General features: G+C 38.1%; 1 protein-coding gene across 1 annotated transcript; it reads right to left on the bottom strand.

The window, feature by feature from the left end:
- Positions 1–30,613: 30,613 nt before the first annotated feature.
- PAK2 (p21 (RAC1) activated kinase 2) lies at positions 30,614–110,123 on the bottom strand. The gene is made up of 15 exons (XM_052649862.1): positions 109,990–110,123; positions 70,732–70,939; positions 56,378–56,478; positions 55,904–56,051; positions 54,394–54,425; positions 53,337–53,444; positions 51,726–51,858; positions 50,209–50,272; positions 48,752–48,800; positions 48,158–48,270; positions 46,586–46,703; positions 44,201–44,300; positions 41,781–41,977; positions 33,531–33,668; positions 30,614–33,071 (listed from the first exon to the last, which is right to left on the bottom strand). The coding sequence occupies exons 2-15, from the start codon at positions 70,916–70,918 to the stop codon at positions 32,985–32,987; spliced, it is 1,575 nt and encodes a 524-aa protein (XP_052505822.1). The 5' UTR covers positions 70,919–70,939; positions 109,990–110,123; the 3' UTR covers positions 30,614–32,984.
- Positions 110,124–115,670: the final 5,547 nt, after the last annotated feature.

Genomic DNA, 115,670 nt, shown 5'->3' with positions numbered 1-115,670 from the left:
TGACTGCTCCAACATAACCCCATTTACTGTATCTGCCTCTGATAGAAACAAGTTTCAACAATCATTTCCCAACATGCAGCCAGTTTCCGATGAAGCAGAAAGGGCAGGGAGTCAGGAGAGAATTTCTAAGTTTTAGCTTTGTTTCTCATTAGCTTTAAGCTTTAAGTAGGTCACCTGAATTCTGTATTCTCATTTGTAAAATGAAGGATAGAGAAGGGAGATGCAACCAGACACCATTTAAAACTGAGTCTACATCAAAACAATTTGTTCCATACAACAAATTTTGTATGGAAGGAAATACAAAGGAAAGGAAAGGCAGGGACTTAACTCTGTAAACAGTCATCCACAGGCAGATAGTCAATAAATGCATGCAGTCAGTGCTTTGTCAGCCAAAGACACTCTGAATGCCTATGCAAAGACAGGGCCCTGTCATGTGCTCTCCTCCAGTTACGGTTCTTGCAGTCAAGTGAACATAAGAAAAAAGAACCAACACAAGTATGTGTATCTGTGTATGAACTTTAGAACACACTTATAGGAAAAGGTAGATGAAAATGATGGTTAAAATCAAACATAATTTCCCCTCAGATTTAATAAGATCTACCACCACTGAAGGTTCTTTAACCTAGAAAGAAAGGCACCAGCCACTGCAGGTCTAACAGAAGAAGTGAACAACCAACATCCTAATTTCAGCTACTGTTAATAGCAACTTACTAGGAAAAGCTGAATTACCTTTCTGTGCATTAGTTTTCTCTGGAGGAAAAGAAAAAAGGAGGACTGAACACATGTTTACCTCTGTTCTCTCTACAAATCTCATTAAGATGACAGAAATGGAGTTTTAAAAAGGCCGAAACTCTCAATGACAACAAAAAAGGAGGCAAGAGTAATAAAACTGTCGAAAGAAAAAAGCAGATGAATGACTGATAATAGAGCAGGCCAAAAGAGCTGAAATCTAAGCCAGAAGTAGAGGAAGCCAAGTAGCAAGTTACAGTACCTCAGAAAGGCTCAGGAAGCAGAACAACAATACCCATGAACGTCAGGGAATGAGGAGAGCAGAAAAAGGAAGGACTGGCTGAAAGTCTGAATAAGCGGCAGTTAGACTCCAATATCCCTTCCCCTATCATGGCAGATGATCAAAGTTTCACTTTCTCAGAGAATGAACCAGAACAGTCAGGCACATCATATACAACTGAGAGCAGGGGTGCAAACAAGAGGATAACTTAGTTGTTTGTTTTGGCTTTTTGCTCATGACTTTTTATTTAACACCAAAACACTCTGTATTGGGGAACACGACTGAGTGACTAATGCCCACACGCAGAGCCAATTAGCAAGCTGTGGTAGTCTCGGGTGAACAGCGAGGGGACTCAGCCGTACATATACATGTATCCATTCTCTCCCAAACGTCCCTCCCATCAAGCCTGCCACGTAACACTGAGCAGAGTTCCATGTGCTATACAATAGGTCTTCATTGGTTTTCCACTTTAAATATAGAAGTGTGTCCATGACCTTCCCAAGTTCCCAACTATCCCTCCACCCCCCACCGTACAACCACAAGTCCCTTTTCTGAGTCTGAGTAGCTTTCTGCTTTGTGGGTTCATTCATATCACTTCTTAGATTCCACATATAAGATATGTCATTCGATATTTCTTCTCTTCTGTCTGACTTCCTTCACTCAGTATGACACTCTCTAGGTCCATCCATGTTGCTGCAAATGGCCTTATGTCATTCTTTTTAATGGCTGAGTAATGTTCCATTTAATATATGTACCACATCTTTGTTATCCATGAGGACAGTTTTACATAGTGAATTCCTCCTGAGTCTCTTTCCCCGTTGAGTTCCCAGAAAGGTGTATACCTTCAAAGCGGAGATCAGTTCTGGGAGTGAGTGAGGGGTGGGGCAGCAACAGATCATTCAAAGAGAAAAAACCAACGGTATACTGGTATTAGGGGATGCCAAAGGACACAGCCCCAAATAATAACCCCCAAGTTTAAGAAACAATGAGACCCCAAATCCCTCCTCTACCCAAGACTGGAAGTTTCTCCTTCAGAAAGGAAGTCCTGCAGACAAGGGGATCCCAGGAACAGCAGGAAATGGAATTACAGGAATTATATTTTGATCATAAGCCCCTCAACACTTTCCCACTCATCTCCCCAAACCCTGGCCTGCTATCTTATCCATCCAGGCAGGAGATTGGAAGATCTTCTTTGGAGAATTTGATTAATACACAAGAGAATAGATAAATACAAATATCCCCCCACAAAATGGCCCAACATGGCTCACAGTGCACCCTATAGCTGACAAGTCTCACCACAAGCTCAGAATTTCCAGGCAACTTCTTAGTGGTTCAATAAGAGCATAACTAAGAATCACCATACTTGTAGGGATAAACAAACAGATAAAACTGAAAGCATATTTAGAAAAGCTAACTTAAAAAAACCAAGGAGGACCTACTTCCCTGGTGGTACAGTGGATAGGAATCTGCCTGCCAATGCAGCAGATAGGGGTTCATTCCCTGGTCCGGAAAGATTTCTTATGCCCTGGAGCAACCAAGCACCTGTGCCACAACAGCTGAGCCTGCACCCTAGTGCCCACGAGCCCTAACTACTGAGGCCCAAGTGCCTAGTGCCCATGCTCCCCAACAGAAGAAGCCAGCACCCCACAACGAAGAGTAGCTCCTGCTTACCGCAGCTAGAGAAAGCCTGCTCACAGCAATGAAGAACCAGTGCAACCAAATAAATAAATGTTATTTTTTTTTTAAATGAGGAGGGGAGAGAAGGGAAGTTATTGTTTCATGGAAAGAATTTTAGTTTAGGAAAATGAAGACGGGTCTGAGGATGGATGGTGGCGATGGTTGCACAGCAATGTGAACGTATGTAACGCCACTGAACTGGATGTCTAAAAATGATTAAAACGGTAAATTTTTGCTCTGTATACTTTACCACATTATTTTTTTAAAAAACAAGAGAAAAAAAAACAAAACTAGTACTATCCTCAAGGAAGAAAATATTGCAGCCACTGGGGAAAAAAGAATATGTTAGGTTTTTTAAAGGAACGATGAAAAACAACAAAAGGCTTAGGCTTAGCTTAAAATAGGGCTAATATTACTTATATTTAAAATTGAACAATAAAGGCTGACAAAAAAACGGAAAAAAGACATAAGGAAACAATTCAAAAATAAGGATTTTTTTTTTTTTTTACTTTATTTTACTTTACAATACTGTATTGGTTTTGGCATACATTGACATGAATCCGCCACGGGTGTACATGAGTTCCCAAACATGAACCCCCCTCCCACCCCACATCATCCCTCCGGATCATCCCCATGCACCAGCCCCAAGCATCCTGCATCCTGCATCGAACATAGACTGGCGATTCGTTTCTTACATGATAGTATACATGTTTCAATGCCATTCTCCCAAATCATCCCACCCTCTCCTTCTCCCTCAGACTCCAAAAGTCCGCACTACACATCTGTGTCACTTTTGCTGTCTTGCATAAAATGTCCTTTGAACATAACATGTTCAACTTCATGCATTAAAAATCTGTCAAAAAAACTGTCAAGGGGGCTTGGGAGATAGGCAAAATGGGTGAAGGGGGTTAAATGTACAGACTTCCATAAATAAAGATATAAACAAGTCATTCATGATGATGTAATGTACAGCATGGTGACTATAGTTAGTAATACTGTACTGTGTATTTGAAAGTTGCTAAGAGTAAATCTCCAAAACCTTCATCACAAGAAAAAAATTGGGGATGTGGGGAGCTATGTATGGTGATGGATTTAGCTAGATTTATTGTATTCATTTTGCAAAGCATACAAATATTAAATCACTATGTTGTACATCTGAAACTAGTATGTCATATTTTAAAAATTTTGGCAAAAGTTATTACAACATATACTGTTGGTGGGAGAAAAAAAAACTTTTATACTTCCCTTGTGGGAATACAAATTAATAAAGTAATTTTGGAGAGGAATTTGGTAATATCTAACAAAACCATATAAGTACTTACCTTTTAATCCAACAACTCTGCTTTTAGGAATTTACCTTGAAGATACTAATGAAAACACATAGTACAAGGTTATTCACTGCAATGTTTACAACTGAAACATATTGGAAACAACCTAAATGCCCATACATAGGACAGTGGTTGCATAAACTATGGTTCATCCACACAATGAATGAAGTTAGAATAAGGATAAGGTCTATGAACATGGAGTACTCTCCAGGTTAAATGATAAAAGCAAAGTTCAAATGAGTGTCAGTGATATGCCACTGCAATAGTTTAACCAAGTGTGCAGTTAGAGAAAACAATCCACCCAAGATCACTTCCACTTCTGGCAACAACTGAAAGTTCGGGGAGTTTCCAAAACCACCCCCAGATTTGATAATTTATCAAAAGGACTCACAGAACTCACCGAAAACTGTTAAATTAACAGCTATGGCTTATTACAGTTGAAGAATGTGGATTAAAATCACCCAAGCGAAGAAGTACATATTGAAGAATCCAGGAGAAGTAACAAATGCGTAGCTTCCAGTTGTCCTCTCCCCACGGAGCAGAGAAAGCATTACTCTCCCAGCATCAATGTATGACTAAGTGTGACAAGCACTGCAATCCAGTGAGGTTCATCAAAGTCTTGACGTCCAGAATTTTTACTGGGGTTCATAGGCATAACCGACTGCTCACATGACAGGGCTCAATCTTTAACTCCCCTGGCGATCTACTGATGTCAAAGTCATTACCCTAAATCACACTGCTGGTTTTTTCTGGTGGGGCCAATCCCATTCTAAATCATATTGTTAGTACCAGTGACCCAAGCCCCCAGGCGAATCAGACATTGCATTCTGAGGATTTAGGGATTACCTCTTAAAAGCCAAGGATAAAGGCTTTCATTCTGCACAAGTTTAAATTCTTTACTATACTATATACAGCCACCTTTCATAAAAGAAAAAATAGTGTACTTGTATCTGCCTTTTGTGCCCCCAAATCAATTAACAGGAAGACAAACCAAAAACTAATGAGAATAGTTTCCTACAGGGCATGGTAGATGGGAACAGGGTGAAAAGAATGAGGAACAGGAAAATGTAGAAGGGATGGGAGGGGAGTGGTGTTTCTCAGATACACCTTTTTTGTAAAGTTCTGACTTTCAGGATTATGCTAATGTTTCATATAATTTAAAAATATACATATAATTAAAATGAAACACAAATAATAACAAATGAGCCTAACTGTATCACAAATAAATAAGCACACTGAAAGAATATAGCAGAAAAGAATTAGCCAAAGTAACTTAGGAAAACATTCTGACTGTATACATCCAGATAGCTTAGTTGGTAAAGAGTCTGCCTGCAATGCAGGAGACCCCAGTTCAATTCCTGGGCCAGGAAGATCCGCTGGAGAAGGGATAGGCTACCCACTCCAGTATTCTTGGGCTTCCCTTGTGGCTCAGCTAGTAAAGACTCTCCCTGTAATGTGGGAGACCTGGGTTTGATCCCTGGGTTGGGAAGATACCTTGGAGAAGGGAAAGGCTACCCACTCCAGTATTCTGGCCTGGAGAATTCCATGGATTCTACAGTCCATGGGGTCGCAGAGAGTCGCACACGACTGAATGACTTTCACTTTTTCACTCTCACACCCCAGAAACAAAAGGATTGTATACAAATACTGTTCTTTAATTAACAAATTTGCTTTTCACAGAGGACTGAGTTAATTCTTAACCTACATTCTCAGTATTCAAAAATTGAGCAAGTAAGTAAATATGTTGTAGATAATCAGAGCTAGGTTTCAGAATGTTGGTGAAAGAAGCTACATTTTGTGGTATCAACTCATGGTGTTTTATACACACTTACACACAGGTACAGATCTAGAGGTGCACAGACTCCTATTTATTTCCTAGCTCTATCTGCTTAAAGAGACTAGAAGCAATCCCAGTAACAAAAGAAATGGGTGATTCCAGAGCTGGGGCAGAAGTAGAAGATGAGCCTGGAATATCACTGTAGTGCCAGAAAGTAAACAAGTGCTCAAAAAAAATAATGACATGTCAAAAGAACACAGGAGTCAATTTGAAGGAACCCATAAAGGCCAAAATACCTGAGCAACTGTGTATGTAATGATAGTAATGGCTGATAACTCAAGAATAAAACAAATATCCTGAGTCTATAAATAAACGAGGATAAGAGACAATCCTTACAGAGATTTTTAAAATTAATAAATATAGAAGAAATAATGGAATAGAAAAGTTACAATTTACAACTCCTCTCAGAAATAACTGACTCAGGCAAGAATCTAAAACTAGAGGGTGAAAATACAATGAGGTATAAGCTATCTAATAATCTCAAAGTACCTTCCACAAGATACTTCAAATTACAAAAGGAAAAACTGTGCCTTTCAATAGAAAAATTCGGCAAACATCTCCGTCATCCCCAGTAAAGAGACATGTGGACAGCATATGCCCCCTGATGTGGCACAAGATCCTGTGCGGTGTTCTTGTCAAAAAATCCACCTGAATTTAATCATAAGGGAAAAACAGACAAATGTGCGTTGAGGAACACGCTATAAGAAAGCTGGCCATGGACTTCCTCGGCAGTCTAGCAGGTAAGACTGTGCCCACTGTATGGGCTGTGGGTCCTACCCCTGGTCAGGAAACTAAGATCCCACATGTCCTGTGATGCAGCCAAAAAGTAAAAAACAAACAGAAAACTGGCCAATATTCTTCAAAAGTGTCCATCAAGAAAGAAAAAGATGGACTGAGACACTGTCCCAGATTAAAGAGCTAAGACTAAGGAGACAAAACAACTAATGTAATGTTTAATCCTGGATTGGGTCCTACTCTAGAAAAAGGAAATTGGTGGGAAAACCAAAATAAGATATATAGGTCAGTTAATTCCTGGTTTTGACCAACATAATATAAACTGAGGGAAAGCTGGGTGAAGTGTCAATATTTTTGGAAATCTGAAGTTACTTAAAAGTGTGAAAAGTTTAAATTTTTCTTAAACATTTAAACATTTGAGGACATTCCTGGGTGGCTCAGTGGTAAAAAATCCGCTTGCCAATGCAGGAGACGTGGGTTCAATCCCTGGGGGGTAAGATCCCCCAGTATGGCAACCCACTCGAGTGGCAACCCACTTGAGTGGCAACCGACTCTAGTATTCTTGCCTGGGAAATCCCATGGACAGAGGAGCCCGGTGGGCTACAGTCCATGGGGGTCGCAAAGAGTCGGACATAACTAAGCTCAGCACAGCAGCAGCAGTACCCAGAAAATAGCACCCAGAAAGTAGCACAAGATGACAGAGATTGAAAATAATGAAAATTAAAAAATTAAAAGAGCAAGTCAGGAGATCAAATATTCAAATATGTCAAATACACGATTCAAAAAATTTCTCAGAATTAAAGGACATGATTTTGTACATGGAAAGAACCTATTAATGAATGAAAACAGGGTCATCAATCTGACAATCAAACAAGACATATCAATTATCAAATTTTGGAATACTGGAGACAAAACACCCTTCTACGAGCTTTGGTGAGGGGGTAATGACAAAAAAGGATCCATATATAAAATATATAAAATATTAAATGTAAAATATATAGATTACAGAAATATATTTATATGATTACAACATTTACATTATATACATATACACAAGTAAAATCAGAAATAAGAATGGCAAGGGCAATGGATTTCTTTAACAGTAAGACTGAGAACTAGAAGAAAATACACTAATGCTTTCAAAGTTCCAAGGGAAAATTATTTTCAAAATAGAATTTTACCAGCCAAATTATCAATCAAAATTGAGGAGAGCAGGAAGTATGTCTCCTGAAACTGACAGAATGTGAAACTGACAGAATTTCTAAACTATCTGAATGCAGAGACAGGAGATACAGACAACTGAAAAAGAGTCTGAAGATAAACTACTAATAAGTACACAGATGGCTACCCACTCTAGTATTCTTGCCTGGAGAATTCCATGGACAGAGGAATTCTTCCTGGCCGGCTACAGTCTATGGGGTCACAATGAGTCGGACACGACTGAGTGACTAACACTTTTACTTTCACACAGAACACTAAACAGAAGAGACTATTAATTTCAGGGTCAAAAAAGTTGTACAAGAAAGGAAAGAGTCACTGCAAATCATAGTATATACTACATATTTTTAGTTGTGACTACCACTTACAGAATTGTAATAAGGTAAACACTGATCTTTCTAATTGATCTTTCAAAAATCAATTTAGAACAGGAAATATGGGTGGCAATGTCTAATGATTCCAAGATTTGAGAAGTTCATAGTGCCCAACAAATGCATAAAGTAAGTAACTGGATATTTAAGAATGAAATAAAAATACTATTTTGTCTTTCAACTATTAGCTTGATAGAAAATAAACACTTTAATAAGCTATTTAGACCTAATTACTTAATAAATTAAACTACTAGACCTAAAGGCATTATGAAAAAGACATTAAGGGGGTGTGAACAGAGAAAATTTGGGAACCTCTGTTTTAGAGTCCTGTATTTTACTTTATTTCTTACCAATGTAAAAATCACTTTTAAATAAACTTATTAATATAAAATTCAAATATGCTTTCATTGTGACTGCCAATATAAAAGGAGATTTGGGATTTATTCTTCATAATACTTAAAAGTAATATACTTGTTGAGTAGTCAATAAGATATTTATTAAAAATTTTTAATGTTATTTATCTATTTTGGCTGTGCTATGAGAGCTTCTTATTGAAGTAGCTTCTCTTGTTGCAGAGCACTAGCTCATGGGCTTCAGTAGTTGTGGCGCCCGGGCTCTAGGGCACAGGTTCAACAGTTGTGTCCCAAGGGTTTAGCTGCTCCAGGGCACGTGGGATCTTCCTGGATCAGGAATCAAACCTGTGTCTCCTGCATTGGCAGGCAAATTCTTTACCATGAGCCACCAGGAAAGCCCAGATATTTATTCTATTAAGAACATCACATAAAAGTACACACAAAGCTCCATAAGAAATTTCCATAAGAAATTTCAATTGAAGTAGGAAAAAGCATATAATTAAGTTCTTAAAAAATCTTCCCCCAATTAGAGAAAGCTACCTGGACTGTGCCTTTAAATTAGACAATTCCTGGGTGGTCCAGTGGACTCCATTCTATCACTGCTGAGCGCCTGGGTTCAAGCCCTGGTTGGGGAACTAAAATCCCACAAGCCATGCAGTGTGGCCAAAAAGAAAAGAAAAAAAGGTAAATTAACACTTCTGATGGTGATCAGAATGGCTGATTATAATGGCTGAAATTATACAAATATACAAGCAATACTAAATTTCAATTCAATATAATTTGAGCTTCTACAAATAGAACAGCACTGTGCTTTCAAAAAATATATAGTCTAGTGGGAGAGTCATCTGAACAAGTATAAACAAATGTGATGCGTATAAGGTAAAATTCAGAGCCATGGGACTATCTGGCAAGAGGGCCAAGGAAGACCTCTCTGAAAGAATTATTTTTAAGCTCAGACTAGTTAAAGTGAACAGATAAATAGAAGTCCAGGAGAGGGCATGTAGCACTTAAAGGGGCTGGAGAGGTAGGCAAGAAATAGAAAAACTAAATTAATGATGCTGCTATTTTACATAAAGGTAGTGTAAAGCCACTGAAAGACAAAGTCAGGTCTAAGACCCAATTTGCATGCTTCAAAACATCATTCTACCTGCAGTATGCAGAATGCCTGGGAGAAGACCACAGGAGAGGAAACCTGTTAGGAGCCTGTTACAGGTAAATGTAGGCACGGTGAACAGATGAAAGGAAAACTGGGAGAAGTGGCAAAGTGAATTGACCTTGAGATTTTTCAGGTCAGAAATGTCAAGACTGTGGGAAAGCCAGTATGCAGGGGTAAGAACTTTGGTATGAGTTACTGGGGAGATTGTGGTATAATTTATATGGAACAAATAAAGACTGGAGGAAGATTATACTGGCTATCTCTTCAGTTTTAGACATGTTAGATTTGAGGTGAATGTAAGAGATCTAAGTGGATACATAATGGTGGATACACAAGTCAGGAATTTTAAAAGAACAACACAGAAATTCCACTTTAAGTCATCAACTGATAGTAACCAAAGCTACAGAAAATGCTAAACTCACCAAGGAAAATTTGTAAAACACAGAAGAGAATGCACAGTAGGGTAGTGTCCTGAGGAACTGTAGGATGTAAGAGTTGAGGAAAAGGAAGACTACTTTGCAAAGGAAAGTAAGAAGGTATGATTAGGGAAATAAAGTGGAAAGTCAGGTAAGTATGGTGCCCAGAAAGCTAGGGAAAGTTTCTAGAAAGAGGGAAATGGTCTGTCAAAGGCTACTGAGAGGTCAAGCAAGATAAGGATTAAAAAGTGTCCAGCTGATTCTCATGACATTCACAAGAGGAATTTTAGTAGAATGGAGAGGACAAAAGTCAAGATGGAGTAAAGAAAACAATACATAAAACTGCTCAAGAATCATGAGCAAATACAAGGGCAGATTTTTTAAAAGTGGAGACAGTTGTATGTGTTTAAATGTTGATGGAGTACTTTACTTACGGATACAGATGGCAGACTAAAGATGTATTTTACTTTTATGCCTGCCAACGGACCAGACCCAGCGGCCGCAACTGGGACCCTTTTGTCCCTGGTCTCCTCCTGACGCGGACAACTGGCCAGAGTGCCCCGACCGGTAAGGAACCAGAGACTTTATTGACCTCTCTCCCTTTCCCTCTCTTTCCTCTCCTTAACCCTTCCTATCCTTCCCTGTTTTTCTAGTCCCCCGGTCCTGGACGCAGGAATCTGGTCGAAGGGCCCTCAGCCTGAGCTGAGGATTGGCGACTGATCACCTCCTCTTGGCAGAGAACTCAAATTCTGCTTCTGGTCTGGTCTAATTCTGGTAGGGCCGAGTTCCAGTCCTCCCTTCTCTGGAGGCCCAGGGAAAAGTCCCATAACGCCGGGGCGTCTGTAGGTGGCAGGAGACGTCTGTAAGGCCACCCCTTTCACTCTCCCTCTCCCACCTCCTCCCCCTTCTTTCAACCTGGCTTCCTTGCCTCCCTTGAAATCTTTGATGTCAGTACTTGGACGCTTGTATTTAAGGGCTTCCCTGGTGGTGCAGAGGTTAAAGCGTCTGCCTGCAATGTGGGAGATGTGGGTTCGATCCCAGATCTCCAGGAGAAGGAAATGGCAACCCACTCCAGTATTCTTGCCTGGAGGATCCCATGGACGGAGGAGCTTGGTGGGCTACAGTCCACGGGTCTCAAAGAGACAGATACAACTTCACTTTCACTTTCAAAACCCCACTAAGATGAGAATAAAGAATTTTTTAACTTATCTTTTAAAACTAAAATTGACATACAGTGAATTGCACAGATTTTAAGGTTTTTCTTTTTTTTTTTTTTAAGCACATGGAAGAGAGGAAGTTGGAATGCAGATTGACTTAAAGCCCTAAGAAAGATAAATGTCAAGCTTGCAATGAAAAAAGCAATTCAATTTACATAACAGTGCCTCAAAACAGGTCAGGAATCAGCAGCAGTAGGTGCTATAAAAGGGGTGTGAACACCAAGCTAAAAACAAGGGGATGGATCAATTGTTTAAACACCCTTCTACTCTCCACAAAACCCAGCCAACTGCCCCTCCCCCCAACCTTGCCCTCTAGACTATAACAGCGCTGACCAACAGAATTTCTGCAATGATAGAAATATGCTATATTGGCCCTGTCCCATATGGAAGTCTCTGGAAACATGTGGTTATTGACCACCTGAAACGTGTCTACTGTAACTGAGGAACTAAATATTTAATGTTACTTAATTTTAATTATTTAAATTTTAGTTGCTACATGTGGCTAGCGGCTACCACACTGGATAAGGCAACTCTGAAGGGAAAAGAAAGGGTTCCTGGACTGGACAGAATCTGGTCCAGTTGAGAATGTGGGTATCATACTGAAAATAGTTGAGTTCAATGAGCATAAGTGAATGTTTACACACTGAGTGTTAAAACTTCTACGATTTTCCCCAGGTGAGCTACAAGACTGCTGACAGCCCAGTTTATAAGCTCCAAGCCAGAGATTTGAAGATTCTTCTTTGGGAAATCTAAGGAGCCTAAGGAAAAAAAGAGAAGGATAACACTGTTGAAGACTATCCAGTAAGAGTCCAACCAGTGTACCCTAAAATCAATAAATCCCAAGCGTGAACTCAGAGTACACGTAATTAAAAGCAACCTCCACATAGGGTCCCTTAACATCTTTGCTCCTATACTCCACCATGCTGTTGTGTGTTCACCAAATACCAACATTCCTTCTAAGATAAACCAGGAGAATTCCCTGATGGTCAAGTGGTTAGTACTCTGAGTTTTCATTGGTGAGGGCTGGGGTTTAATCCCTGGTCGGGGAACTAAGATCCCACAAGCCATAAGACAAGGCCAAAAAAATAATAAAATAAACAGCACAGCAAATACGGACAGTATATATTAAAAAGAGATAAAACACAAACACACAAGGGAAACAAGTGAGCTTTCAACTCTTATTAGATACTCACTGACCCTAGGACAGCCTAAAGTCTGAACAATCCTTAACAGGTCCAATATTTATTTGTGTCTGCAATGGAACCACTGTATAGGTTAACTCAACCATCACTAAGAAAAAGTTCTTTCTCCCGTAGTTAGGTGCTTTCCAAGTGGCTCAGTGGTAAAGAGTCCGCCTGCCAATGCAGGAGGTGTGGGTTTGATCCCTCCCTGGGCTGGGAAGATTCCCTAGAGAAGGAAATGGCAACCCACCCCAGCATTCTTGCCTGGAATCCCATGGACAGAGGAGCCTGGTGGCTGGCTCCTGGCTACAATCCACGGGGTCACAAAGAGCTGGACATGACTGAGCGTCTAAACAAGACAGTAATGAGAACAGTTGTGTAGTAAATGAACACGGGGGAGGTTACCTGCTCTTCAAAAATGAGAATGAATGGTGGTGTGGTTTTTTTTTCTTAAGATTTTTTTGATGTGGACTGTTTTTTTTAAAGACTTTCTTGATTTGTTACAATATCGCTTCTATATTTACACTTTGGTTTTTCGGCCAGGAGACAGGTAGGAATCTTAGCTCCTCAACCAGGGATCCTGTTCCCTGTATTGGAAGGTGGAGCATGATCCACCGGACCACCAGGGAAGTCCCAGAATGAATGGCTTATAGTAGGAAATAAGATTAAAAACAAAACAAAAATTAAAAAAATACTGCCCACTGGCATCACAGGACATGAATGAATCATAAAAACATCAAGACTGGAAATTGAAGATTTGTACATTTATGGCACCTCCTGGTGATAGGCAATTCAGCCACCAGATATAAAGTGGATTAAGTCACATATCCAATTTTGGTCTCAAGTCCTTACAGAGAAGACTGCCTCAAGGACCAACAAGTGACTTCCAAACTCCACTTCTCAGAGGGTCTTCAAGTTGTCACTATCCCATCCCTGCCTTTGCTTCTATGTTAAATCTGTAACACTAGTTTATATTAAAACTGTGAACCCTGGGGTTTGCATTTATCCTTTCTAAATACCTCTACTTGGAAAGTGTACTCCATTAGAATCTGAAATTCAACAATTTTTAGGCTTCAGAATTAAGGAATTTCAGACACAAAATTTTAAAATTTAAAGACGTAGCGACTCAGTTTTTCATCTTAGACACATACCATACATCTCTCTAAATTCTGAAAGTATAAATTACTTGTTAACATGACTTTTTAAATCAGTGAATCCAGAATGCCCTGTGTCATCTGGTTGTAGGAAGTTAACATGCTATAATAGGGTCATTTTTAGAAAGAAAATAATTCAGCATCTTCCTTTAGATTTGTGACATACGATCCATTTCTGAATCTATTAATATAGCCTTTTCATTGCTTCAGTGATTCTTATTTTATCAAATAATAATTTGATAATGAATATATCTCCCCAAGAGAATGTTCAAATCTAATAATAATTATTATGCCTAATAATCTATTAAGAATCCTGAAAATATCACTCCCCCTCCCCTAGCAAAAGTCACATTTTCACTATAACAAGAAAAATACATATAAAGCACCGTTATTTCCCCATCGGTTGATCCTTTCTAGACATTTATCAAATTCTTTGAATCAGTGGTACAGTACAATTAATCAAAAAAGAAAAAGGGACTAAAATTCAAGGACCAGCTTAAGGCAATCCTGAGAACCTCTAGTTAAATCAGGTGCTTTTAAGGCAATCAGAGACGTTACAGGGCTTCTCTGCTGCTGCTAAGTCACTTCAGTCGTGTCCGACTCTATGCGACCCCATAGACGGCAGCCCACCAGGCTCCCCAGTCCCTGGGATTCTCCAGGCAAGAACACTGGAGTGGGTTGCCATTTCCTTCTCCAATGCATGAAAGTGAAAAGTGAAAGTGAAGTCGCTCAGTCGTGTCCGATTCTTCGCAACCCCATGGAATTTTCCAGGCAAGAGTACTGGAGTGGGGTGCCATTGCCTTCTCTGACAGGGCTTCTCTAACAGTTCTCAAATTGAATTCCATAGGAAGCTGGCTAGTGATGCACAGAGGTCACGTGTACCAGGATGAAGGAGAGGGTGGGAGGACACCTGTGGATAGTACCATGGGTTCATGACAAGCCAGAACAAAAGCAACATTTTTCTAAATTGGAATTTTTCCACTGTTTATGAAGGCCTGGCATAAAAGTCTAAAAAACTGATTTATAAAGTGACATGACCTTTATATAACTCTACCAAAAACAAAAACCCTAAGCAATACTTAGTAAAAACATTTTAGTGTAAAATCTGTTATTTTCATTAAAGAGCATTAAGGAGTCTAACTACACAGTGAAGTTGCTCAGTCATGTCCGACTTTGCGACCCGGTGCCCTGTAGCCTGCCAGGCTCCTCTGTTCATGGGATTCCCCAGGCAAGGATACTGGAGTGGGTTGCCATTTCCTTCTCCAGGGGATCTTCCTGACCCAGGGATCAAACCTGGGTCTCCCACATTGCAGGCAGACCCTCTACCCTCAGAGCCACCAGGGAAGTCCCAAACTACTAACAAATGAGATTTTTTTCCACTTCTGTGCTCTCAGCACTAGAAAACCTGAAACAGTACTATTGATTCAAGTAAGGTTATCTGTTAAGGAGTGGAAGAGAAACATTAAAAAATTAAAGAGGCATAGGCAACAAATTGAGCATGGCACTTTACCTCTCTGAGCCTGTTTATAAACTATGATCTACATCTGTATTTTCAAACTATGAATATCACCTGAAAGGCTTTTGAAAAATCACAAACATCGGGGTCCCATTTCAGATCTATTAAGGTAGTGACTGGGCATCAGGGGTTTTAATTCCCCAACTGATTCTAATGTCCTGCAGATTTTGAGCCACTGGATTAGATGACCCTCAAGGTTCCTTCCGTATCCATGACTTAAAATCCCAAACTGACAATCCTGTGTTCATAGGAAGGGAAGATTACACTTCATCATGCTCCACTGAGCATATCATGCACCACTAAGGAAAGGCAAGTATCCTTAATTTGTGAGACAAAGCAATTGTAAGAACAGGTGCTGCTCATTCAAGTCACTAATTCCATCTCCCTTCTCTCCACCCCAAACCTCTAACTTGCTGCTGCTGCTGCTAAGTCACTTCAGTCGTGTCCAACTCTGTGTGACCCCATAGACGGCAGCCTACCAGGCCCCCCCGTCCCTGGGATTCTCCAGGCAAGAACACTGGAGTGGGTTGCCATTTCCTTCTCCAATGCATGAAAGTGAAAAGTGAAAGTGAAGTCACTCAGCCGTGTCCGACTCTTAGCGACCCCATGGACTGCAACCTACCAGGCTCCTCCATCCATGGGATTTTCCAGGCAAGAGTACTGGAGTGGGGTGCCATTGCCCTCTCCGTTCTCTAACTTAGGCGCTACTAAACTTCAAAGTGGGGAAACTTCTCTTACCAACACAGAGAAAGGTCTCTCCTCATGTTAACTTGGAACTGTAATGTCCGGGCATTCAAAGGATTCAAGTTCCTGTATTTATTCTCTGAACATTTTTAATTAACATGAAATGTTTCAGAGGCAGAGGGAGAAGTCCCCGGAAACGTGCAAAGAATTCCTTCTAGAGTGGGCCAAGGTGTGAATGAAGCCCTTCCCAGCTTTTTTCCTAAAAAGGACCCACTAACTATACTGAGAAAGGAGCAAAACTGATTCAGGTCATCCCTCATATACTAATAATGTGTAATCAATAAGCATGAGAAGTCTGGGTGACTAGAAGAAATTGATTTCTTTTTAATGCTGCCCAACCCAAAGCAGAGACTACAGTCAGGTTTTAACACACAAGATCCTAGCATCTCCTCTGGCACCCTTCCCCACACCAAGCGTAGTTATTCTGGGTAAAAGATAACTAAGAACCTACCATTAAGTGTCCTGGCTATTCTTAAGCCAAGTTTATCCTGATTCCCCAAATATTTTATGCTTAACATTCTGCTTTCTTCATTTCATCTACTTCTCCAAACTAATTTATCTAGATAAAAGAAAGTTCCATTTTACATGGGTTAAAATGTTACATGTTAAATGGGTTATATGTTACATGGGTTAAAAATGTCTACACCAGATGAACGCCATTACCAAATGGCAGGCCAGAATTTCAACTCAGTTCTTCTGACTCCAAGTCCAAAACCCATACCTCTGACATCCTCGCTGCATCCCTCCTCCGCAAAAGCGTGGTCACTCTTGTATGGCCAAGAGCGGTCATACAGCGGGAAAACAGGCTTCCGACCATCCAAACACTCAGTTGTGCCATACCCGTTCACTAGAACCGGGTCCCAGGAGTGTGAAGGATGGAACCAAACGTATGACGGAAGCAGAGTTGTCCGAACAAAACCCAGGACAGCAGGAGCTGGAGGACCTCTGCTGCTGCTGCTGCTAACCAGCAGCAATTCCTCTCAAAGCTTCCCTCGGCTTCAGAAGGAGTGGCCGGGGGCGCTAGCCCTCTCCGCTTCTGCCTCTTACAGCTCGAACTGGTGAGGAGCGGAGGACACTGGTCCCTCGGGACGAGCTCCTTCCCCGCCCCCAGAAAGGCACAGAGGCGCGGGGGAGAAATCCACTGCCTCCGGTTCGGTGGTAGGGGAAGAGCAGCGCAGCAGGCCTCCAGGCCGGGGTGCTGAGCTGGCGCGCACTGACGCGGGAATGGCCAGCCAGCCAGCTCGGTCCGCCAGGCATTCGCCGGATTTGACACCCAGGTTCCCGCTTACCTACGTCCCTCGCTGCCGGCACCTGCCCCGTCGTGGGTCCAGATACTGCGGCAGCTCGGACTGCGGCCCCGCCTTCGCCAGCTTTAGAGGAAGCCTCGTCAGCCAGCAGGAATTCGGCCTGCTTACAGCAGCCACCGCCGCCGAGCTTCCTCTGGCTCGGCTGCCGCGACGCCGGCGCTCACTTACGCCGTCACCTCCTTCAGTGCTCTTCCGCCTCGGCCCCGCCCGAGCCGTGTGTAGAGGGCGGGGAGCGAGGGAGGGCGGCGCACGCTCCCCGGCCCGCCGGGGACGTCTGCGTTTGGTCCCGCCCCGGCACCTCCTTTCTAGCGCAGGAGGGTTGTAGAAACCGGGATCTGAACGTCAGACCGGGTGTGAGGCTTCTTTACATACTGCTCTCAAGTTTGTGAGGGCTTGGCAAACCACAGCTGCCAAGGGGCTAAGACAGACCACAGCTACTATGCGACCTCTCTCTTCACTAGCCTCCCTTTGGCCAAAAGCGAAAGACACGTTGCCGCTCTGGATGCACTGTGAAGCCTGGCCTAGGTTTTTCTTCCCTGGTTTTTCGATGGTGATCTTTCCTCTTGGCATCGCTATGTGTCTCTGTAATACCTGCTTTGCCTCTCTTCGGCTGAGAACACTCCGCCAGGAGGGAAGAGCCTGGGTTTATTCACCGCTATAGCCCCAGCCAGCACCAAACAGTGACTGACTACAGGTGTTTAGTAAGTCTGTGCAATAAACCTAACCGTGCATAACTCGATTGGAATGTACTACCTTTTACATACATTGCTAGATTTGGTTTTTCATGAATGAGACTGCCTTGTAAATGTCACATAGTTTTCGTATCACGTTTTATGCTATCCTCCAAACAGAATTTGAGGGGTGTTTTCTATATCCTGAAATAGTTTGTGCAGGACTGGAGTTATTTTTCCTTGACTATTCTAAGAACTTGCTGGTAAAACTGCCTGAGACTTTGTTCTAAATTTCATGCAGAGAAAAGGGAAGAACTAGCCCCATGAAATGGATTGGAGGAGAAGGAACAAAAATAAATGTTCTTTGCACCCTTCAAGAACTGCTTGGTCTACATAACTGTTCAGTTCAGTTCAGTCGCTCAGTCGTGTCCGACTCTTTGCGACCCCATGAATCGCAGCAGGCCAGGCCTCCCTGTCCATCACCATCTCCCGGAGTTCACTCATATTCACGTCCATCGAGTCAGTGATGGCATCCAGCCATCTCATCCTCGGTCCTACTCTTCTCCTCCTGCCCCCAATCCCTCCCAGCATCAGAGTCTTTTCCAATCAGTCAACTCTTCGCATGAGGTGGCCGAAGTACTGGAGTTTCAGCTTTAGCATCATTCCTTCCAAAGAAATCCCAGGGCTGATCTCCTTCAGAATGGACTGGTTGGATCTCCTTGCAGTCCAAGGGACTCTCAAGAGTCTTCTCCAACACCACAGTTCAAAAGCATCAATTCTTTGGTGCTTGGCTTTCTTCACAGTCCAACTCTCACATCCATACATGACCGCTGGAAAAACCATAGCCTTGACTAGATGGACCTTAGTTGGCAAAGTAATGTCTCTGCTTCTGAATATGCTATCTAGGTTGGTCATAACTTTTCTCCCAAGGAGTAAGCGTCTTTTAATTTCATGGCTGCAGTCACCATCTGCAGTGATTTTGGAGCCCAAAAAAATAAAGTCTGACACTGTTTCCACTGTTTCCCCATCTATTTCCCATGAAGTGATGGGACTGGATCTTCATTTTCTGAATGTTGAGCTTTAAGCCAACTTTTTCACTCTCCTCTTTCACTTTCATCAAGAGGCTTTTTAGTTCCTCTTCACTTTCTGCCATAAGGGTGGTGTCATCTGCATATCTAAGGTTATTGATATTTCTCCTGGCAATCTTGATTCCAGCTTGTGTTTCCTCCAGTCGAGCGTTTCTCATGATGTACTTGCATATAAGTTAAATAAGCAGGGTGACAATATACAGCCTGACGTACTCCTTTGTATCTAGATGTAATGCATAGACAGGTGGCAAGAATACACAGAACAACTGTACGAAGTCCTTAAGGCCCAGATAACCACAATGGTGTGGTCACTCACTAGAGCCAGACATCCTGGAGTGTGAAGTCAAGTGGATTAGGAAGCATTACCACCAATAAATCTAGTGGAGGTGATGGAATTCCAGCTGAGCTATTTAAAATCCTAAAAGATGATGGTGTTAAAGTGCTGCACTAGCTATGTCAGCAAATTTTGAAAACCCGGCAGTGGCCACAGGACTCCCCAACTCCAAAGAAGGGCAGTGCAAAGAAGTTCAAACTACCACAGAGTTGTGTTCACTTCCCATGCTAGTAAGGTTATGCTCAAAATCCTTCAAGCTACACTTCAGCAGTACTTGAATTGAGAATTTCCAGATGTATAAGCTGGATTTAAAAAAGAGGAACCAGAGATCAAATTGCCAACATTCACTGGATCACAGAGAAAGCGAGGGAATTCCAGAAAAATACCTATTTCTGTCTCATTGATTATGCAAAAGTCTTTGTGTGGTTCACAATAAACTGGAAAATTCTGAGAGATGGGCATACCAGACCATGTTACCTGTCTCCTGAGAAACCTGTATGCGGGTCAAGAAGCATCAATTAGAACCTTACATGGAACGAATGGTTCAAAATTGGGAAAGGAATACAAGGCTGTGCATCTTTCACACTGTTTATTTAACTTGTATGCAGAGTACATCATACAAAATGCCGGGCTAGATGAGCTACAAGCTGGAATCAATATTGCAGGGAGAAATATCAACAACTTCAGATATGCTGATGACACCACTCTAATGGAAGAAAGCAAAGAGGAACTAAGGGCCTCTTGATGAGGGTTAAGGAGAGTGGGAAAAGCTGCTTAAAACTTAACATTAAACAATGTAAAGTGATGCCATGACATCCTCTCCCCACAAGAATGTGACTTTGCAGATACTGAGTTTGACTCAAGAACCGAAAGAGTCCGTGCTTCTGAACAGTCAGATTGTTATATATAATTCTTACAGAACAGTGTAAACCTGAGTGGTCAGTCACCCCATCGTGTCTAACTCTTTCTGACCCTTGGTGGACTATAGCCCACCAGGCTCTTCTGTCTATGGGATACGCCAGGCAAGAATACTAGAATGGGTTGCCATTTCCTCCTCCAGCAGACCTTCCCAACTCTGAGTATCACACGGCAGTGGCAAGAATCCGGTTTTTTATGCTCAGCATCATCTATCTTTGAGACCAACAGTGGCAGCAATGCCCTTTAGAGCAAACTCAAGGGCAAGGCAAAACCATGGAAGCCATTTACTTTGGGCAAGTGGGTCATTTCTGCTCCTGCTCTGGATGGCTGTCTTGCCTCAGCTAAGCTAAACCAGTCACTCCATAAAGAAATCATAGCAGCTACTTGTGGTCTTTTCTGACTGATGTATAACTAAATATGTAACAATGCATCTATATTTAAATTGCATTTAAGTTCTCATAAGCTATGTAAACAATGGGGTTACAAGGTGCAGTGATAAAAGAATTTGCCTGCCAATGCAAGAGACACTGGTTCAATCCCTGGGTTGGGAAAATCCCCTGGAGTAGGCAATGACAACCAGGTAAAGAATCCACCTACAATGTAAACAATTAGGTTCCTTCAAAATCAGCTATCCAGGGGCTTCCCGGGTGGCGCTAGTGGTAAAGAACCAGCCTCCCAATGCAGGAAACATATTGAGATTCGGGTTTGATCCCTGGGTCTGGAAGATTGATCCCTGGAGGAGGGCCTGATAACCCACTCCAGCATTCTTGCATGGAGAATCCCATGGATGGAGGAGCCTGGTGGGCTATAGTCCATGGGGTAACAGAGTTAGACATGGCTAAAGCTACTTGGCATCTATGCAAGGACGTCTCCAGTGGTTCAGTGATTAAGAATCTGCCTTGCAATGCAGGGGAAACAGGTTTTACCCCTGATTGGAGATCTAAGATCCCTCATGCCACAACTACTGAGCTCACGCACCACAACTAGAGAAACTGGGCACTGCAATGAAAGATCCCACATGAGCCAACAAAGACCTGACACAGCCAAATAAATTTTTTAGAAAATCAGCTATCTATACAGCTGAAGTAAGGCTTACTGAGCTGAAAGTTGTTTCGAGTTAACTCCCTAGGAGTTGATGGGAAAGGCTGCAATTCCAGCTGGGTAATTACAGAGCAAAATAGCCTCTCTGACCCTTTCTCTTCTGAAAATGAGTTATATCGTATCAACGGAGACAAAGATGTGAAAGGGGATGCCATACATTGAATGTTTTTGTCTCCCCTAAAATTCATAGGTTGAGACAACCCCCAATATGACTGTATGAAGAGGTGGGGCCTTTGGGAGATGATTAGGTCATGAGGGTGCCCTTGTAAGAGAGACCCCGAGGAGTACCTTTGCCTCTTCCACCATAAGAGGACATAGTGAGAAGCAAAGCTATAAATTAGGAAGAGGGACCTCACCAGATACCAAATCTTTGGCACCTTGATCTCGGACTTCCAGCCTGCAGAACTGTGAGAAATAAGCTTGTTTATAAGCCACTCGGTATATGATACTCCATTACAGCATCATGAACAGACTAAGGAGAAGAGTTATAAAAAACTGCAATCATGCTTTTTCACATGCAAGCTATGGTGGCTACTGCTGTGTACACCCATTTTCCCTTTATTATCAAGTCTGATTTGTCTGGGAAGCAATAGCTTCTTAAAACACTCTTCCCCAGAATCTCTTGCAGCTAGGAGATGCCAAATAAGAGTTATGGCCAATGAGATAGAAGCTAAGGGTTTCTGGGACATGTACTTGACTGACATAGACACTACTCCTTCCTGCTTTCCCCTTGCCTTCTGCCCATGTTTCTTCTTCCTGCCTGACGTGAAACCGGAGGTGGAGCAGCCATTTTGCATCTGAGCGGCCAGGCATAAGGATACAGGCCTACATGCAAAGAAGGTAGAGTCAAAATAAGGACGAAATCCAAGTACCTGATGGCATTGCTGAACTCCATGAAACCCAAACCACAAGTGGACTTTTTTTGTGTGACTTACTGCTTGTTCATTCACTCTTGGGTACCTGTTACTTATAGGAAAACTTACTATAATAGCTATATATAAACCAATTTCCAAAGTATGTTTTTTCTTTAAAAAAACCCTTTCAGGAAAATGATTATACAACCTATAAAACACAGTGTGTCATATTGCAAGTTGGGCAATGCCAGACATCTTGGAATGTGAAGTCAAGTGGGCCTTAGAAAGCATCACTACGAACAAAGCTAGTCGAGGTGATGGAATTCCAATTGAGCTGTTTCAAATCCTGAAAGATGATGCTGTGAAAGTGCTGCACTCAATATGCCAGCAAATTTGGAAAACTCAGCGGTGGCCACAGGACTGGAAAAGGGCAGTTTTCATTCCAATTCCAAAGAAAGGCAATGCAAAAGAATGTTCAAACTACCGCACAATTGTACTCATCTCACATGCTAGTAAAGTAATGCTCAAAATTCTCCAAGCGAGGCTTCAGCAATACGTGAACCATGAACTCCCTGATGTTCAAGCTGGTTTTAGAAAAGGCAGAGGAACCAGAGATCAAATTGCCAACATCCACTGGATCATGGAAAAAGCAAGAGAGCTCCAGAAAAACATCTATTTCTGCTTTATTGACTATGCCAAAGCCTTTGACTGTGTGGATCACAATAAACTGGAAAATTCTGAGATGGGAATACCAGACCACCTAACCTGCCTCTTGAGAAATCTGTATGCAGGTCAGGAAGCAACAGTTAGAACTGGACATGGAACAGAAGACTGGTGCCAAATAGGGAAAGGAGTACGTCAAGGCTGTATATTGTCACCCTGCTTATTTAACTTCTATGCAGAGTACATCATGAGAAACGCTGGATTAGAAGAAACACAAGCTGGAAAGAAGATTGCTGGGAGAAATATCAGTAACCTCAGATATGCAGATGACACCACCCTTATGGCAGAAAGTGAAGAGGAGCTAAAAAGCCTCTTGATGAAAGTGAAAGAGGAGAGTGAAAAAGCTGGCTTAAAGCTCAACATTCAGAAAATGAAGATCTAGCCCCATCACTTCATAGGAAATAGATGGGGAAACAGTGGAAACAGTGTCAGACTTTATTTTTTTGGGCTCCAAAATCACTGCAGATGGTGACTGCAGTCATGAAATTAAAAGACGCTTATTCCTTGGAAGAAAAGTTATGACCAACCTAGATAGCATATTCAAAAGCAGAGACATTACTTTGCCGACTAAGGTCCGTCTAGTCAAGGCTATGGTTTTTCCAGCAGTCATGTATGGATGTGAGAGTTGGACTGTGAAGAAAGCTGAGCACCAAAGAATTGATGCTTTTGAACTGTGGTGTTGGAGAAGACTCTTGAGAGTCCCTTGGACTGCAAGGAGATCCAACCAGTCCATTCTGAAGGAGATCAGCCCTGGGATTTCTTTGGAAGGAATGATGCTAAAGCTGAAACTCCAGTACTTCGGCCACCTCATGCGAAGAGTTGACTGATTGGAAAAGACTCTGATGCTGGGAGGGATTGGGGGCAGGAGGAGAAGGGGACGACAGAGGATGAGATGGCTGGATGGCATCATGGACTCGATGGATGTGAGTCTGAGTGAACTCCGGGAGATGGTGATGGACAGGGAGGCCTGGCGTGCTGCAATTCATGGGGTTGCAAAGAGTCGGACATGACTGAGCGACTGAACTGAAGATATGCAATTTCATGGTATCCAAACAATGATGTACTGGGGCTGTCTTCACATAATATTTGCAATGTAATGTCCTGAAGATGTATTATGCATACATTTTTCGAAAGATGAAGTATGAGGAAAGGGCAGATGGCTCTGTGCAGCCTTCTCAGTTCATTAGCCCCCTACCTGCTACTGCATTATCATAAAGGACTGTCCAATGAGTATGGTTTTAAAAAGTGATAGATCACACTTATTGAATGCCTAATATATGCCAAGCACATTCCAAGCATTTTATGTGAAATTAACTCATTTGACCCCAAAAATAAAAATCCCTATGATGTAATAAGCACTTTTATCACCCAAAACAAATAAAAAGAAAACTATCACTTCATAGCAGCATTTTTAGTACACAGTCTACTAATATGGTTACTAATTAAAAGCATAACTGGTTCTCCCACTGGCAGTAAAATTTTAAGTTATACACTCCAGTTTTATTTTTATTTAGAAGAAACTCCCAAACAAATAACTGTATAATGAAACCAATTTTAAAAAAGCTTTAATAAAGCTCTGTTTTACAGTGCTCAGTGATGGATGAAGAAATGTGCAGCAAGAAATACTCAAGTACTTAGATTTGTGTCAAGACTAGGGTCACCTGTGCTTTATCATTAAAATAAATATTGAAACAGGACACACAGTGGGAAATATCAGTAGTAAAATAAGCATATACGAAAGGAAGCAGAAAAGTATTAATATTTGATTGGCTGACAACACAAGTTATATGAAATTGGCTGATCCCTGTAGCACCCAACAGCCAGCCCATGGCCTAAATTTATTTTTCACTGATGTCTTAGTTTTCGAACATACCCCAAAAGACCTACAGATGAACAAAACAAAAGGCAAAACATTACATATTTTTCATATCATCGAGTGTAATGAAAATTGTAGCAATGTCTATAGTAAAAAGTCAAATGGTTAAAGTTTTTTTTAGAGTTTATTGAAAAACAAAGCTCTTCAACAAAGTTACTAGCAGCAAAATTTATAGTATCCTAAAGAATAAGGAATACTGAATGTGGTATCTTCTAGCTTCAACCACAAAACTCCTTAAAGATTTTAAAGACAATACATTAATCAGAATCAGATTGTACTGTTAGACATTCTTTAATCTTTGGCCCAGATCAAATAGTTTTTGAAAATGGTGCACTTCTGTTTTTAAATATAGGAGAAGTCAGGGTAAAGTAGTTAAAAAATTGAGAAAAACATTTTTTTGGGCAATGCATTCATAGCAACACTATGTATCTACAGATCTAAAAATGAAAGACAAAAATGTATGTGGTAGTGTTACTCCATTTTGATTGTTAAAAAGGGGGGTGCAGCACAAGGGTAAATTTTTTCACCTGTTACAGAACATACACTGGGATCTGTGGATAAAAAATAATGAGATCTCTTTTAAACAAGTATACCAGAAATTATACATCCACATGAGTGTTGTTCCTTTCAAAATAATCAACTTCTTGGGTTACAAATTTATACAAAGGCTACCAATATATACTGAACATATTCTGTTTTCTATAAAGACAATCTTTTTAGTCTTTTCCTCTAACCAAAAACTAAGATGCATAGGTTAAAATGTTATAATCACGGTGACAGGCTATATAAATCTCTTAAAAGAAAAAAAGAGGTACTCATCAACTCTTAATTTCTGACTAAGAATTTATGCCATTTTTAAGGCTGAGCTGGCTTTCCTCTATCACTCTGCACATTCCTAGATAAGTCTTTCTCTTCTAGGTGCCCATGTTAATATGCTCAAGAACAGAAACATATTTCAGAGCTAAAAATTATCAGCAAGGCAAATCCATTACTCAAATGTACACTGCAAACTAAGTTCTGAAGAAATTTTTAAGAATTTTCTCTTTCTATCCTCACCACTCTTCCTTCACAATTACAAAGTTTACCAAGAGCTGTTTGCATATTTTATATTCAGTGTTGAAAACATAATCCAACTGATTAAAAGCTTACCAAAGCTACACCTACATCACATTCTGAACCTTAGCCTCAAATAAGTATCTGGTCACAGCATTTTTAAAAATCGATGAATCAAAGTCCCCTACTTTGTACAAAGGAAGACTGATAATGAGTGGAATCATGGAAATCCTCAAATACACCAGTAAGCATATTAGTTACCTGTCGAGGAAAGTCATCTTTTTGATGTTTTGCGAATATTGGAAATTCAGTGATTCTGAGATACTGGTAAGGGTAGTTTCAAAGACATGCTGATGGTAGATGCAACATGATAATGAAGAGAAACAGCAAGTCTGGTCTCCTCTTTCCAGCATGCCTTTTTCTGCTGAGGGTTAGACAGAACAGAAGGACAGGTAAAAGGCACAGCAGAGTTAGGATCAAAGTGGCTTGGAGATCTAGAGGGTGGCAGAATACAGACAATGGGTCCCTGGTGAGGCTGGTCACCAAGAGGAAAAACATCTTACACTGAGACCAAAAGGAAGACAAAGACAAAAACCCACAGAATTTTGGCTGTAAGGGAGAAGTTAAGTGTTGAGATAAAAGGGTTGGGAGTCAGGTGAGAGACAGTTCGGAGTGAAAAAGACAAAGGGAAAAAAAAAAAGACCTAGGAGTGAAATGAATGAGCAGTGGGCAGCACCAAGAGTCCCACTGAGAATTAAGAAAAATCAATGTGAAATGTTTAGTGCAGTTCCAGACAGTGTTATACTTGAGTAAATAATTCCAGAAATAACTTAAAAAAAAAAAAACCCTCTAAAAAAAAAGACTTATTCTGGCTTGAATATTTGTGTCTGCCCCTGAATTCATATACTGAAGCCTTAGCCTTTACTGTATTGAAATTTGGAGATGGAGGTCTTTGGGAGGTCACTAAAGCTAGATGAGGTCATGAGGGTGAGATCTTATGATGAGATTAGTGTTCTTGTAAGAAGAGAGAGACTGCTCTTTCCAAGTGTACATATACAGAATGGGGTTCAGGGAGCACACAGCAAAATGATGGCCACCTACAGGGCAAAAAGCCTCACAATGAAACTTACTTTGCCAGCATCTTGATCTTCAACTTTCAAGTCTCTGGGACTGTGAGAAATAAATTTTTGCTGTTGAAGCCACTCAGTATATATTTTGTTACGACAACCTCAGGTAAGGAAAAACTCTTTAATACACCAGGGGAGATAATGGATTTATGAAACAAGACCAGAAACCTATAAAAAGATCAGAAAGGAAGAATGACCTTTTGGAAATTAAAAACAGGAGGGAGCTCCCTGGCCCTCTAGTGGTTAGAACTTGGTGCTTTTATTGCCCTGGCCCCAGGATCAGCCCTCCTTGGAGAACTAAAAAAAAATCTCACAAGCAGCACAGTGTGGGGGTGAAAAAAAATTAAAACAAGAAGCAACAGGTGATATATGCTCAAAAAAGGGTCAGAGATAAAATCAAGGAAATTCTCCCAGAAAGTTAAAAACAGAGGGCAAAGGGATAGAAAGCAGGAGAGAAAGATAAAAACAGGAGATTAATGCTGGAATGCCAGAAGGAAATAACACAGAGAAAATGTGGCAATTATTAAAGAAATAATATAAGAATTCACCAGAACTGAAGGAAATTAGTCTTTATCAACAAGGCCCGCCTAAAGCTAAACATATAGACCCTCTCCAAGGTTTCAAGATAAATTTTCAGGACAAAAACTCCAGAGAGGCAGAAAAATGAGTTATATAAAAAGATGTTATCAGAAATGGCAGGTTTTACAGATAAAGTAGGGACTTCAAAATTCTCAAGGAAGATGATTTCCAACCTAAAATCCTGTATTACAGACTAAATCTGAGACATTTTCAGACATGCAAGGTCTTAAAAATCTTAACCCATATGCACCCTTCCTCAGGACAGTAATGAAAGATGTACTTCTCCAAAATGAAGAACAAACCAAACAAGAGGAAACAAAAAATCTAAATTCAGTTGAAAAGTGAAACAGTCTCAGATGCCGGAGGGCAGAAGGCCTGGAGAGCAAGAGCCCAAACTGAAGCCCTAATCAGAAAAAGGAACAGTCCTTATCCAAGACATTTAACTGCATAGAAAACAGCCTTAAGAGGGCTTTTGCGATGAGTCTGGAAAAATTTAGTGATGGGAACATAGAAACTTTCAAAGGAAACGAATAAAGACAAGATTGACAATAAGAAAAGCAAACAGTTGAACAAGAAATGACATACAGTGATAATAAATTACTCAAATGATCAACACTCCCACATAGTATTGGGTTAAAAACTGACCACTAATCAAATTTTGCCACCCTTCTTAATTGGGAGAGTAGAGAGAGTAAAAATGGGAAAATGGCATGGTAATCAAATTCTCAACTGTAATAGTAGGAAGCTTCTAGAGAAAGTAAAACATAGAAATATCAAAAAATACCAGTATAAGTATATAATTTAGAAATCTGAAAATTAATGCATGCTAATACCAGTTCAAAGTTAAAAGCAGATGCCTCTGTGGAGCAGGACTCTGCAGTGAGGAAGCTAACATCTGAGGATTGGCACTGTTTATTATGACTCCTTTAAGATTATCTATGCATATTATTTTGCTTAAAACCTAAAAAAAAATGAGGCTTAAAAAAGACCTTTCCCTTCATTGATCTACTCCTCTTCCTCCTCTTCAAAAGATAAAGCTTGTTTAAAAATGATTTGCATAAAAAATAATTCTCTAATTTAAAAAAGTCACAAATTTCAAAATAGTAGTAAAGCATGTATCAAGCTCCTACAAATAGTGCCTTTCAATCAAATCAATCGCCCAGGCATTTTTAAACTTTTCCTAGACAAATGTTTTGAGCATTTGCCATAGTTAAAGAAATACAGATGTCAGAATAGCACTAAGCAGTTTTATAGTGTAACAAATATATTTTAAGCAGTCATTGCCTACATCCTCATACTTTTTTACATACAATTTTGTTTTTTCATCCTGAACTCTATAATGCATCTGTTCTCCATGTTAAGATATCCAACATTCAAATTTAATGTGTATAACAAAATGATGCCTTAGAACACTGCACGTTTCATTTTGAATAAATTTATTCTGAACCTGATTTAGAAGAGGGAAGGCTCATGCTTATTACTCAATGATTTCTGAAAATCTTTCTAATTTGGAGCTCTGTAATACATTCATAGTGCCATGACACGTTTAAAAAATAGTCATCCTTAAAAATACTAGAATGTTCTTTGAAAACCTATTACATATATTCTTTTAAGCTACTCTGATCTAAAGAAAGAATTAAAGTTTATGAAAAGGGAAAATGAACATTAAAAAGTTTATTTCTAGCCCTGAAAGAACAAAATTATTGAACAAGGTCATCAAATACAGCAGTTAATGTCAATGTAACAATTAAATAATTGAATGGGATTAAATTAAAAATAAGTCAATATAAAATTTGAAGACAAAACAGAAAACAAGTTACTTTCACTTAATTCCATTTCTAGCTACAAAAAAACAAAAAAAACCCCACAAGACATTCCTACCAAAGATGTTCAGTTTCAAAGTTAATTCTGCTTAACACAGAATGAAAGTATGCTTGACAAAATTATCATACATTTTTTCTCTCCATTTGGCAACATTCTAGAATTGTGAGAAAGACTTCAGTTCTCTCAAGGCCAGGCCGGTGCTCAGTTCTCCTTTGTAATCCTCACAATATTTACCACGGTGTCTTTGTCAGTGTGGTCAATAAATGTGTTAGTGAGAAATAAAATCCATGTGTGTATTTTCTTTTTCCCTTTCCTACACATACTCATACACCTGTGGGGAAAAACTGATTTTAACTGTTTCTCTATTGTGGGAGCAACTGAGACACGGAAGACAATCTGCCTTTTATATTACTATGAATTTCACTATAAAAAACCTCACAGAAGTTTAACCAGGACTTCAGCTATACTCTATAATGATTTTAGACATTTCACTTGATATGAATCTCAGTATGTTTTAAAATTTTTAAACTAAAAAAACTAATGCAAAATTTTTAAGCACCCATTTTGTTCTAATTAGAGTTACTGCCTGATCAGATCTAGAATTACTCCAAACTAGAATACAGTATATATAAACAAATATGCATTTATGTGAGCCCTACAAAGAAATACTCATAGGTAGTTTCAAATTGCTCATTAAAGGCACAGGGTCATTTAGGACTGTGGTAACTAGATACATCTTAAGCAGCTTAGTATTTATATATTGAGGGAAAGAGAATTTATGTTACGTGCCAGGCACTCAACACATAAAGACAGAGTTGTGTTAGCCTTCGTTTCTGATGCCAGCACAATCACTCTACTTGTTTTTTACTATTCTAGGTAGGATAAAATGTTCAATATTTTCATGGTTTCCCAGATTTGACTGTCCCTAAAAGCAGCAAAAGGAACAGGAGGAAAAGGAAACTTTTAGACTGCCAGAGAGTCTGAAATATAATAAATACTATGGTAATATTGTCTTAACAACAAAAGAAGACTACTAAGGTAATTTTTAGATTTAAATGAGAATTTTCATTCTAAAGTAATGACAAAAAGGGTAAATACAAAAGGCAGTTATTAAGAAAAAACCGTGAATCTTGATTCAGATATAATTTTTCTTGCAACAAGATGTGAACATTTTAATTTAAAATTAATAAATCACAATTCTGTATTGCTTTTAAGATTAAGATTATTCAAAAATGACACAGTTCAGAATTAACCAAAGTATATTTCTATTACAAGTTAGTTTATCCGAGTAAGTAAAGAATAAACCACAGTGTAGCTCCCTTAACCTAGGAATCAGGTTTTAATGACAAAGTCCGTTGCCAGCAATGGACATGCAGGTAACCATTAGAGAAGTTGTAAATACAAACCCAAACTGCTTTTATAAACTGAAGAGATCTTTGTTGAGTCACAGGCAAAAAAACGGGGCACTGTCACTGCATCCAATTAACATGGTCTTTATGACTGATGTATAGAAGTGCCTTCCAGAGGGGTCACGAGGATCACAGTTTGTGTCATTTAGTTGCTTTTCTATTTCACTGGTAGCATCTTCTTTATTATAATCCATCCAGACAACTATTTACAAAGAATGTCCAAATCTGGAACTCAAGAGACACTGTAGCTTTCCACCAGATAAACCAGCTCTTTCTGTAATTTAGTAATAGCTATAGAAGGCCAATATAATCCAGAGAAAAATAAAATCAACAATCAAACTGACAACAGAGACCATTAAGTGCTTTAGATACAAATTCCATGAATTATTTTACTTGTTTTTGTGTAACCTTCCAACATTACATTACCAATTAAAGAAAGAAAAAAAACAACCACCACCAGCCATTTCTATCCTTATACCTACCTATATCTTAACAGAACTACGGTGGGAATGACAGGAAATAAAACTCTATCAGTTCTCCTAATGCACTTCAAAACATCAAAATTATTTTTATTCACAATTCGTACTATTGCAGGATGGCAAGTAGGTGTGAAGTCAATTATGAGTGAATGGTGGGAATAAAGAGCCAGAAACAAACCACAGATTTTTCTTTCACGTGGCTCTCGCCATGTCAGAAGGGAAATGCTGCCTTCAAAAGCCACACAACTGAAATGGCCAGCGAGGGCGAGGACAGGAGAGGGAGGGAGGTGATGGGCGCTCTAACAATTAGTGCTGCAGGCCACAGACCTTTCTAATCTTTAAAATAAAAACAGCGTTGCTATTAACAAGCACATGTCACTATCCCTTCTTTCTCTAGTTCTTTACATGAATATTATTTACTTATTTGAAAAAAATCAAAAGTAACTCAACATCTCAAATGACCCATGAATTTACCAAGAAGTACTTTGTCACTTAAGTTCTCCCAGACAGTAGAATGCTGATAATGGGTTGGGAACAATGTTTATCACAAATCTCTACAGTTTACTGGTCAGAAGCTGCATCTCTAAGTAACTAACATTTCTCTTCCATGAATATAATCTTATCTAACTATTTTAGAGCTCACCAAGGTTCAAGTCTCTCACTTTGTCTCTGTTAACTCCAAATATTTTTCACCTTTAAATGGAAAAAAATAGTGAAGTTTTAAAATTTAAAATTCAATGGTTATTATATTATTTGCCTAGGGAAGGGAGAGGGAGGAGGAGGGTGAGAGAGGGTTAATTAAAAAAACAAACAAACTAGCTAAACTTACAACATATACAGAAACTTATTTCCAAAATGAAGGGGGAAAAAAGAGGGAAGAGGAAAGTAGTGGCTCAAAGTCCTAAAGCAAAGTCTGAGAACACAGGAAGGGGGGAAAAAAAAAAAAAACCCTCTAAGAATGTATAGTGAATGGGATTCTTTTTTTTGTTTCAATGATTTAGTTATAAATATAGATTATTAGTCTTCTCTCTATACATGTAACAAATGCCAAACAACTCACTACCATGAAATTTCTAAAACTGACTCTTTCACATTTGCTAAAAACAGGTAAAAATCACATACTTTTCTTCCCTTCAGCTCAAATTCTAAACTGAAATATTACATGTAACAATAGCTGGTTCTAACTTCTATACAAAGCTAAACCATACTGAGTTCCTTTGCCAATATAAGGAACTACATAATTTCCATCACACTTGCCTCCAATTTAGGCATAAGAAACACTTCTCAAAGCAATTCAAAAGGAGAAAGTCAAGGAAAAAGAAAGCTATGAAGAAGAGAGAAAAGAAGACTAGGAGATAAAACAAATACTCTGAAAAACTCAAATCTGCCATTCAAGTATTGAAAACACCCCAAAAGGGACAATGAATGGGATCTATTATAATGATATCAGAAAAATAAAATGCAAATCTCAAGCATGATAAATGGCCCTGACGGGCTTTCTGCACAAAGACGTAAGGCTAGTGATTCAGTCCACAATTCCTTTTGGACCCTAAAGTTGTCATTCTGTTTTGCAATTTTTTCTTGGTTGTCTTCAGGAAGTAGTAGTTTATTTTTTTTTCTCCAGGTTATGCAGACCATTTCTTTAAACCCCCAAAGAATAATACTTTTCATATATTAAAAGACTTCTTTTAGAAAATGGAAAAAAGAATATGAGGCCACGGCAATGATGTTAACGGTTACTCTTCATTGCTTCTTTAGCTGCCATAATCAGTGGTGTCAAGCTGGATAATGGCTTGGCCAGTTTCAGGAAGGGATGCTGCCAGGAAGAGCAGGAAAAAATAAATGTGTAAATGTCACAAGTTTAGAAACCAAATATTTTTTTTCTAGTAAGCCCTAAAGACTACTTTATAGATCATAATTCACTTAACAAATATTTCAACACCTACATAAAAATCAACAAAATCAATATATCACTTTTATGGTTGAAAGTGTGTTCTTTTTAGTTCTTCCAGTACTACAAAAACTCAGTTAAATGATTCAGATACCCATGACTGCAATGAACTGGTGTGAGAACTGGTAATATGTAAAAACTCGTATTCTTATTCCAATGTTATGGATATTTTATTCCCAGCAGATAAAATCCAAAAATGCAGCAGCTGCCATGCTGCTGGTGATGAAAGAACAGTGAAATATACTTCTTAACCCTATGAAAACTTTCTGCTGGCTATTCAAATAAGTCAACTTTCCCCCCAAATAGTATTCTTTCCAAACTCACCTGTAACAATTCTCTGGCTGAACCCCTTTTCTCCACATCCATCTCCAAACATCGATTTAAGAAATCCCGAAATATTGGGGAAAGCTTCTCTGGATTCTGAAGTTCTGGGGTTCCATTAGTTGCTATCAGGTACAAGGCCTAAAAACACAAGAATAATTTTGACAAACTTGAGACAGTTCAACAAAGTGAGAGAGTACTTTAAAAGTTACTTAAAGACAACGGCATATACACTACCCACTTTGGTTAAATATTTTAAACTTTATCTTTAGATGTTATATTTCCCTGACTTCATTTTCAAAATTATCTTCACCCTTTTCTTTTTTTGGATTACAAATACACACTGGCAAAAAAAAAACTACTATAATACATAAGGGTATAAAGAAAAATGACCACAATTTCACAATTAACAAATAGTATCTCATTTATCTTTAAGATTTTTTTCCCCAAGTTATACAACATTTTAAAACAATGAGATTTGTTGAAATCTTTTCTAAAAAATTTTAAACTAGCTACATCTAAATAACTACAGATAAACAAATGGAACACATAGGATTTTTAAGGCAGTGAAAATACTCTTTAAGATACTTTAATAAAGGACACACTATTCAGTATACATTTGTTCAAATCCACAGGATATATGAATGACATCAAGAGTGAACCCTAATATAAATTATGGAATCCGTAAGATAATGATGTGTGAATTTTAGGCCATTCTGTCAGGTCTGTAGTGCTATCTTATTTTTGTTTTAATTCTTTGAAAGTGAAAGTAAAGTCACTCAGTTGTGTCCGACTCTTTGTGACCCCACGGACTGTAGCCTACCACACTTCTCTGTCCATGGGATTTTCCAGGCAAGAGTACTGGAGTGGGTTGCCATTTCCTTCCCCAGAGGATCTTCCAAACCCAGGGATGGAACCTGGGTCTCCTACATTGTAGGCAGACACTTTACCATCTGAGCCACCAGGGAAGTCACATTTAATTCATTAGCAACTCACTAATGATATGATGTTGAACATCTTTTTATGTGCCTTGTTTGCCACCCGTGGATCTTCTTTGATGAGCTGTCTGTTCAAATCTTTCACTATTTTTACATTAGGATGTTTTCCTTGTTGAATTCTAAGAGTTGTTTGTACATTTTGGATAACACTCTTTTTATCAGATATGCATTTTAGAAATATTAGGAAATATTTTCAGTATTTGTGACTGGTCATTTCATTCTCTTAATAATGTCTTTCTCAGAGAAGATTATTCCAATTTTAATGAAGTCCAATTTATTATTTCATGGATCATACTTTGGATAAAGTATCAACTCAAGGTCACCTAGATATTCTACTTAATTATTTAAAGATTCTGCTGTATTACCAAAATGCCATCAAAAAAAGGGTAGCAGTTGACACAAATCATCCATATATGAGTGCGTTCATTTCCTTGTTACCTAAGTTCACTTCTCTTTACATGACATTTCCTTCCAAATTTTCATTTAAAAATTTCATCCTAAGAAATAATCTCTGAGCTAGCAGTTATTTTCAAGTTAAGATCATAACACTGTTATGAGCCTCTACACTTTCATCAAAAAGGATTAAGAGGGAAGCCCATACCTATGGTTGATTCATGTTGCTGTTTGACAGAAAACAATGAAATTCTGAAAAGCAATTATCCTTCAATTAAAAGAATAAATAAATTGAAAAAAAAAAAAAAAGCAGTCGCATTAGGTACGTCTCCCCTCCAAATACTTAGTAACCTTTTCTCCATTTTAGGATAAATCCTATTACACCCCTTATCTTCATTCATATTAGTGATTATAAGCAGCCCAGGTCTCCCAGTCATTCCTCAGTTTCTCCATTCTAATACCCATTTGGTTCAGTATATTCCCCTTTCTGGGTCAAATTTTTTCATACAGTTCTCCCTGTCCCCCCGCCACAACCCCAGATACTTTTCTTATTGAGGCCTGGCTCTTCCAGGAGGACTGGGCCTCACCCACAGTGCTCTCCACACCTCTGTACTTACACATCTGAGCCTGGAGACCAGTGTTCCTTTGGCTACTCACTGCCTCTTTGAGCTCTTTCCCTCCTACTCTGTAATTTCAAACTCATATCTACTTTTCCTTGTTTTAAACATCTCCCAAACACTGTTACACTGTTATTATCTCTAACATGACTAATATTCATGGCAATTTCAGTATACAAAGATGCTTGTTACGGTTCCCTGATGTCTTCTTTGATGTTCTTGTCTGTTCGCCTGCCTCAGCCACACACATCCCATGGTCACATGCTATGCCATCAGTACCAGTAACTGCAACTATTAAATCTCGACTGTACTCTACCTCCTAGCTTTCTCACTCCTAGTTCCCCAATGCCAGCAATTCTTTGACTCCAAAGGACTTAAATTCCCATTGATTTTCCAGTGTCTGTCATCCCTTTCACACGATCACTTCTTTGGCCTTCTCATACTTCATAGTATTCACTTGGCTAAACATGGTTAAAATTCTGCCTACATCTTGCCTATACCTATGCAGCTAAGTATGGGGGAGGAAAAAGATATACCCCCGCTACTAGCATCACTAACCTCACAGGGGGCCTTAGGGCTTCCAGCATTCACACTAGATATCCCTGTCTCACTCACTCTCCCACTCTGCTGTCTCTGTTCCAAGGCACCATACATTACATTCAGTTGTCATGTGTCCTAAGGCTCCTCCTGGCTACAGCAATGCCTCAGACTTTCTTTTTTGACAACATTGATAGTTTGGAGGAGTACTGGTCAGGTTTTATATTGTATGATGCCTCTCTACTGGAATTTTTCTTTATCTTTTTCTCTCAGGATTAGACTGAGATCAAAGTTAAAGAGTGCCAGGGCTTCCCTGGTGGCTCAGTGGTAAAGAATCCGCCTGCCAATGCAAGAGACACAGGTTCAATCCCTGTGTCTGGGACAGTCCGGGAATATCCCTGGATAGTCTGGGAATATCCTGCCTGCCGCTGAGCAACTAAGCCCATGTGCCACAGCTACTGAGCCTGTACTTTAGAGCCTGGGAGCAGCAACTCTTGAAGCCTGCGCACCCTAGAGCCTGTGCTCCGCAACAAGAGAAGCCACCGCAATGAGAAGCCCACTCTCCACAACTAGAGAGCAGCCCCTGTTCACTCCAACTAGAGAAAAGCTTGGGCAGCAAGCAGCGAAGACCCAGCACAGAAAAAAAAAAAAAAAAAATCAATAAACTAATTTTAAAAAAGAGTGCCACTTGCATGACATCATATCAAAGGTGTATACTATCAGCATGATTTACCACTGATGATACGGAGTTAATCTAATTAAGCCTGGTTTAGGTAAAGTTTGTTAGGTTTCTCCACTGGAACGTTATTCCTTTCTCCCCCTTTTCAGACTGTGCTCCTTGGAAGGAAATTCTCTGTTTGCAGCCTACACTTAAGGAAAGGGGAGTTAGGCTCCCTCTCCTTTGAGGTGGAATATCTACATACTTTATTTGGAATTCTTCTGAATGGGAGATTTGTCTCTTCTGCCATATTTAATCACTTCTGTCGTTTTACATACACACAGGCTCTTTCCTCCTGTCCCTGTTATATTTACACAGTTTTATTTTTTTAAGATACTTCGATGAGAAAAATATTGTACATATCGTACAGTTACTACTTCTCATGCTCTTCATTTCTTTGTGCGGAGCCACATTATCTTCTTCTTTCTGCTTAAAAGACTTCCTTTAATATTTCTTGTAGTATAGATCCACTGGTGATAAATTCTTTCAAACCTCTGTATGTCTGAGAAAACCTTTATTTTACCTTAGTTTTTACAAGATTATTGGCTGTAGATTTCTTGGTTGACTGGGTTTTTTGTTTTAAAACTTTGTAACTTATATCAAACACATATGAGAACACCTAAAGTTGTCTCACAGCGCACTGATACTGTTTCATTTTTTAAGAAATTCATTTCAGTCCTTATTTTTCATATTAAGTTTATTATTATATCTATGATCATTAAATCACTAATCTACATTATATTATCTGCCATGAATACAATCTCAAACTCTCTAGTTACTACCTAAAAGTCAGATTTGAATTAAAAAAAACTTTCAAATGTCTTACTTAACTCTTTTAACATCTGGAATGCAACTATTAAAATTATTTTAATGACCTTGTACATGAATTATTTTATCTGTGTCAGTTCTGGGATGGTTTCAATAGACTGGTTTCCCCCCTCATTATGGGTTGTATTTTTCTGCTTTTTAAAACTGCATGGTATACTGTGACTTGATTATTTCGGTGCTTACTGCTTTTGAACTGTGCTGCTGGAGAAGACTCTTGAGAGTCCCCTGGACAGCAAGGAGATCAAACCAGTCAATCCTAAAGGAAATCAACCCTGAATATTCACTGGAAGGCCTGATGCTGAAGCTGAAACTCCAATATTTTGGCTACCTGATGTGAAGAGCCAATTCATTAAAAAGACCTTGATGCTAGAAAAGATTGAGGGCAGGAGAAGGGGATGACAGAGGACGAGATGGTTGGATGGTATCACTGACTCAATGGACATGAATTTGAGCAAATTCCAGGAGATGGTGAAGTACAGGGAAGTCTGATATGCTGCAGTCCATGGGGCTGCAAAGAGTTGGACATGACTGAGTGACTGAATAACATCCAATTAACTTATAAATATAGATGTAGTACTTCCAAAAAAAGCTGACAAGTTGAATATATCCTAAAAAACTAGGATCAATGCTTAACCATGCAGCGCCTCAGGAGGCAAGCCATATCTATTCTATTGTCTGTCTATGCCCATTAGACCCGGTGACCTGATCTCAGAGCTTTAAAAAATTCTACAGCTAACAATTTTATAGTTCTATCCTGGATCCCAGACTTCCACATTCAACAGCCTATTCAGTATATCCACATGGACACTTGGATATCTTAATAGGTACCTCAAACCTAACATGTCCAAAACAAGCTAAAAATGTTACTTCCTGATCTGGCACTGGCCACCTCCTCTTCTCTTCTCTACCTGCAGTCGTCTTCATTTCAGCCAAGGAGAACCTCAGTTTCATCACTCCAACTGCTTAGGCCAAACTCCTAGGGGCATCTCTCCCTCTCTGTCATGTAGGCTCTCCTTTCAAAATACATTCAGAACCCAACTACTTTTTCCAGCCTCCCCTAACACCATTCAGGTCTCAGCTATCATCATTTCTTGCCTGGATCACTGCATCAGCCTCCTAACTGGTCTTCCTGCTTCTGCCTTTGCCTCTCTTGAGAATCTCTTCTCAACAAAGTAATCCCATCAAAATCTAAGAGTGATCCTGTTAAAACAGAAGGAAGCTCACTTTCACCTCTATTCAATACTCTCCAACAGTCTCCTCGTCTTACTTGTGCAGAAGCCAAATTCTTACAAAGGCCTATGGTACCACAGTTGGTTTCATGTCTTAACTGATCCCCCTTTTTTCTCCTGCTGTGTACTCAACTGCAGGCTAGCTATGCTGGAATCCTTAAGGATCTTTGAATACATAAGAAATGCTCCTGCTTAGGGTCTTTACACATGATGGAAATGTTCTCCCCTTAAGTAACTGAGTATCACTCTCTTATTTCCTTTGTTCAAATGTTACCTCAGTGAAGCCTCCCTAACCACTCTTTGGATACTGGACACTTGACTCTCTGCCCACCGGCCCCAGTACTTAAGGGTCCCTCATTTAACATATTACATATTATTTCTGTTTTAAAAATTGTCTTTCTCCTCCTTCTATAGTGGCAGAAATTCTTGTTGGTTCTTTAAGACTGTACCTTGCATAGCACCTTATTGATCTAAGTGTCTTGAGCAAGTACTCAAATCAGTGTTTGCCCAACATATGAATGAACCAGTTTGGCAGTTTTAAAAACTGTTCTGCAGCGTTTTAAAATTACTCACTTCTATATAAGTACTTTAATTGCTCAGTTGAACTGGAATCTCTGCAAGAGGATGAAAAGCAATAGGAAAATGAGCATCAAAATCCAACACAATCCCGACAGAGCACCTTCTGCATATACCCATTATACTGGCCTCTGTAGCTCATTTTACAGCATGTCCAACTTATTTGGAGAAAAAATTTTTATATTTCTGGCAGTAAGTCTGTAGTCATATATGGCAATTTAAAACTTTAAAATAATTACTTCACTGAGATGTAATTCACATCACCCTTTTAAAATGTACAATTTAAGGTCTTTAGTATATTTGAAAGACTATGCAGCTATCACTAATGTCTAACTGCAGTATATTTTTATCCTTCCAAAAAGAACACTCACATGTATTACATTTCCTCCTCTCTTCAGTCGCTGTAAACCACTAATCTCTTGTCTCTATGGCTGTGCCTGTTCCAGAGCCTTCATGGTCAGCTGATCCTCATTATTTGAGGATTCCATATAGGTGAATTTACCTGTTCACTATAATTAATCTGTAACCTCCAAATCAATACGCTCAGTGCTTCTGTGGTCATCTATAAAAATCTGCAGAGAGGTGAAAAGCAGCATACTATTCAGCATTCCTAAGGGCAAGAAGGCTATGATATGCCTTATGGAGAAAATGTACTGGTTTGATAAGCCAAATTCAAGCATGAGTTACAGTGGCTCTAAGTCCAACATGACTGAATCATCAATATATATTAAATAAAGTGTATTTAAACAGAAATAGATATAAAGCAAGGTGAGGTACTGATCAGTTAACAAAAATGTGACTTCCTCTAGAAGCAATGGTTCAGTATTTGTTAATTCAGTGTTTGCTGTGTTATAGAACCTAACTACCCTACCACAAATGAGGAATCAATCAACTGTAAAGGGAATCCGACAATATGTAATTTTTTATGCCTGACTTCTTTCACTTATCATAATGCCTTCAAGGTTCAATGCTGCATGTATCTGTACATCTTTCCCTTTATTAAGGCTAAATAACATTCCACTGTATGGATATACTGCTGCTGCTAAGTCGCTTCAGTCGTGTCTGACTCTGTGTGACCCCATAGACGGCGGCCCACCAGGCTCCCCCATCCCAGGGATTCTCTAGGCAAGAATACTGGAGTGGGTTGCCCTTTCCTTCTCCAAAGCATGAAAGTGAAAAGTCAAAGTGAAGTCGCTCAGTCGTGTCCAACTCAGCGACCCCATGGACTGCAGCCTACCAGGCTCCTCCAACCATGGGATTTTCCAACCCAAATGTCTGTCACCTGATGAGTGAATAAACAAAAGTAGTATATATATATGCTGGAATCCTTAAGGATTCTAGTATATATATATGGATATACTACTTTTATTTATTCACTCATCAGGTGACAGACATTTGGGTTGTTTCTACCTTTTGGCTATTATGAATAATGCTGCTATGAACATTTGTGGACAAGTTCTTGGGTGAATATATACTTTTAATTCTCTTGGTTATTTACCTAGCAGAGGAACTGCCAAGTTACATGGTAACTCAATGTCAATTTTTAAAGAAACTGTCAAACTGTTTTCCAAAGTGCTATACCATTTTACATTCCCACTAGCAATGCACGAGGGTTCCAGTTTCTCCAGATTCTCACCAATATTTACCATTTTCTGCCTTTTTTATTACAGTCATTCTGGTAGGCATGAAGTGATTTTATAGAGGTCTGATCTGCATTTTCTTAATAACTAGTGATATACGGTAATGTAAAAGAAGGAAGGAAAAAGGGGAGGGAGGGAGGGTAGGAGAAGAAGAAGGGAGAAAGGGAGGATGGAAAGGAAGGGAAACAGAGAGAAAGAAGGAAAGCTGGAACTCTACCTCAGCTGCTGGAACATGAAACCGTTTAAAGTCTACTGACTTCATCTGTTTCTGGGGACCCTCACTCTTTTGTCTGAATGTGGGCTTTAACACTGCCATCTACCCAGCCTCCTCACAGAAGGGATCCTGCTTTCCTCTTTGTACCTGGGGGTACAAAGACCAAAGTTCAAAGTCAATTACCTGAAGCTTATATCTAGCGTCTCTTAATTCTACAGAAAACTGAGCAAATTCTTATTTATGTGCAAATTTAAGAAACAATACAGCTTATCAAAAAATTACAAACTCTTTAACCTAACACATTCGACTCAATAACTCAGAAGCAAATACTTTCTAGATATAGAGTGAGAGAAGAGACTGGGCTTTTGGGGTTGTTTTTTTGTTGTTTTTAATCAATTTTGTATCCTAAATCCTTGGCCAGTTCCTAGCACATGCAAGCTCTAAATTAATGATTTAAAGAAAATTATTTTCTGAAAGTAAGTTTAGTGTTTAACTGGTCTTACCCTCAAAGGATTTTCATTGAGGTATGGAGGCTCTCCTTCTACCATCTCAATAGCCATGATACCCAGAGACCAGATGTCTACTTTGGGGCCATAAGCTTTCCGTGTAACCACCTCTGGTGCCATCCAGTATGGCGTTCCAACCATGGTACTCCGCTTACTCTGCTCAGGGGTGATCTGGGCACAGAAACCAAAGTCAGCTACAAAACAAAAAAAATACAAAGCATCTTGAGTTAATGGTGTTCATGGGTTGTCTTAAGAGTTTACTTTATATGACTTAATGAATTATATTTGAGTATTCAGTCTCTTAGTTTTTAAGAATGCATTAATCAAGTAAACCAGAATGGGCTTACAGATATTTTGATATTATACACTCTCACTTTTTAACTTTTACTTCCCAAAAGAAGAAGGTAAATTATTAGGAAGGTTTTTATTCTAAACAATTAATTTTATCCTAAAACTTTTAATAAAGTTGAAAAAGATCTAAAAGAAAAAGTTACCAAAGCTGGACACCAAAACTGTGTCCACTGTCAATCAGGCAAAGGTCAGGAAGTGGACACTACTTTTGAAGAAAAAAAACAGAAGCTAGAATTAATAAGAAGCATATGAGTCAGTGAGAGAGCCCAGAAAAAGAACACATTTAACTGCAACTGTACCCACAAGGTCTTCACCAGCATTACTCTATTCCAACCACCTCATTTTATAACTGAGGAGCAGGATACCTAATTTAGAACCCAGCGTTAATTCAGTAGGAAAGTCAAGATAAGAATCTAGAACCGTTTCCTTCCTTCTACTGTTAAACTCATTCTATTCCACATGTAAATACTGTTAACATTTAGGACTGTAAGTTTGGGACTTCTGTTATACATTTCCAAATATACAAAAAATATCTACAAACTGATTGGTTTATTTTACTTAAATATTTCACTTAGGATACTTTGTCAATTGCTTTTTAAAACTATTTTTAGAGATCATTCTGTATTACTATACTAACCTACCTTATTATTGTAACTACACAACTTTACAGAACATAAAAATACCATAATGTATTTAACCATTTCTGTACCGTTAGATTATGTCAGATATTGTTGATTTTCTTCACAAGGTTGTAGAGAACGTTTTTGTACTTATTGCTGTGCATATGTTCAGCAGTTCTATAGCAGACAGTCTTAAGAAGGCAATTGTTAGGTCAAATCATAACATTAATAGCTAAAATGAGTGCTTATAAAACTGTTTCAAGTACCTCATAAGAAAAAACATACCACATTTTAACTTTATGATAGGTACATTTATTATTATGACTTCCATTTTACAAATGGGGAAACTGAGGAACACCAAGGTCATTTATCTAGTGAGTGGCAGAGCCAGGGTAAAATATTATCCAAAAAGGTCAAATTTAGTTTACCTGTATATCCACCCAGAATGTATGAGAATATCAATTTCTAGCTTTCCCACTAAAATTACAATTATTAACTATATATTTTGACCATCAAATAGAAACTAAATCCTCATTCTTGTAGTTGAATAACCTCTGAAGGATTTTTTTTTCCCCCACTTTTTGGGTGGACTACAGAGCTTATGGGATCTTAGTTTCCCAGCCAGGGACTGAACTCATATCCCCTACATTGAAAGTGCAGAGTCTTAACCACTGGACCATCAGGGAAGGCCCTGAAGAATCTATTTTTAAAAAGAGATGTTGAAAAAGGAGCCAAATTCTCTAGGCAAACAGAAGAAATAGTTTTTGGTCTCCTAATCCAAGAAATGTCTTGCACTTTGCATAGTTGGAGAAACTTCAGTAGAAGTTCTTGAATCCTCCAGAAGGCATGGGTGGAACTGAGATTATAGCTAGCAGAGGAAGAGAGTTTTTTTTCCCCATGACTCTATCATGTCTGATACAGAAGACAATTAGGGAAAGGGGTTTACAAACAATTTTCTCCCTAAAAGTGTCATCTCTGATGTCTGGGTCACACAGGCCTCTCCTAATTAGACCACCATCTACCAAATTCAAAGAAAGACGAACAGCATAATGAGAAAAATCTACCCCAACAGGTAGCAGAGACAAATCCAAGTTTATGTTTGGAAGACAGCACCAACATTACAATAGTACCAGGCACTGCTCCTCAGTGTTTCACATTTTTAGTACTCAGAAGAATTCTCTGAGATAGGTACTACTATTTTCCTTATACAAATGAGGAAACAAACATAAACAGATTATATGATTTCACCCAAAATTATTCAGCAAGTAGTAGTAGATCCACTATTTAAACTCAAGCTGTCCAGCTGATGGTCCATATCTTTTTACTGCTATTCTCCCTGACCCCATGTATTGTCATAAAAATGTTAATAGCAGGAAAAGAGTTTTTACTTAAAATGCAGAAAATTATAAGTAACATATAAATGTTATCTGTTCACTTGTTACTCACTAAGTTTAACAGATCCTTCCATGCCCAAAAGCACATTGTCACTTTTGATGTCTCTGTGGATCACTTGATTAGCATGTAAAAACTCCAATGCCTGTAAACACTGAACAGAAGAAAAACACCTATCAATGCAATAGTCCCTGAAAAGTCTAAGGGAAGTTCATATACACTACTTACCTGAGTACCACCTCTAGTATCTAGTAGAAGACACTCTAATAATACATTCACAGAGAAAAAAAATTCTGTCACACGCAAAGTTACAAAAATAAGACACTTTAAATAATTAAATCCTGCTCTTCCTACTCTGGTCTTATCCAGAAACAACTATTAAATAATGTCTTATCTAGTCTTATTTCTGCCACAGGTTATTTAATATCATAAGAATATCACTTAGTCTCCAATGTTCTCATTTATGAAATGAATGGGTGGGTCAATATGATTTCTAGGCCTGTTCAGGTTTAAATTTAAATGTCTTAGGGTATGCAGCACTTGGTAAACATGCACAAGGCTTTTTAGATATCATTTCAACAGTAATGGGGACTTCCCAGCTGGTTCAGTGGTAAAGAATCCGCCTGCCAAAGCAGGAGCCACGGGAGATGCAGGTTTGATCCCTGGGTCGGAAGATCCCCTAGAGGAGGAAATGGCAACCCATTCCCGTATTCTTGCCTAGAGAATTTTAAGGACAGAGGAGGCTGGCGGGCCACAATCCATGGGGTTGCAAAGAATCAGACGTGACTGAGTGACTAACACTTTCACTTTTCAACAGTAAAGGATAAACCTGTAATCATTCCTATCTGAATCTGAGATACTCTGAAGTCTAATCAATATAAGACAGTGGGTAGTCTGGTTCTCTCCAGTTCTTCAGTGTGATGTGAAATGTTTTCTTCCTTTCTTCTATGGTGCTACGCTACGCTATGCTGTGCTATGCTATGCTGTGCTATGCTACGCTACGCTATGCTATGCTATGCTATGCTATGCTACGCTACGCTATGCTATGCTATGGTATGGTAGGTTTTACATAAAGCTATAGCCATATCCTAGATACTATGCCATATTTCAGAAAGCACTGAGTCAAAAGAGCAGAAAAAGTACTCTCACTTCCTTAAAAACAGAATGAGATTAATTAAAAAAAATCTGCTTGCTATGTTTTTTTAATGTAAACTGCATATAAATTGTAACTTGGGAAAAGCTGTGTTTTTATTTCTTATCTGCATTAAAGTAGAACAACAAATGAAGTCTGTACATCTTTACAACTAAAAATCTCATTCAAAACACTGCACTACTCACAGAATAAAAACTAGATTAACTGCATATTACTGCATCATATTTACCAAGCATTTAAGCAGATTTCTGAAAAGAAAAAATCCCCAGAAAAATACTTGTAGGAATAAACAGAAGAACTCTTAAAATAACTTTATACCAATTATGAAAAAAATTATTAGAAAAACAAATTAGGCATAAATAAATTCTTGTTTTTATCAACTTTTAAGTGACCAAACATTCTTCATTTTTTCAAACATTCATTGTTAAGGGATATATTATTAAACTATCATATTTAAAACTATTAAAAAGTTATTTCCATCCTTCCTGAAATAATCAGGAGGAATATCCATGAAGCATAACTATACCTGAATTAAAGTCTTCGAAGAATACTTTTTAAAAAAATGCCAAATAAAAGATGAAAAAACAAAAACATCACATATATTGTTCTTACATGAACAAAGGTTATAATTTACTTATAATTCACTGTAGAAATGAGGGAAGCCAAATCACAGGAAACATAACAGTTTTAAGAACTGTCACAATTTCATCCTTTGTGATAATGATTTCTAGGATTCGAAGTAGTGTCTCAGTTTTAATGACAATCTCATTAACCTAAGTTTCATCCATAGCAAAAAGATTACATGGAAGAAAGAAAGGCTCATTTTTGGCTTAGATGTAGGCAATGTGACAGAATTCCACTGGCCTAAACAAACAGTGTGTCTCAAAATTCATTAATGAATATCAGTTCATTGGTCACCTTAAAACCACAAGCAGACTTACTAATTAATACCTAGCGACTTCACTTTCACTCTTCACTTTCATGCGTTGGAGAAGGAAATGGCAACCCACTCCAGTGTTCTTGCCTGGAGAATCCCAGGGACAGGGGAGCCTGGTGGGCTGCTGTCTGTGGGGTCACACAGAGTCGGACACGACTGAAGTGACTTAGCAGCAGCAGCAGGGAGAAGATATGCCACTTTGTCCTTGCTTCCACTGTAGAGTGATATATTTTTAATGGCACTCCCTCTTACCCTCAAAAGTATACTACTTGAACAAATAAATATTTCCCTTTTTTCAACTCGGTTAACCACATGTTACTGTAACTTATCAAAAAGGGAGCAAACTCACCTCTCTGCACACAGCAGCTATCTGTGCTTCATCCATGCATGTCTCTGTGACAACATCAGTGAGAGATCCCCCGGCCAGGTACTCCATGACCACAAACAACTCATCTCCCACCAGGTAGCTACAAGAGAACATACAAAATACATCCACACTTTCACTTTTTCTAAATACATGGCACTCTATATTGAAGATTTCAATTATTAGACACCCTGATAAAAAAACCCCAGAAAACTGGTAGCTCTGATAGCTAGGAAGAACACTGAAAAGGTGCTTTGTAACAGCATTGAAAAGCAACAGAAGGTCATTATGATTTTCCTAAATCATTTTAAAATTTGCTCAGAATTCTAACTTGAGTGTGTACCTAGATTATCCCAATTAAAATAACCCTGTATGTATGAACTTCCAGATGATGGAGGCTTCCAGGAGATGGAGACCTGGAAAGATTAGGTAACTCATACAAGGTCACATAGCCAGTAGGTGACACAACCAGAATCTGAAACTAAACACAACTGGTTCCAGAGCTTATGGCTTATCCTAACCACCCATGCTTTACTGACTTGAAATACTATTTTAAAAAGCAGAGAAATGTACCTGGAAAGTTTATGTCTATGAACATGGTCTCCAGAGGTAGGCCTAAAGTCTAAAAGTATGTTTTCTCTTAATCCATTCAAAACAAATTTAAATATGGAAATTTAAAAAATCACCTATAATTTCCTATCTCCAATACAATCACTACTGTAATTCTCACTTATTTTTCTACTATTCTTCTTTCATTCACATAGACATCCTGCTTTAAAAACAAATCTGTTGTAAGGGAATTTCCTGTTGGCCCAGTAATCAGGACTTTGTACTCTCACTGCCAACCCTTGGGCAGGGAACTAAAATCCCATATGCTGCAGAGTGTGGCCAAAAAAACAAAGGCTGTAAAATACATAATTTTCTCTTCTACTTTTTGTTCTGTTATTTAACGTCAATTCCTAAATTATATGAGGTTTTGATAAACATGCTATTTTCCCAAGACAAAATCTGAGATAAAATTGACCTGAAAGTTTAAAAAATACAGAGGCCAATCACCTCTGTATCGAGACATGAACCACAGCCAATCTTTCCTTAGTGTTTCTGCTCCTGATCATTTGGACTTGTTGTGAGCACTAGCAGCAATGTCCTTCATCTAACTGCCTTCTCCTGATTGCCAGCTGATGCCTAAGTAGAAAAGGGACCTTCTAAACTGTGACATAGGCTTCCCTGGTGGCTCAGTTGGTCAAGAACCTGCCTGCAACATGCAAGATCTGGGTTTGATCCCTGGGTCAGGAAGGTCCCCTGGAGAAGGGGATGGCAACCTACTCCAATATTCTTGCCTGGAGAATCCCCAAGGACAGAGGAGCCTAGAGGGCTACAGCCCATGGCGTCACAAAGAGTCAGACATGACTCACTGACTAACATCACAAACTGTAACATGCTATTTTCACCTCTCTCCCTACTTTGAGTTTACTTTCCAGTGTTGACACTCAGCCCTAGTCTGGCTAATCTCCAAAACCATTTTTTTCCCAATGTTTAAGAAATATCTCTCTTTACCTGTCCAAGAAATTAACTATGTTGGGATTCTTCAATTCTTTCATCACCAGAATCTCATTAATGATCAATTCCTTCTTTGGCTGTTTCTGTAAATTAATCTGCTTAATAGCAACCTATGGTGGAAACAGGAAAAAATAAGAACAAGCTTCCTAATCCTCTTAGAAAATCAGAAACATTAATAAGTTAATCATCTAATTTATTACATACATCCTATACAGTGAGATTATAATTTACTCATAGGCAGTGCTTTAACTTCCACACTGCCTACGCACAATTCTTTGTAATACAGAAGCCCCAGTATTTTCGGATTTCTCTTGAAATCTAAACCCAAGGTCAGTCCAGTGCCAGGAATTAATCCTCTTTTCATCCAAACTGGGAAAATCGTTTTTAAAATATTTATTTATGAAACTAAACACATAATTAATTACTTCTTTTTTCCCCTCAATAAGGAAGATACTATAAAATTCTCTAGAGTAATCCTTCAACATATTCAACTGAAAAAGAAATTCCTCATTGATTATTCACAGGCAGATCTAGGTTCTGCCTATAGTAAAAGCTAATGGTAACACCAAGAAGTATGAAAAAGTTGCTTACCTCTTGTCCCAATGCCACATCAGTAGCAGTGAAAACTGTGCCAGAAGCCCTAGGGAAAAAAGAGACACAAGCAGATTTAAGATTTCTAAATCATTCTCATTTATAACATCCAAAGACTTTATACTCAAAACAACTGAAAGGGGGTTAAAGAACACCGAAGACTGAACATCTTTAAAAAAGGTAAAAGCAAAAAGAAAGGGGAGAAGAATAGGAAAAAGAGGTAATCCTTGTGGCCAAAACTTATATTAGAAATTTGTCATAAATTTCAGACCTACAAAAACATAGAAAAAAGATCAGACAAAAAGAAATCAGTAACATATACTCATGGATTTATTTCCCTGCTTAAGAAACAAAGAACTACAAACAAATTTAAAGGTTCTTCTGTGCCCTTTCCAAAGGCATCCGCCCTCTTCCCCAAAGTAACCTGTGCTGGACATTCACTCTGTATTCGATGTGCGTAATTGCCACGTTTCTCTATACTTTACTAAGGACACAGGTGTGTACCACTACAGAAGATATTTAACGTATTTTTAAAACTTCATATAAATGATTTCATTTTATGTATTTTCCTATAATTTGCTTTTCTGATTCAACACTGAATTGAGGGCAATAGTCTATGGGGTTGGAGACTCAGACATGACTGAGCAACTAACACTTTCACTTTTTCATACTATTATTTATTTATCCATTATCAGGCTCAAGGATACTAACATGATTTTCAATTTTTTTGTTATTAAAACCAGAGGTGCAATTAAATTTTACTTTTAAAAGGAAATTCATAAAAGTTTTCAAAAAGACTTAAGCTCACTCTCAAAACTCCCAGAATACTTTGCAGAATTAACATTAAGAATTCAAGATGTTCATTTGCTCTCAAGCAATAGAAAAGAAAAATATTTCAGTTAGCATAATTTTAAAATACAAATTATTGGGAATTCCCTGAGGGGCCAGCGGTTAGGACTCTGAGCTTCCACAGTGGGAGACCTGGATTCGATCCCTGGTCAGGGAACTAACATCCCATAAGTCACGTGGCATGGTCATAAAATAAATAATTAAACAGATAATAATTTTTAAAAATACAAACTATTGAACAAAATCAGAAGGGCAGTAAAATTAAGGATTCATACTCTTGATGTGACTAAAATGCATTTAAACAGAGAAAACGCTATAAACTTATAGTAAATTTTCTCACTGTCCTTTAAATATTTGCTGGACAATTTTCCCACCCATCCAATCTCTTACCACCAATGTGAAATCACACTTAAGAAGCAGCAATGTACAATCACTGCTAAGTAGTACAGTATTTTAATAGCATCTAGAAATAAGTTCATTACTTTTACACAAATCCAAGCATACTACTCAGAGGATACCATAAGTGTTCAACATCAGTAGGCAAAAGATATCAAGCCGGACATCTAGAAAATAATGACTATTTTGGTAATACAGTCACAAATACTTACCCTTGCCCAATTTTTTCATATCTTGTGTATTTTTTCTTAGGGTCACCTATGCTTACGATAGTTCCTATTTTAAACAAAAACAACAAAAATTTGGAAATTCAGTCAAGCATTTTAAAACTGTAAACTAATTCTGATAACATTACTTCTTTCAATAAACCCCACTGATTTTAGAACATACATAACACTAAGTTTCAAAAATAATGTATGCTTCAAACACAAAAGAAATGCATAAAAATTAAAAAGTACCAGAAGCAAAAAGATACATTATTTCCACTAGGTTAGACCTCCTAACTAATGTCTTGATTATCCTACCACTTTCTAAAAAATGACAACATTACAGAATGACCCGCTAATGTCTTGATTATCCTACCACTTTCTAAAAAATGACAACATTACAGAATGACCCGCTACACTAGCTTTCCTGAGACTCAGGGGGTTCTTAGGATGTGGCATGTTAAGTTTTAAAACTTAACCGGTCAATTCCTGGCGAGAGGACAAGTTGGTCATCCTACTTTTCATACTCCACTGAAATGTATCAATATTAAACTAACAGTAAGTTATAAAACTACTTACTATGAGAAAAATATTATAAAAAATATCCAAATGAAAAACCCTAATGGCTTTTCTAACTGTTCTCCTATATCTATCTTTCAATATATTTAGTAAATCACTTATTACTATAAAGATTACTCTAATATAAACTAATCATACATCTGTTTAAGAAAAGTTCACAAAGCCACAACTAAGAAACAGGTTTTAAATTAGGATTTTGTTTTTTTTTTAAAAAGGTATGATTTTGTACATAAAATCCTAACATAGTCTTATTACAACTAAGTCCAAGCATGAGAAAATCACACTAAATTTTCACTTAAACTTTCACAAGGTAAAAGGAGAGAGGGGCATATCAAAGAAATTCACAAAAATAAACCAATTTTATATAGGTACTCAGCCTCAAGCCTATTGCCAATCTGTAATATTTTTCCTAGATGCCTCTAGGTCAGTGTCCTTTAGAACTCTAGTGGCTATAGACTTGTAATGAGATACTACAGCTACTCTCTCTCTGGCCCGTGTGTATTATTTCCAGTGCTTGATCCAGGCCAATGATAGTTGATGAATGAAAATGGAGGAAAAAAATACATTTTATGCTTACACATATTATCTAGATAAAACATCTGGTTTAGTTATTTAGGGACATTTTGTATTCTACAGGTATGCATAAATATATACAAACTTTCTTTGATAAAGTTTCCAGTTAGGACCCTTAGATTTGGCCCTCTGAGAAGAAGTATTGCTCTCCAAAATACTGACTATTGCAAAGACACAGCTCACGAGTTGGCACACAATAATAAACAGGCAAAGAAGAGTATTATTTTGGCTTTACTATATTAACTGAATCTGTTGTTCCTAGGAGAAAACAATTTAAGCCAAAATACAAGGTATAAATTAAGACCCATCCAGGCCAAATGTTTCAGGGGCTGTTAACAATTTAAGAATAATGTAAAATGTAGGCAACATACTTAATTTCTCCATAATCTCTTCATCTGTCATTTTGGCCTTCTTTTTCTGTTTGTCTGAAGTCTTGGCACCACCATCAACATTAGACTCACCAACTGGTGCAGGAATAGGATCAATTACAGATCGTGTATAAATCTGCAGAGAAACAGTTAATTACTAAGACTTGAAGAAAAATATTTTTAGGTATTCTTAACTGGCACACTATTCAGTTCTTTGATTTTTGACAAAAACTAAGTTGTTTTCAGTGTTCTAAAGAATGAGAGTAATACTTTCAGACTTGTTTTACCAACGACTGGTAACTAAGAGGCAATGTGAAACATTTTTCTTAGGAACATCATATACATATGTTAAAAGTTTGTATAGCAAAACAGAAGATCTGTAAATGAAATTTAAGTGCAGTCAGATAAAAAATAAAGTGCCAGAAATGAAGCAGAAAGAAATACAACTTTAAAAATCATATTTCTCTACAAGAGAGAAATAAAGAGCAAAATAATGGAAATCCTGATGTTGCAATGTGAAAAGCGTCAGTCACTCAGTCATGTCTGACTCTTTGCAACCCCATGTACTAAAGCCCCCCAGGCTCTTCTGTCCATGGACTTCTCCAGGCAAGAATACTGGAGTAGGTTGCCATTTCCTTCTCCAGGGGATATTCCTGATCTGGGGATTGAACCCAGTGTCCTGCACTGTAGGCAGATTCTCTTCTATCTGAGACACTAGGGAAGCCTAACTATTATTAATTTCCACAAAAATTTTTACACAAATATAATTTCTATCATTTCATTTCAAACAGTCAATTCTAAATGGTAAAGAAAATAGAGCCCTCTATCGATGAGGATACAATGGCAGTCAGAGTTCTACACCTGTTTACTGTGCCAGCAACTCACCATGCTCTACTTACTTTATCCCTGTTAGTATAGGGAGGAGGACAGGACTCTTGCTGTCTCTAATGCTGTTATTGTTAAAATTCTCCCATATCTGTTAGAAATTTCACTCCTGGCAGCCTCTTGAATGATACTAATGTTTTAACAGAAATGTTAAATGGGAGATAAAATACACGCTTTGGGTAAGAGGTAAGAGTCTAGACTTAGTACTTCTCTGCACTGAGATAAACAGAGAAAGGCAGAGAAACAGATGAGTTCTCTGGAAGAGATGGGGCAATGCAGAAAGAAAACACAATATGCATTTTAACTTTTAAAGACCCATTCAACTTTAATTTTCAAAAAAAATTAAAGTTTTTTGACAATGGTATTTAGATAAAGATCTCCTAGTCAAATCCCCCATATTAAAATATTTTCAGCAGGAGGACTTTTTAAAAATCGTGCATGCCTGTATGCTCAGTCATGTCCAACTATCTGTGACCCTGTGGACTGCAGCCCACCAGGCTCCTCTGACTGTGATATTTCCCAGGCAAGCATACTGGTGTGGGTAGCCATCTACTTCTCCAGGGAATCTTCCTGAGCCAGAGATCATCTCCTGCATTGGCAGGTGGATTCTTTACCACTGAGGCCAACTGGGAAACCCCTTTAAAAACCCCTGGAAATCAAACACAGACTGCTGTTTTTTAAAACTCACATGCATAGACACACAACCCAGTTCCTTAATCAGAAACTCACTGATTTTGTATGATCTGGTCGTGGGGCAATAACAGGAGGAGGAGTCTCTTCATCATCATCATCTTCCTCTGTTACTACTGCTGATGTTTCTGATCCCTTGGTGTTCAGCTGCATTTATCACATAAGCAAAGTAAGGGAGACAAGTCAAACATAACAATAGATGAAAATACAACTATCTTTTTTTTAACATACTTGAAAATATATTTACTAGCTCACTTCAAAGCAATAAAACCTTACTGGTTCTAATCTAGTCATTTTTAAAGGTAATTCTATACATTACAGAAAAGTTTATGAAACAAATGTATACAGTAAATACCAAGTATTCTTAAGAGAGAATACTATATAGAGAATTTTATACCCTTTAAGCAAGCCCAAAAAGTAAACAATCACTTCATTTGTTAAGACCAAAAACAAAAATCCTCTGGGCTTTGTACAAGTCAGAGTTTTTCAGTTATTTAAAACAGCCAGATTCACCAGAAAAAGTGTTGGCTAACAAAGCAAAAGAGCAAGGCATTATCCTTTATACAGAGTGTATTATTTGCAAGGTGGGTGCTAGATATGGATTTTACATGTTATTACATATAGTGTTCAAATAACTCCAGGAGACGGTTTCCTCCTAGCTGAGGAATTGAAAATAAAACAGCTATTACTTGCAGGAGGTGTTTGTGCTCACATGATAACTTAGATGAAGTCTCAGACAACTCTGAAGATTCTGACAGGCTTCTTATTGTTCAGTATATTTCCATAGTCTAGATTCGGTAAGATGGTGCCAGAGGAAAACGCTGGCAAGTTCTCTGTATTCATGGTTATACATGAAAACATTATCAAAAGTAACTAAATTGCTCTAACGATTTTAAGTTTTAGTTACTTTAAGCATCATTGGAGGAAATTCTATTTGTTTAACACAGATTGCTCAACTAATCAAGTACCTATCTAAAAGCATATATCAAATAGTTATTTCTGAAGGCTGTAATTTATTTTGGAAAGTAAAATAAAAACTAAGATTTGTTTTGGGTAACTTAAAACAAGAGCTATAAGAAATAACATATTAACTTACTGCTGGTGTTCCAGAAGGGAAGCCATCTTTCTCTGAATACAAAAGAGAAAATAATGCTAAGTGAACAATTCAAAAAATAAAATGACTTTTACACAATAAAGGAAGAAAAGACAAAAGCAAAGCAAGTGAAATGTTCTTACATTGATATAATTTTGAGTTGAATTAAAACTTAACTCTGTAAATTTGCTAAAAGTCACTGAATTGCAAACATCAAGTGGGTGAATTTTAGAGCATATATTATACCTTAATAAAAAATTTTATTGGAAACTAAACAGAAGTTTATTCATAATGATATTTTTCTCCAGCAAACTGCCTATCAAGGAACTTAGAGAAACCAACAGCAACTGTATAAAGGAAAATTATTGACATAAATTTTGATCAATATGAAAGCAAATCCCTGAAGGCAAAACCACAGTTCATGAAGACTAAATACCACAATATTCATTCTGGAGTTAGAACAGCAAATTTTGTATTATCCTTTAAAATGCCCAGACACACAAACATACCATTTTCCATTCAGACACCGATTTTTAAAAAATTATTCATTTATACATTATTCATTTAACTGCATTTACTAATTGCAGTTGGGAATAAATCTGACCTTTTGCTAAGGATGTACTACTAGACTACGTAAAAAAGGTCTAAATTTGCCAAGTGGACCTTATTGGTTCTGAAAGGATATAATCAAATAAGTACAATCAATTAAAACTAAATGTATAATCTTAGCTCAATCATATTATTTCTTAAAACTACATGTATGACTTAAGAGGGCAAAGAAACATTAAATGATAATAACCCATGATGAAATTAGCAAAATCCACACTGAGGGAAAACAGGACAAATGATTCTTTAACAAATAAACTTCAAGGAAAAGACAGCATGAGTTCTAACATGCGGGCAGGAAGCCTACATAACAAAGAGATTCAAGAGAACAATAATTGACTGTAATGTATGGATTTTTTTCCTAGTCCTTATTTGAACAAATAAAACTTAAAAAAAAAAAGTCCACTATTCTCCAGTTCCTACCTGATGATATTCCAAATCTGAGGAATAAATTCTTTGAGTTCCAAAGCTTATATTTATACATGTGATGGGTTTCAATTTTTGAGTGGAAAACATTTTTTATTTCAAAGTCTGTGCATTTATATACAGTAAATTAACCTGTCCCACTAGCAATAAAAATATTTCTAGTTTGAACATGTCTGTAAATCAGCCTCTTTCCCATCTGCTGCTGGAACTCATTCAAAAGCAGTGAAGAGGAAAAAACAAACAAACAAACAAAAGGCCAAAATATCCACGTTTGGCCAAACTAAGAGATTAATATAATCTCCAGACTCCAAATTGTACATAAGAGCTGCCCCCATTGGTTTACAAAAGGCAGGGGAAAAAGTATGAGACAACCACCATAGCTTAGCTCTTATTTTTCCAGAAGCAATCTTTTTATCTAGAAGTGCTCCATAACTCTGCAATCCCAGTTAAGTGAGCCTGTTACCATGGTCTGATGTCTTACCAGGAGGAGTAAAGCTCAGATATTTCTGCTTCACTGTATTAGAGTCATAGAACTTCAAGACATCCAGCACTGCCTGAGGATTCTTCTTTTGCTCTAGTTTGGTGATATTGGAGGTCTGTAGTAATCGAGCCCACTGTTCTGGCATGCCCTAAGGAAAAGATATTCAGAAATTAGTTGTTTTGAATTGTTCTAATAAGACCAATTTCCAGAGGAAAGTGACAAAATACATAAAACAAATCAACCTACACAATTGCGGGTTTGACTAAATTCTAAAAGGTCTAGTTTTCTAAATCTAAGTTGCAAATTATAATCAAGAGCCTCAGCTCCCTCGGAAAAGGACACATCCAACCACAAACACTTCTGTACAAAGAGAAAAGCACTAAGAATTCACAGTTTATATGTGCACAGAAAAGAATACCTGAAGGAAAAGTTTGAGCTCTGCTTTATAAACGCGTTCCACCTAGGTAAACTTACAGTGAATTCTCCAGTAACAGCATCAAAGCCAACATGGATGGTATGCTCAAAATCAGACGGAGGAGAAATTTCTGGCCTTTCCTTCTCTTTCTTCTTACTTCCTAGAAGGCATTTAAAAAAAAGCCTTTTAAAAGGTACTCGCAATCATGTTTATAGTCTTCCCAAAACAGACTAGGAACAAAATTATTCTAAAAAAGAGATTTTCCCTAAAAACACTGGCTGATAGGCAGCTGATAAATCAAGCATAGAAACCTCATGGGTGTGGGGTGGGGTGGGTGGAGGGGGGAGGGAGTGGGAGGAGTGAAGGCTATTGTCAACCAGTGTCCTGATTAAAGAAGCACACAGACTGACCCAACAACAGGCCTGAATAAAAGTGCTCAGGACAGAAGAGACAGTCCCTTAGAATACTGTCTCTCTCATTAATAAAGAAGTACACTTCACATACTGAACAACTTGGAAAACAAAGTTTATCAAGCCCTGTTTCTGTATTTATCTAGAAAGAGCAATTTACATTACTACGATTATGGATAACATACACCATGTGAACAGGTAGTTTACAAGGACTATGTAATTTTTTTTGTGCAACTCTCTTCCTTTTTATTGATGTTAATAACTGTTACATTTTAAGATTTCCCAGTTTTCTTGTGGTTCTACCAATTATTTTTACAACATTTCTGCCATACACCTATCTCTGTAAATTCAAACATATCAGTTCCATATTCTTCCTCCACCTAACCACCTTGCTCTCAGAATCTCTTAATCTGCAGCAATTTATGTCAAGACTTCTGGCAGAGATATCTGTCCCAGGTTATTCCTTCACTTTTACGCTACGCAAGAATCGACTGTTTGTATTCTGTGTTCTCTTCTTCTTGGTCTACACCCTTCTTTTAATTGATAGCTCTCAACTAACTGTATATGTATTTAGATCGAAAATACCACCCTCCTCTGAATTTCTTCTAAATTTCAGTGTTGCTATTTAGAAGGCCAATGCCACTTTCTCATTTTAAACTACTGTTGAAAATCAACTGATTATATAGATACACAGGTCTATTTCTGGATGTTCAACTCTGTTGCAATAATCTCTTTACTTTGTGTCAATCGGACTGGATTACTGTAGTTTTATAATAAGCACTGAAACTGTTAATATACAGTATAAGCCTTTTCTTTTTAAAAAAATTGTTTGGCTCCATTCTCGGTCTTTTGCATTTCCATGTGAATTTTAGAGTAAGTTTGATAATTTCTTTAAAAAGTCTGCTGGGATTTTGATTGAGGCTGCACTGAATCTATAGATCATTTTAGGAAGAACTGATTTAATGACAATATTGTATCTTCTCATCCATGAAAGTAGTGACTCTCTCCATTTATTTAGGTTTTTTTCCATTCCTCTAAGCAATGTTTTATAGTTATCAATGTACACGTCTGTTACTGCTTTTGTCTGATTTCTGGCACAGTATTTCAAAAAGTCTGATGCTATTGCAAATGGTACAGTTCTTCAAACTTTGATTTTCAATTGTTCATTGACGGCATAGAAAAACACAGCTGATTCTTAAATACTGATCTTGTATCCTGAAACCTTAGTATGAAGCCTTACTTAGCATTTTCACAGCTCATCACAGGATTACCTAAAAAAATTCAATTGTGCTGCTGATGAATAAAGACAGGTTTACTTCTTCCTTCCCACTCTGGACTCCTTTTATTTCTTTTTCTTGCATTGGCTAGAACCTTTAGTACACTGCTGAATAAAAGTGGTGAAATCAGAAAATTTTTCCTGATCTTAGGAAAAGCCATTAATTTTACCATCTAATGTGATGCCCCAGGCTAGGTTTGTCAAAAATGTTAAAGGCATTTCCTTCTATTTCAAATTGGCTGAATGCTTTGATCAGAAATGAATATTGGATTTTGTCAAATGTTTTATCCATTTTTACTGGTAGTCTCAATAAGTTAACTTTTTTATTTCATTGATTTTTTCGCATTTTTTATTCCACTAATTTTACACATTGACTTTTATTATTTCTTTTCATCTACTTACTTAGGATCTCACCTGCTCTTCCTTTCTAGTTTATTAAAATGACTTAACTGAAATCACTGATTTGAAATTTTTCTTCTCTAAAATGGATGTTTAATACTATAAACGTCCTTTAAGTACTGCTTTAGCAGTATCATACAGATACTGGTGTCTTAACCTGTCATTTTCATTCAGCTTAACGTATTTTCTACATAGTGTTTAATTTCTTCGAAGTTTTTATTTACTTTCCAGATATTTCCAGAGATCTTTTCTGTTGAATGAGAACTAATTTCTAACTTAATTGTATGGTGGTCATAGAATTTACCTTGTGATTTGAATCTTCCTAAATTTACTGAAACTTTAAAAATGGCCAGAATGTGATATCCTGGCAAATGTTCCACACTCACTTTAAAAGAATGAAATATTCTATAAACTGGTTAAGTTGGTTGATAGTTTTAGCAATTTTCTGTCTACTTGTTCTATCAATTACCGTGAGCAGTGTACTGGAATCAATCTGCAACTGTTAACTGTATTTGTCTATTTCTTCTTGAAATTCTTTATTCACTTCATGTAATTTGAAGCTCTGCTATTAAGTCCATAAATGTTAGTTCTGTTAAACCATTTTGATGAATATATCCTATTATTATTATAAAATAACTTATTCCTCAGTCTTTAACTATTTAGAGAAACATTTCTTGGTCTCAAGTCTACTTCGTCTGACATTAACATAGCCAGTCCAGTTTTCTTTTCACTGTTAGCATACTTTAAACAATTATTTACTTTAACCTATTTTGTGACTTTATATTTTTAAAGTGGATTTCTTATAGGTTGCGTATATACTTAGGTCTGCTTTAGCAAGCTGTTACTCTTTGCCTTCTAAATGAAGTATCTAGACCAGTTCAGTTCAGTCGCTCAGTTGTGTCCGACTCTCTGCGACCCCATGAATTGCAGCACGCCAGGCTTGATCAGTTGCATTTAATACGACTGCTACAGCTGGGTTTAAACCCATCATCCTTTTGTTTTCTAATACTCTGTGTTTTCACTTCCTTCTTTTTTTGAATTAACTATATATTTTTTATAATTAGCTTTTGTCTGCTTTGCTTTTTTAAGCTATAATTTTCTATATACCAAAAAGTTTTCCTACTTAAATTGTACAGTCTACGGGGTTTTAGTAGATTTACAGAATTGTGCAACCATCACCACAACATAGCTTTGGAACACCTTCATCATCCCCAAGAAAAACCTGTATGCGTTAGTAATCACTTCCAGTTGCTCCCTTTGCCTCTGTCCCAGTTCTAAACAGCCACTAATCTATTCCTTATCTCCAAAGATTTGCCTATTCTGGCTGTTTCTCATACAACATTGGTCTTTTGCAAACGACTCTCTTCACTTTACCTTTTGAGGTTCATTCATGTGAAAGCATGTATCAGTGTGCTTCATTTCTTAAAAATTCAATTATTTTAAAAATTTAGATAAAAAACATTCACCATTTCCAAAGATTTTCATTTCTTTATGCAGCTGCACGTTTCCATCTGGCATCATTTTCCTTCTGCCTGAAGGATTTAGGTTTACCATTTCTTACAGTGTAGGTATGCTAATGATAAATTCCTTCAGCTTTTATACATTTAAAAGTTTTCTTTCCCCTTCTGTTTTAGAAGGTATTTCCACAGGATACACAATTCTAAGCTGACAATTTTTTTCTTTCAGTACTTTTTAGATGTTGCTCCTCATCTTCTGGCTGCATTGTTGCTTACATAAAGTCTGTTGTAATTTTTTCCTCTATGTGTCTTTTCTGACAATTTTTGTTTGTTTGTTTATAACAACAAGCATTTTTTAAAAACTCCTACTTTTCTAGAGCAGTTTCAGGTTCACAGACAATTGAGCCTAAGGTCTGGACATTTCTAAGATTTTCTACCACTGAATTTAAACAATGATCACGTGCCTCTGTGTAGTTTTCATCGTATTTCCTGTGTTCATTCAGAATTCACTGAACTTCTTGAATCTGTGGGTTTATAGTTTCCATTAAATTTGGGGGATGGGGAATCAGCCATTTTTTAAAGTTTTTTAAAAAATAATTTTTACTGGAGGATAGCTGATTTACAATGTTGTGTCAGCTTCAGGTGTACACCAAAGTGAATCTCCACTCCTTGTTTAGATTCTTTGCCCATATAGGTCATTGCAGGGTACTTAGTAGAGTTCCCTGTGCTACACAATAGATCTTTAAGTTCTTGCTTTGTTGTTGTTTTTAATGTCTCCCCTCTCCCTCCTTTGGAGACTTATTAGTCTGCCTGAAACTGTCCCATTCGCTTTTGTTTCAGTCTCTTTTCTCTAAATTTTGTTTTGGATGATTTCTGTTGCTATGGTTTTCAAATATACTAATCTTATTCTGTGATATCTAGTCTACTGTTAGTTTTGTCCAGTGTATTTTCCAACTCTAAAATTTTGATTTGTTCTTTTTTCTCTCTCCCTTTGCTTCTTAATAAGCTGAATCTTTCATTTGGGTTCTTCAACGTAATGGGATATAATTATTTAATACTTTAATGTCCACGTCTACTAATTCTATCATCTGTGTCATTTTAGGATTGATTTCAATTGATGGATTGCACTAATTATATGGTCTTTGCATGCCTGAAAAATGTCAACTAGGTACCAGACATTGACTTTTTTTCCTTGATAGGTGTAGGTATTTTTGTATTCCTATAAATATTTGTGCACTTTGTTCTGGGACACAGATGGGTGATTCTTAGCTATCTACACATATAGGAGAGAGTTTAGAAACAATGGATCCTTTCAGGTATTATTTTAATCAGTGAGCTGATTCTACCTAGAAACAGTATTTTTCAGATCTAGGAAATGTTTTCTATTATTTGGTTATTTTCTTCTGTCATTATTAGTTAGATCAGTGCATTTTGGTCTAATCTTATAACTGTTATCTTTTCTCTCCTATTTTCCATCTTTGAACTTTTAACTGGGAAATTTTTCTTGACTATCTTCTAATCCTTTGCCTATTGCCCTTTTTGGTTTATGTTGGTAATCCTAACTGCTGATATTCTAAGAATTACTTCTCATTGTTCTCTGACCATTTTTTATCTGAGAATACTTTTCCCGTTTCACAGATGCGCTTTCTCTCTTTGAAGATCATATAGTGTATGTGTGTGTTTAGGCTTGGTTTTTTCCCTGGCTGTTTCTTCTACATTCCTATTTTATCCCCTGTTGTTTTGGACTCTTATGTTAAGGGTTTTTTATAGCTTTAAAAACTGTCCTCTCCTAAGCAAAACACAGGGGCAGAAGGAACCTCCTGAGGCCTAAGGAAAAGGAGATAAAGATATGGACCCATCATGACTCATTAGATGTCAGAGAGAACTGGGTTAAGATAGTTCTGATCCTTTGCACAAAAAGTATTTAAAAAGTTAACTGGGAGATAAGCAAGCATTTTCATTAAAGATGGGTGCAGAGTATCCAAATATTTTCCCCAGGACATTCTGTTTATCCAGAGAAAAACCTTTCAGTCTCTGTCTGAGGGCTTTGACTCAAAGTACAAGTGCTCTAAAAGCAGGGCAGAAGAGGAGTTCAGTATGTTACCTTTCTTGAATCTGCTTTTTTCATTCTATACCTCTTTCTGACTCCTCTGACAAGAATAAGGAGCCTCTCAGATTTAATTCTCCTCAAATAAATGTATGTATCATTTTGTTTTCTGTTCTCCCAGAGGATGGAGTTCATGACTGTGGAATAAAGAAGGGGCCCTGAGGGCCTTCAAAACAGCCTATATGTTGGTTGGTCAAAAAGTTCCTTTGGTTTTTTTAAGTAAAAATAAAAGACACGTTTTTCACTTTCACCAAGGACTTTATTGAACAGTGTATTCAAAAAATTCACTAGTTAGTTCTGCTACTTTCTGCTATTTTTCTGGTAACTTCATAATTTCATCTTCCCAAAACTTTTCATCTTTTTGAGCAAAGAACTGACCCAGGTACCTTTACAATCTTCCAGGGAATTGAAAATCTTTTCAATTAAGAGAATTTTGCAAAGAAAGAAAATGGGACATCTGAGGGTGCAATGAGTGGTTGAATACAGAGGATGAAACAGAACTTCCTAGCCAAGCTTCAACAAATATTCTCATCAAAGAAACATGGGATTTTGTGTTACCCAGACGGAAGATTATGCATTTTCTGTTGACTAACTCTGGACACTTTTCATCAAGTGCTGCTTTCAATTGGTCTAATCGGGAGCAGTATTTGTTGGATTTAGTAATTTGGTTTTCCAGAAGGAGCTCATAATAGAGGACTCCCTTCTAATCCCACCATATACACAACATCACCTTCTTTGAATGAAGACCAACCTCTGGTGTGGCTGGTGGTGGTTCATTTTGCTTGTGGCTGGTGGTGGTTCATTTTGCTTGCCCCACAATCTTCCATTTCACACTCTTGTACAATACCCATTTTTACAATTTCTTTTAAAAATGAAATGCTTTTATTATGTTTAAGTAGAGAATTGCATGCAGAAATATGGTCAAGAAGGTTCGTTTCACTTAACTTATGTGGAACCCAAACATCAAAGCAAGTAATATAGCCACGCTGGTGCAAATGATTTTCAGCACTTGATTTGGATATTTTGAATGTGTTGGCTATCTCCCACAAGATGCAATGTTGACTGTTCTCAATTAATGTCTCAATTTGATCACTAAAAACTTCAACTGGTCTATAGGACCATGGATGATCGTCCAGGAAGAAATCTCCAGGATGAAGCTTCGCAAACCACTTTTGACATGTTTGATGAGTCACAGCACCTTCTCCATATACTACACAAATCTAATTTCTGCATTTCAGTTGCATTTTTGCCTTTCTTTACATAATAAAGCATAATATGCCAAAAATGTTGCCTCTTTCTTCCATTTTCAATATTAAAATGGCTACATAAAAATTCACCAATTTTGATAAGGTTTAAAAAAATTTTTTTAATAATTTATTTATTTACTTGTTTATTTTTGGCTGAACTAGGTCTTTGTTGTTGTGTGCAGGCTTCTCTTGTCGGGGAGCACAGGCTCTAGGCGTGCAGACTTCAGTAGTTGTGGCTCGCAGGCTCTAGAGCACTGGCTCAGTAGCTGTGGCACACGGGCTTAGTTGCCCTGAGGCATGTGAGATCTTCCTGGACCAGGGATGGAACCCGTGTTCCCTGCATTGGCGGGGAAACTCTTAACCACTGGACTACCGGACAAGCCCTTGAAAAGTTTTTTTAAATGCATGCTGATATGACAGCTGTCACAATACAAGCTAACAAAACTGTTTCAAATGAAGTTAGAGATCACTAAGCACCAGTAAAGCCATTGTACAGAAAAAAACAAACTAACCCAATAGATATCAGCCAACCCAACAGATAATCAACTAATTCTCCCCTTTTCACCCTATGTATTACACAAACCCTCACTCCCCCCGCCACACTACTGTGTATCTCCAAATCCTGAGCCTCTGAGATTTTTACAAAGGAAACTGGCTCACTTCTTATAAGCATTCCCTTCCGCAAATGCTTAGGATTAATGTCTTCCTCTGTTCTGCTTAGTCAGTTAGTGCTTCTCCACTTCACTCTTCCAAATATGTATTAAATCTCTTGTATACTACGGTCTCCTCTCTCATTCTCTTTGCCCTTGTGATAGAAAAAATAATTCTTTTTTTTTTTTTTTTTACTATCATTTTAGTCGTGTCTGGGGAGGGACAGTAAATAGATGCATGTGGTCAATCTGCCATGTTTTACCAGAAGATTCTCCTAATAGACTATAGTAGAAGGACAGGGCATATTGGCTGTGAAAGGACCAGAGGGAAATGCAACTGTTAAGTCTAATATAAATTATACTACCTTTACTGAAACGCACAGTTACATCGCTCATAAACATCACTCATTTCTACTAGGCAGTGAATAATGTCAGGTCATGCTCTCCACTTTTTCAATTATGTCCTTCGACTTCTAACCTGGCATCCTGCATACCGGAGGAAATTATTTATTAATCAACTGTAAATCAAGAGTTGACTTTTAAATTATTATTATTTATTTTGGCTACGCTGGGTCTCTGCTGCAGCGCACAGGCTTATTTATGGTGTGAGGGATCTTAGTTCTCTGACCAGGGATTGAGTCCAGGCCTCCTCTATCAGGAGTGTGGAGTCTTATCCACTGGACCATCAAAGAAGTCCCAACAGCTGACTTTTTATATGGCTGTGAACTGTTAACAGAAAAACATATAATTTCTTGCACTTTATAAAAATACTTGTTTCTTCTTTTTAAAAAATCTGCTCAGCATTCCATACACTATATGTGTATATAGTTGAGAAAAATGCTATTTTCTTATATGATCCTGATTACAGATGACTGGTCCAAGGTAGGCATTTATTCAAGCCACATCAGCCCTAGTATCCCATACACTTCCAGCCAATTAGATTGGTTCAGGGGTGAATTCCTAAACTGAGTCAGACTTAGCACCTTTAAAATATTTTTCAACTTGGGAATGCTGAAAAATTTAGAGACAATTAATATAAAGTTTCTTATATATTAATATTAGGAGTACAGACTAATGAGTTTCAGGAAAGGAGTGAGAATGATTAAGCAGAACTTAAAAGCACAATACCGTAAACATGTTTAATTTAATTGGTTTTAATATAACACACACACAAACACTCCCTGTATGTTAGTAGTCCTAATAGGAGAAAAAAAGAATATTAAAAAGTTATCTAAAACAAAAAGATACTGAAGCATATTTCAAATCAAACAATATGCTGGAAGGTTATTTCTATGTAAACAGAATCACTGTTTTATAACTCTGGAATCCAAGATCTAAAGGACCACCAACAAGAAAATCCACAATCATCTATCTACAGGACATCCACTCAGCAACTGGGTCACTTGATGAGAAGCAATGGACCAGGGAAAGAAACTTCTTTTCATGAAACTGCACAACTTACTGGAGTGTACTGGAGAAAAAGAGATTCTCGGAGCTATTTTTCAACTTCATGAGACAGTAAAACAAGCAGGCGGGCAGCAGCCTTCACCTAAGAGGTGGGAAGCCTGAGTGATGTGCTGCACCAAACGATCCTAAGTATGCCACTACCACATCCTAGGAGGCAACACCTTATAGGCTACATTTGAGCTAGAGTCTAAAACCAAAAAATCCTCTATTTCTTTAAAAAGAAGACTTTTCTGTTTAACAGAATCAGTGATTACCCCTTTGTTCTTTTGATCCAGAACAGCTTCAAACTGGCGACCTAACTTGTACCATCAAGTAGAAGAGTATTCTCCAGGAAACAGGCAGAGGCGTATGGACTACTATTACTAATCTCAGAATTACATTTTTAGACCAGAAAGAATATTTACAGTTCTAAGCCTCTCATCAAAATCAACTAGAGGTGAAAGTGCATACAGGTTGAAAAACTAGACATGAAAATTGCTTTAGTTTATAAACACACATACCACTCAACACTAGCTAACTGAATAGAGTTTTTAAAGATAAGCAAAGATGATGGCCCATTGCCATTTTCATTATCAAAACTACTCGACTTGTTAAGCCCATTTCTCACCTGGACTACTGCAAAATCCTCCTAACTAGTCTCCAACTTCAGTGTTAGACCTCCAACAAAATCTATTTTCTAGACACTACTAGTCTTGCCTATGTAAGGCAGAAATGTGACCAGGTCTTTCTCCTGTTTAAACTTCTGTAATGGTTCCCCAGGAAACAGGGTAAAATGTGAGCTCTGTAGCATGGAATACAAGGCCCTTTATGACCTGCTCCCTGCTTACCTCTTTAGCCTCTTCTGCTATCTGAGTTTCCAACATACATTATGCTATTATTTTCTCTGCTTTCAAATCACATTCGGCTATATTCAGCTCCACAAATGTGCTGTGATCTCCTCTGTACCTGGGCCACTGAAACGCTTTTCTAAGCATAAGACACAGTTTTTAATTACCCAAATTCTCCTATTTTCACTTACTCATCCTTTAGTCATCAGCTGTAACATCACTTCTTTAGGAAGCCTTCCCAGAAATGACATTTTATTCTATCCCGATTATCACTTTCCACAGCTTGTAATTATATGTAGTTTTTTATGAGTGCCATCACAGGACACCATCTGCCTTGCTTATCAACGAGTCTCTGATAACTCACAGAGTGCATAAGATACATAATTAGCAGGAATGTGAAAAAAAGATTCATTCAGTCAAGTTGTTATATAAAACGCATAATTTCTAATTTTCTTAATTTTTGCAGTGACATTGATTAAAACCAATAATGAATAACTGAAGATACTTTAAAGTCTTTTTTAAATAAAAATATTAGCTGTCTGTTTAGTAAGGACAATAAGGGATGTAAATTTGAGTAAATAACATTAATATCTCTAGATCAGGCTTTATATTAGAGCTGGCAAAGATCTTAAGGTCACTGTAATTTTTAAAAATAAAAACAGTTTTTTCCCCTTGTATCCTTCTGTTTCAATATGATAGACCAAGCATATATTGTAGCTCTCCCCTCCTACACCATGTTCATCATGGAACAAAATCTGCAAGGAATGCCCAAAGATGAAAAGCAATTATCATAAAACTAGAGAGAGAAACAGCAGTTTAGGTTGCAGGCAGGAGAATGCAACTGCAGACAGATTTCTGTATTCACACAAGCATGAAAATGCATACACATCCACATTCCTAACCCTCAATCCAATCCCTCAAGGCCCTGCCAGAGGTGTTAGCTTCCTGGGAGGCTGAACTGGAAAGGGAGAAGAGCCCCAAGAGTAGGAGGAATCAAAGCGCACACTACCCTCCGAACATTTCATCTTTTTTTCTCTCAGTCTAACTGAAAATTACGCACTCCTAAATATCTCCCTGTAAATGGGCTACACCAGGGACTCTAGATGTTCTGCTCTCAACTACAAAGTTGAAAGCAATTCTCACCAACTTGCTTTATAAATTCAAGGCAATTCTAATCCAAGCATCAACAGGTTTTGTTTTTATTTTTTAAAGTACATGATAAGCAAAGTGTAAAATTTATACAGAAGAGTTAAAAGATCCTGAAGAGCCACCTGGTACCAGATTTGCTCTATAAGGTATTAAGAATTATAAACTGTAGCGATTAAGGCAATATAGTATTAATGTAGGTACAGACAAATGAGTCAATTTAATAAACAGAAGAAAACACAGAAACAGATCCTGGCATGGAAAGCTGACAGATAACGGCTAATACTGCAGGTCAGTACTGAAATGATAAAAATTTCAGTAAATGATCTGGGACACTGGGTTAAAAACAAAAAAGTGAAGATAGATCTCCCTTTACAAGTACACAAAAATCACATCCAGACAGTTTAAAGGGTTAAGTTGGAAAACTTAAGAAAATATCACTTGTAGTATGGCAAAAATTTCTTAAAACACAAAGTTAAAAAATGAATTGATCAATTTAACTACACCAAAATTAATAATTTATATTCATAAGATACCACTGAAAGGGTGAAAAGGCAGTCTGCAACCTGGAAAACTATATTTAATAACACATAGTTGATGAAAGGTTAGTATGTAGACTATAATGAATGTTTAAGAGAAACAACAGAAATCTGGACTAAAAGGTATGACACAGAAAACACAAATGAATATATGAAAGTAAATTAACATATGAAAGACAATGTCCCAAGTCATCAGGGAAATCCAGATTAAAACCACAATGAGATACCACAATGAGATACCACTGCACACCTCCCAAATTGGCAAAAATTAAATCCCGTAATACAAGAATCTGCAAGGATGTTCAACAATGGAACATGTGTGTTCTGTGAGTGAGAAAGAACATTAAAAAAAAAAAAAAACCAAAACTTTAGAAAGTAATCTGTTTAACATAATTAAGTCAAACACAGGAACACAAACCCTTTAACCCAGCAATTTTACTGCTAAGTATTGAATACATACCTCAGAACCACCTTTAAATCTTTGGCCAGGACCCACACCAATATATTTTACATCCTGACTCAATGAACACACAACTGAAAAGTTTCATGCAACTTTTGCAGTAACTCCATTTATACTCCATTTCACTTAGTGTCATTCACTATATGTATTTCATAACCCACTACTGCAGTGGTTTTTAACATTAGATGCACATTAAAATCATCTGAGGTATTAAAAAAGTTGAAAGCAAAACCAAAACTGATGTCCAGGTAAGCTCGTGAAGACTGCTTCAACTGGTTTTTGATGAAATGCTCTGTTGCGTTTATGTAAATGCATATTCAGTTTGCTCACAAGCCTTACCACGCTACCACTTACCCAAAATGCTGGACTGTCCACACTTTCATTCTGTACTCTTCCTTTCCCCTTTCCAAGGCTGTCCCCAAGTACCTTCTAACCTATTGTGAAGCATTCTCCTATCCCAATTTTGTATTCTGCTCTCCACAGGCAAGTAATTTCCACCCTTGGAGCAATTTCTTCTGGTACTAACCTCCATACATTTTTTTTCTAACTTAATTATAAATACTATGTTTACAGTGCCATTTTTAGGTTTTCTTACTGACATACTACCACGGAAGATTTAGTGCTCTCCAACACATCCACTTTTTCTGCCTCTTCTCATGCTTCCTTTTTGGTTCATTTCCCAATTTCCTCCTTTAAATTTCACTTCACTCAGCTTTCACTTCACTTCACTAAGCATGTACATATTTAATTCTCAAACATGCCAAATGCACATGCTACCACTTCTGCTAAATCATTTTAAAAACATACCTCCACAAGTCTTTTCAGTTACAAAGACCCATGAAATCTTAAAAATAAGAGGAAATTTAGAGATATACATTAAAATGAACAGTTTTTCAACTGTTCAACGATTATATCCTGCCTGCATATCTAAATTCTAAGACTTGATTCCATATTAACTATATCACCTCATTCAAATTTTCACTGCTTATGTGTTTTCAACTCAAATTAAATGTTTTTATTATTATATACAAAGCACTGTTTTACCTCTCCATGTAGACTTACACATACAAGTGGAAAAATATCTTTACGTACACTTTATTAGCTGTCAGTGTCACACTGCCATGCTTAGTATAATAAAGTAATCTCTAGCCTTTATTCTAAAATCCATTACCAGTTCATAGTCCCCTGCCTGCATGCTAAGTCACTTCAGTCGTGTCCAACTCTGTGTGACCCCATGGACTGAAGCCTGCCAAGCTCCTCTGTCCATGGGATCCTCCAGGCAAGAATACCAGAGTAGGTTTCTGTGCCCTTGTCCAGGGGATCTTCATGACCCAAGGATCAAACCCATGTCTCTTATGTCTCCTGCATTGGCAGGTGGGTTCTTTACCACCTGGGAAGCCACCCTTTACCACTTAGCATCACCTGGGAAGCCCCCCTCTCCAAATTCTAAACTCCATAAAGCTCTGAAAACCATAAGTTATTTTCTTAGTTTGACACCAAAACAAATTTACTGAATTCAACTTATGTAGATAATTTACAGTCTTTATCCCATTTTGCATGACTAGACCAGTGGTTCTCAACTAGAGCCAACTTTGCCCCATAGGGGAATCTGCCAATGTCTGGAGAATTTTTCAGTTTTTACTACTGGGTAGGAGGTGCTACTTCTAACATCTAACACATAAAAGCTAGGAATGGTGCTTAACATTCTACAGTGCACCAGGCAGACCTCTGCCACAGAGCATTATTTTGCTCCCAAATGTCAACCTTACTGAGGAAGAGAACACTGGACTAAATTCTTGTTTATAGAAGACACATTAGTATGTTGATTACTGAGTGCTGCCCCAGAAGAATCTGAGGGTGTTACAGAATACATGATAAAAAGACATTATCAGTGCTACTGAAAAGTCAGAAAAACTCTTAATTCCAAACCAAAGCTACCTCCTGAGATTGGAGACAGGAGACTGTAGACTCTATACTTCCATTCTTCTATTAAGTCTTTCTCAAATATGATTTGCATTAAAGCTGGGAAGCCATGAACTGTGGTCCAAGTCTTAGAAAATGAAGAAGAGGAGAACAGAAATTCACTGGACCTAACAAGCAGGATGAGCAACAACTTTCGTTTTATTCTTTTCTGTTACAGTTTGAAATAAGCTAGTCTTTCTTTCTTTTTTGAATGCACAGCGCAGCTTGCAGAATCTCAGTTTCCCAGCCAGGTGAACTTGGCCCTCAGCAGGGAGAGTGCACAGTCCTAACCACTGGACCTCCAGGGAAGTCCCAAACTAGCCTTCCTAATAGTGCCCACTTACTACCATCAACTGTATGTTTATCGTTCGCACCATAAAAGATATCAGCTTATTATACTTAATTAAAAAAACATCAAAACCAAAACACAGTAACTGAGACTCTTGAAACCACAGCAGCTATTTACCTTTCTCTGTGCTTGAAAATATAGAGATGATTTTATTCCTGGGCTTTTTTTCCTCTGGAACGGAAGGCAAAGGTTTCAAACTGTGATTGGCTGATAAAGGGTCTTTGCCTCCAGTGCTAAAAATAGTACTGCTCATTCGCACCGGGGGCGCCGGAGGCTTGTCTTCCAGTTCTCCGTTATCAGACATGATTCAGAATTATGATACGGCCTGAAACAGACAGGCAAAAAATACAGTTAACAACAAGGTAAAAACTAGTATGCACAAATACAAGTCAGTAATAATCCCCTCCTCAATTTCAAATTAAAAAAAGTTATCCATTTAAAGTTGTAAAACAAGAAATGAAATTGGCTACAATCAGGCAATCTCCCCTAACAAAGTTGGTAAATGGGGAACTAAGAGAATCTTTGAAAAGTCATATCCTGTTAAAAAGAGGACTAAGATAATTTTTAGAAAGCATGATGACACTGACATATCAGAGAATATTAACTGAATAGTAAGAGTTAAGTATTCCAATAAACAGACAGATAACATGGAGTCTTAAAAAAAAAAAAATTCCAAGAAGACTATGTCCTGACCAGGCAATAATAGGATATATGTCTCTGACAGGTTCACTTCCAGAGCAGACAGAATGCTTGCTTTAATTAATAAATACCAACCAATAGCCTCCAAATCCGATTCATGTTCACTAGCCTTGTGATTACAATTTAACCCCCATACAAACTTTCGTAAAGCACCAGAACATGCCACTGGTACAGTATGTGGTTTCTCTGAAAATCTGAACATCTAACTACATACATTAGGCCTCTGCAAGTCAGGAAACACTGACAAAAGTAAATCCAGAGTCTGGCCAAACCCTAAGGTTCGGTCATCCTCTGATGCCCTGTCCAGGCTGTCCAGTTACTCTCCTTATCCACATGGCTAATAAAGCGGAAATGTCAACTTTGTTTACATATACACATCTCTTTTATGTCTTTTAAAAAAAGTAGATTACACACACTTAAAATCAGCATAAAAGAGAAAGAGATTCCTAACTTATGAGTTCTGATACCAAACTGTATAGCTAGGAAATAACACAGTATCCTCCTAAACAAGATTTTAACTGGCAGTTAGATCCTAATTTGAAAATAACACAACTTGATACATGTAAGCCAACAAAACTTTGTATATGTACAATGAAAAGAATGTAACTGGTTTTAGATAAAATTAAAAATAATTTAAAAAAATTTTTATTTAGTCTAAAATGCTAGTATGTGAAGAAAAGTAGATATAATTTGAGAAGAATTGAGGGATGAAGAATTATACCTAATTCCACTCCAAATTTTATAGCTTTTATTTTCCTTGATAGGAGTAGGTTAAACTACTACTGTATAATTTATATGTCATATAACAGTTATTTTTCAGCCTACAAAACAGAAAGAAGGTAAAGGCGAAAATAAACATTTCTGGAGGTAACCAGCTGGGGAAAAGAGAAAGACTGTCTGAAGTGAAATTCAACTACTGGTGATCAAAGAAATGAGGGTGCTTGCTATCTAGGAAGGCAGTGTAGATAACATACAGTCAGATGATTCTTCCAAACCAAACTAGTCACATCCTGTGGATTACCTGATGAATTGATAAACCAAGACAGATGTTCAGCTTTGATGTGACCAAACATTAAGACAAAACAGATTAATCCTATAGAAGCTCATTTTTTTTGCCTTTTTATACAAAAAAGGTAGAGTGTTGAAGAATTGATGTTTCCAAACTACGGTGCTGGAAAAGACTCTTAAGAATCCCTTGGAAAGCAAGGAGATCAAACTAGCCAATCTTTTTTTTCTTTTTATTTATTTTAACTGGAGGCTAATTACTGTACAATATTGCAGTGGCTTTTGCCATACACTGACATGCATCAGCCACAGGCACACATGTGTTCCCCATCCAGAACCGACCTCCCAACTCCCTCCCCATCCCATGCCCCAGGGTCACTCCAGTGCACTATCCCTGAGCACCCTGTCTCATGCACCGAACCTGGACTGGTGATCCACTTCACATATGATAATATACACGTTTCAATGCTACCCTCTCAAATCATCCCATCCTCGCCTTCTCGCACAGAGTCCAAAAGACTGTTCTTAACATCCCTGTCTCTTTTGCTGTCTCGCATATAGGGGCGTCATTATCATCTTTCTAAATTCCATATATATGCATTAGTATACTGTATTGGTCAAACCAGCCAATCTTAAAGGAAATCAACCCCAAATATTCATTGGAAGGACTGATGCTGAAGCTGATGCTCCAATACTTTGGCCACCTGATGCAAACAGGTGACTCATTGGAAAAGACCCTGATGTTGGGAAAGACTGAGGGCAGGAGAAGGGGACTACAGAGGATGAGATGGCTGGATGGCATCACCGACTCAATGCACATGAACTTGGGCAAACTCCAGGAGATGGTGAGGGACAGGGAAGCCTGGCGTGCTGTGGTCCATGGGGTCATGAAAAATCGGACATAACTTGGCGACTGAACAACAACAAGCTCGCTTTTATCTTAATCACTAGTTACAATATGGAAACTGCACAATGAGATTTTGATTACACTGTGAATTGCTCCTACTTACACAAGTTAAATTTAAAACCCAGGATAATATAACAAAACTCCAAAATCCAGTTGCATGCATTTATAGAAGAAAATGCACCAAAACATTAACAGTGGCCATCTGTGATTAAGAAGTAGTTTTCAAATTTGATTATAATCATCATAGCTGTGGTTTAAAAAGGATCAATATAAAACTGAGCACAATAATTACTAACTGTGAACTGACTACAACTTCTATCCTTTAGACTGGCTCATAAATGGAACACGACTAAAAACTGACAGTGTGCCTTCAGCTGCATGCTGTCTGGTATTACGGTTATGAGCATCAGTGTGGAATCAGATTGCTTTGGTTGGAATCCTAGTTCTACCATTTACTTAAGTGTGTGACCTTAGGTCTAAGCTGTGCTTCAGAGTTTCTTGGAGAAATGGCTGGTTCTAGACCTAGACAGGGAAAATATTATACAAGATGAGTCTACTGTATCTTACTCGTCAAAAGATAAGGAAGTACTTATAAAGGATGAGGGCATGTCAAAAGGGCATAAGAAAGGGTTCCCAGAATACTAGGATACTGGAATGTTTGGTGCAATAAAATCAATAAACTAATATCAGATTATAATCCAAAGTATAAAATCAATATACATCATTCATATAGACACAAAAACCTGAATACATAAATAAAATGGGGGAGGGGCAAATTTTCCTTACAAAAGAATTCCAAGTAACATATATATAGATACATTCCCTTCTAGGAGTTAGAACTTAACCTCCTGCTCCACCTGAGTGTAGGCTAGACTTGGTGACTCATTTCCAAAGAATAGAGTGTGGAAAGAAGAAAACACAGTGGAAAAATCTGGCATTAACCATGGGATCAAGGTTAAGATTACCAGTGATAAGTCACAAGGATATCACTCATCTTCTGAGCTAATGTGATGGGGAGCACAATTCACCTCTGGTATTCTTCCCCAAACCTGTAACTTCAGTCTAATCATGGGGGAAAAAAAATCAGATAAACCCAAATTAAGAAATACACTACAAAATTCCTAATCAATACTTCTCAAAACTGTCAAGGACATGAAAAACAGACAGAGAAATTGTCCTAGAACAGAGGAATCTAAGGAGACACAATACTGTGGTATCCTGGAATCAAAAAAAAAAAAAAAAGACATTAGTGAAAAAACTGGTGAAGTTCAAGTAAAATCTAGAATTTACTTAGTAATGGATCAGTGTTGGCATATTTGCTTTGAAATAGATTTTACGTCTATGCAACATTAGTATCAAAGGAAGATGAGTGATAGTTATACAGGAAATTTACCATCTTTGTAATCTCTCTGTAAATACAAAATTATTCTAGAATAAGAACTCTATTAAAAAAGGAATAAATAAGTTCCTCAAAAAGTCAAATATAGACTAACCTACCATATGACCTAGCAATTCCACTTTCAGTGTATGCGTGAGAGAACTGAAAACATATGTCTGCACAAAAATGTGCATGTGAATGTTCACAGCAGCATTAATTGTAAAAGCCAAAAGAGGAAAGAAAAACAAAATGTTAACAGATGAACAGAAAGACAAAACGTATCTTACCTATATCACAAACAAAGGAATACTGTTTGGCCACAAAAAAGAATCAAGTAGTGACACATGCCGTGTGCGCTGTGCTTAGTCACTCAGTCGTATCCAGCTCTTTGCGACCCCATGGACTGCAGCCCACCAGGCTCCTCTGTCCATGGGGATCCTCCAGCCAAGAATACTGGAGTGGGTTTCCATGCCCTCCTCCAAGGGATCTTCCCAAACCAGGGATCAAAACTAGGTCTCCCACATTGCAGGTGGATTCTTTACCATCTGAGCCACCAGGGAAGCCCAAGAATACTGGAGTGGATGGCCTATCCCTTCTCCAAGGGATCTTCCTGACCCAGGAATCAAACCAGGGTCTCCTGCATTACAGGTGGATTCTTTACCAGCTGAGCTACCAGGGAAACCGATATATGCTACAACATGAAATAAACCTTGAAAACATAAATGAAAAAAGCCAGACACAAAAAGATCATAAATCATATGATTCCATTTATATGAGATGTTCAGAACAGGGAAATCCACAGAGGTAGAGAGTATATTGGTGGATGCTAGGGTGTGAGGGGAATGGGATGTGACTTTGTGGGAAATGAAAATATTCTGGGATCAGACATTAGTAATGGTCACACAACTTTATGAATATGTTAAAACCACTGAATTGCACACTTAAAAGATACATTTAAATGTACATTTAAAGATACATTTAAATGGTACATTTCAGATATGTGAATTATATCTCAATTTTAAAAAGGAGTTATCTACCTGATAAAGATTATGCAGAGTTCCAAAGAATAGCAAGAAGAGATAAGAAAGCCTTGTTAAGTGATCAATGCAAAGAAACATGGAAAAACAACAGAATGGGACAGATGATATCTCTAAGGAAATCAGAGATACCAAGGGAACAGTTCAGGCAAAGACTGGCACAGTAAAGGACAGAAATGGCAAGGACCTAACAGAATTAGAAGAAATTAAGAAGTGCCAAGAATACACAGAAGAACTGTACAAAAAAGGACTTAATGACCCAGGTAACCACAATGGTGTGATCACTAACCTAGAGCCAGACATCATAGACTGTGAAGTTAAGTGTGCCTTAGGAAGCATCACTATGAACAGAGCTAGTGGAGTGATGGAATTCCAGCTGAGCTATTTCAAATCTTAGAAGATAATGCTGTGAAAGCACTGCACTCAACATGCCAGCAAATTTGCCAAACTCAGCAGTGGCCACAGGAGGACGGGAAAAGGTCAGTTTTCATTCCAATCCCAAAGAAGGGTAATGCCAAAGAATATTCAAACTATTGCACAACTGTGTTCATTTTACATGCTAGCAAAGTAATGCTCAAAATACTTCTAGCTAGGCTTCAACAGTATGTGAACGAAGAACTTCCAGATGTACAAGCTGGATTTAGAAAAGGCTGAGGAACCAGAGATCAAATTGCCAACATCCACTAGGTCGTAGAAAAAGCAAGAGAATTTCAGAAAAACATCTCCTTCACTAACTACACTAAAGCCTTCGACTCTGTGGATCACAACAAACTGTAGAAAATTCTTAAAAAGATGGGAATACCAGATCACCTTACCTCCCTCATGAGAAACCTGTATGCAGGCTAAGAAGCAACTGTCAGAACCAGACATAGACCAATGGACTGGTTCAAAATTGGGAAAGGAGTATGCCAAGGTGGTATACTGTCACACTGCTTATTTAACTTCTATGCAGAGTACATCATGTGAAATGTTGGGCTGGATGAAGCACAAGCTGGGATCAAGATGCCAGGAGAAATAACAAAAACCTCAGATATTGAGGCAGATGATAGCACCCTTACAGCAGAAAGTGAAGAGGAACTAAAGAATCTCTTGATGAAGGTGAAAGAGGAGAGTAAATAAGTTGGCGTAAAACTCAGCATTCAAAAAAACTAAGATCATGGTTCCAGTCCCATCACTTCATGGCAAACAGATGGGGAAAAAATGGAAATAATAACACACTTTATTTTCTTGGGCTCCAAAATCACTGCAGATGGTGACTATAGCCATGAAATTGAAAGAAGGTTGCTCCTTGGAAGAAAAGCTATGACAAACCTAGACAGTGTATTAAAAAGCAGAGACATCATTGCCTACAAAGGTCCGTATAGCCAAAGCTATGGTTCTTCCAGTAGTCATGCACAGACATGAACCGAACCATAAAGAAGGCTGTACAAAAGGTACAAAGTTAAGTCGCTCAGTCATTGCGATCCCATGGACTGTTAGCCTACCAGGCTCCTCCGTCCGTGGAATTTTCCAGGCAAGAGTACTAGAGCGGGTTGCCATTTCCTTCTCCAGGGGATCTTCCCAACCCAGGGAATGAACCTGGGTCTCCCACATTGCAGGCAGATGCTTTTACCAGCTGAGAAGGCTGAGCACCGAAGAATTGATGCTTTCAAACTGTGGTGCTGAAGAAGACTCTCGAGAGTCCCTCTGACAGCAAGGAGATCAAATCAGTGAATCCTAAAGGAAATCAGTCCTGAACAGTCACTGGAAGGAGTGATGCTGAAGTTCCAAGACAGGCTACCTGATGCAAAAAGCCAGCTTCTTGGAAAAAAGCCTGATGCTGGACCAGACTGAGGACATGAGGAGGAGGAGCAACAGGGGATAAGATGGTTGGATGGCATCATCAACTCAATGAACATGAGTCTGAGCAAATACCAGGAGATAGTGAAGGACAGGGAAGCCTGGCGAGCTGCAGTCTGTGGGGTCACAGAGTCAGACACGACTGAAAGACTGACCAACATAAATATTAATGCTATTCCTATTGTGGTATTATTTATAGGAGTCTACGCAAGAAGTTGGAGAAAAGAAAAGAGGACTTAAATTCTTCTCCAAGAGTTCATAATCTACTGGGAAAGGGCAGCACATACATATTTAAGTTAGGTTGCGTCTTTTACCAACATCTGTTTTCAACACATGAATATTAAAAGCCACTCTGTTTCTTCAACGTAGTAGTTCTCAAACATTTTGATCTCAAGATCCCTTCACACACTTAAAAATTACTGCAAATCTCAATTTTTGTTTATCTGAGCTAGAGCTGTCTATATTCAAATGAGAAAATAAAATAAGTTATTTAAATATTTATTTCATTTAAATAACATTTTCATGAAAAACAACATTTTCCAAAAGAAAATATATAGAGAAAAGTGGCATTAGCTACCATTTCTGCAAATCTTTTAAAAATCTGGCTTAGTAGAAGACACTGGATTCTCCTATCTCCTTCTGCATTCAATTTGTTGTGCTATGTTTCAGTTGGAATATATAAAGAAAATCTCATCTTACACAGACATGCAACTGGAAAGAGAGCATTTTAATAGTTCTCAGATAATTGTAAACATTCGTGATACTTCACCAAACTTGACCTTAAGGTTAGCTATGGACTCTGAAATCACAGGAATAAATTTTTTGTACCCTGTTACATTAAACCCATTGATTTTTCTTTGAACAGACCTTTTTTTCTTTTCTAACATTTACTTATTTGGCTGCAGCGGGTCTTGGTTGCGGTGTACAGGATCTTTAGTTGCTGCATGTAGGATCTAGGTCCCTGACCAAGGATCAAATCCAGACCCCCTGCACTGGGAGCATGGAGTCTTAGCCACTGGACCACCAGAGCAGTCCCTGAATGGATCTTTTATCCATTTTGTAACGTCATGGATTGATTATCTGGAAAATACTGGCTCAATTATTAAGATATTCCAATATTAACACATTTGATTATATAATAAAAACAAAATCACATTCATTAATATCACCACTGGTCTCATCAGAAAAGTCTAAGTGTTGGGAAATTCTCAAATTCAAGAAAGCAAATACAAGCTTTCTAAAATTCTAACTTTCACTTGAAAATTTAAGTTTTATCAATTCAGTTCAGTTGCTCAGTCATGTCCAGTTCTTTGCGACCCCATGGACTACAGCATGCCAGGCTTCCCTGTTCATCACCAACTCCCAGAGCTTGCTCAAATTCATGTCCATCAAGTTGGTGATGCCATCCAACCATCTCATCCTCTGTCGTCCCCTTCTCCTCCTGCCTTCAATCTTTCCCAGCATCAGGGTCTTTTCCAATAGGTCAGCTCTTCGCATCAGGTGGCCAAAGTATTGGAACTTCAGCTTCAGCATCAGTCCTTCCAATGAATATTCAGCACTCATTTCCTTTATGATTGACTGGTTGGATCTCCTTGCAGTCCAAAGGACTCTCAAAGAGTCTTCTCCAACACCACAGTTCAAAAGCATTCATTCTTTGATGCTCAGCTTTCTTTATGGTCCAACTCTCACATCCATACATGACTACTGGAAAAACCATAGTTTTGACTAGATGGACCTTTGTCAGTAAAGTAATATCTCTGCTTTTTAATATGCTGTCTAGGTTTGTCATAGCTTTTCTTCCAAGGAGCAAGTATCTTTCAATTTCATGGCTGCAATCACCATCTGCAGTGATTTTGGAGCACAAGAAAAGAAAGTCTCTCACTGTTTCCATTATTTTCCCATCTGTTTGCCATAAAGTGATGGGACTGGATGCCATATCTTCTTTTTTTGAATGCTGAGCTTTAAGCCAGCTTTTTCACTCTCTTCTTTCACATCCATCAAGAGGCTCTTTAGTTCCTCTTCGCTTTCTGCCATAAGAGCAGTGTCATCTGCATATCTGAGGTTATTAATACTTCTCCCGGCAATCTTGATTCCAGCTTGTGTTTCTTCCAGCCCAGCATTTCTCATGATGTACTCTGCTTAGAAATTAAATAAACAGGGTGACAACATACAGCCTTGACATACTCCTTTCCCGATTTGGAACCAGTCTGTTGTTCCATGTCCAGTTCTAACTGTTGCTTCTTGACTTGCATACAGATTTCTCAGGAGGCAGACAAGGTGGTCTGGTATTCCCATCTCTTATTTAAGAATTTGCCACAGTTTGCTATGATCCCCACAGTCACTTTGGCATAGTCAATAAAGCAGAAGTAGATGTTTTTCTGGAACTCTCTTGCTTTATATTCTGTCACATTATTCATTTTCAAGAAAATTTCTGCCAAATATCCAAGTCTGAACAGCCAGAGTTGTTCAGTGGGTCTGTCATTCTTCCAGATAAAAACGGTGGTCCAGGAAAAAGGGCTCAGTAACATAACTGGTAAGACAACCATTTCATACTTCATAAGAAGCTTATGCGTACTTCCCATTTTGCTAAACAAGATACTTTAAATGAATGAACTGTGTTTTACCCACCACTGCTTTTGCATCATCAACACATATGTCAACACTGTGTAAAAAGGCAAAGAATACCTTAGTATTACTATGAAAAAAAGTTTTGACTCACAGAGCCCCAGGGTGCCGCAGACTCCTCTTTGAGAACTGCTGCTTCAGTGTGCATCCCTGTTCCATGTTTCACCCTCAGACTCCCCATTCTTTTCTAATGTGCTACTGAGGCGGCAGAAGACCCATATTTATTTCCTCCTCTATTCTACAGAATACATTTTTGACATCGATAAGGTAATCAATGGCTAGACTTTCAAGCTGGGGCACAAAAGCCTAATCAAATATTGAATACAGTTAAAAACCTATACATATGCAGAGGTAATTACTATACTGTTTTTTTGTAACAAAACTCAGAAAGACATTGACTGACAAAACCCCAGAGAGCCTAACTGTCATTTATATGAAAACCACCACCACCAAACTCTAAAGCTAACAACACTGAAAGTTAAAATCGCTCAGTCGAGTCGGACTCTTTGTGACCCCGTGGACTATACAGCCAATGGAACTCTCCAGGCCAGAATACTGGAGTGGGGAGCCGTTCCCTTCTCCAGGGGACCTTCCCAACCCAGTTCTCAGCCGCAGGTCTCCCCACTGCAGGCAGATGCTTCACCAGCTGAGCCACCAGGGAAGCCCTGAAGCACACAACAGTAACAGGGCCCATTTCAGAACACAGCCCTTATACTCTGGTTATTAAAAAAACTTTCTTTACTGCTCTATTTTTAATATTTTATGAGTAATTTTTAACATTTTCTGCACAAATTCGGTTCAATAAAACCAAGAGGAGCAAACGTGTTGTCTGTTTCAGAACTTTCTTCTTTATTTACATTAGAAAGTTAAAAGAGCTATGTTGCAAGGAAATTCCAATTAACATGACGCACCCTGTTAGGCAACACATGCTTAAACAAAACCTAAATTTTGAGTCACATATGTCCCTAATAAAATTATTCAAGATGACAAATCCAATGTTGATAATTCTAAGCAGTATGCCTCATAAGTGATTAGATATTAGTAAACAAAAGCATGACCCTTGATAAAGCACTGATGACTCACTCTGCCACTAGCCTGGCTGAGGACTTGATCACGTCATCTCAGGATCTCTCTAAAGAATCGCTTGTCTTCAGCTGCTGTTCAGAGGAAGCAGTTAGAAGAAGCCCTAACTAGCTTCCCAGAGTTTCTTTACATTCAGTTTTTGTTTAGAGAAAGAACTGGTTGACTAAAAATAACACATGATAACACTCTTCCTGACTTTATCTTCTTCAGCAGTTACTAAACTCTGCCATGTAAGGCCATTTACTAACCAATCAATCTGATCTCATATGAATGCACATAAATCCTATGCTTCATGTTTCCCAAATATATCAAGACTTTCTTGCCTTAAATCATCTTTGAGTATACATTTCTCCATTCTTAAATCTTTATCCTTTTCTCTTACCCATCCAAATGCTCAGTAAAGATTATTTCCCATGTAAGGTCATGCTTGTTTGTCCCTGTTCAAAAAGATCCCTCACATCCTCTTAAAACAAGTTACACAGGAAAATAAATCCAGAGAGTATTAAAGTTGGACTGGAATTCATTTGGTCTGTTTCCTTATTTTATTTGTGAAGAATCTGACTCACCAAAATGTAAGCAGTTTACCTAAAGTCACACAAATGTAATTATTAACAGAACTAAGACCAGAATTCAAGCTTACTAACAACTCTTTATCTCATGTTTTTTTCTTAATTACATTACTATATCAGAACATTCTTTGGCAATGAATTATAACTGTGCATTATTAATTATTATTTTAAATGTGTTCCTACCCAAGACTTCAAGCAATTCAGAAGCAAAAGATTATACAGTCTCCTCCATCAGTGGTGCTGGGGAAACTAAACAGCTACATGTGAAACAATGAAATTAGAACATTCTCTAACACCCAACATAAAAATAAACATAAAAATGGATTAAAGAGCTAAATGTAAGACCAGATACTATAAGACTCTTAGAGGAAAAAATAGGCAGAACACTCTTTGACATAAACTGAGACAGTATCTTTTTGGATCCCACCTTCCAGAGTAACTAGAATAAAAGCAAAAATAAACAAATAGGGTTCTAATTAAATTTAAAAGCTTTTGCATAGCAAAAGAAACCATAAACAAAATGAAAAGACAACCGACCTACAGATGGTAAAAAAACATTTGCAAAAATGATGCAACTGACAAGGGATTAATCCAAAATTTACAAACAGCCCATGAGCTCAGTATCAAAAAACAAACAACCCATGAGCTCAATATCAAAAAACAAACAACCCAATCAAAAAATGGACAGGGGGACTTCCCTAGTGGCTCAGTGGTAAAGAATCTACCTGCCAATGCAGGAGACACGGGTTTGATTTCTAATTCAGGAAGATCCCACACGCCAAAGAGGCAACTAAGTCTGTATGCCACAGCTATCAAGCCTGTGCTCTAGAGCTTGGGGGCTGCAGCCACTGAGCCCATGTGCCGCAACTACTGAGCCCTCGTGCCCTGGAGCCCACGCTCTGCAAGAGGATGAGCCGCCTCAATGAGAAGCCTGTGCACCGCAGCTAGAGCAGCCCCCACTCGCCGCAACTACAGAAGCCCCATGCAGCAATGAAGACCCGGCGTGGCCGAAAATAGATAAATAGAAATATTTTTTAAAAATGAATAGGAGAATTTCCTGACGGTACAACGATTAGGACTCTGTGCTTCCACTGCAGGGGGCTCAGATTCAATTGTTGGTTGGGGAACTAAGATCTTGCAAGCTGTGTGGCCAAAAAAAACCCGGGAGAGCAGAAGATCTAGTCAATAAATACATATTTCTCCAAAGAAGATATACAGATTGTCAAGAGGCACAGGAAAAGATGCTCAACACTGCTAATTATTAGAGAAACGCAAATCAAAACGCAAATCAAAACTACAATGAGATATCTCTTCACACCACTCAGAATGGTCATCATCAATAAATGCTGGGAAGGATGTGGAGAAAGGGGAATCCTCCTATACTGTTGGTGGGAATATAAATTGGTACAGCCATTATGGAAAACAGTTGAAGGTTCCTTAAAAAACTAAAAATAAACCTACCGTATGATCCAGTAATCCCACCCCTGGGCCTGTAGCTAGAGAAAACCTAGGTTTGAAAGGATACATGCAACCCTAGTGTTCATCGCAGTGCTGTTTACAACAGTCGAGACATGGAAGCAACCTAACTGTCCTTCGACAGAGAAGTAGATAAAGAAGACGTGATACATATATACAAAGGAATACTACTCAGTCATAGAAAGACTAAATGATGCCACTTGCAGCAACAGAGATCATACTAAGTGAAGTTAGACAGACAAAGACAAATACCATTATCACTTGTATATGGAATCTAAAAAGATGATACAGATGTACTTATTTACAAAACAGTAACAGACTTACAGACACAGAAAACAAACTTGTGGTTACCAATGGGGAAAGGTGGGGAAGAAGGATAAATTAGGAGTTTGGGATTAACATATACACACTACTATATAAAAATACATAATCAACAGAAAACTCTACTCAGTATTCTGTAAAAACCTATATGGGAAAAGAACCTGAAAAAGAGTGGAAATATACACATGTATAACTAGAACACTTAGTTACACAGCTGAAATTAATACACTATAAATCAACTATATTCTAATATAAAATAAAAATTAAATTGAAAAAGGAAGGGCTTATACTGCTACTATTGCTGCAGCTGTTGCTGCTACTGCTATTACTACTATTCTATTTCCTTTAATACAGATCCTCCCATGTATCAGATAATAATGTTTACTGATTTGTATTACTACACTCTGTCCCCAGATGAAATATTGTTTTTCCCAAGATTACCAGTTCTTGTATGAAACAGCACTTCACTAGATGACATATCAACTATCCTATATTAACAAAAATATGTTTGGAAAGATGTATACTTTTCCCCCAACAGCCAATTCATGGCCTTAGTCTTTAGTCCTTTTCCATAAAGCAGTGTATTTTTTTGTTTATTTCTTCTACTAACAGAGTCAAATGCCTAAAAAGCATCAAATGATGATGTAATATGGTTATGTATTATATTTTAGGAGAATCAACAAAATAAAAACATTGCATTATAAAATAATGATTTACCAATTTTTTACTCCACCATTACTCAGAAATATATATATTTTTTAAAAGGGCAAAAAGATAAATAATGCCTCCTCCAAATCCTTTCACTTTCTGCTACTTTTCAGTGAAAAACAAGTAGGCGAAACAAAAAACATGCCCAAAACACACTGTACTCTTCTAACAGGATCATTGTTTAATTGTGACACAACTCAAAGATAAACAATTCCTTAATTGTCTACTGAAGGAGATGAGGGGAAGCCTAATACACAACAGAAACGAAAGAAGGAGTGGTGTCTGGAACCAGTCAGTCCAACTAGTAGAAATTAGTAAATTTATTAAAAGCCTCAAATATCTTTGAGAGCAAAAGTATTAATGAAAATATCCCAAATCACCTTAAGAGGACACCACCACAGGCTGTGAAAGAAGAGTTCATAAATCAGAAAGGAGTGTTTTTATTTGGTGGCAATGGTCGTAACATCAGGCCTATGTGTAGCAAAGTCAAAAAGGAAAAAGACTCAAGAGGGGAAGAGCTGTTGAAAATAATTGGGACACTGATAAAGAATAAAGGAAAGGTAAAAAGAAACTTTGCCTCAAACTCAAATAAATACAGGGTTGGATAACATAACAAATCTTTAAATATGCATGGATAAGATGAAAGGGATATTCCCACACAGTGCAAAGCACAGCGAAACTAGGAACAAGAGAGTAAGCCATTTATCAAACCGGTTATTCTCAGTGGAATTCTGATCAAAGTTCTACTTTGATGGCTGTCACAGGGAATAGGTGATAAGACCCAAAGCTTGCCGAAACTGGAGTCCCTTCCACATAAGGCTAGGACCTAAAAGCCGTAATCTATATGAAATTAAATCAATATGTAGTATATCCCTCTGCACAGAAGGGAACAAGGAAATCTCAGGTATCCAGAGCACAGGAGTGCAGGGCAATGGGGAATCCCTAAAGAAATCCCAGCAACAAAATGCATGCTTGTGGTCTGAAATCCACGAGACCTACGGTGGTGCTGGTTTAGTCGCTCAGTCGTGTCCAACTCTTGTGACCCTGTGGATTGAAGCCCGCCAGGCTCCTCTGTCCATGGGATTTTCCAGGCAAGAATACTGGAGTGGACCGCCACTTCCTTCTTCAGGGGATCTTCCCGACCCAGAAATCAAACCCAGGTCTCCTGCACTGCAGGCAGATGAGACCTATGAAGTCCCCTCAAATTCCAAACAGGTTTAATTGAATGTGGCTATTTTGGCAGCACTCCCTGGTGAATGACAGAATCACATATAAATACAAAGCCTCTTTGGGAGGAAACAACTTCAACACAGGTCTCAAAAAATACCCAAAAATCAAATTCTAAGGAAAAGGAACAGCTCATAGGAAAATTCAGAACACAAACAACACACCATGACTGAGAACTAACCAAAACACACTGGTGAAACAGATGTGAAATAATCTGACACAGAATATGTGTAAGAAGCTCAAATATAAAAGCAGGGGGGGGAAGCAAATATGAAAAACAACCATAGAGAACTTTCAGTAAAAATTAAAACTTGACATGTGAAGTAAAGAGCAGCGTGGACTCAGCAGAAGAGAGTTCGTGAAGTAGAAGATAGATGTGAAGTACCTAGACTGCAGTACAAAGAGACAGAGAGAAAACGTACAAGGAAAAGGAGTAGGCTAGATAACCTAAGATACATCTACTTGAAGTTCCAGAAGGAGATGACAGAATGAATGAGGAACTCACTCACCAGATAAATTAGAGCTGAGAACTTTCTAGAGCAGATGAAGGACACAAATCAGTAGGTTTAAGAAACCTAATGAATCAAAAGCAGGATAAAATGTAATCTATGCACATCAAATTTAAGACATCATAGTGAAATTAAGATCATAAAGTTCTTAATATTGGTCAGAGGAGAAAAAAGGATAAACCTCACAGAAGTGGCAGTTGGACTTTCAGCTTACTTTTTGATACTAACAATGAAAGCAAGAGGACATTGGAATATCTTCAATATCCTCAATATATTGAGAGGAAAAGATGCCAACAAAACAAAACTATCTTTCAAGAATAAGGTTAAAATAAATACATTATGAGATACAGAAAATCTTCAAAAGATTGGAATCACTGCTGCTGCTGCTGCTGCTGCTAAGTCGCTTCAGTCATGTCCGACTCTGTGCGACCCCAGAGACGGCAGCCCACCAGGATCCCCCATCCCTGGGATCCTCCAGGCAAGAATACCGGAGTGGGTTGCCATTTCCTTCTCCAACTGGAATCACTATATGCTAAGTCACTTCAGTCGTGTCCGACTCTGTGCAACCCCATAGACGCCAGCCCACCAGGCTCCCCCATCCCTGGGATTCTCCAGGCAAGAACACTGGAGTGGGTTGCCATGTCCTTCTCCAATACATGAGAGTGAAAAGTGAAAGTGAAGTCGCTCAGTTGTGCCCGACTCTTAGCAACCCCATGGACTGCAGCCTACCAGGCTCCTCCATCCATGGCATTTTCCAGGCAAGAGTACTGGAATGGGGTGCCATTGTCTTCTCCGGGAATCACTATATACTCTTAACCAAAATCAATTAAATTCAAAAAGAATAACAAAAAGATAGCTAGAAGAAAACTTCATTACTTTGAAAATTTAAAACACCTCCTAAAGACTTAAGGTTAAAAATAGATACAATGGCAATCAGAAAATACTAAGAATTGAATGAGAATGAAAAAATTGCAGGACTAGGATAAACAAAAGGTGGTGCAGGTAGAGTATTATTTAGCTTTAAAAAGAGGTGAAATTTGATACATGCTCTAACAAGGATGACTATGAACATATTAAGTAAAATAAGCCAGACAAAAGGACAACTACTGTATAATTTCACTTACATGAGAATTTCACTATTTGGTCAAACTCAATAGAGACAGAAAGTAGAACAGAGTTCACCAAGGTCTGGGGTGGGGGATTGTGAAACAGGGAGTTATTGTTTAGTAAGGTAGCTTGCATTGGGATAATGAAATAGTGTTGGAAATGGACAGGGTAACAGTCACTCAAGGCTGCAAATGTACTTAATGCCAATGAAGTATATACCTAAAAAACTGGAAATTTTATGTTAGGTATATTTTACTCCCTCTCCCCACACACATATATATACCTTGCAGGATGTGATTAAAGCATTTAATGACACAGTTTTGAATTTTTACTTTAAAAAAGAACCGAAATTTAATGAGTTAAGCATCCAACCTAAGAAGCAAAACAAAACCACAAACAAAAATAGCAAAAGAAACCCTAAGTAAGTAGGAAGAAAATAATAATTAAAATAAAAGCAGAAATTGCTGAATAGAAGATTATTATACAATAGAGAAGATCAATAAAGCTAAAAAGTTGTCTTAGACAAAACTAGTAAAATACCTCTGGCAAAATTAACCAAGGAACAAAGAAAGCACAAATGAACACCAATAGGAATGAAAAGGGGTTCTATTAGTACTTAGTGAGAAGAGATGCTAGGACCAATATTACACTGTGTTCTGATTTATAATTTAAAAGATACACACACACACATATATAATCTGAACTTAGAGCATAGTTCTATTTTAAACCTAAGATACTTTTTACACAGTTGTAACACATACAAACTAGCAAAAATACAAATAAACATATATGCTAGGCTGCTACTATTGTATTATTTATAACAGCAAAAGACTGGAAGCATCTCAAACAGCCAGAAGCAGGGGACTGGTTGAATCTACTTGAGTGTGGTATATCACACACTCAAGTATTATGAAGCTGTAAAACTGAAGAAGGAAATCACTGTATACATTGCCATGGAATAATCTCAGGATATACAACTGATGAAAATGCAAGATAAGGGGAAAATGTATTATAATATGCTACCACTTACCTAAGGGGGGGGGGGAAGGTGTATCAATACACAAGCACACACACATGGCTACTGTTGTTATTTTTAATGGAAGAATAACCACAACTTTTTTAATGGTTATTTTGCTGGAGGGCAAGAATAAAATGAAAGGGACTGAGTTAGAAGTTAGACTTCTTTGAATACATCATTTTGTATATTTGTACATTAACAATTTTTATTACTGCTTATTCTTTTTTCTCCAATGCTCTGCTATACTAGAAGAAATAAATGACAAGACTCTACAAACTGCAAATAAAATTACGACGAATTATTAGGATAAACACAAATTTAGCAAATTTGCAGGATAAAGAGGAATACACAAAATTCAACTGCATTTGTGCACACTAAAAGCAGAAAATGAAATGAGAGGGGGAAAAGATACCATTTACAATACCATTACAAAGTCTGAGGTTCCTGGAACAGAAATTTCCAAACATGGTGCCCCTGCTCTTCTCAGTACTCATTTCACAGCACCTCTAGGCTAAAAGACATTCCCAACAGTTTCACTGATTCAGTAAAGTCCAAACAACTTCATTGGTATTCATCATTCACTCATCCTAATAACTTAGTAACCTGAATACACATGAATTGAAAAGGAAAAAAAACAACTTTTTCTTTCTCAATCAGGTACATAGGGAAACACACACAACCTCTGAAAACTCAGACCCCACTCACACTCATTTCCGGTTCCACACTGATTTAATTATTTCTGATCTCAGCAACCATTTCATAAGGACAGACTTTACCAAATGTATCACAACCTAATGTTGAAAACTGTGGGACTTCCTAGAACTGGATGTTCACATTGTGCCCAACAGACATCCATCACTGTTTTCCTCTAAAATTTAAAAGATCCCACAGTGCCTTTAAGCTCAGTGTGGTACTCCAGGATGCCTTGCACAGGTTGGGAACTGTGGGCCTAGAATCTTTGCATAGAGGAAAAATGTACTAAAGACATGAAGACCTAAATACATTGTGAGATACTAATGGACATAAATTTAAAGAGTCAATAATGTACAAATGCCACATTTCCTCAAACCAATCTACAGATTCAAAGCAATCCTAATCAAAGTCCCAAAAGGGTTTTGTGAAAAACTGGGCAGTTAATTTTAAAATCTACATCGAAGAGCAATAGCATAGCAAAGACATTCCTGAAGAATAATAATGTGGGAAAGACTCTCCATGAAATGAAAGGTCTCTATTTAAAAAAAAAAAAGGGATCTTCTACCAGATACCGTACCACTTTTGCATCTTTTTAAATTGTTTTCTTTAGCCTTACAAGGTGTCTTATCAAGCTGCTATCCCAACAACCAGTTCTGTGCTGGCTGTGGCCAACTTTTTCATGCAGGTACAACGTAACACCACCCCTCTTCATTCTGAGCTGCACAATGCCATGGGACAGCACAGCACCTTCACATGCGCAATCTGGTAGCATAAGGGAGTTAGCTGTGGAGTGAACCCATAACCAATGGTGGTGGCAACAGAGAGATCCCATTGACTTAGATCCTGTTTCTCCTCCTATTGGATGATCCTGTGAACAACTGTATACAACTTCCTCAGGGACAATACAACGGAACTGAGTAACCAGTTACACTGGCATTCTGGCTGCCACTCCCTGTGTGCGTCACTCCCCTTTTCCCAGGTTTCCTAATGTAAAGAAAAGAATGAAAACAAGTAGAGGAAAACAACAGAATGCCAAAGACTAGAGATCTCTTGAAGAAAACGGAAAAATACCAAGGGAACATTTCATGCAAAGACGGGCAAAAAAAAGGACAGAAATGGCAAGCACCTAACAAAAGCAGAAGAGATTAAGAAGAGATGGCAAGAACACACAGAATTATACAAAAAAGGTCTTAATGACCTGGATAACCATGATGGTATGGTCACTTACCTAGTCTGACATCCTGGAGTGTGAAGTCAAGAGGGACTTAGGAAGCATTACTACGAGCAAAGCTAGTGCAGGTGATGGAATTCCAGCTGAGCTATTTCAAATCTTAGAAGATAATGCTGTGCAAGTGCTGCACTCAATATGCCAGCAAATTTGGAAAACTCAGCAGTGGTCACAGGACTGGAAAAGGTCAGTTTCCATTCTAACCCCAAAGAAGGGCAATGTCAAAAAATGTTCAAACTACTGGAAAACTGTACTCATCTTACATGCTAGCAAGGTAATGCTCAAAATCCTTCTAGCTAGGCTTCAACAGTACATGAACTGAAAACTTCCAGATGTACAAGCTGGATTTAGAAAAGGCAGAGTAACCAGAGACCAAATTGCTAACATCCGCTGGATCAAAGAAAAAGCAAGGGAATTTCAGAAAAACATCTACTTCTGCTTCACTGACTATGCTAAAGCCTTTGTTTTGGATCACAACAAACTGTGGAAAATTTTTAAAGGGATGGGAATACCAGACCACCTTCCCTGCCTCCTGAGAAACCTGTATGCAGGCCAAGAAGCAATAGTTAAAACTGGACATGGAACAATGGGTTGGTTCCAAATTGGGATAGCAGTACATCAAGGCTGTACATTGTCACTCCCGCTTATTTAACTTCTATGAAGAGTACGTCATGCAAAATGCCAGGCTGGATGAATCACAAGCTGGAATCAAGATTGCTGGGAGAAATATCAATAACCTCAGATATGCATAAGATACCACATCCTAATGGCAGAAAGCAAAGAGGAAACTAAAGAGCTTTTTGATGAAGGTGAAAGAGCAGAGTGAAAAAGCTGGCTTAAAACTTAACATTCCAAAAATGAAGCTCACGGCATCTGGTCCCATCACTTCATGGCAAATAGATGGGGAAACAATGGAAACAGTGACAAGACTATTTTCTTGGGCTCCAAAATCACTGTGGATATTGACTCAGGCCATGAAATTAAAAGATGCTTGCTCCTTGGAAGAAAAGCGATGACAAACTTACAGACAGCATTGTCGTAATTGCAAAAGACTGAAAACAACCCTTTATCAGGCTGGGCTAGCCTATTCACTGGTAACAAACATATCCCAAATCTCAACGGTTTAACACAGCAAAATTTACTTCTAGTGGACACTAAGCTTGAGGAAGTTCATTCTTCTCCTTAAGATGATTTATAGATCTAGGCTGCTACCATCTTTAAGTTCCACTATCTTAGCAAGCAACCATCAAAATAAGACAGATTGAGGGTGCATATGGATTCATAACAGTCTCAGTCTACGAGTGACATGCCTTATTTCCCCACTCTGGTTCAATAAATTAAAAGATAATCCTCAGACTGAGGTCAGCATCCTGCCCAAAACTATGCTTTGCTAGGGTCTGCTAAGTCCTGCTTCTCCTTGCTTTCACTTAAATAAGAATTTGCTTTTAAAGTCGTCTTCAAATTATTTATCTTTAGAACTTTTTTCCTTATGAACGCACTGGGCTGTAAGCTTTGCTATCCAATATGGGTGGGCCATACTAGCCATATATGGCTATTTAAATATAAATGAATTTAAGTGAAATAAAAATAAAATTGTCTCTTAGTCACACTAGCCATACTAGACTGCACAGATATAAGAACATTTTCATCACTACAACAAGTTCAAATTAGAAAGTTCTAAACTGTTCATACACAGTTAGAGGATGAGTGGTCAGAAATTTCTTAAGTCAGAAATTTCTAAGTCAAATGTTTTATCTAAAAGGTATAAAAACTAACTTAAACTTACACTAATATTTTAATTTTATCAAAAACAGGAACGCAAACAATTCACTTTTGTATCAAGTTGGTTAAAAGACTAACAAGTCAATAGGAACTAGTCTGAATTTAGCAGTATAGGACAGTCCTCTGAAAACATGCCTAACATTATATATCCTAATCATTCATGGGCCAGTTGTTGGTTAACACAGAAGAACTTTGTTTTCACTCTCTAGAATTACTAACTTTTAAAGTATAAATGCCAGTAAACAGTGATATGGTATTATAAAATCTTTACCTTTCAGAATGTATATATATATATAACTGAGTCATTCTGCCGTACACCTGAAACTAAGGCAACACTGTATACCAACTATACCCCAATATAAAATAAAAATTAAATTAAAAAGAAATAAAGTCCTTCTCTTTCGTGAGAATTCTGCAGTCTTTAGTATCTGGGCAATTAACCCTCAAAGTTCAACAAAGGAAAGATTTGGTTTTCAATTTGTTTTCTCAGATTAAGTCTGCTAGAACTCTATTCCTAAGAGCAACATTCATATGAAAACCTTTGCTCAAAGAGGAGAAAAGCACAATGGACTTCTAAGATACAACATTTCATCAGTGTGATTACAACAGAAAATCTCTTCCTCATGGTCACTCAAAGAGCACAAATGTGATGTCCAGTAATTGTCTCTTTGACAAACTTCTTAAAGAAGTTACATAAATAAATCTTACATAAACGCCAAAGATAGAAAGTTCCTCAAAATGCTAGTTGATACAATTTAGCATTGTTATAATCTCAAAGCCAACTTTTCTGTAAACAAAGATACAAAAGCAGCTATAAGCACCATCACAGAAAGTATTTCCTTCCTATTATATCCACCACCTAGCCATATTCTGTCAAAGAAAAAAAACGCTATGCTTTTCCCTCCTTTATTTATAGACTATAGGCAGAACTCGGAGAAGGCAATGGCACCCCACTCCAGTACTCTTGCCTGGAAAATGCCACGGACGGAGGAGCCTGGTGGGCTGCCGTCCATGGGGTCGCGAAGAGTCAGACACGACTGAGCGACTTCACTTTCACTTTTCACTTTCATGCATTGGAGAAGGAAATGGCAACCCACTCCAGTGTTCTTGCCTGGAGAATCCCAGGGGCAGCAGAGCCTGGTGGGCTGCTGTCTATGGGGTCTCACAGAGTCGGACACCACTGAAGCAACTTAGCAGCAGCAGCAGCAGCAGGCCGAACTACTTGCCCATATTTTAATTTTTATAAAATTAACATGTATGGTTTTTCTAATGAGGAAGAACAGTAAGTCATTTTCAATTACAAAAAAAAAACCAAACCCAAACCATACTCATGTTGTAAGAGCTCTTTCAAATAGTTGTTCTTCCTTAACTGTCAAAACCTGATACAACCTCTACTCCTTCTCTGAGCTCCTACTGCACTATTTCCATTCCCGTGCTGATTACTGCTGTAGTGTCTTTCAGTTCCAAATTCATCCTTTTCACCTACTCTGAAAACAGATCTGGGATCTTTTAAGTATTTTTCCTTGACCGGTTGGCATGATGCTAAGCTTAAACAGCAGAGGGCGCAGGAGAGACACTATAGGAGAAAAGTTTTGTTTTGCTTCCTGGTTCTGGTGCCCTTGCTTCACAAGCTCCTCCAGCACCAGGCTTCTACATAGCAAGGTGGCCAGCAGCATAGCAGCCAGAAGCTTCCTCACACTGTCTTCTTGGGAGGTTTTGGAGTGGAGTTAGCACCTCCAACAAGCAACTTTCCCTAGCGTCCTAGGAAGCCAACGTCCAGCACATCCACCAGTACAGCACATCCTCACCTTCGCTGTCACCCAAATGATCCACAGCCATGCTCTCCCCAACAAGGCCTGCACCTCCCCCTTCTGGGGGAAGGAGGGCTCTTCCCTAGGTTCTGAGACATCAGCCCTTGGGGCAGCAACTGCTCCTTACTTCTGTTATTCCTATGTTCTCTGGAGTTCTATTTACTTCTTACTAGCTAACCCCTCACTACTCCATTCTCCTGCTACTAGTCTTTCCATATTCAAATTACTGTCTCTTGTCTCTCCCGGTTAGACCCAGAGTGACAGATACAGTCCTATTCATTAATTTGATACTTACATACTTCCTTGACTGTCAGTTAAGTGACTTTTAACTCCTTTTCTTTCTACAAGATGATGAACTGCTGCCAAGGAACACTTTTCACATTTCTCTGTATCAATCTGACATTGTGCAACATAATGCTCTTTAATACAGAGGCAACAAGTAATGTTTAAAACTACACTTTTATTCAGAAATGCTCTACACACCTTCACTAGTTCAAGGCCACTATAAACATTTTCTAATAACTCGCTTTTTTTCAGAATTTTCACCACCGAAAGTATAAATAATCTGGATAGTATAACGAGTGTTCCTAGACTATAAATTTTCAAAGTCAGGACCAGCGCATGGACTTAGACCTTCTAGACCTTGTTTAAGACAGGAGATAAAGAACTGCTCATGCTCACAGACTGTTCATGTCTACAGGATCATAAAGGGGCTGAGCATGAATAGTATTTATTTTTGTATAAATGTGAGCAAGGAGGTAAAAAATTATGCTCAGACTAAGGATGTTACAGCCAGGTGACTATTTAAAAACAAATAAAATAAGTATGTTGGGATTTCAGAGTCACACAGTTGGACATGTATGAGATTTTAGGGTAAGCTTCTCTGTGCTTCTGAACACCTAGCAGAAACCCCTTCATCAAGAACAGTATCATCAACACTGATGGGACCTCCTATGAGAAAGACTGAGAGAGGAACAGAAGGCTACCTTGGCCCCAAACACAATTTGCCTTGTTATCTTTGGCTAAAACTGTACTCTCTGGGTTATCTCAATAAAATAACTAGCTTGTATAGAATCTGTATACAGTGTTTATCTTCATCAAGCCTCAAAACCAGCACTTTGCGGGATTAATTCAACAGCAAATTAGAATTGATAACAATATCTGGAAGTGAGAAAATACAAGAATCAAGCAATTGCCTTGAATTCAAACATGGAAAAAACTGAGTAATTTTCAAATGTCTTTTAGTAGTTTAAAGCAGTACCTCTGGAAGAGTATTAGGTGGAATGGCTGTTTATTACCACTACTCAATGAAATACAAAAATTGAGAGCAAGTTTACAAACTTTTAGAGCAATCTAGCAGAGTAATCAGCTGTTGACTCTAACAACAACAACAAATGGGGCTTGCATTTTGTCTGTTTTTCCCTTCATTTTATGGTATATTACAAAAGTTATTAGTCCATTACAGAAAGTTGCCAAGAAGCACAGACCTAAAATACTCAATTCTAAACACGGAATGCTTTCTCAAAGGATCTTAAGATATACTAATGGCCAATAAGCACACGAAAAAATACTCAACATCGTTAGTGATCAGAGAAATGCAAATTAAAATCACAACGAGATACCGTCTCACACATTAGGATGGCTATAATCAAAAGACAGGAAAAAAGCAAGTTAGTGAGGAAGGAGAGAAAATGGAATCCTCCAACACTGCTGGCAGGATTGCAAAATGGTGCAGTTGCTTTGTAAAACAATCTGATAGCTCCTCAAAAGGTTACACATGGAGTTACTATATGACTCAGCAATTCCACTCCTACGCATACTGAAAAGAAATGAATTGGGAGTAATATTCAGCCATAAAAAGGAATGAAGTACGCATACATGCTATAAGAGGGATGAAGCTTGAAAACTCAGTGCATAAAATGAAACAAGCCACAAAAGACCACATATTATGTGATTCTTCTATATATCCAGAATAGACAAACTTATAGACAGAAAATAGATTTGTGGCTGCCTGGGGTGAGGGAGTGCATGCTGGGGTAAAATCAGTGACTGTTATTGGGTGTAAGATTTCTTCTTGCAGTAATGCAAATTAGACAGATGGTTGTATAACCTTGTGAATATCACTAAAAAAAAAGGGGGGGGGGCAATAAAAACCCATGGAGTCGTATACCTTTTAAAGAGTGGATTTTATCATATACAAATTACATCTCATTTTTTAAAACTTAAAGGAAAAGAAAGAAACCACAGAGGGGCAAATGCAGATAGAGAAAGCAAGAAGTACTGAAGAATGGGCACAGGCAAAGATGGAAGGTTTGCCTCTGTTGAAGAAGATATTTTAAAGACTATGTGGCCGTCTCCTAGAGTATTTTAAGGATAAGAGTTCTAAAAGATGATCTGAAGGGCTGACACATCACTGGAATAAATTACATAGCCTTTCAACGGGGCTTCCCTGACAGCTCAGTTGGTAAAGAATCCACCTGCAATGCAGGAGAGACCCTGGTTTGAGTCCTAGGTCAGGAAGATCCCCTTGAGAAGGGATAGGTTACCCACTCCAGTATTCTTGGTCTTCCCTTGTGGCTTAGCTGGTAAAGAATCCGCCTGCAATGGAGGAGACCTCGGTTCAATCCCTGGGTTGGGAAGATACCCTGGAGAAGGCAAAGGCTACCCACTCCAGTATTCTGGCCTGGAGAATTCCAAACCAGAGTAAAATTTAAAGAAAAACAGAATATCCATAATTACACTTCCCAGAAAGACCTATTACTTTTTTTACACTTCACACTAGAAACAGGAAAATGACATGGTTTCAAGTCTAAGTCACTGAAATATTTATTTTGTGAACTACAATGTGTCAGATGTCAGAAATAAAGATAACTAAGATCTAGTCTCAGTTTCGAACTCACCATCAGTGGGAAAGAATAACAAAGGACTACTCTGCAGTGAGATAAGAGCTGATGGGGTAAGTGGAATGTAGTGGAGAAGAGGACTCAGAGCTCCTGTTTATATGATTAGGTAAAGTAATTAATAATTAGGCAAAGAAATCAAAACTGGCTTTTGAAGGATGAGAAGAACTTGCCAACCAAAAAAAGAGAGGAAGATCTCTGTAAACAGAGGAAGCAGTGTGTTAAGGAAGCTTTGTAATCTAAATGTGATCCTCTTTTCTTTCTTCTTCCCCTGGGCCTTCACCCAATCACAAAACTAGAAAAGCGAAACTATGACCAAGCATGAAAGAAGTAAAAGAGTGAGACAAAAGATGTTTCAAAACTGCCTATGAGGTAGTAAATGGCGAAGCAAGGAACAACAAATATACATTTTTTTAAAGCAGTAAGAAGCGTGTTCAACAGTGTGAAGTCTAGCTTTCCCCAAGTTTGGTCACAAACCCCAATAACAATTCAAACTGAAAAAGGAGGGGAGGGACAATAAACACAGGTCATCCTTGACTTAAGATATGTATGCTGAAAATATCATTAAGTCGAAAATGCATTTAATACCCCTAAATCTATCAAAGAACATCATAGCCTAAGCCTACCTTAAACATGCTCAAAACACATCAGTTGACAGCTGGGAAAATTCATCTAACATAAAGCCTACTTTATAACACTGTTGAGTATTTTCTGTAGTTCACTGAATATTTTTCTTAAAAGTGAAAAAGAGAATGGTTTTAAGGGTACAGAATAGTTGTGAAGTGTATGGTTATACCCTTGTGACTGCGTGGCTGACTGGGAGCTGCAGCTCACTCACTGCCTCTGCCCAGCACCCCCAGAGTACTGAACCTGTATCGCTAGCCCAGGCAAAGATCAAAATTCAAAGTATGGTTTCTACTGAATGCATACCACTTTTACACCATACTAAAGTCAAAAAATCATAAGCAGGACAACTGGATGTGTATGAACAGTGTTCAACTAGATATCAAAAAGACGCAAATTGGAACAAGATGCTATTTTCCTATAATCAGACCAAAAACTTATCAAAGACTTTATACTGAAAAATAAAGGTCAACTGCAGGCTGATTATTTGATTCCTTACATGGCTGTCTAAGTTAAACAAAAACTGAAACCAGCTTCATATAGTAAAAAGCAGTATCAAATCAGATAGTAGTAACCTATCCTAAATTTCCACGAAAACAATTTTATTTAAAGTCTTATAAGGCTTTCCATTAGCTTTAAGGTCACACAATCTTAACTAAGATCCATGACCCACCCATGATACATGTTTTATAAGAGAAAGTTAAGATATAAAGATAGCTTGCTCCTCTCTGCTCAGTTCAGTTGTTCAGTTGTGTCTGACTCTTTGCAACCCCACGAATCGCAGCACGCCAGGCCTCCCTGTCCATCACCAACTCCTGCAATTCACCCAAACTTATGTGCATCAACGCGGTGATGCCATCCAGCCATCTCATCCTCTGTCATCCCCTTCTCCTCCTGTCCGCAGTCCCTCCCAGCATCAGAGTCTTTTCCAATGAGTCAACTCTTCGCATGAGGTGGCCAAAGTATTGGAGTTTCAGCTTCAGCATCAGTCCTTCCAATGAACACCCAGGACTGGGTGGATCCTTTCGGATGGACTGGTTGGATCTCCTTGCAGTCCAAGGGACTCTCAAGAGTCTTCTCTTAACACCACAGTTCAAAAGCATCAATTCTTCTGCGCTCAGCTTTCTTCACAGTCCAACTCTCACACCCATACGACCACTGGAAAAACCACAGCCTTGACTAGACGGACCTTTGTTGGCAAAGTAATATCTCTGCTTTTCAATATGCTATCTAAGTTGGTCATAACTTTCCTTCCAAGGAGTAGGCGTCTTTTAATTCCTCTCTGCTAGCCATCCTTTAATTTGGAGACCCAAAGTTTGCCTCAAAGAAATAAGCTAGTCAGTCTCCCTTGTTAACTCATTTCTCGCTAAACAGAGGTGAATTCTGTGGCAGCTAGAGTTCCTTATCATCTCTTCTAATCTTTCTACATACATTTAGGAGACTGCCATATGTGTCTCTATGGATATAAAGTTCAGGTGGAGCTGTAAAATGGCATAAAAAACCTGTATTCCCACATGGTTTCCTGAGAGGTGTATTTATACAAGCCAAGTGTTGTGTTGTGGGTACAAGATTAGAATCAGTAAGAGCCTTAAAAGAAGCACAGGCTAGAAATCAAGGTAGGGTAAGACCCTACCATCCTAGTCCGGAACTACCCTATTAGATGAATGCCAATTAATCACTGGGACTCAGGCTAGGAGCTGTGTGTATTTATCCTTCAGCAACACACCTAAGAAGAGGTTTCAACCAGAACCCTAGCCAACTGTAGAGGCAAGGACAATCAAACGCTTCCAATAAATGAGTATCAGGTAACAGCATTCAAGGAGGAATAAGCAGGGGCCTTCCCTGGTGGTCCAGTGGCTAAGGCTCCACATTGCTTCCAGGCACGGGGGTTTGATCCCCTGGTCTGGGAACTAGATTCCAGATGCAGAAACTAAGACCCGGCAGAGCCAAATAAATAAGCTGTTTATTGTTTAGTTGCTCAGTTGTGTCCAACTCTTCTTGTGACCCCATGGACTGGAGCCGGCCAGACTCCTCTGTCCATGCAATTTCCCAGGCAAGAATACTAGAATGGGTTGCCATTTCCTTCTTAATGGGATCTTCCTGATCGAGGGATCAAACCTGCAACTCCTACGTTGGCAGGTGGATTCTTTACCACTGAGCTACCTGGGAAACATAATAAATAAGTAAATAAAAATAAATATTTAAAAAAGAAAAAGGATGAATAAGCAGAAAAAAAAAAATCCAACACTGATCCCAACAATAATGCAGCACAAGAAATAGAGAAAATTACTTTTCATAAAAGTAGAATCTAACTTAGAAGGTGAATTAATTCAGGACACAGAATTAAGTTCTAAACACTGTTTGGCAAACTCCATGAAACAGGCATATATAAAGAGAAAAAAACCAAGATGAAATGAGAGTAATTTAAGCAAAAAAAGGAATGAAGTAAATTTTTAAAAGATGCAAAGAAACTATATTTTAATAGCAGAAGTAAAGCCGACACTGGAGGTGATAAAGGAAAATCAAATGAGTGATAAAGACAAACATTTGAGAAGCTCACACGAAAGACAGAAATGAGCTAACCTAATGACTGCAAGTGTTTCCAAGGAAGAAAGCAGAACTAAAAGTAACCAAAAATATTTCTGGAAATGAAAAAATAAAGCATGAAGCTTCAGGTACGTGCTGTGCTTAGTCGTTCAGTCCTGTCCAGCTCTTTGCGACCCCATGGACTGTAGCCCGCCAGGCTCCTCTGTCCATGGCGATTCTCCAGGCAAGAATACTGGAGTGGGCTGCCATGCCCTCCTCCAGGGAATCTTCCCAAGCCAGGGATCAAACCCAGGTCACCTGGGTGGATTCTTTACCATCTGAGCCACCAGGGAAGCCGAAGAATACTGGAGTGGTTAGCCTATTCCTTCTCCAGGGGATCTCCCAACTCAGGAAGTGAACCACGGTCTCCTGAATTGCAGGCAGATTCTTTACCAGCTGAGCTACCAGGGAAGCCCCATAAACACTATAAGGATGAACCTTGAAAATATGCTCTGTGAAATAAGCAGACACAAAAGGACAAATACTGTATGATTCTACTTATATGAATCACCTGGAAATAGCAAAATCGTAAGAGAAAGTAGATTAGACACAGTCACGAGGGATAGAGAGGAACAGAGGGGTCAGCATTTAATGAATGCAAAGATTCACTTAGCAAAGATAAAAAATTCTGGAGATGGATGGTAATGATGGTTGTACAATGTAAGCATACTTAATGCCAAAGAACTGCATATGGTTGACTCTGAACAGCCTGGGGTAAGAGGCACAACCCTCCACACAGTAAAAAATCAGAGTATAACCCACAGTCCAGCTCTCCATAATATGGTTTCTCCAAAGTTCCTCTGTATCTGTGGTTCTGCATCCTAGGATTCAACCAACCTTGAATAGTGCTGTACTATAGTATCTACTATCGAGGAAAAAAAAAAACAGGCATAAGTGGACCCGGGCAATTCAAACTCATGTTGTTTAATAGTTAACTTCACCTAAAATTGGTTAAGAAGATAACTATACATTATGTATATTTCACAAAAATGTAGAAGCAGTAGCAATGAGCCATTAAAAAATAGAAAGCATTAAAAAATAACAGAAACACACTCAACAAAATTATGACAATACACATATATGTTTTCAGTATTCATTTTAGATTAAAACAAAACTATTTTAGTAGTTCAGTAGTTATAATTTAAAAGAGCTACAACTAAAAGTGGCATGGAAAGAAAAAGCTGGCTAATAACTTACTGAACAAAGAACAGGACTGATACGAATTTAAGTAAAATAAGACTCAGATTAAATATGACAAATTTTTATTGATCAGGTGGGATGCAGACCTTTAGCAGTACAGAACTTAAACATGCATCAATAATATTATACCAAAAACATGATAAAAATCATCAGGGTTGCGATAACAAGCCAAGCCACAGAGTAGGGGAAAATATCTGCAAAAGAAGCATCTGAAATTAAGACGCTCAGCCTCATACTTCATTAGGGAATTGCAAACTGCAACAGTAAGATAGCACTACACATCTATTTAAATGGTTAAAATCCAAAACACGAATAACATTAAATGCTGATGAGGATTTGAACAGCAGGAACTCTCATTCATTGCTGCTGGGAAAGCAAAATGGTTCAGTCACTTTAAAAGACAGTTTTAGCAGATTCTCACGAAACTAAATACATTCTTACCGTACAATACAGCGATCGTTTTCCTTGCTATTTACTCTAATCAGCTGAAAACTTATACCCATGCAAAACCCAAACATGGATGTTTATATAGCAGCTTTACTCATAACTGCCAAAGGTGGAAGCAACCAAGATGTCCTTCAGTAGGTAAGCGGATAGACAAACTGTGGTATATTCCAACAATGGAGTATTATTCCGCACAAAAGAGCAATGAGCTATTAAGCCATAAAAAAATAATGAATGAAACTCAAATGCATATTGTTAAGTGAAAGAAGCTGAAAAAGTTACATATTGTATAACCCAACTATATGACATTTTGGAAAAGGAAAGGCCATGGAGACATTTAAAGCATCAGTAGTTGTCAAGGATTAGTGAAAAAGGAGGGACAAATAAGAGGAGCACAGGGAATTTTAGGAGCTGAGAAACTATTCTGTATGATACTATAATGATGGATATGTGGCATTTATCCACCATTTGTCAATACCCAATACTCATTATATTAATCATCAAAAGTGAATCCTAATATAAATTATGAGCTTTGATTGACAGTGATGTACAGTGGTTCATCAGTCGTAACAAACATACCACATAATGCATAATGATGGCTGGGGAAGCTAAGGGAGAGAGTAGATCAGGGTGTATGAGAGCTCTCTGTACTTTTCTGCTCAATTTTTTTGTGACTCTAAAATGGTATAAAATGAAATAAAATAATTAAAAAACTGGGCACCCTCTACTCAACAAACACATTCTTACTGCATACATACTTGTTCTAAGTTCTGAACAGAATAATAGCAAAGAAATAAACAAGTAAATGAAAAAATCAATTCGGGTGGAAGTGCTATAAAGAAAAACACAAAGGGACAAAAGGTTAGATACTGAGCAGGGGCAGAGGAGGCTGTATTAGATGGCTGATCAGGTAAGGCTTCTTTAAAGCAGTGACTTATGAAAGGAAGACAATATTCAGGCAGAAGAAACAAACATAAAGGCCTCAATATAAGTAAGCATAAGCTGTTCAGAAACAATGCTACCTCTCAGTCTTTGACAGTTTAAGATTAAAAACTTAATAAAGGCTAGGTCTTACAGTTAATAAAAACTTATTAATAAGGAGTAAGACAATTTGAATAAAGATTGACAGTTTTCAAAGATCATTTAAAAAATTGGATTATGCTTTAAGTCAATCAACTCAAAAATATTTTAAAAAACCATAGTCACTGACAATGAAAGAATGCAAGAGTGAACAGAACTGTACCAAGTACCTCCCGAGTCAAAGAAGTAATCAAATTAGAATTACCAGCTATTTGGAAAGCAATGAATACAAGAAAATCATTCAGAGGCATTTCAGAATGCAAAAGTTGTACTCAGAGGCAAATTAAGAGCATTAAATGTTCTCATTAAATAAAAAAGAGAAAGAACTAAGAATTTACTAAGTTAGAAAAAGTATAACAACAAAAAAAGGCAGGAACAAAATAAAAAGTAGAAGTTAGAAAATCAGAACACAGAAAATTAACAGAATGAATCTCAAAAGTTTCTTATTAAAAAATTACTAAGAAAACATTTGGTAAACCAAATTAAGAAAAATAACAAAATCACTAATAACTGATGGAAATGAACACCACAAATTTTAATTATAAAAATTTACATATACCCATATAATAAATTTGAATATCTTAAAAAATATTAGATGCAAATTTATCAAAGCTGATGCATGAGAGTAAGTAAGGATTTCTCCATAGACTACAGAAGTTACCATATGGACTGTGTATTCTTATTAAATTAAAAATTCCTATAAGATTCTCTTCTACTCTTTCAATAAATTCTGTACACTTGACTAACAAGTTTGGTTCCTCATTATATAGGTCTTTGAGTATCTTGGGAATGTTATTAGCCAATTTATTTACATACTTTTGTAAGTAGTAAAAGAAAAACCTTACCATCACCTAAGTAAGTGTTATAAAAACATTTGATAAAATTCAGAAGACAATTCTTTTTTATAAAGAAGAAAATAAATAACAAGGAATTTTAATCTAAAACCAATAGCTGTAGTCATCCTTAATTGTAAAAATACCAGAGACATTCCAAGACAATCTTGGAGATTCTAATCAATGTAATAAAGAGCTAAAATAAAAATAAATACTGTAACTATTGGAAATAAAGCAACTGCTACTACTGCTGCTAAGTCACTTCAGTCGTGTCCGACTCTGTGTGACCCCAGAGACGGCAGCCCACCAGGCTCCCCCATCCCTGGGACTCTCCAGGCAAGAGGAAATAAAGCAAAAATTATTATTATTTTTAGGTAAGACAAGGAACCTGGAAAACAAAAGTAAATAAAATTTTACTGAAATCCAGAAAGATAATAAAAACAATCGTGAACACAAAAATCTAGTTATTTCTACAGGTACAAACTACTGGGTGTAAGATAGGCTCAAGGATGTTTCATGCAACACACAGAATGTAGCGAATGTTTTATAAGAACTGTGAATGGAAACGAACTTTTAAAATAGTGTAAAAAAATTTTTTAAAGAGAACTTACTGAAAAAAGAAAATCTAGTTACTTCTGTATATTTATCAGAAATAATAAACTAAACCAAATCCACAAAAACAAAACTGTAATTTAAATAAGAAATGCATATCAAACTAATTTATTTGCCTAGCAATACACAAATTTAAGCATATTTAATAATTTCATTAAGAATGATGGTTGTTTCAAGGACAACAGCAACAAAATGAGATTCACAAAGCTAGTGATAACACACATCAAACATTTCTGAAGCGTAACTTAATAGTTTTAAATGTTTATATGCTTTTATTCAGTAATTCCATTTCTAAGAAAATACTCTAAATAATCAGGGAAAAATAAAAAGATATTCACTATAGAATTATTTGTATAAAACACTGGAATAAACTACACATTGGCCAATAGGAAAATAGTGAAACTAAGGCATAGCTGTACAATAGAACATTAGGCAAACATTAAAAAAAAATCATTAAAAAAAATAATTTTTAAGGAGAACAGAAGGAAACTGTCAAGATTTAATGTTAAGTTAAAAAAAAAATCAAGATAGCAAATTCCACAAAATATGATTCCAAAATTTCAGAAAAGTAAATTATGTACAATTACAAAATATAAAGAAATATCAAAATACTGTATTAACAGCAGTCATTCATAGGCAATATTTGCTTTTTTTAAAAAAAAACTTTATTCTTTTCAAATATTTAATAGGGAAGGTGAAAAAGTTCAGAAAGAATTTACAACAGATAATCTATCAAACACCTGGCTATATTTTTACTATTATATTTGCCAGTGTAACTTTTTATTCTTTAATAACCTGATCTTTAGAGAAACTGAAATTGTGTCTAAAAGTTTTACTCCAACTCTTGTTGTTCATGTGGTTATTATGTAACATTTTTGCTTTATAAACCAAATCTCAAAATTAAAAAGCATAGGAATTAATTTTGGGGCACACCATGCGGCTTGTGAGATCTCAGTTCCCCAACCAGGGGAAACACAAAGGAAACACAGAGTCTTGACCACTGGATTGCCAGGGAATCTGAGACTAGGAATTAATTTTTTGAAAGCTGAGATTATACCTTAAAATGCACCTACGAAATAGGGATTAAAATAAAACCATTTTCCCAGAACTTACTAAATATTTACATGAAAAAATATTATCTACAAGATAATAGTGTGATCAGAAACATGTTAGGAAGAACTCAGTAATGTAGGTTAAAAGAGCCCTGAACGCTTATGCATATAGGTACTGCACTAAGTCGCTTCAGTCGTCTCCGACTATGTACAACCCTATATGGACTGCAGCCTGCCAGGCTCCTCGGTCCATGGGATTCTCCAGGCAAGAATACCGGAGTGGGTTTCTGTGCGACCCCATGTGGACTGCAGCCCGCCAGGCTCCTCTATCCATGGGATTCTCCAGGCAAGAATACTGGAGTGGGTTTCTGCATGACCCAATATGGACGGCAACCCGCCAGGCTCCTCTGTCCATGGGATTCTCCAGGGAAGAATGCGGGAGTGGGTTGTTGTGCCCTCCTCCAGGGGATCTTCCCAACCCAGGGATCCACCAGAGTCTGTTACCTCTAACCTGCACTGGAGGCAGGTTCTTTACCATTAGCGCCACATGGGAAGCCTGTATGTATATATGTGTTTCAATTTTAACCAAAATGAGTTCTTTGCATCTCCTTTTTGATTAGTTTCAATTGACAAAAATTGAGATATAACTCTCATTTCCAAATGAATAACTCATCCTTTCAGCATACTCCAAAGAAAGATTATGGATCAATGTGTTAAGAAAACATATAAAAGCAATAAGAATATCTAAATCATACTGGAAATCAGGGAAGACTCCCAAAGAAAGCTATACTCAAAAGCGAAAATTTGAAGGCTGAGGATGAATTAGGTAGATGCCAAGAACTAGGAGCCAAAAGAGGGCATTTCCCCCTCCTTTTCAGATGTGATGCTTACAATAAAACTATTAAAATATTCCTCTCTGAATCCTTACCATGTGACAAATTTTTACACCAACCTCAAAGTCCTGAAATATTTTCATACCTATATTTTATTTCAGTAGCCAAACTCTTACCCCACTTTGCACCAAAAAAATAATCTGAAGTATTAAGATTCAAATACAATTATTAAAGTACCAAAAGAAAATATAGAAGATTGTTTTTTGATAAAGGTAAAATGGAAAATATACTCTTAAAGCATTAATATCTACTATATGTAAAGAGCTTCTGCAATTCAATAAAGAAGTATAGATTAGTATAACCTTTTAGGAAGGCAGTTTGGCATCTATTAAAACTTAAAATGCACACTTAAGAATTCTTTCTATGGAAATACTTCTATACATATGCATGTGCACAAAGATATAAGTTCACTAAAGCTCACTTTTAGTTGCCCAAAAATAATCATAAAGAATTAAGTAAAGTACAAGAAAAGAATAGAATATTGCATGACTATTAAAAACACGAGGTATAACAAGTACTGAGATGGAAAAGAATTTATAACAATTAGATTTTTTTATTAAAAATAAAATTAAGGTAAGATTACACACACACTGTGTTTATTTTTAATTGCATAAAGAAAACAAAATTGCTAACAGTGGGTACCTGTAAGAAATGCGACTAGAAAGTAAGGAAAGTAATTTTCACTTTTTACTCTAAATAACTGACTTGCTTGAATCTTTTGTGATAAGCATGAAGTGACTACCTTTGAAATTTAATTTTAAAATAAAGGGGAAAAAACTCACTATTCTAATGTTATAATTATGGTTATCTCTGAGGGCTAAAGTGATTTTTGTATAGTAATTTTTGTCCTGTTTCTTAATAGTTTACTTTCTAAATTTTCTATGAGAAATATGACTATTTTAAAATCTGAGAAATATGTATTAAAAAAACTTATATTTGATTTCATTGATGAAACTTTTTTTTTCCCTGAAAAGTGATTTTTTTAACAGTTATGATCTCAAAAACATGATCCTGAGATTCCAACCACTTTAGAAAGCAGTCTTAAATCTAAGTTTCTAAGTATAACATTTGTTGCAGAAGCAACTAAATATAAAACACATTTTAGAACAAAATATCAATTAACATTTATTAATCATGTAAGCACAGCATTTGCTAAGTAATTTTCCCTGTATTTCTCATTTGCTCCAAATAGCCTTATGAAATTTGTATTATACTGTTATTATTATTAATCCTCATCTTTTAGACTGAAAAAATCAACTCTGAAAAGAATATGTATCTTGTCCAGAGTCAAGCCCAAGAGCTAGGATTCAAACCCAGGTCTCCAGCTCCTAACCACTTTTGATACCTGGAATGACATGAAATGTGGCCTGCATATTTGGACTAACTATTCTTACTCAGGTTAGTGATCCTAAAATGAAGAAGTGGTGACACTCAATTCTTATCACAGAAGAAAATAGTATTTTTTAAGGCAACAGGGGCTATTTTTTTTCTTTATTCTATTTTCTTTTTTTTGCATCTTTCTGCTTCTACCAAGGTACAAGAGGTACAAGAAGGATACAAAGGACAACTCAGATTTGCGAGTAACTTAACACCCTCGATTAGTCTGGAATTAGCCCTGTAACTAACTGCAAGAGCGTTTAAAAACAAATTGATCAGAATGCCAAAGCCTTAAAGACTTGAAAACAAGGTGCAGTTTCACATTTTAATCAAAAGTAGAAAATTCAGAAAGCCAAAAGAAATGTTATATTCAAATACTAGAATAATCAATATAGACAGATTAAACATAGGAAGAATTTAACAATTTCTACCTATTTTATCCCAAGCTATTCCAACAAGATCTCTCTCTTTTAAAAAAGAATAGAGAATTCCCTGCTGGTCGAAGGGTAAAGAATCCACCTGCCAAGGCAGGGGACACAGGTTCCATCCCTGGTCCAGAAAGATTCCACATGCCTCAGGGTAACTAAGCAGGCGAGCCACAATTACTGAAGCCCCCCATGCTCAACAGAGAAGCCATCCCAATAAGAAGTCTGCATACCTCAACTAGAGAGTAGCCCCCATTCACTGAACTAGAGAAAGCCCAACTGCAGCAATGAAGACCCAGCACAGCCAAAAAAAAAAATTAAAAAAAAAATAAGAATAACTGAATGTTTATCCAGCTACCTGAACAAGTTCCAAGTTTTCTCTTAAAAAAAAAATTATAATTGAAAAGATACATACACCACTGCTAACCATGTCTGCTTGGAAATCTGCCCATCAAAAAGACTAGAGAATCATAGGAACCCCTATTCATTTGTTCAGTAGACAGACTACAATTACAGACTTTATGAATTTGGGTTTGCAAGGTTAGCATTTAATGTCAAAAGTCCAGAAGAATAATTCTGAGTAATTGTAAACTGGAATCAGGGCCCTAAGAGAAGCAGAAGACGCAGAACTCTTCCTCAGTAGAAGTATCTGCTTATAGAAAGCACTGGCAGAGAAGCTGACATCAACACATCCACTTGCACACTCCAACATTTCTAGACCTTAACCCCTTAGGCCAAGAAGACCTCTCAATGAATTAAGGACAACTGACGCTACCAAAATGACAGTCCAGAAAACACACTGAATTTAGGTCAACCTCTTTCACCAAAACCTGAAAGTGGGTTTAAGTCCTACATGTGTTACAGGTCAGAAACATTTTAAGGTTCATTTTTCATAATGGAAGTCTCTGTTTCTGGCTAGTTAAAACAAGAAAAGATTTTAAAACTAAGGACTTAAGAGTTGCCTTAAATCAATACCCTTAAGAGGAGAACATGAACAAACGTTTCACTTAGATATATATTTTTTCACAGATACATACAAAATATATAGAAGGGATTATGAGTGTGATTTACAAAAGCCACAGAGCTCCTGGAAAAGTTGACAAGTTCTAACCTGCTTTAAAAATTACCATTCACTGTCTTCATCCCAATCTTAACTTTATTTAATGTTATTCTTTTGAATAACCGTACAACAAAACCCCCAGAGCAAATTCTTCTGCATTTCAATATCCTGCCTACTTGCAAGAGCGGAAGAGTCAAACAGAGCAGGGGAAAAAACGTGACGTGAACAACCTTGATCCAAAACACAGCTCGTGGGAGTCTAATTTTAGGCCTAACCATTTTGATTGTCTTTTTACAGAGGTTGAAAAAGAAAACAAAAAAACACAGATCACTTGTAAAATAAATCTGAGATAACTAAACCAATAGGAGTTGGCATTATTTATCAAGGAGGAAAGAAATCACGTTCGCACTGCCCAGAGTATTCCCATTAAAGATAAGATACAGGGCCGGTAGTACAACCCCACAACTGACGACAACGGCAATTGCTTTCCACTCTTCAGCTCTTGGATGACTCTATCTTTAAAGAATGAGTCAAAAGGTTGAGCCCACTGAGGAATACTCGACAACGTTTTGTGTGTATGTGTTGTTTTAAACAAAGCTAAACATGGTGAAAGCCAACCTTCAGCTAAGTTACCTAAAGAAGCAAATATTCACCTCCTGGCGGAGGATCAAAAGGAATCACGAGAAGACCCGAAAGTTCTGTTTTTAAACGGAGGCTCTCAAACCCTCGGAAAACTATTCGTTTTCTACTGATGCGGAATATGGAAGAGATCACAGATTGCAGTTTAGGAAAGAATGAAGCGGCTTTAGACAAAGTGCCTCGGTAAAGAAACTGGGATGACCAGAGAGATAAGGAGGAGCTGGGACTCTGTAAGGGACGAAAAAAATCAAGGACTAAAACCCGAAACGTTTCGTCGAACAGTAAAGTAAATGAAGAAAAGGCGGCTGAAACGCGAGGGAAGGGAGATCAGCAGAAGGCAGAGACGGTGGCGCGACACGGTTCAGGGCAGGGCCGGGTCCAGGAAGAGTTAGATCTCACCAGCCCAGCAAGCTTCCCATTTCAGGCTAGAGCCGGAGAAGAAAACAGCCCGAGGGCGCAGACAATGAGCCACCGCCCCAAGAGTTGCGGCTCCAGGCACGCAGGTGGCGGCTTCCCGGGCCCGCGCGGGGCAGGTCAGCTGCCCCGGGCCGCTCACGCCGGCCAGGCCGCGTAGAAGCGAGGAGGAATGAGAACGACGGCCCGCGTCCCGGCCTGTCTGCACACTTACCCTAGGCGAGGAAAGGTCCCCGCCCCAGCGAGGAGCCTCCGGCCGAGCTCCCAGCGGGCTCCGGAGCCGCCCCGAGCAAGCGCGCGACGCGGGGCGGGGAGGGGAGGGAAGGGAAAGCGGGGCGGGAAGAGGGGCCGCGCTGGAGCGCAGCCGCTGCTACCGCTAGGCCAGGCGGCAGCCGAGCCCCGCGGGCGCCGGGAGGGGAGGGCAGGGAGCCTTCGGCAATGGCGACGGCCCAGGCCAGAGGGGAAGCGGAACAACCACTGCCGCTGCGCGTGGCCACAACCCTAGGGGAGGGCGACGGCGGGGAGCGGAGAGGGGCGGGACCGAAGCCCGAGCTCCACTGGGCGGAGACCGGCACCACCTCCCAATGGGAGTTCACGCGGGGCCTGTCGGGAGTTGTAGTTTGGAGATGTGTTTCACGTCTCTCTCCCACGTTCTTTTTTTGGGGGTTATTCTCTATATTGAGAGAGCGCCATTCCCTCATGTAGTTCAGCATTGTCTCCAGTCAGGTGTGCCAACCAAAGACGCTGAAAGACGATTTTTGTTACATGAACCTGCTCCAGGACATCTGTTTCTGAGAATTCATCCACTATCCATTTTGCTTTTTGCCTGTAACTCAATGTATTTTGGTGCTAATTAAGGCCCACCTCCTTGCAAATCAAGGCCTCTATGTTTTATTCACAGAGGAGTTCCGCAATGTTTTCATTCTGTTCAGTTCAGTCGCTCAGTGATGTCTGACACTTTGCAACCCCATGGACTACAGCATGCCAGGCTTCCCTGTCCATCACCAACTCCCGGAGCTTGCTCAAATTCATGTCCATAAAGCTGGTGATGCCGTCCAACCATATCATCCTCTGTCATCCCCTTCTCCTCCTGCCTTCAACCTTTCCCAGCATCAGGGTCTTTTCCAGTGAGTCAGTTCTTTGCATCAGGTGTCCAAAGTATTGCGAGTTTCAGCTTCAGCATCACACTTTCCAATGAGTATTCAGGACTGATTTCCTTTGGGATTGACTGGTTTGATCTCCTTGCAGTCCAAGGGACTCTCAAGAGTCATCTCTAACACCACAGTTCAAAAGCATCAATTCTTTGGCGCTCAGCTTTCTTTATGGCCCAACTCTCACATCAATACATGACTACTGGAAAAACCACAGCTTTGACTAGATTCCTCAATGTATTCACTCAGTGTCTAATATGTACCAGTCACTCCTGGGTATCAGGGATACAAGAATGAACATGAGTCACTTTGTCTTTGTGGAACTTCCAAATATAAAAACACAATAATTAAAATAGAATCTGGTATGAGGAAAAAAACTAGGATGATTACTTTGGATAAGGTGGCCAGTGGAAACATCTTTAAGGAGGTGACGTTTAAGAACTGAAAGAGAGAGCCATGAGAAGCTTTCAGGAGCATTACAAGCAGAGAAAGGAAAACAAGAACTCGCTAAGGTCAGTTAAAAAGGCCTGTGTAACTGCAGTTTAGTGCAAGAGGAGTAGCATAGTATGGCAAAACACTAGAGAAGACAAGATTCAGGTCAGGAAGGATATTAAATGACATAGTAATGAGGCTGGACTTTATTCCAAGAAGTTATTAAATAGTTGTAAGCAGGGAAGTGATGTTACCTGGTTTATACTAGACTGCTACATGGAGAATGGAGTTTTGAGATGCAAGAAGACAAAGGAATGAATTAGGGAGGCATTAATCATGACTAGTGCTAGAGTAATAGCAATGGAAATAGATAGAGAAAGCCAAATTGTTCTTGCTGAGACAAAGAGCAAAACAGCTTAATTGATATGAAGAATATTAGAAAAGGGATTCAAGGAGCAATAGGGCACACTATTAGATAACTTGAAAAACATTCCCACTATTAAATATACAAAATGCTGGATAAAATAGAACATCCTTTCAAAGGCATAAGCTCAACCCAATTCAGTTCAGTTCAGTCGCTCAGTTGTGTCTGACTCTTTGCAACCCCATGAACCACAGCACGCCAGGCCTCCCCGCCCATCACCAACTCTCGGAGTCCACCCAGACCCATGTCCATTGAGTCGGTGATGCCATCCAATCATCTTATCCTCTGTCGTCCCCTTCTCCTCCTGCCCGTAATCCCTCCCAGCATCGGGGTCCATTCCAATGAGTCAGCTCTTTGCATCAGGTGGCCAAAGTACTGGAGTTTCAGCTTTAGCATCAGTCCTTGCAATGAACACCCAGGACTGATCTCCTTTAGGATGTACTGGCTGGATCTCCTTGCAGAACAAGGGACTCTCAAGAGTTTTCTCCAACACCACAGTTCAAAAGCATCAATTCTTCAGTGCTCAGCATTCTTTATAGTCCTACTCTCACATCCATACATGACCACTGGAAAAACCATAGCCTTGACTAGACGGACCTTAGTTGGCAAAGTAATGTCTCTGCTTTTGAATATGCTATCTAGGTTGGTCATAACTTTTCTTCCAAGGAGTAAGCGTCTTTTAATTTCATGGCTGCAGTCACCATCTGCAGTGATTTTGGAGCCCAGAAAAATAAAGTCTGACACTGTTTCCACTGTTTCCCCATCTATTTGCCATGAAGTGATGGGACCGGATGCCATGATCTTAGTTTTCTGAATGTTGAGCTTTAAGCCAACTTTTTCACTCTCCTCTTTCACTTTCAAGAGGCCGTTTAGTTCTTCTTCACTTTCTGCCATAAGGGTGGTGTCATCTGCATATCTGAGGTTATTGATATTCCTCCCAGCAATCTTGATTCCAGCTTGTGCTTCTTCCAGCCCAGCATTTCTCATGATGTACTCTGCATAGAAGTTAAATAAGCAAGTGACAATATACAGGCTTGACATACTCCATTTCCTATTTGGAACCAGTCTGTTGTTCCATGTCCAGTTCTGCTTCCTGACCTGCATACAGGTTTCTCAAGAGGCAGGTCAGGTGGTCTGGTATTCCCATCTCTTCAGAATTTTCCATAGTTTATTGTGATCCACACAGTCAATAAAGCAGAAATAGATGTTTTTCTGGAACTCTCTTGCTTTTTCAATGATCCAGCGGATGTTGGCAATTTGATCTCTGTGCTCTGTGACAACTTAGAGGGGTAGCATGGGGTGGAAGATGGGAGCAGGGTTCAGGAGGGAGGGAACATGTATATACCTGTGGCTGATTGATGTTTATATATGGCAGAAGTCAACACAATATTATAAAGCAATCATCCTCCAATTAAAACAAAGAGAGAGGAATACCTCTGATGGGCTTCCAAACTTCACATTCAACCCAGAGGAGGAGCAAGAAACCAAAGTAGTAACCAAGTCAATGACGCCTGTTGTGTTGTGTTGTGTTGTGTTGAAAAAACCTACTTACCTCAAATCTCTATGGTTTTCCTGGATGCCCAGGAGACAAGAGACCAAAGACAAGGCTATGAGCCTGTAGAAAGAGTTGGGACTATAATCTTGCACAAGGCTGGAAAATTCAGAGGACTATACCCTCTGAGAATAGACTAGGAGAAAAAAATCCCTTGTACCAACCTAGGCCAAAATGTGGATATATTTTAACCTGGATTTTGGCATCAAGGGGAAAAAAACTTTCCCTTTAGAATTCATAACCACAAATTTTCACTCACATAGGTCTGAAAGTTCAAATTTATAGTACCTACACTGTCCAGGAAACCTCAAGTCAAGTAAGTCTCCCAGGCTGGTAACACTTGGAGGTCTAGAAGAAACAAATACATATCCTTATTGCACAGGGTCACTCTCAACACAGGACTGAAAGGATTTCCACAGATAAACAGGCTATGAAAAGGTACACATGAATACCCAAAATAAAACTACAATACATCTGAGAAAATAAGCCAGGAATGAATCAGCAGAAACCACAAAGAGAATAATGAAGCTCATGAAGTTTAGATTTTGGAATTATTTATTACTGAATATAACATAAGTTTACTAAAATGATTAAGCAAAGGAAGACAGGAGCAAGAAACAAGATATTATAAAAAATCACCAAGCAACTTTGAAAAGGAGTCAAGTAAAACTTCTAGAAATAAAAAATATAACTAAAACCAAAGCCAATGTTTGGATTAAATAGTACATTGCACACTGTTAAAGAGAGAATTAATAAACTGGAAGACAGATCTAATGAAATTACTGATCGCAACCCAAAGAGAAAGGAAATATGAAAGGAAAGTTGAGAGACATGGGGATAGACTGTGGGGCTATACCGTATGCATAATGAGAAAAAGCGAAAAAACAAAAAGAAGCAGTATATAAGATAATGGCTTAGAATTTTCCAGAATTGATCAAAGATAAGACCCTTCAGATTCAGGAAGCAAAGTGAATCCCAAACAGGATAAGTAAAGGAAATCTCAAACACATCAAAGTGAAACTGCAGAATACCAAAGATAAAGAACCCAGAAAGAAAAGACATCCCCTGCAAAGAAACAACTATTAAATTTAGCATAGATTTCGCAACTGCAACAATGTGTGCCATCTGACAATGGAAAAATATTTTCAAACTACCTAAAGAAAGTAACTGAACTTAGAAGTACATACCTCGTTAAACTCTTAGTAACAAAAGTGAGGATGAAATAAATATATCATCAAGCAAAAACAGAGATATCACAAACCACAGAAATGTTACAAACCAGAGAGACCTACTAAAAGGACATCTTAAAAAGATACACTTCAGGAGGAAGGTAATCCCAGAAGTAAGGTGGAAGAAATCAGATAGATAGTTAAACCTACCAACATATCATGGACTAGGACAATCTTCTATATTATTTCACTCTCTCACAGCCTACCAAATCTTATATTCAACTACCTGCCGGTAGTATATAAATTTGATGGATAATAGAGATAGGTGTGGGGCTTCCCAGGTGACACAGTGGTAAAGAACCTGCCTGCCAAGGCAGGAGATGCAGGAAACTTGGGTTCAATCTCTGGGTCAGGAAGATCCCCTGGAGAAGGAAATGGCAACTCACTCCAGTATTCTTTGCCTGGGAAATCCCATGGACAGTGGAGCCTGGCAGGTTCCATGGGGTCGCAATGAGTGGGACACCGAGCATGCATGCACAGATAGGTGTTAGTCACTTCACCTGCGGACATTCTTTATCTTCACATCATATCAATCAGCATCAATCATAAATATAGATGAGCAGTTCTTTGGCCACTTCATGCGAAGAGTTGACTCATTGGAAAAGACTTTGATGTTGGGAGGGATTGGGGGCAGGAGGAGAAGGGGACGACAGAGGATGAGACGGCTGGATGGCATCACTGACTCAATGGACGTGAATCTGAGTGAACTCCAGGAGTTGGTGATGGACAGGGAGGCCTGGCGTGCTGCGATTCATGGGGTCGCAAAGAGTCGGACACAACTGAGCGACTGAACTGAACTGAACTGAAGATGAGATGAATAGACTATTTGACTAGAATAATCCTTAAACTCATTACATTCTGAAATCATTACAGCAGAAATAAATCTTCTCAGTTTCCAAGTCATGAATGTACTATCCTCCATTAGATCTAACTAAATAATCTAAGTTCCTACTAGAGTGGCTGAAAGGCACACACGCACAAAACAATCTCTACCCCCCCCTCCACCACACTTAGTTGAGGTAATCTTCGTTATTTTCATCCAGAGAACATTACATGATACTTTAAGAAAATACATCATACAAGTGGAACAATACTGGAACACAATGA

The sequence above is a fragment of the Budorcas taxicolor genome, chromosome 1, assembly GCF_023091745.1.
Source record: "Budorcas taxicolor isolate Tak-1 chromosome 1, Takin1.1, whole genome shotgun sequence".
NCBI lineage: Eukaryota > Metazoa > Chordata > Mammalia > Artiodactyla > Bovidae > Budorcas > Budorcas taxicolor.
The sequence above is the reverse complement of the archived record's forward strand: the minus strand, read 5'-3'. Positions and strand labels throughout refer to the sequence as shown.

What these genes read in the sequence shown, in the direction of transcription:
- PAK2 (XM_052649862.1), bottom strand. Translation starts at nt 70,918, where the DNA reads ATGTCTGATAACGGAGAACTGGAAGACAAGCCTCCGGCGCCCCCGGTG. An exon ending in TAGCTGCTGTGTGCAGAGAG is followed by an intron (nt 44,301 to 46,585) that starts GTGAGTTTGCTC and finishes TCTTCTGTTCAG; the next exon opens with TGTTTACAGGCATTGGAGTT. An exon ending in GGAAGGATCTGTTAAACTTA is followed by an intron (nt 41,978 to 44,200) that starts GTGAGTAACAAG and finishes TTTGTTTTGTAG; the next exon opens with CTGACTTTGGTTTCTGTGCC.